Below are 144,179 nucleotides of genomic sequence, written 5' to 3'. Positions count from 1 at the left end.
TTGGAGGAGGATTATCATCAAATCACAGGAAGGGAACAGCTATTCCTGCCTGGTTTCAGGCCCCAGGACAAGGGACATACCAAAGGTTACAAGGCCTCCAGGTTTTCTCAGCATCCCTCAGTTCCTATATAGAATACCCTGCTCCCAACCCTGAACTTTCCAGCCTATGAGCTGGGCTACCCTTCCCCTACAGGCTTTTCCCTATATAATCCATACATTTTGGTCTCTGAGGTCTCTCACTCTCTCCCCCCTCTACTTTCTTTCCTCTCTTTCTCTTTATGTATGCTCTTTCTTTTTCTCTCTTCCTTCTCTTCTCTCTCTCCCTTTCCATGGTGACTTTCCTGGCCTTCCTTGGGGCCCTTCTGAGAGCAGCTTCCCAATAAATATGCATATGTATGCATGTGTGTGTGTGTGTGTGTGTGTGTGTGTGTGTGTGTGTGTGTGTGTGGCTTGAATTGGCTCATTTCACTAGCCGAGAAGTAACATCAATGATCACATTTACATTTTTTCCAGAAGAATTTTAGATGATGTGTGTATACTTCTTGTGCAATATTCAGAAACAATTTCAGCTACATATAATGCAGCATGTCTGTGATCACAGTACGTGGGCAGTGGAAGCCAAAGTATCAGGAATTCTAGACCACTAGCTACTTATAGTATTTGGGGCCAGGCTAGGCTGTGTGAGACCCTGTCTCAAAACAAACAAACAAACATGTGTGTGTTTGTCTGTCTGTGTGTGTGTGTGTGTGTGTGTGTGTGTGTGTGTGTATGCATAAAATACTTTAAACCAAACCAAAACATAAACAACATAAAACTTCGAAAGCTGTTTTCATAATCATGTGACCAAGCCAGCTCAGACAGCCAAAAGGTTCTCCAGGGCAGGAGTGAGGATTAAAAAGAAGAAGGACAATTAGACAACATTGTAGCATGACCCCAGCCAGTTCTGAGGCTGAGGCAGGTTTATTTTTTCCAAATCTGCTTTTATACCATTTTAATTACATGCAAGTAATAAGGTCAGTGCTAGGTTAAGGGAACGAGCAAAACAATAAACACAAACAGTCAAGGAACAAACCAGACATTGTTCCCTGTTCTAGCCCAAAGTCATACTCTTGCCTGAAGCCTACTTTTTTGTTCTAGCCTAAAATCGGATTCCTGCCTGAGCTTCCTTCCCTGCCTTGGCCCTTTATCAGATTGCTGCTTGCTTGAAGTAGGCCGACTTCCTTGACCTGGCCCACCCTCAAATTCCTGCCAAGTGGCCCCAAAAGCTCTCCACAACCATGTAAATAGCTACAATTAGTATTTTAATTATATTTTCCTGTCTTTTTGTTTTCTAGGCAGGCCCAACCCCCCATCCATACTAACATACACATACATAAGTATGTCCTGGTCTCTGATGAGTATGAGATGTATGTTTTGGAGGAATAATTTCATACGCTATGGCAGAGTTCTGGCTGCTCTTGAACTCCCAGAGATCAGCCTGCCTCTCCCTTCTGAGTGCTGGGATTAGAGGGTCACACCATCCTGCCTGGCACATATGTATTTGTATTTAAATAGTATTTTTATTACTATGACATGTGTGTGCAGTATGAGTGCATGGGATACTTGTGGAAAGCAGAAGGCAACCTCACAGAGTTTGGCTCTATAAAGGACAACGTCTGGAAAGAAGCTTCCTGCACGGTTGGATGCACTAGCTTCAAGCACCATGAGGAGCTGAAATGTTGTTGATCCAATAGCCTAGATGCAGTTTCTTTAGGGTCCTTATCAACCCCATAAAAAGCCATCCCTTGCCCACCTCTGTGTCAGATCTAGCATCTTAGTAGATGCTTAGATAGAAACCTTTGAAAGTTTTAACAAAACCCACTCTACGAATGGAGAGTCTAAGAATGCTATCAGATAGCATCCGGGTCCTGTTGCTGAGATTCATCTGACCGCTCAGGCCATCCACTTAATGTTTACCCAAATTATTTTAAAATTGCCTTGATTTACACCTTTCTTTGTTCTGTTTACTATAAACCTCTATGAAGCTGCTTTCACACTAGAACACTGAGCGTAAATGCACATTCCTAGACCACAGTCACTCAAATTTGACTACAGAATAAACTATCTCTTATTCCTTTTGAGGTAAGAGTTGCGTTCTTTCTTTTCACCTGCACACATGCTCTGGGGACTAAACTCAGGTCACCAGGTTTGCCAAGTGCCTTTACATGCTGAGCCATTTTGCCAGCCTCCTTGAGACATATTCTGGAGGAGCAATTTTATATGCTTTGCCATTTATTATTATTTTTTGCGACTTATTACTGTACATATTCGCTACTAAGTTACTGACATTTTCTCTTTTTCTACAACAATTCTGCACTTGGTAAATGTAAATATGGTATCATAATGAAACTAATCGATATAGAGAAAAGCTGATTAAATGTTGTTGTGTGGACTAAATATGGCAGATTTAAAGTTTTGGGTATGGTAGAATTAGGTTTTCAAATTTATAATAAAATTTTTATTTTCAAATTAAGATTTTTTTCTAGGTGTCCTTACATCTACCCCTCCAACTTGTAGAAAGTCTTCTGTGAATTGATACAGATAATAAAGAAATTGGAAAACACAGCGAGGGATTGATCTCAGGCATTGTGCAAGGAGATGTGTGTTGCAGGTCAAGAAAATAGGAAGTGATTTAAAGTAGAGATGAGTGTGAAACTGTGCTTTATTCAGCAGCACTCTAGGACAAAGAGAAGCCAGCTCGATGATGGAAAGGCTAGTGCCCCAGCGGAACACATCTGTGATCCAGATGCTACCTGGTGGAAGTACAGGAACACGAGCTGGTTTGTGGTGAACTCCAGGGCTCTGGGGCTGGGCTGTTCATTAGATTAGCCATGAGCCCCAGGGGAGGCTTTTATTTTGATCATATTTACTTCCTTCCACTCCTGCTAAGCCCCCTTCATCTTCCCAGTCAGCCCCTTTTCTACTTTCATGACATGTATTTGTGTGGGTGGTGTGTATGTGTGTGTGTGTGTGTGTGTGTGTGCATGTGTGCACACATGAGATGACCCAGTGAATCTCATTATGGTTATTTACAGGATAATGGACACCTTACCAATGGCTATACTACTGAAGAAAATGTCTATCTCTACCCCTACCTCATTTAACCCCTCAGGGATGCACATAAGCCCCCAGGGATGGTGGGGCCTGAAGTAGTAGTAATGTTAAACTGCCCTTAGCAACCAGTGGGTACGTATCTCTCACTACCGCCCCAACATTGTGGATTCTAACACACACACACACACACACACACACACACACACACACACACAAACATACATACATACATACACAGAGAGAGAGAGAGAGAGACTTATTTTTAATATGTCTTAAGCAGCTCAATGGCTGGGCCATTCCCAAACTTCCACATTGGTAATGCCTTCCCACCATTACTCCTGACTTATCATTTACTAAAATCTCATCTCTGCTACCCCAGAACCCATTAGGGCGTGGCCTTTTGGGCCACTCTTCCCTACCTCTTACATGATTGTTACTGTCTTCTGCAGGTCTCCTGCCTGATCCCTGCTCTTACATTAGAGTTGTTTATTCTTACATGTCCCTGTACTTTGTCACCATGCCACTAATATGCTTGACAGCACTACACTACCTTGATTACAGTGCTACGTTTCTGACCACCCCAAGCAGAGAGGAACACCCCCAGTGCACTGCAGAGCCAACAGAAATATAGCATGTACTGGGTTCTCTAGTATAAGCACAGTAAATTTATTTGCTTAATTATTACTATTTTCTTTTGCTTATTCACTTTACATCCTGCTCACTGCCCCCTCCCAGTCACTCCCTCCCACAATTCTTCAGTGAGTGTGCGGGTGCCCCCTTGGGCATCCTCCCACCTTTGGCACCTAAGTCTCTGCCAGGCTAGGCACATCCTCTCTCACTGAGGCCAGACAAGGCAGCCCGGCTAGTAGAACATATGTCACAGACTGGCAACTGTTGTTTGGGACCCACATGAAGACCATGCTGCAACATGTATTCAAGGAGATCTAGGTCCAGCCTGTGTATGTTCTTTGGTAGATCAGTCTCTGAGAGCCCCAAGGATACAGGTTAGTTGACTCTGTTGGTCTTCCTGTGGACTTCCCTCTACCCTTCTATCAGAGTCCCCAAACTCCATCCATTGCTTGGTTGTGGGTGTCTGCAGATGCATTCATCTTATATGTTAGGTCTCACAATGCATTTTTCTTTCTTTTTTTTTAAAGATTTATTTATTTATTCTATGTATGTGAGTACACTGTCACTCTCTTCAGACACACCAGAATAGGGTGTCAGATCCCATTCCAGAAGGTTATGAGCTACTATGTGGTTGTTGAAAATTGAACTTAGGACCTCTGGAAGAATAGTCAGGGCTCTTAACCATCTCTCTGAGCCATCTTTGCAGTCCCTCATTTTTCTTTAGAAATATCATGTAATGTCTGTGGATTCCAAGGTGACAAAATAAAACACAGTGTGAGTTCACAACACTTTCTTCTGTGGCCATCTTGGAGGACATATCTTGACGAGGATGATGCCCTGAGAGACAGTACTTGGAGGAGTTTTGTCAAATAACATTCCCTGACTATGAACATCTACTTTGAGTGGAGTCTGGGTGAGAAGCCAGCTCTTAAATGCTATCTATCCTATCTGTGTTAGTACTGCTTAGTTGAGCCATTAGCCTACTGTTTTTATTGAGCAGTATAACTGACTTGATTGAGGTTGGTCTGAAAATAAATGAATGATACCAAGTTCACAAATACTAGAGGGTGGAGCATGCACTAGCTTGGTACATCTTGATCAATGCAGATTTGTATGAGAAGAAAGATGTGTGTATTAGCTGGAGTTTTTGAGAAGAGAACTTATAGAACAAAATATCCATCATCTATCTACCTATCTATCAATCATCTATCTAGTATACATAAAATATATACAGATAGAATATACACATGGAATATAATATATGCACATGTATTCATATATATGCATATACATAACTACAAATACAATATAAATAAATGTAAATATAAATAATATAAGCACAAACATACATATTTATTAGAATGGCTTAAAGGCTGTGATCCAGATAACTGGATTTACCAATGGAAGGTTCAAGAATCCAGTAGCTATTTAGTTCGTGAGGCTGGCTCTCAGCTGGTCTTCAGTAGATGCCAGAATCCCGAAGAAGTGGGGTCTAATGCCAGCAAGAGAATGGACTTGCCAGTGAGAACCAGAACAAGCTGGCAGAGGGAGTTTCCTTCTTCCATGTCCTTTAGACAGGCTGCCACCAGAAAGCGTGGCTCAGATTAAAGGCGAACCTTCCTACTTCAAAAGATCCAGATTAAATGTGGGTCTTCCTACATCAAATGATTCAATTAAGAAAAACAAATCCCAGCTGTTTGGCTTTTAGTTAATTCCAGATGTAATCCGGACGGCCACCAAAAATAGCCATCACACTGTGTTCTGAGAAACTTAGAGACCAAAGGGAGTCAAGCTAGGATGGAGTATGACTGAGCAGTGGCAGGGAGCACTGCATGATGGGTGCAGCTCACTGTGCAAATAGGCCGAGGTGACTGGAGTGGGGGACCTATGTGGATGTCACCCTGAGAGAGAAATGGAGAAATGGTTAAGGCCCCAGAGAGGCTGGCTGTGGGCAGTATCATCAGTAACAGGAAGCATACATCCAAATCCATCTTTTTCTCCTCCAGGTACACAATCCAGGCTGTGCGTGCACTCTGGGAATGTGTGACATCAGTCTTCATGATGTACCTCAACAGACAATTCCCCTCCCTCTTTGCCAATGAGCTTTGGGACTCTGTGGCAGTAGTTCTGAAGATGTTCTGAAGATAAGCTGAGGTTGTGGAAGCTGGCCATTCCTGTAACATTCCCTTTTCCCAGCTGAAGCTACAGAAGGGTCACAGAAAGGTCAATTTAGCCCATGACTTCTCAGATGTCTTCTGGGAACGTCTGGAAATATTTCTGTTCACTGACTAAAGGAAAGACATGCTTAAGAAAATCATGTTTTTCCCTTCTTCCTAGTCTCTTTTCTTTGAGGTGTGACTGTGATGTCTGGAGCTAGTGCTATCTGCTGGAGGCCTATTGTGTTTTGAATAAGAATGGCCCTCAATGGCCCCCATTGGCCATTGAATGCTTAGTCACTGGGAAGTGGGACTGTTTGAAGGGATTAGAAGGATTAAGACAGAACCTTTGTTGGAGTGGGTGTGGTCTTGCTGGGGGAAGTGTGTCACTGCGACTTTGAGGTTTTAAAAGCCCACACTATACCCAGGTGACTCTCTCTGCATTCTTGCTGCAGAGCCAGATGTCCTCTCAGCTACTTCTCCAGTGCCATGTGTGCCACCATGCTTTCTGCCAAGATAATAATGGACTAACTGCCTGAAACTGTAAGCAAGCCCCAATTAAATGCTTTTCTTTATAAAAGTTGTTCTGGTCATGGCGCCTCCTCAAGCAATAACACAGTGACAAGGAAGATAGGGTAGGGGGATGGGCAGATAGTGTATTTGATGACATGTCATGGTTACAAAAAGTACATTGAGACCCCCATCCACATTCATAATCCTGACAAAAGGAGGTAATTGCGTATCTTTATAGATTCAGCCACAACAATATAATTTTATTTGCTATGTGTGTTAAAAGGACTCCTGACCTGTGAACTCCAGAATATATTTTTTCTCCAAAGTCAGCAAAAATTTTCATACATTCTAATGCATAGCTGGCTTTACCTGATGATGTCACACACAGAAATGGTTCTACATGCTGATCAAAGAAAATTCAAGCAGCCAAGACAAGACCCTGTCATACATACATATAAATATTTTGGGCACAGTTATAGAAGACACAGATGAACCCAAAATCTAAAGCCCTCTTAAATGCAGTGTGAAAAGAATGGCCTTAAAGGATAATTTCTAAGATGCAGAAGTCAAATAATTCATAGCTCAGCCATCAGTAACAAGACTCGGAAGCAAATAAGACAAACATTCTGAAGATGGAAAGGAGTTACATTATATACAAGTGTGATGCTTTGACTAGAAATAGCCCCTACACACTCATGTCTTTGAATGTTTGGCCCATGGGGACTGGCACTATTAACAAATATGGCCTTGTTGGAGAAAGTGTGTCATTGTGGGGGTGGGCTTTGAGGTCTCTTATGCTCAAACTATGCCCAATGTGATACACGGTCTCCTTCTGCTGCCTTTGGATCAAATTATAGAACTCTTAGCTTCTCCTCCAGCACCATGTCTCCTGCATGATGCTATGTTTCCTACCATGATGATAACAGATTAAGCCTCTGAAATGGTAAACCAGTCATAATTAAATATTTTCTTTATAAGAGTTGCCTTGGTTATTGTGCCTCTTCATAGCAATAGAAAGCCTAACTAAGACAACAAGGGACAGTGATATTCTCCCTGAAATTACAACATTATTGACTTTTTTTTAAAAAAGGGACTTAGAATTAAACTTTTAAAATCAGAAGTAAATATTAAAACTTTCCCTGTACATCATTTTAGTGAAGGAGTTAAATCAGAATAAGCCCTCTGTTTATACAGAGACATAGGTATCATTATGATGAAAGCAATTATGGAGGTAGTATCTGAGAGTTCTTTACAGTCTGTGACATGATTCTGAAGTGTACCTTCAGAAAGTCTGAAGGGAATAAAAGAAAAGTTTTCTCCATCAACAAGACAAGGTTCATCCTGACAGTATTTTCATCTTAAGAGGAGTCCGAGTCAGTGGAACTGTTTTGGAAGAATTAGTATGTATGACCTTGTTGGAAGAGGTATATCTCGAGAGTACGCTTTCAGGCTTCAAAGGATGCTCATGTTATTCACAGTACACACTCACATATTTGCAAAATGATTGTTAATATTCTGTATATATTAATTAATTGTGGGAATTAATATGGCAGCAGTTATTTCTTAACTAGCTAGTTATTCCCAAGATCTTTTAATATTTTAATGCTTAGGCCTTAGCTGAGTAGACTCTCAACTAGTTCATCAAAGTTAGTCCATCCACCTTGCCCCACCCAGCCACATGGCTTAGCTATAAATTCCAGGCCCATAGTCATTTCTGTCTCCTCTATGTCTCCTGGAGAAAAGGCCTTCCTCTTTTTTTCATCCCGGAATTCCTTTCTCTCTCCCAGGAAATCCTGCCTTCAACTTCCAGCCAATCAAAGAATTGACAGAGACACAACTTCACTTTACACAATGTACCCCAGCATTAATATTCCCACCCCCCTCCCATGCCTCTCTCTCTCTCATGTACCCCAGCATTAATATTCCCACCCCCCTCCCATGCCTCTCTCTCTCTCATGTACCCCAGCATTAATATTCCCACCCCCTCCCATGCCTCTCTCTCTCATGTACCCCAGCATTGATATTCCCACCCCCCTCCCATGCCTCTCTCTCTCTCATGTACCCCAGCATTAATATTCCCACCCCCTCCCATGCCTCTCTCTCTCTCATGTACCCCAGCATTAATATTCCCACCCCCCTCCCATGCCTCTCTCTCTCTCATGTACCCCAGCATTAATATTCCCACCCCCCTCCCATGCCTCTCTCTCTCTCATGTACCCCAGCATTAATATTCCCACCCCCTCCCATGCCTCTCTCTCTCTCATGTACCCCAGCATTAATATTCCCACCCCCCTCCCATGCCTCTCTCTCTCTCATGTACCCCAGCATTGATATTCCCACCCCCCTCCCATGCCTCTCTCTCTCTCATGTACCCCAGCATTAATATTCCCACCCCCCTCCCATGCCTCTCTCTCTCTCATGTACCCCAGCATTAATATTCCCACCCCCTCCCATGCCTCTCTCTCTCTCATGTACCCCAGCATTAATATTCCCACCCCCTCCCATGCCTCTCTCTCTCTCATGTACCCCAGCATTAATATTCCCACCCCCCTCCCATGCCTCTCTCTCTCTCATGTACCCCAGCATTGATATTCCCACCCCCTCCCATGCCTCTCTCTCTCTCATGTACCCCAGCATTAATATTCCCACCCCCTCCCATGCCTCTCTCTCTCTCATGTACCCCAGCATTGATATTCCCACCCCCCTCCCATGCCTCTCTCTCTCTCATGTACCCCAGCATTGATATTCCCACCCCCTCCCATGCCTCTCTCTCTCTCATGTACCCCAGCATTAATATTCCCACCCCCCTCCCATGCCTCTCTCTCTCTCATGTACCCCAGCATTAATATTCCCACCCCCCTCCCATGCCTCTCTCTCTCTCATGTACCCCAGCATTAATATTCCCACCCCCCTCCCATGCCTCTCTCTCTCTCTCATGTACCCCAGCATTAATATTCCCACCCCCTCCCATGCCTCTCTCTCTCTCATGTACCCCAGCATTGATATTCCCACCCCCCTCCCATGCCTCTCTCTCTCTCATGTACCCCAGCATTGATATTCCCACCCCCATCCCATGCCTCTCTCTCTCTCTGCCTTGTGGTTATGTATCAAGATATGAGCTCTCAGCAGTTCCTTTGTCCACCATTACAGACTAAAACTGTAAGCTAAAATAAAGACTGTCTTTTATAAGCTATCTTTATCATGGCATTTTATAACAATAAAAAAAAAAACTAACTAAAAAAAACTGATAGAACAAATTCCCAATAATGTAGTGGCTTAAAATAACCAAAATTTGGGTTCAGAGAGTTGTCTCTGTGGTGAAGAAATAGCTTCCAGAAGATCCAGGCTCCATTCTCAGGTCCCATCTGGCAGTTCACAAAGAAGTTTTTAATCTTCATCTTCAAGAGCTCCAACTCACCCTTCTGGCTTGCATGGACACCAGTCATAAACATAGAAAGTGCCCATACATACATGCATATACGTTCATAAATTTATTCTACGTCTGAGGAAGAGCAGAGGTCCAAAGTGAATACCAGTAGTGCTAAGTCAGTAAGTGAGCAGGGTCACACTTCCCTTGGAAGCCTTGGAGGAGAATCCATGTCCAGCTTCTCCCAGCTTCTCTGACTGCTAGTGCCGTGATGATGCGATGTGCAAACCCTTCTCGGTTGTATTCGCTCTGCCTCCATCTGTGTACAAAATACCCGTCTCCTTCTTGGAAGGAAATGGGAAGTTTTATTTAGTACCCATGCCAGTAATTCAGGATCAACTCCCACCTCAGCATCCACAGGCAAATCCTATGCACACCATTTCTAAAGCATGTACATTAGATTAACAAATCCCAGGGCTTAGGGCAGGAGTTGTTAAAAACAAAAGCATTTTGAGAAATGTCTCACCTGCTTTTCCACACCTGTGATGGGAACACCCAAGGGCATAATCTAGATGGATTTGTAGATCTGTTTTGGGTCCCTGCAGAGAGTTCAGTCCCTCATCTATCACCCCGTGCACTTGAGTACTCTGGTGTCTGAAACAAGTAGAGAAGGAGTATGCTGGCTTCATGGCTGATCGGAAGCAGAGGAGAGACGCAGCCAGAGGCCGAACGGAAACTTCAAAGGCACTCCCAGAGAAGCCCCACCTCCTAAAGTTTCCCCAGCCTTCTCAAATAATGCCTCCAGCTTCAGAGAAGGCAGTCATATGTGAGCCCTTGGAAGTCATTCCATTTCTAAACCACACAAATGAATCAAAAACCGAAGAGATGCCAAAAAGAGGTTTCAATAGGGAAAGGATGCCCCCATTACCCAACTGGGTGACTTTGATCATCATAATGCGGTTCAAATCTTTATATCCAAGGAAAACAAAAGCTGAAGGCAACTTTACTTGCTAAAACTAATGTTATAATAAAAGAACTCAAACCAAATAACATTGATGAACAGCAACTGGAAAGTCCAGGCTATTTGCCAGGATCATGAAGGATACCTGCTTTGGAGACTGAATCCATGAGAATGTGTATGGGAAACCCCATCCAAAGCCATCATGGCTGCTGCCATCTGCTTAGCTTCTCTCTCTGGAGTGGCAGAGAACTTAGTCCTGCCAAGTAATCTTGACAGAATGGAGAGAGGGAAGGTCCTCGCCAAGAATTATGACATTACAAAGGCTGAAAGGAAACGGGAACTGGGAGAAGTATTTCAGGAAATTGAAAAACTCAAGAGTGCAAAAGGCATTTAGTGCATGGGGAAAATAAAGATAATTCTGCAGTTCTTGGAACAATAGAAATCTGGTCTACTTTATCTTTGCGTTTTTTTTTTTCCTCCCTTGCTGTTTCTCACTCCCAGCTGTGGTCTTCCAGTGTATTCCTATCCTTTTTTATTATTATTTCACACAACATTCATTAGGTACCTCACAAAAGGAGTTGGAATTGTATGAACGATGAATCCTTCGTCTTTATTTTGTTTGGGTTTTCTGAACGTTTTCAAAACCCTACGTGTTGGCATTAGGATAGCCCCCTCCCCCAGCAATGGCTCCACCCACAGGTGACAGGAACCTAGCACATCAATTGCCATGGAAACAGCCAAAGCATTCCCAGAAGACATCAGTTCTAAATCCCATCTCCACCTGGGAGCAAGTGACGTCACTACCCCTACAAAAGACCGAAACCCTTTCTCCTCTCTCTCTTTCCTCTTCCTCTCTTCGCCCGGCCTTGACCCCTGCCCTATCCCGTTCTATTAAACCTCTCCACGTGGAACCGTGTTTGGTGTGGTCTGTCTGGGCCTAGGCGAGAAATCTAATTTACAACATTGGTGGCCCGTACGGGGAGCCAGATTTTCTCGCGACCAGTCCTTGCCGGCCACTCCAGCACACCCCGGCCCACCCCATCGGGCTCGGCATAGCGGCAGCTGCATGGCGGGCACTGTGGTTGCCTATTCCTCTTAACCGAGGCCACTGCCTCGAGTTTCCATACTGCCTCTTGTTCTGCTGACTGCCGCAGTGACCGTCTCCCGCCGCTGCTGCCGCCGCCACTGCCGCCGCCGCCGCCGCCGCCGCCACGTGCAACCCGTCTGCCGCCGCCACAGCTGATCTACCAACAGCTGCCCGACTCACAGACTTCCAGCACGTGAGTTGTCGCCATTACTAAAGCTCTAGACACTTGCTGGCCACTGCTCTGCCACGTGTGCCAATAGCTCCTGCCACGCGGGCTGCTGAGATAGATCAGCCACACGCCACACGGTTTCACTTTTCCTGATACCAGATCGTGGCTAAGGCTTCCGCACAAACATCGGCAAATTGGTAGGGATTGTCACTCCAGTTGGTGGAGAGAATCCCCGATTTCCCAAAAAGGCCTGGCCAGCTTTTTCGGGCAAAGGTTACTTCTCTATAGCCACAGTTTTGAGACAGACATTGACCATTGAGAAGCTCGTTGGGAGTGCCCTTCACTCTTTTTCCCTTCCCCCAGGGCTCTAGCAGCCGGTTCACTCAGCCGAAGTCCAGGCCTGGCGAGGGCACTCTCTGCCAGATCCAGGATCTGGCGAAGCCACCAGGAGTCCGAGTGACGACTCGCGACCCCTGCGCATAGGCGAAACTTTTCTACCGAGTTTCATCCACTGGGACGCTGGATTGGATGGCTCCGTAGCCCCCTCCCTGTACCTTCCCAATGGGCAACTCAATGTCTCAAAACGTGTCACCAGGCTCCCCACTGGGATGTCTCCTGGAAAATTCCAAATCTCTAAAACTAACACCTCAGCTAAAGACATCAAAATTGATACACCTCTGCAACAATGTTTGGACTCAATATCCACTAGATAATAACTCAAAATGGCCGAAAAATGGCACCCTAGACTCGTTAATTTTACGAGACCTCCACTCATACTGCCAACGATCTGGTAAATGGAAAGAGGTTCCCTATGTACAGGCATTTACCTACCTCCGTTCTAATCCTTCTCTGTGTTCTTCCTGTAATCCCACTCACCTCCTTTTAGCAATGAAGAAAACACCAGATGACACTACAGCTCTTGACCCAGCCAATGAGCCACCCCCACTTCGCCGCAAAACCCAGACTACTGTTTCCACTCCTCCACAGCCGGTGCCAGCTAGAGGCCACTCTGCCTTGGCACCTAGTTTTACTCCTCCCATTACTCGTTCCAAGGCCATGGCCAAACTTCCACCTGACTCTTCGTCACCAGAGACGCCAGGCCCAGCATCAGTCCTTCCACTAAGGGAGGTGGCTGGCGTCGACGGGCTAGTCCGTGTCCATGTTCCTTTCTCGCTAAATGAGCTCTCCCAAATAGAAAGCAGGCTGGGTTCCTATACCTCTAACCCATCTGCTTTTATTAAAGAATTCCAATACATTACCCAATCTTACAGTCTGACATTCCATGATGTACATATGATTCTTACTAATAATTTACTTCCTGAGGAACGCCAGCGAGTTTGGGAGCAGGCAAAAACGCATGCAGACGAAATCCATCAAACAGATACAACATACCCAATTGGATCTGAGGCAGTACCTGACCAAGATCCCCGATGGGATTACAATTCCACGAGTGGTATCTTGGCCAGAGACAGGTTCATAACCTGCCTCCTGGCCGGTCTCCGCAGAGCAGCCTTAAAACCGGTAAATTTTGAAAAGCTACAAGAGGTTTTCCAAGACAGACAAGAAAACCCATCCCAATTCCTAGAGCGCCTCACAAAGGCCCTGTTACAGTACACTAACTTAGATCCTGAAAACCCAGAAGGTAAACAACTGTTAATGACATATTTTTTTTCCCAGAGCTACCCCGACATAAGAGACAAGCTTAAACGGCTGGAGAGGGGGCCCCTAACTCCACAGGCAGAAGTCTTGGCGCTGGCCTTTAAAGTGTACCATGGGAGAGATGAAAAGGCTCGCAAACAAAAGTACCATATGCTGGCACAGGCTGTCCGACCAGCCACTGCTACAAACTCCCGGCCTCCGAGGGCAAAGGGACCACCAGCTCCCTGCTATAAGTGTGGTCAGAAAGGTCACTGGGCAAAAGCCTGCCCTAGCCCCCGCAAACCAAAGGGGCCATGTCCTAGATGCCATCGAGAGGGACACTGGGCTGTAGACTGCCCTTATGTTGCACAAGACAGGGGGGCATCACACCCAAATAACTCTCCAGCCGATCTCCTAGGCTTGGCTATGGACGATTGACAGAGCCTGGGCTCCCTTGACCCGACCACTACCATTACAAACAGGGAGCCACGGGTAGCTATCATGGTATGTGGGCGGCCCATCTCCTTCCTCTTGGACACTGGGGCCACTTACTCGGTCCTGACGGAGTTTTGGGGACCCACTTCTCCCTCCCGTTTTCCTATTGTCGGGGTAGGAGGACAACCCTATCTCCCTCACCAAACCCCACCACTTAATTGTACCTTCAGGGGCATACCTCTCACCCATTCCTTTTTGGTAGTGCCTACATGTCCTGTCCCCTTATTGGGAAGAGACCTTCTAGTAAAGCTGGGAGCTTCCATTTCCTTTGCTCCCCCCACTCGCCTAAACCCAAGCTCGCCAGCAACCCCTCTGCTTCTCCTCCTAGCCAGCCAACCTACTGACACAAACATGCTGCTTCCTTTACCAGCTTCTCAGGTAGACCCCCAAGTCTGGGACGTCCAGAACCCCTCTGTTGCTAAACATCATTCTCCTGTTGTCGTCCAATTACTGGACCCTACCAGGTACATAACCCAAGCTCAGTACCCTCTCTCCCTCCAGAGCCTTAGGGGACTTAAACCTATCATTTCTGACCTCTTAAGGAAAAAACTTCTTTGCCCTACCTCTTATCCTTTTAACACCCCTATACTAGCAGTTAAAAAGCCCAACGGAACCTATCGTCTGGTTCAAGACCTCAGGCGCATCAACTCTGCAGTGGTTCCCCTTCATCCTGTTGTGGCTAATCCTTATACTCTTCTTTCCACTATCCCCTCAGGGACCTCCCATTTCTCAGTCCTAGATCTCAAAGATGCGTTCTTCTCCATCCCTCTAGACGCACAGTCACAGGACATATTTGCCTTTACCTGGACAGATCCAGACACCCATTTCTCTACCCAGCTTACCTGGACTGTTCTACCTCAGGGGTTCCGAGACAGCCCACACTTGTTTGGCCAGGCTCTGGCTTCTGATTTGTCATCTCTGCCTCCTCTCAGATCTAAGGTCATACTTTATGTAGATGACCTTCTTCTCTGTAGTCCTTCCTCAGAGATCAGCCAGGATGACACCTCCACTCTCCTAAACTTTCTTTCCAGTCGAGGCTATAGGGTCTCACCTTCCAAAGTCCAACTGTCCACTTCTCAGGTCACCTATCTGGGACTAACAATCACCCCAACCCACAAAGCTATTACCTTAGATAGAAAAAACCTAATTCAGTCCCTAACCGTTCCTTCTACAAAGGAAGAAATTTTATCATTCCTAGGGATAGCTAGCTTTCTACGCTCCTGGGTTCCTTCCTTTTCCCTCCTCTCTCGCCCCCTATATGAAGCAGCATCAGGTTCCATCCATGAACCTCCCCTCAAGCCTGTTACCAGGCCCTTTCGAAGGCTCCAACAGGCCCTCCTTAAGGCTCCGGCCTTACATCTCCCTGACCTGACTCGCCCCTTTTCCCTCTATGTAACTGAAAAGGAGGGATTTGCCCTTGGAGTCCTAGGTCACCAACTGGGGCCATCTTTTGCACCCGTAGCATATTTGTCAAAAATACTAGATCTAACCGTCCAGGGATGGGCACCCTGTATTCGCACCTTAGCAGCTGCTGAACTCCTCATTAGAGAGTCAAAAAAGCTAACCTTTGGTTCGCCCATAACTGTTTTCTCTTCTCATAACCTGTCGCAGCTCCTGACTTACAAAGGCCTACAGACCCTGCCCCCTTCCAGGGTTCTTTCTCTCCAGGTAGCACTAATCGAAGACTCTACGCTCACCTTCCAATCATGTCCACCTCTTAACATTTCCAGCCTTCTTCCTCCGCCAGATACTAACTACTCCCTGTCTCACTCTTGCACTGAAACTTTAGATGAACTATTACCTCATCCCTCACACATACAGGAGGGCACACTGCCTCAGGCTACCCACACCTGGTATACAGATGGCAGCTCCTTTCTACATGAAGGGCACAGAAGAGCTGGCTATGCCATAGTGTCAGACACAGAGGTGGTAGAGGCGCAGGCCCTCCCTGCTCATACCACCAATCAACAGGCTGAATTAATAGCCCTTACCCGTGCTTTTCAACTGGCACAGGGACAATCCCTCAATGTCTACACAGATTCTAAATATGCTTTTCATATCCTCCTGTCCCACGCTGCCATCTGGAAGGAACGTGGGCTACTTACAACAAAAGGAGGATCAGTAACTAATGCAAATCAAATTATGGCCATGCTAAAGGCTTCCCATCTCCCCACGGCTATTGGGATTATTCACTGCAGATCCCACCAGACCGATGATTCCATTGTTTCCAAGGGAAATAACCGGGCCGATGAGGCAGCTAGGGCTGCAGCCCTTAGGGGCTTAGGCTCGACTCACCCTCCCCAAGACATTCTTACACTGCAGCCCACAATCCCACCTTCACCCCCGGACATTCGCCAAACTCTGTCCTATCTTCATCAACTCTTCCATCCTAACAGCCAGGCCTTGTCCTATTTTGTTAAGACCCACTTGCAGCCTACCCCTGAAGACTTAAGTTTCTTAAAATCTATCACTGCTTCTTGCAAAATCTGCCAGGCGTCAGACCCTAGCTCAAAATATCGTAGTACTCCTTTTCCTACCCATCAAGCCCGAGGTTCTCTTCCTGGAACTGACTGGCAACTTGATTTTACCCACATGCCCACTGTCAAACGAGTCAGATACCTCCTGATCTTGGTAGATACTTTCTCAGGGTGGGTAGAGGCATTTCCCACAACCAACAAGAGGGCTCAGACAGTCTCTGATCTCCTCCTCCGAGAGATAATTCCCCGATTTGGTGTCCCAGCTTCCTTGCAATCAGACAATGGTCCTGAGTTTACCTCTCAAATCTCTCAAAACCTGTCTAAGGCTCTAGACATCCCCTGGCATTTTCATATCCCCTACCACCCTCAATCTTCAGGGAAGGTAGAGAGAACTAACCGCTCTTTAAAAACCACCCTTGTCAAGCTGTCACAGGAACTTCACCTTGATTGGGTAAAACTCCTACCTCTGGCTCTTTTCAGACTACGAGCTCTTCCCAAGCGACCTCTTCAGGTCTCACCATTTGAACTCATGTATGGGCGTCCGGTCCTAACTCCTGGCCTCTCACCTAAATGCTCTCCCCTCCCAGACCATCTACTCACCCCGTTACTTTGCCACCTTCGCTCTCTCTTGTGGAACTTCGCTGACCACCATCTACCCCGACCACACACTGAACCTTGCCCACTGCCTGTAAACACTGGAGACCAAGTTCTTCTATCTCCTCCAGACAACCGGCCCTCATCACTCTCCCCTAAATGGCAGGGCCCTTTTAAAGTGATTCTCGCGACACCTACAGCAGCCAAACTGGAGGGACTCCCTCACTGGGTCCACCTGTCCCATCTCAAACCTTTTATTCCCCCACCTAAACATTCTTCATACACATCGACCCTAACAGGACCGTGCTCTGTCAAGCTCCAGAGGACGTCGAGACAACCCACCTTACCCTCGCTTCCAAAAAATGAGACCCCAGCCTGCCAGCAACATTCAACACCACTGGATTAGACATGGGCTTCTTATCTTCCCTTTACTGTTTGTCTTTATCCAGGGAAGCCCATATATCTGGAGATTTGAGGTTCAAGAGACTTCTGCAGATAACAAACAGTCCTTCCAAATAGGTTCAGGAAACTGCTCTATGGCTGGATGTCAAGAACCGATTCAAATCGCTGTCGTCCCTGTGTCGGTTATCCCATCCAAGTACTATGATCTCTTTACCTGCTTTCTCTTTGACCAGCAGCAGATGTAAGAAATGGCCAGATAAATATGGGGGTTGCCCATATTGGTCTTGCCAGATACACATGCTAGGATCACGGCCCCACCACTTCTTCTACCAACAGCACAAGAAGCTCTTTTTCTACATAGAAGATCCATGGGATCCCAGGTGGGAGACTGGAGTTGTCGGTAAGCTCTACCATAAAAACCAACCAGGATCCCCAGTGAGTACTATCAAAATTCAGAGAAAATATGTTTCAATTGCCCAACCCCTAGATATAGAAGGGGTAGGAAAAATAATCAAACACTCCTCTGAGGTCCTTACTTCCTTAACATCCCCCCTCATAAATGGCACCAGCTTGTCCTTCCGCCTTTTGCTTCAGACTTTGACATTAGCATACAAGCTCCTTAATATCACCCGACCTGGTCGTTTTAAAGACTGCTGGCTATGTGTTCCTCCTGGAACAAACTCACAATTGCCGCTCACAGCTTCTCCAGTAATGTTGCCCAATAACCTTACCTCACCCTTCGTCAGCTGTCCCGACTCTGATGTTGCCATGACCCCTTACCTCTCCTCTATCTCTCTTCTTGGCACGGCAAACTGTTTTAAGGCATCTGGGACACATCCTGTAGGAATGTTAGGCTCCTTAGACTGCAATATGACCACAACCCTTGATACCCCATCTCTGCCACAGTGCCCAGTGATCCAAAATACATCAATCCTCTGTGGCATCAGGCATATCATCGTTTACCTGGCAGCTGGTCAGGAAGCTGCACTTTGGTTCTCCTTTTCCCCGAACTAGGAGTAATCCAGGGAAACGAGCCCCTGCCAATCCCAGTCGTCAATATGATAGCCGCCCGACATAAGAGAGCAGTTCAGGTTGTGCCACTTTTGGTAGCTGCAGGAATAGCAGTAGGAACTAGCACTGGGATAGCAGGAATAACTACTTCCATGACCAAATATAATGAGATCACTTCCACCCTCAACAACAGGTTTCAAGAAGTGTCTGAAACTCTGCTCACCATCCAAAAACAGATAGATTCCCTGGCAGCCGTGGTTCTTCAAAACCGACGGGGGCTGGACCTTCTAACAGCTAAAGAAGGTGGCCTTTGTCTGTTCCTCCAAGAAGAATGCTGCTTCTATGTCAACCAATCCGGGATAGTGAGAGATAAGATCCAAGAGCTACAATCTGACATACAAAATTCCAGGGAACGTGAGACCTCCAGTTTCTGGACCTTCGAAAACCCTATATGGAAGTGGATACTCCCCTTCGTAACCCCTCTTCTAGTCATCTTTCTAGCATTACTATTTGCTCCCTGCCTTATCAATCTTGTCTCTACATTCCTTCAACGACAGATACAAAAAATTTCTAACCAAACCATTAATCAGTTCCTGTTGCAGGACTACAAGCCATTGCCTATAGAAAATCCTGATGTTAATGATTACCAAGTGGAACCCGATGGCGAAAACCAGCTACACCCCTACGACGCCCCAAGACAGCAGGAAGCAGTTTAAGAGACCCGACGCCCCTATTCCCTTTTCACCATCGGCTTCCCTACCCTCCCCTTTTCTCTCTTTTTATATAAGAAAAAAGGGAGGAATGTTGGCATTAGGATAGCCCCCTCCCCCAGCAATGGCTCCACCCACAGGTGACAGGAACCTAGCACATCAATTGCCATGGAAACAGCCAAAGCATTCCCAGAAGACATCAGTTCTAAATCCCATCTCCACCTGGGAGCAAGTGACGTCACTACCCCTACAAAAGACCGAAACCCTTTCTCCTCTCTCTCTTTCCTCTTCCTCTCTTCGCCCGGCCTTGACCCCTGCCCTATCCCGTTCTATTAAACCTCTCCACGTGGAACCGTGTTTGGTGTGGTCTGTCTGGGCCTAGGCGAGAAATCTAATTTACAACACTACGTGCTGAGAGGAACATGGGGGTTTTACACCCATATTTTAGATGCATTTACTTTTGTAAATGTTAAGTGTTTGCTCTGAATATTAATGTTAAGTATTTACTCTGAATAACCCAGAGTGTTAAGTATTTACTCTGAATATTCTGGGGGTTGTGTGATTGTTGTTTTTGTAATAGGCTCTTACGTTCTATTTCCAACAGCTGGAACTCACTAAGTAGCCCAGGCAGGCTTAAAGTCAGTCGTCCCCCTACCTCAGCCTCCTGAGTGCTGTGACTACAGGTGCATATCATTAGTCACACCTTGTTACTTTCATTTGTTGGGCTTCTTCTGGCGAGGAGGGGGCAGAATCTCATGGAGTAGCCCAGGTTAGCCTCGGTCTTTTGAATCCTCCCATCTTGGGGCAAAGATTTCAGGTGCATATCTTGCTGCACTTACTTCTTTTTTAAAGTTTATTTTAGTTCTTGGTGTGGGGGTGGGGATGATGAAGTCAGAGGACAGCTTTGAATGGGACTTCTCTCTTTTCATCTTTATCTGCGTTCTGGGAATTGAACTGAGGTCATCAAACTTCCTCTTCAAGCATCCTTCTTCCATGAGCCATCTTACAAGTCCCTCTTTCTTTTAATATCTTTGCTTTTGAAGACCTTATTTATTTATTTTTTTTACAGTTTATTTTCATGTGAACAAGGAGCTGGTCTGGGGATTTCATGCCATAGAGCTTGTGGAAGAGAGTGCAATGGGCAGGAATTGGTTCTCTCTTTCCACTGTATGAGTCTCAGTGACTAAGAGTCATCAAGCTTGGACATAGGCTCCCATGACCTGTCCTGTAAATGTCCTTATTTTAAAATGTATTCTAGATTACTTCGACTAATAGATTTCATTGAAACATACGTATTTATTGGGAGCAACAAGTATCTGTAGGGTGGTTGAATGAACAAATGAATGAATAAATGAATGACCGACAGCCCGAATACATTCAGAGGGTAGTGAAGTGGTCCTCTTTGGAGCAGGAACCTGTGGGCTGAGAAGTGGCAGCTACAGGTATGGATATGGAAGTATTCTGATTGTCGAGGAAGACGGGAGAAGGCAGACATTGTACAAATATAGTGTACTCATACACAAAATTATTTTTTTAAATTAATTTCCGAAGTTGCAGCAGAGTGGAGCAGGGAGGGGAGGCAGTGTGGCTGCAGAATTTGTGTGAACACTGCCGTGTGGATGAAGAACTCACGGGCACATCAAATCCAGATGCAGCTTCCTAACTCTAACCCAGAAGCTTAAGGTTCACCATGAGAATTACAAAATCTACATCCTTGATAACAGTGACACTCTTTGCAATTTGGTGGGAGACTGTTTCCTAAAATAACACAGCTTAGTGAACAGATTCCGTTGTGTCAGAAGTGAATCCAGCTTGCATCTTTCTGTCTTCCCTTCCTTGAGCCCTGGGTTAGGCTGAGATAAGCTGTTAGGTGTCAAGGGCTGGCGAAATATCTGCCCCCTGGTATTAATTGTTAGCAGGAATTCTTGGTGTGGTCCTAGTGTCAGGTGAGGTGGTGGCACGCACCCACGCACCCACCCACCCACACCCACCCACACCCACCCCCACACACAAAATCCCATAAACCTCTGTGATATATGAAATTCCTGGCCTTAAAAGAAAAAGCATTAACCTGAAGCTATAACTAAAAATACAGGTCACATGAAGTGTCCGATGTCTTGTGAGTATCTAGCCTTAGGTGACTACATTGAGCAGTAATTACTCAGAAACTTTTCTCTTGCTCAAGACCAGATAAGAGTCCCAGCTCTGGGAGAGTCTTTCCAGTCGTCCTTGGGATTTGAACTGATTCTTTTTTTTTTTTTTTTTTTATCTTATCTTTATTTTATCTCATTACTTCTGGCATATTCCATCTATGAACTCTCTCCAGTGTGAATTCCCACTGTTCTGTGTCTCTTTTAAATGTACTGATTCATTAAGTAATTTGAAAGCATTTGTTGTAAACTAGAGAACAGATCCTGAACTTTGAACACAAAACAGAAGATGGTCTCTATTGTTAAACAATCCTGGAGGTATTGGTCAAGGACTTGCCACGAATTACTGGTTACTTAGTCCACTGGCCAGGGCCTAATGAATGGGAACCAGCCACAGTGGGCCTTTTGTACTACATACATCATTCATCAAAAGGTTTTCTAATAGGAATGATTTAATCTTGGTGGGTGATGATTCATTAGTCTCCTTGGGGAAAGAGATTCTCCAACCAGTGGCTGCTTGATCCTCCCTGTGAATGGGCTATGAAATGAGGAGGGTTTTCATAGTCAAAAGCCTCTTGCTGCAGACTCTGCATTCCTTTCAATTAGGCAATCTTAATATGTTCATTTTGACTAAATGAAGACATTCGGGCTAGAACTGGACCTTAGGCATGAGATTTTACACAGCACACAAACACACACACACACACATACACACACACACTCATGTATGTGTTTCATTTCTTCTAGGAAAAATATACATTCACATAATGAGTTGCTTTTGGCATTCCAGGATGAGTGGACGTTCTCAGTTCTCCTACAGTACACTCCTCAAGGTCTATGACGTCTGGCAGGTCAGAGCACAGATGCGGCTCTCCTATGACTATGTATCCAGGCAGGGTAGAGGTTATAGAAATGCATATGTCAGCTGGCCTGCAATTTTTTAAAAATCTAGTTTAACATTATTAAGTATAGATTCATTCAAAATTTCCCTTCATTTTTTTAATATGTCGAAGAAAATTTGATATACATTTTACCTTTTGTTTATGGAGACACACTTCAAAATGTTTGCTTATCAAACATTTAGTGAAATCTCAGATGGTCTTTACAATAAAATGGAGGTGGGGGAACTCAGGAGCTGAAACGGAGAAAGGTGACTTACTAAAGAAAAAAACAAAACAGAAAAGATCTTGAGAAGTTTAGGATGTGTCAATGTATGAAGTTAATAGCTGCAAATGGCCCTATAATTGAGACGACAAAACTCTTCCCATTTTTGCCTCAGCACTGTTTCCTGAGAAAAATCTCACCAATGTTAGAGACCAATGGGCTATGTCGACATTAAAGGGTTTCTTTTCGTTCTAGTGTTTGTTTAGTTTGAAATTTAGAACAGCTTAAAGTAGCATTTCTCAGAATGTGTTCCATGGAAGAACACAAGTTCTTCAAAACTTTAACTTGCCAGGGGCTATAGACATGGCTCAGCAGTTAGGAGCACTGGCTGCTTTTCCAGAGGACCCTTCAGTTCCCAGCACCACGTGGTGGTCAGAACTGTAACTCCAGTCTCAGGGGATCTAGCACCCTCTTCTCTTCTGCCTCTTTGGGCATCATGTACACAGCTGGTGTACAGACATGTATGCAGGCAAAGTACTCACGCACATACAATAAGTAAATTAGAATAGAAAACTCACCAAAACAAACAAACAAACAAAAAACTGGAAGATCAAGACAGATGCAGGGAGAGAACCAACAGACCAGCTGAATTGGGAGGTTGTTTCATAGTGTGTTTGTTCTCTCTTGGAAGTTCACTATGTCAGGATTTGAAGACTCTGGAAAGAAAAATAGAGAGAGAGAGAGAGAGAGAGAGAGAGAGAGAGAGAGAGAGAGAGAGAGAGAGAGGACAATGGATAAAATTCTAATTGCACTATGTATGTGTGTGTGGTGTGTCATGTGTGTACATTTGCATGTGTGTGGAGCCGGAGGAGGATGGGCAACTTGGCTGCCATTCCTCAGACAGACAATTATCTTGCTTTTGATACAGGGTCTCTCTCTGGTCTTAACTCACGGAGATGAGTAGCCAGTGAGTCTCAGGAACCTGATTGCTTATACCTCTCCAACACTGGGATTCGTGTCTTAGACCATGACACTTGGGTTTGTTTTGTTTGTTCAATGTGGATTCTAGAAACCAAACTCAGGTCTTATGCTTGCTGAAGAGCATGTATTTCTAAGTCATTCCCCCCACCCCCCAGCCAGAGATTTTAATGTTATCTTACCTAGATCATGGGAATTGCTCTTTGGAAAATGCTAAGCTTTTAATAATCATTTAATCTTGAATATTTCTTCTGTGTAATGCAGTCACTACCTGGCTCTTCAACTCAGACAACCTGGCTTCAGACACTAATTCTGCTCCTGCCAGCTGTGTGTCCCTCACCTGGGACACCCTCACCCTCCCTGTGACAGGCAGCAGAAGAGAAGCATTTGCACGGGGCCATGGGGAAAAGTGAATGCCAGTTTCAATGAAGTACCTCATTTAGTGCCCCGTGTACTAATATAATTAATATTATATATAACATAAATACTAATATAATATAATTCTCAAAACCTCCATTGCTGTGTCTGCATCGTCATTGTCAAGAGATGGCTAGTGTTTGCAACTTAGCTTCTCAGAACTAAAGAAGCTGTAACACTCTGCACGTACCTCCACTCCCTGCCAATCCTTGCTAATGGCTCCCTGGCTAGGGCCAGCCTGTACACCTGTCATCTGCTCCAAACCTGACTTACTATTTTCTACTTTACTAGTTTCCAGAGCATACTCTTGCTTTGGGACAAACTCCGAGACAGTGCTTCCCTTAACTTTCTGTCGTTTTCATCCCTCACTCTCCCCCTTTGTGACTTTTCTGACCTGGGCCAGTTTCTTCGTGTTTCCCCTTCTGCCTTCCATCCACCTGCCTTGGACTACCTGGTCCTGCAACTATGTCACCAAGTGGCTAAGTGATCCTTAAATTTAGAAATCCCTCCAAGTATCCAACTCCAAGATATGATTTCCGCAGAGGACAGAATTGGAATGTTTACATAATTTGAGGGAAAAGAGGAGGAGGAAAAAAAAAACCCCACACTTAGCTTCTTTGGCAAGCGACCTAATAAAATAGTGAAATTTAAGAAGCCATTTGGCTGGGAGAGCCAGACTGCTTACACACACAGCAGGAAGAAGCCCTAGATCTGATAGCAAAGGTTGAATTTTCTATCGTAAGCACACCTCTTAGCCAAATGCTTTCTCCCTCGAGGCTGACTGAGGTTTGGCAAAAATCTCCACCTCTCCCAGCCCTGTTTTATATTTAACTCACTCCAGTTCAGAAGGGGTGGGCCCAGGGAGCCGCTGTTTATACGGAGCTGGGCCATCCGTCCTCCTCCTCCAAGTCAGCTTCTCTTCTGAGCCTTCATCCCACTCCTTGGTTATCACATTCATCCTGGAGTGGCCGTTGAGGACGTGCAGGACTGGAAAGAGAAACCGGATGCCAGCCGGAGAGGTGTAGGAAAGAGAAGCCAGGCTGCCAAACCAGAGGACGCCTTCCAATTGAAAAGGGAAGTCAGCCGGCAATAGTTAGTTAAGTTTAACATCCTTTCATGGGTAACATCTGACTTCAAGGGAGAAAAATGAACTTTGCAGAGGAAGAACCCTCTAAGAAGTACTGCATTAGAGGCAAACACGTGGCCATCATCTGTGCAGTGGTGGTGGTGGTCGGACTAATAGTAGGACTTTCTGTGGGTTTGACCAGGTCCTGCTCACAGGACACAACCTCCACTCCTTCCCAACCCCCTCCCCATGCCAGCACTACAGCCCTGCCTCCTCAGGACCAGAATGTCTGCCCTGACAGTGAAGATGAAAGTGGAGAATGGACAAACTTCAGGCTGCCGGACTTCATCAAACCAGTGCACTATGACCTGGAGGTGAAGGCCTTGATGGAGGAAGACAGGTACACGGGCGTCGTGACCATCTCTGTCAACTTGAGCAAACCCACACGTCACCTTTGGATGCACATCAGGGAGACCAAGGTCACCAAGCTGCCGGAGCTAAGGAGTCCCTCTGGGGAGCAGGTACCAATTCGACGGTGCTTCGAGTACAAGAAGCAAGAGTATGTGGTGATCCAGGCTGAAGAAGACCTCGCCGCCACCAGTGGGGACAGCGTCTATCGGCTGACCATGGAGTTTGAAGGCTGGCTGAATGGCTCCCTTGTGGGTTTTTACAGAACCACCTACACGGAGAATGGGCAAATCAAGTATGTACCGTGCTGTGTTCTTTTGTGCTGTGCTGTTCTTCCTCTGAATCCAGCTTCTGCAATGTTTCTTCGCCTTTCCTCTTTGCTTTCCATCCCTTGTGTTTTGTTGGTCTGAGCCCCACCTGCCCTTGGTTTCCATTCTGCTTGTTCATCTGAGAAGGAAAATGCCTTATTGTAATTTGAAAATCTATCACCAAGGTTGAGGTGTAGAGAAAACAGTAAGTCTTTTCATTAATGACACCAGGATAAATCACACCACACTGCATCTGACCCTACACATCACACACACAGTACCTCAGAGTCTTGTGAATTTATCTGTGTGTTGGTGAGTTTCACTACTGGTGTTTTGGGGCTACCTCGCAGTGATTTCACAAGCAATGGCAGTTTCATTTGCAGCGAGAATGGCATAAAGTGTCTGTTGTTATTTTGTGCACTTTACTGGAGAAGAAACTTAATGAAAATTACAAAAGATCTGACCGGTCCTTAGGTTCTCCTCTAAGAAGGAAAGCCTGGCTGTGTATTCTGTTCTTCTGTGGTCGGAACTATGTTTCTACCTAGGCTTTCAGGGAATGCTTGAAACCCACACCAGCGATGGCAGATAGTAAGTTTTGCAACTGCCAAGGATCGCCACGGGCAACAGTAAAGCTAAGCCTCTAAAACAGAAAGGGCCATCACAGATGTTTCTCTTCCCTGCAGTGTCCCAAGAAGAAGTGTTGAAAATATACATTAAATAATTATAATTATAAAACAAGTATATATTCTATCTACTCCATTACCTTCCTATCTGATATTTACACAAACCAGTGGCTTTTATCAGACCTTGGAAAAAAGGCATAAGCTCCCTCCTTGAATTCACAAAACCATCGCCCCATGAGTAGTGACCAGGGACCCAGGCTACACTACCCTTGAGTTGTCACTGGACTTGAATCCGCTTAGACATTTGCCTACACAGATTCTGCAGAGTTAAATGACTAAAAAAAAAGCTGCATGCCACCTTTCATTACCAGAGCTGGGGTCAATCCTCTGCGAGTCCCTTTACTCTGGTCCGAAGCGTCCTACAGAGCAAAGGAGTGTATCTTAATCAGAGTTCTTCCCACTGATTATCAGAGAGTAAGGAATCAACCTTCCGTTACTTTGTGGTGCATGGACACACTGAGTGAAAGGGAGACAGAAGGAAGCCATGGGAAGGTCACACAGATCTGTCATGTTAGCGTTCAAACTCGCTGATCCCCCCACCCCCATTTTTAAAAAAGTGACAACACAGCAAGACATAAGAACGGTTTGACAGCTCGGCGATTTTGCCCAATACTGTGTTCATCTGCACATACTTTCCTGGGCAATGAAAATGGAAGCCGAGTTATATTTATATACATGTATCTATCTATATGGATTTAAAATTTTAATATATCATAAGCCTTTTCTTCTCTCTTAAATATTTGCAAGAGCCTGATATTAAAAATTGTGCTTTATCTCATCTCATAAACACACTGAATTCTCTCCCATCCTATTCTTGAACCTCTGTGCTGCTTCTAGTGTTCTAGGATGCCAAGCACATCAGAAAGGGATAGCACTGTAAATCCACCTTCCCGTGCACATCTGCTTATATCCCTGGCTTAGTCATTATCCTAAAAGTCAAATTCCAGGTCAAAGGTTACCAATATAACAAGGGACTTTTAACTTTATACATGAATAATACACAGTCATTTGCAGGGAACCTAAAAACAAACCAAGGAAAGGTTAAAAAGAGTACCAAACATCAGCCAATGAATTGACTTGTTCTTTAATGTTCTCCCGTCGAGTGACCAGTTTCTCCCACAGATGTATGCCGTGGTACTGTACAGTGTAACACACTTAGCTTTTTTATTACCTCGGGTATGGAGTTGCTCCTACACAGTGTAAGGAATGGCAGTATAGATAATCAGTTATGACTACCTCCAATTTGGCTTTTCTGGTGTCTTTCATGGCACTGGTAGTGTTTAATCTGGATCTTTGATATTATGGTGGGGTTCACACAGAGGCAAGCTAGAAGGTAAAAAAGCCAGGAACTCATGGTGGGAAGAAGAAAACGGGCTTGTTGGTGAGGTTTCTGTAAAGAGGCAAGCCAGAGATAACTGTGGGAAGACACTGGGAGAAAGGAGGCCTCACGGGATAAGGAAGTGTTACTATGGTGACATGGGGTCATGGATGGTGGAGGACAGAACTCTCTGTCTAAGTATAGGAGAGATACTGCAATGATCAGGGGGCAGAGGAGGGCAAGCCAGGTGACATCACAAGGAGACAGAGGACACACAGGGTAGAAAGCATGGAGGTCTCTTAGGTCTGGTCACTGACTGATGGTGGAAAGGACTAAAGTTATGGGTTCAAGATGCCCAAGATCTAGCATCTGTGTGACTATAATGTTTGCTGATACCGGGAACAAGACAAGGAATCGATGGAGAAGAAAATTTCACTTTTAGACTTGTCAGAGACTGTTAGACATAGAGAGTAAGAACTTGGCTAAATACATCTGAAAGCAAAATGCCAATGTTTATGTTAAGATTTGGTAGCTCTGTGAAAATCTGTGGGAAAATATATTATCATGCACACACATAAACACACACACACACACACACACACACACACCTGTGTATACTCAGTCAAGAAGTTTTGAATCTTGAAATTTTTACTGTAGTCAGATGTTTCTCTAAACATTGAACATGATTAGTATAGAGCCAGATCTGTGAGGAGGTTTTATATGCTTAGTGCAAGCCTGGTGGTTTTGCTTTATTTTGAAAGCAAGAACATTTGACTTGGTCTCTTCTGTATAACAAAGTAATGTGATTTGGACTTAAATAATGAATTGGTTCATCCAGCCCACCGTAGAACTTCACTGGGACGTGAAGGACCGCCCTGCATCAACTGAGCAGGCCTTATGTATGACTCGGGACCCCTCTACACACTGTAGACGCTGCGCAGCCTTGGCAGTTGCTACCCCAACCTCAGAAGCCTTTCTGCTTAAGGATTTAAGCCAAGTTTTATTGTTTGTCTCGCTGGCTCACGCTATTGAGTTGCTGAACACAGCCTGAGAAGCCTTACTGGGGAAGTTGATCCAGAGTGTCCAGCGCTGAGTTGCAGCAATCCCTCTCCTGCCTCAGCTTGGTCTGGGAAAACAGACAGAGGCTCTCCCTAATGGTGAATTAATAAGTTACGAAGAGTATGGGTTTTTTTTTTTAAGTGATAAATCAAGTCAGTGACTTATTAACACAGTCCAGGGAGGCCGCTTAGAGAAGTGGTGTGATCACTCAGGAGACTGCAGAGTAACTGGGCAGTTCTCATTCATCTGCAGTTCAGCTCAGACTTCAAGAAGGACTTTTAGTTGTGAAGTAAAGACTGTGCTTAAAATCATTTTAAATTGCTATATTATATGCCTGATTTTTCAAATTTGCTTAGCGTATAGTAAAGTCTGGTGAAAATGGAAACAGCTGGATATATATCAACAGTTTTTTGAGCTGTTCAGTGGGAGAAACAAGTTACTTAGGTTTGTTTGTTGCTTGTTTTTGTTTTGTTTTGTTCAAGATTGAATGTCACTTTGTAGCTCTAGCTGTCCTGGAAATCGCTGTATAGATTAGGCTGGCCTCAAACTCACAGAAATCGGTCTGCCTCTACCTCCAAAGGGCTGGGATTAAAAATGTGCATCACCACCTAGCACATGTTCCCATTTTTAACATGGTTGTATTACCTGTAGGACTTACCTACAATGTATGTTTTCCCCCAAATAAATGGAGTTTAAATACCTTAGATTACAGAAAGCACCATGCCAGAAAGTCTGGGCCTGGTGAGGAAGCACGTGTTAATCCCAAAGATTTGAGGAAAAAGGCCTCTGACCCAAATCATCATGGCCAAATTAATGAAAGCTTTAAAAAAAAAAAAAAAAAAACCTCCTGTGCATGAGCTATCTCCCCCTAAAGATGGGGTTCAAGAGATCATCAGTAGACAGGAAGACAAGGTTTTTATACCTCAGGGATAGGTGTTGGGATTCAGAGATGGGACAAGTGGCTGCAGTGCCTATTTAAAACACCATGGCAGACCTGGCCTCCGGGTTCTCCCAGCATTCCCTGCCCACTGCACTGAACTTTCCAACCCAGGGGCGGGGCTTCCTCTCATCCAGCAGCTCTTCAGTATATAATCCAGACATTTTCCTTCTCAATCTCCCTCTCACTTTCCCTTCCTCCTTCCCCTCCCCCTCCTGTATCTCTTCTCTCTCTGTGCCTACATTTTCTTCCCCACTCTGTTCTGTCTCCCTCTGTGTGGTGACTTCACTGACTCCTTCTGTGTGGTTGGTGAACTTGTCTGGGAATAAACCCACCTTCATATTTTCTTTTGGTATCAATGGGGAGTTTCCAAATTGGGGGGGGGGGTTGTCAAGTGAAACAGGAAGGATTCTGGAAGCAGAACACAGGCATAACAAGGAAGTCATAGCTGTAGCAGTAAATACTAAACAAAAGGTGAGGCTTCCAAGCACCACACCACACTACCCCTGCTACTCTCTGTCCCCGAGGTCTTGCCATTTCTATGGCTAGCCCACATTGGCACTGGCTACTCTCTGGCCCCAGCAGCGGCTGCCCTCTTTGGGACTCTGCTGCAGACTCTGTTCACATTCCCAGCATCCACCCCGCTGTGGTTATCGTCACAATTCCCAGTAACCCGAAAAAAAAAAAAAAAAAAAAAAAATCAAAACTCCAGAAGCTTGTAATTTATCAATCAGATTTATATCAGTAAATTCTCACTCCACCAAAATGTTCACACAACAAACCCAGAGCCAATTGATATTGATATAAACTGCCCACCGAGATAAGACAGATTGTCCTGTAATAATCCATCCCTTATAAGATATTCATGGCTACCTGTTGCTATTTAAAGCCACACAGGGCTGTGTCATCCTTCTCTTCCTCCATCTTCTCTTCTCCACTTCTTCCATCTCCCCTCCCTTCAAGGACTTTTGCCCGCCTATCTTGTTCACACCCCAATCATAGGCCATGTCTTATCTGCCCTCACCTGCATACAGACATCATTTCACACACAAGGACCTCCGAAAACAAAGATATGATTGCAAGGTGGTCATAACAAAAGGTAGCTAGTTATGGTGGCTATAATAAAATAGAATTTTATATAACAGGCTAACAACATAGGTGGTTATGATAGCCTTTTAAATAAAGGCATGGTACCCATATCATGGAACAGAAAGCATTGTAGTTATGCTTGCAGGTAGGGCATAGCCCAATCCTTGAGAAACAGAGCTTTGATCATAAACAGGAAAAAACCTAGTTTGTCTTTAATATAAAATGACTTTTAAGCCTAAAATGGAGGCAGGTTGGTTCATCACCTGTATATGATCCTCGTACTGGGCTGACTGAGGCAGGAGGAGGAGTTCAAGACCTACCTGATAACACAGCATGACCCTTATTCAGAAAGACAAAGGTTGCAGAGTGTATCTTCTAGATTTATAGGGGCGTTTCTTGAGGAGTATTTCATTTGATGATCCCCAAGGTGTAACCGTCAAGGCTTACTCTGGTGATTAGGTTCTACATACCCTGGAAAACTTTTATGACTTGCTGAAGGTCACACCAGGGAAGACAAAGGATTGATTCTCAGAGTTTTTTCTCTTAGAAGAGCTTTTTTTTTTTTTTTTTTTTTTTTAATCCCAGGGCTCTTTACTTAGACAAGGAAAACAAAACACAAAAACAAAAACAAGGAAAAACAACCCCCCAAACCAATATTCATTTTGCCTGTCTGCACCCTCATTCACTTCCCTGCATAGACTGGTGACCATAATTGTGTTAGACTCCTGTGACCCCCAAGAAGCAGACCCACTACACCAACATGATGTTCCTCTCCAGTGCTCTTGTCCACAGACCAAGACAGGAACTCTCCATTTTGGAGAACAATTGGTAAGAGCCCTTTTACAGGAAGAATGAGAACATCAAACATCCTTCTCTCACCTGGTTGTCTGAGGTCATTCCCTCCCATCCAGCCCAGAGTGGAGTTTTGAAAACCTAGACAATGAGAGAGTCTTGCCTGGAAGGACCACACCACTTCTTAATTATTCAGGATTCCCCACCCCCCCCATGCCAGATCCCACCCAATCTCTCTCTGTCTCTCTGTCTCTGTCTGTCTGTCTCTCTCTCATTTCTTTGTTGGGTTATTTCTGAGGTGGATTAAACTGAAAGATAATTCTTTCTTTTCCTTTACCTCTGGGGAAAAAATAATCAGAACTCAAGACAATTAAAAAAAAAAAAAACAAAGGCAGCTAAGCAAGAATGGGTAGTCTCTTGCTGTATAGGGTCCTTTTCTCTAGGAAAAGTCTGATGTATTTACAGTTCAGGATAATCTACATGTTTAAAATTAAGATTTCTTTTTTCTCTACTTGATCGAGTATGCCTTGTCTGCAGAGGCAGGTGGATCTCTGTGAGTTCAAGGATACTGGTCTGTGCACTTAGTTCTTGGGCAGCCAGGGTTACATAATAAGACCCTGTCTTAAACAAAACAAAATAAAACAATGACATTTTGGTTTACTGAACTGTTAACATCACACTGATCAATAATTATTCGGTCGCAGAACTAATTCTTGGCTAAGGTTTTCCTTGGTAATGACTTAAAAGAATTTATTTTTTCAAACTTATAGAAACATTACAGGAATGGCATTTAGAACTTCTAAAAATAATTCACCCAGATTCACCGATTATTTACCCTTTGCTCCCATTTGCCTCTCTTCCCTCTCTTAAAAGAATTCACTTATATCTTAACATCAGGCTACATTTAGGTGCAAGGCATTCTCTTTTTTTTTAAGTCAAAGAATTTAGCATCACAATAATCATGCCACCCAGGGTTCATGATTTCTGCAGTTAACTCAGTAGCCGCCTGGCGGTTTCCTTCTGTCTGTTTGGAAGTCCGGTCAGTACTACCAGCCCCTTTAAACCCAAGTGGTCCCCCAGCCTTGCTTCATTTTCCTCCATGTCAGTACTTCTGAAAAGGTTGGATCAGCTATTTTAAGAATGCCTCCCCAGTTTCCATTTGTGTGGGTCTTCTATGATCTTTTAAAATGTCAGACGAGCATTTCCATCAGGAGTATTAGGGACTGGAGACTGTGTATATTACCAGGAAACACAGCCAGTTACTGTCGATGGTATTAGTTTTTGTTTGTTTGTTTGCTAAGCCAGGGTTTTACTGGGTGGCCTTGGCTGTCTTGGAACTCCCTCTGTAGAGGAAGCTGGCCTCATACTCACAGACTGGCCTGCCTCTGCCACTTCACCCCATCCCCCCTCCCCCCAGTGCTGGGTTAAAGGTATGCACCACCATCACTGGCTTGGTGACATTATTTTTTAAAACTTTGTGCTACAGATAATTTCCTGTGCACTTTACTGGGGAATATTGGAATCATGCAAATATGACTTTACCAGATTCTTTTGACATCTATGAAAGATTTTCTAAATCTGGCATTTCTTCTAAAATTCTTGATCTCTAGGAGTTTGGGATGTGTCTCATTAGTAGAATGCATGTTTAGCAAGCACAATGTCCTGCTGTGAATCTCTAGCATTGCCAAATAAAATGTTTATCATTTACTTAAAGAAGAATTTAAAATAAAAGAGTTCCTGGGTTGTCTTAATTAGCTTCTTTGCTGTAATAGAACATGAACCAGAACCAAACTGAAGAAGAATGTTTGGTTTATATTTTCAAGTCACAGTCCAGCAATGAGGGAAGTCAAGACAAGAACTCAAGGCAGAAATATGAAGCAGAAACTGAAATAGAGGCCATGGAGGAATGCTACTTAGTGACTTGATCTCCTTAGCTTGCTCAGCCTGCTGTCTGTTAGAACCAAGGGCCACCTGTACAATGGGTGGGCTCTCACACAACAACCATGAATCAAGAAAATGCCCCACAGACACATACAGGCTCATCTGATAGAGTTGATTTCTCAGTTGAGGTTCCCAGATGACTAGTTTTTTTAATTGTCAAAAACTGACCAGAACGGTGGTTTAGTTTACCCAAAGGCCCAAGCCTGATGACCTGAGTTTGATTTCTAGAACTCACATGGTGGAAGAAGAGGGCTGAGTCCTGTAAGCTAGCTTTGCTCTCCACACTCTGCCACAGTGTATTGTTCCCTGCTCACTCTACATGCTACAAATAAAACACAAAAAAGGAAGAAGAAAGAGGAGGAGGAGGAGGAGGGGGAGGAGGAGGAAGAGAAGGAGAATGAGAATAGGAAAAAGAAGAAGAAGAAGAAGAAGAAGAAGAAGAAGAAGAAGAAGAAGAAGAAGAAGAAGAAGAAGAAGAAGAAGAAGAAAAAGAAGAAGAAGAAGAGGATAGGATTCATGGGTTCATGGTCTATTCAATGGGTTCTAATTCCATCCATTGATTTTAATGTTCCAGTTCCCATAAGTTTGTCAAGTACTAATCTTGTCTAGCAAACATTTGTGCCTTCTGACTTATTCCCATGATTCTTTGGGGACTTCTTATTTTCTCAGTATGACAAGGTGATCTGGATCATCATGGACTTTATTTTGTTTTGTTTTTGAGAGGGTTTCTTTGTGTAGCAGGCTTTGCTGTCCTGGAACTCACTGTGTAGATCAGGCTGGCCATGAACTCAGAGATCTGCCTGGGTCTGCACCCAAGTTCTATAATTAAAGGCATGCACCACCACCACTTGGCTACCCAGCCCTATAAGCAGCTCCTTCTCTAAGGAGCCCTGGCTCTGGTTAGTAAAGAATGCCATTTGGTACTCATCATCTGGGAGCAGAGTAATGTTTATAATGTGTAATGGTAGGGGTATAGTATGTGTAAGGATGAGGCTTAATAGTACCTTTAGAATAAATAAAAGGAGCTAATAATTTAGCTTTTGTTGTTGTGGTGGTGGTAGTAGTGGTGGTGGGTGGGTGGGTGTGTATCTGTGTATGTACTTGTGTTTGTGTGGTTTTTTTTTTTTTGGAGTTTATTGTTGAGACAGGGTCTGGCTTAAGACTAAAATTCTTCTTTGTTCAGCCTCCCTAGTGTTGGAATTAGGGGGTGAAATATTCTTTCTATCTCTTTAGTTTAATATTCTTTGTGAAATAGCTTCCCTAGTTCATGAGAACCTATGTTATTCTTGTTATTCTTGCACAAATTATTGATGACATCAACCAGTGTTACCTTACACACACACACACACACACACACACAGAGAGAGAGAGAGAGAGAGAGAGAGAGAGAGAGAGAGCATTTTCACTTTTAAATTTTAGAAATGTTAAACATTAACAGTTTAGTGACTACAGGCACATGCCTAGTCACAGTCATAAAGAATGCTGCACTCTTTTCAAAAGTGAGCTTAGAGACTATGAATTTAGAGATTATGGTGGAGATTGAACCCAAGACTTTGCACACATTAAGTGGATGATCTACTACTGAGCTATGCCCTTAGTCCTCAAAATGGGGCTTCAGAGCAGGTTAACATGTACCTCACCAGGGTGATGGCTCAGCACCAATTTTGCCTGCAAATGAACAGGAGTTCTGTCCTTGATGTAGCATAAGCAGTGAGGAATGTTCCACTGGGGAAAGGGAGGGTCTGAGAAGATACTCCTCTGCTCCATGACAGAACACACCTGCTCACAACTCCCAACAGTTAGAAACAGGCAGCTGGGTCTGCATGTGTTTGCTGCCTTGTTGCTCAGAGGTTTTAGGTAGAGTAAGTACCCTTAGAATTCTAAGGCCCATTGACAGACATCCGATAGTTTCTTAAACAAAGCTCATGGAAATGTTAACAGCTGTAATATCATAGCCTGTGTTTTCTATAGGCATAGAAATGCAGGGACTGTCAGAGGGCTGTGTGCATTGTGTCTCCATTTTATTTCTAAGGAGCATAGCGGCCACTGACCATGAACCAACTGATGCCAGGAAGTCCTTCCCTTGTTTCGATGAACCCAACAAGAAGGCAACTTACACAATATCCATCATTCACCCGAACGAATACTCAGCACTTTCAAATATGCCGGTAGAGGTAAGCATTTTTACAATTTTGTTTCTGCACACACCTGGTTTGCAATACTCCTTGAGCTACTTGATTTATCATAGAAGGGAACCCTGAATTCTGAAACTAATTGTGCTATAGCTATCAATTTAAAAAATTAAGACAACATCTTAGCAATCCTTTTTTTTTTTCTTAGACTCTAAAAAAATGTCAGCTTATAACATCCCACTCTGGCAATAAATTCACCTTGAAACTTTAAGGAAGAAAGAATACAATACATAGGGATCAACTGGGGGCTCTGATTAACCACACAAACCACTAGCCATAAACAAACAAACAAAACAATGACACACTTAAAGTTTTCTAAGCCAGACTCACTATTTAGACTTTTCTGTTTAAAATAAGCCTTCTTTTTAAAATAAATAAAGCTGTGTAAAAAAAAAATCATTGCTTACAGTTCTTGGTTCTTCAATTTAGGGAATACAATGCCCATGTATTTTCCTGCAGAAAGAACTTATCAAATACTGAATTAATAATAGGCTATAATAACCCTGCCTGGGTACTTGTTAATGAAGGACTCTTTCCTATGTTCCTCTTCATAATGGGTGGTATTGCTAACTAAAGACCTTGAAGTCATTATATACATCCCACATTTGATACATAAAAAGAGTTAGGCTCATTCTTCAGTATAATTGACCTTTGCCTAGAAACTAAACCTTCTTTCTGATAAACTATCTGATATATCCCTGAAGCCCATCCCCTAATAATAAACTGATTCTTGAAAAATCACAAAGCAAACAAAGAGAGCAAATATACCTAGATTAAAATGTAAAATGTCCCCAGCCCCAGAATGAACCTATTTTCAGATTGCTTTCTCTGGGAAATCAGCTTGGATTGGAGAAGAAAGAGGAAAAAATAAAATTTAAGTTTGACACGTGGATTAAAACCTGTGATAAGGGCATGCACAGGTGTCATCAGAATGCCTTGGAGTAGATGAGGGGAAAGAAAGGTAGGGCCTAGAAAGGACAACTGACCTCCCCTTCCCCTGGACCTATTCAATCTCAAAGACTATCTCTTTAATTCTGCTAGATTCTGATACCGGTTGGGAGAAAAATGATTCTCTGGGTTGTTAGAAGAAAGGCCTAAAGTGATCCCAGTAGACTTTTATTGTGAGGGAACTTTTCTCTCTGGAGCACGCACATACCCACAAACGGCAGGGTTATTCCTATCTAGAGAGTGCTTATATACAGATGTGCAAATGTTTATGTTACGGTAGCAGGCATTTGGCTAAGGGCTGGTAGTGGATTGACTGAAAATGGCAGAACCGGTGTGGGCGAAGAAACCCAGACACGTTAGCAGCCATGTCAAACAATCTGACAGCAGTGACCAGGGCCTTGACTTTAGTGTCCCTATCTTGGCTCTTTGATGCCTGGAGTTGGGGAGGAAAAGCCCACACTGGTTATTTACCATCCTTGCTCTCCTTACACATGGTGACACATACTAACTTTTTAATTCTTCCTTCTACACGATTCAACCTATTCTTCATTAAGGGATCAAATCTTAAATCATGCTCAGCACTGTAAATTATTTTTTATTTTATTTTCAGAAAGATAAACTCCTGCTCGGTTAATATGCCAGTTAAACTTACTTTTCCCTGAGAGATCAGATCCGAGCTGTAATTCAGTCCTTCCCAGGGTGTTGACAAAACAAAGCGACTTTTCCTACACACTTTTCAATGTTACCACTTAGCATTTGAACTGAAGTTCTGAGTAGGGAGTGCAGCTTAGTTGACCTTGTGATAAGTAAAAGATGGTCTTCTGTTTCCCACAGAAAGAAGAGGTGGTGGATAACAACTGGAAGAAAACCACGTTTGTGAAGTCCGTCCCGATGAGCACCTACCTCGTGTGTTTCGCGGTCCACCAGTTCACCTCGATTCAGAGAACGTCCAGGAGCGGCAAACCAGTGAGTCTCACTACATTTCAAATGCCCGCCACCAGTGTGCTTGTGGTTCACTCTCTGGCTTTTAAAATATCATTGCTTATCAGTTTTCCATACAATAGACATGACGCCTAGTTAGCCACCAGGTTCGAGGAGCGTCCAGAGAGGTGCCAACTGCAGGACGGGGGTGATCAATAACCAAAAGTGCACAGCCTTGAAAGATTTCAAAGGGAAACTCACTGGAAATTCAAAGCCTCCTATATAGAGCAGCACAAGTATGTCGGACTCTGTCACCTTACCCAACGCCATTACAAGGCTAGTCACAAGCGTTAGGCGCCCCTCAGGAGAGCTAGGATGGGGAGGTGAATATTCTACAAGCAACCAGGAGCCGAACAGTTGATGGTTGTCATTTCTGTATGTAATTAAAATCAGGCAGCAATTCCCCAAGATCCTGATGCAAAACAAAACAAAACAAAACAAAACAAAGGTGCATTTCAAATTAGATAACGTTCAAATCAGCAAACTGGTACAGAACACTGAAAAAAGTTGACAACCTATCAGAAGTGGTTTTTGAAAGCATGAGAATATATGTTTTTTAAATGACAGTTTCAATAACTTCCTTTAAATGTTTGTTGGTACTTATTTATTCAGTATGGGGGTGGGGGACAGCAGTACGGTATAGAGGTCAGAGGATACCTTCTTCCACCTCCTAAGGTCTGGGGATCAACACAGATTAGACTTACTTTTTTTTTTTTTTTTTTTTTTTTTTTTTTAGTATAGAATAGAGTTTATTCAGGTTGTGGGTGGAGCTAAGAGGATAGTAGAGGCATAGAGGTGGGGGAGAAGAGTGGAGAAGTAGAGTCTGTCTATGAGCACATAGAGGAGGGGAAGGGAATGGGGAGAGGAGGGGCAAGGTGGGGGAGAGCAAGAGCGGGAGAGCAAAGAGCAAGAACACAAGAGAGCAAGAGAGAGACATACTTCTTTTTGAAAAACAACAACAATAACAAAAACCAGTTTTACCTACAATTTTTTGGGGGGGGTTGTTTGGGGACTAGAGAGATGGCGGAAAGGTGAAGAGCACTGGCTGATTTTCCAGAGGACCTGGATAAGATTTTCAGCACCCACATGGCGGCTCACAACCATCTGTAACTCTAGTTCTAAGAGATGTGATGCCCTTCTCTGGTCACCTCAGGCTTCAGGCATGCACGTGTTTCACGGCCATACATGCAGGCGGAACACCCATTTACGTAAAATCTAAAAAAATTAAAATAAGCTGGTTTTGGAAGCCCCCACTTACCGTTCCTTGGATCCTTGTTTTGCTTAGGAAGTAAATTAATTCACCTCTAAAACCAGAGGACACTTTTCACAGTATGTCTTTATAAGGAAGACGTCACTACCCCATCTTACAGAGGAGAAACGTGAAGACAAGAGAGTTAGAAGGTTTTGCTCTAGAGCATCTGGAGAGTGGTAGAAACTATTATTCTGTGTTCTTTCCAAAGCACCGTGCTCTGCTAAGGTTTCTGGGAAATGTAACCTTCTGAGAATAGCATTACCTTATCCTAGCCATTGCAAGGGGACAGCCAGATAGTTCTCTTCCCATGAAGCTTGCTCCTGGGAAAAGCTGCCTTCCTTTAACCCCCATTAACTCAGTGGGGTTGATACTGAGACGAGACCTGAGTTTCCAGTACAGACATTATGGTGAATTGGGGAAAACACAATGACCTTTCGCTTGGGGCTCAGGAGGACTGATCCGGTTCAACAGTTTCTAGTGCCCACCAACGTGGTACAGGAAAACCAATCAGTACGTGGGAGACTGTCAGTGGGAGTGACATGACCACGTAGACCTTCATTCACCTCCATCAGAGTCACCAGAGATAGTAGCAAGAAAGTCAGAGAAATGCAGGCTAGAAACCAACATGCCAGGGTATCATTCCTGAGGCCATACCGACTGCCTTTTATACCAAAAATTCCGAAGCAAGTTTTACAACTAACTATTTATAATTCATGTGTTTAAAGAGTTATAAAACTTGGTGGGTTAGTTGATTGGTTCAGGGTTTGTAGCAAATGGTGACATCTCTGAAAAACCCACCAACCTACCTACCCACCTACTCACCATGAACTGTGCACAGTATAGTTAGTGTACATGACACTTTAGTGTGAGCTAACTGCTCAGCTATGAATGTAAAAATTACCATCCCATCATTTTTCAGGAATCACATCATAATTACATGTTAGCTGTGTTGTTAATATTATTATTTAACAGCTGGGCAATGGTGATACTCACCTTTAATCCCACTACTCAGGGAGCAGAGGCAGACAGATCTCTGTGAGTTCAAGGCCAGCTTGGTTTACAATTCAGTTTCAGCTTTGGTTTGGATTTCAGCAGCTTTTCTGCTATTTTGTCTGTTTTTTTTTTTTTTTTTTTTTTTTTTTTTTTTTTTTTTTTTTTTTTCAATAACCAGTAGACAGCCCATCTGTACAGGGCTTAGTCAAGCCTGCTTCCTCTGGTCTGGGACATTTTCTATCTCCTGTTTTATGATTTGCTTTTTTTTCTTATGCATGTGTGCGTACGTCTCTCTCTCTCTCTCTCTCTCTCTCTCTCTCTCTCTCTCTGTGTGTGTGTGTGTGTGTGTGTGTGTGTGTGTGTCTATGTGTGCAACCAGTACAGCCTCAACATTTTACTGTCTTCACAATAAAGCTGAGAACAGGAATAGATCACTTGACTCTTTCTCTTCCTACTCCCAGATCTCAAATCACCAACGGCTGCCATCTTTTTAGATGTGCAGAGAGGTGTCCACTCAGTACAGTTTTCATAGACGTAGCATTTTTGTTTTGTTTTACGCCCATTCTTCTCACAGTGACCACACATTTTCCTGTTTTAGTGCTACGTTTCCTGGGTACACTCAGTCCTTCCTCACCTTGTACTCTGTCACTTCATGAGTTGATGTTCAGCGTGTTTCTCATGAACATTCAGGGGCTAGGAGCGAAGACATCTCCATGTTTATGGCAGCAGTTTGGGCACAAAAATTCCATCTCCACACATGTGAAGAGCACTGGCCAGGTTGTCTTGTAGGCTCATTTGGGTTTGTTCTGGTTCTTCTGTAAGGATTGACTAGGGCTTTTGATTTGGAGGGTACCACAGAGATGAAGGGACCTTTTGGTTCCCCCATGTCAGTGGGAACCTGATAGTCCCAATGACCTAAGCTCTATTAGTTACCATGGTGTGAACTACTTTTTCTGTGGTAACTCCCCATTTCACATATCTACATTCTTTCTCTTAACAGCAGGTCCTAATGGAGTCCAGGGCTCTTGGAGTCTCTACATACTCCTGATCACTATAGTGAACAATAAATATTTAGGAGTATTTCAAGGCTCTGTAAATAACATTTTTTCTCTCAACAGTTCTGACTTCTCATTAAAACAGTAGCTCTTGTCTACAACAGTTATTACTGTGGCACACAAAGGGCAGTTTAAAAATCTCCTAGGGAGTTATTTTGAACGCAGATTTTGTGTTGTTTGTTTGTTTGCTTTAACATTATGTTGGGAATGGGGTGCCCTGGAAGATGGTTCAGTCATTAAGATGTATACCATCATACATCACGCATTCACATGAGGGCCTGCACTTGATTTCATAAAACCCACATAAAAAGTGGGGCAAGGTGTGACATATTAATATTCCCTGAGCCAGGGAGGCAAAGACAGGTGAATGCCTGGAGCTCACAATTCAGCCAGCGTTAAAAAATTGGTAGCAATCAACATTGGCACATCCCTTTTGTTTGTATGTTTCTAAGTTTGCTTTCTGATGCGACGTATTCCTCCTAGATTTAGGTTTGCAGCTTATCTAGAGATACACTGGTATATATCCAAAATCAGTTAGCACTGTGATAGTTGTAATTGTTTTTAACTCTATGACCTCAAAATATGTTCAGAACTTGGCGGTGAGCTTGTCACTGCTTAGGAAGGGCTGGTGAAGCCCAGGGGCCATAGCGTTCCCCCTGGGGCTACATGAGCTTTTACTGGCAGCTCACTTGAGTCAAAACAAGTTATCTGACATTTGGTTAATGTTACTGTTGTAAAAAAATGATTTTAAAAGATGATGATGTGGCATTAGTGGCCCACTTGTAGTACCAGAAAGATAGAAGCCAGAGGATTAGGAGTTCAAGACCAACCTTGGCTACATAGTGAGTTTAAAGTCATTGTAGATTACATGAGACTCTGTCTCAAAACATAAAGAATATAACAGAAAATCCATATCAACTCAACACCTACAAAGAAGGTGTTGACATTGGAAAGGCAAACTTGAAAACATACAAGCAAAGAAAACTGATGTGTCACGTAGGAATTGATATGAATTATGTTGGGATAAGTGGTTAGCTAAAGATATATATTCTTGTGACATTTCTAGGAAAAAAACAGGAGGTATGATCAGATTTTCAGGAGAAAATTTCAACAATAATGATGGGAACTGAGGTACAGCAGGTATCTTCAGTGAATCCAGGTCCTGGACTGGTGTCTTAGTTTAGGTATTACTGCTATGAACAGACACCACAACCAAAGAAACTCTTATAAAAGACAACATTTAATTGGGGTTGGCTCACAGGTTTAGAAGTTCAGTCTATTATCATCAAGGCAGGAGCATGGCAGCTTCTGGGCAGGTAGGGTGCAGGAGAAGCTGAGAGTTCTACATCTTCATCTGAAGGCTGCTAGGTGGCCTCCAAGCAGCTATGAGGAGGCCCAGGACCACAGTGACACACTTTCTCCAACAAGACCACACCTACTCCAACAAAGCCACACCTTCTAATAGTGCCACTCCCTGGGCCAAGCATAATCAAACCATCATACCTGGCTTTGAACAGGCAATAGTGTTTGTCAGCCTGAAAACTGGTTCTTTATGTTTATAGAGTCTTCCCAAGTTTAGTGTCCTGATATCAGATATGTATACAATTTCATAGTCAGTCAAATCTCTTGCCTTTTGAGATAGGGTAGGCTGAACACCTTTTTAGTTTCTATCCCATCCATTACCACAGTGAAAACTCTGTGCTCTATTTGGTTCCTGGCTTTCTGAAGTTATTTCTGGAAGCTTTTCTAAATGATGTGCCTGTGAATTGAATGACTTGACTTTCATGTTCATTGTGTGGATACCAAGAACTTATTATTTTGCATCTCAAAAGCACAAGGTTCACTTCCTGCTTTCCCCTAATTCTCTATTGCTCTTAAAAGCAATGTGGACACCACCTTGTGCTGTCATTCACACTGAAGGAAGTGAAGATAAAGCATCACCAAGGTTGATAACTGAATGCATTATTCACGATAGTGATTCTGGCAATGAGACCCAGAAGTTGGATGTATCAAACACTGTGGAAATGTTATCTTATTTGATCCAGCCATCTCTCTGTTAAGTAATACTGTTGCTTTCTCAATTGTGTAGCTAGGAGGACTGAAGTCTTCACTGGTGGAGAAAAGAGACAGGGTGATGATGGTGTAGAGAGAACTGAACTTGTGCCGAACTCTGCTGTCTTGTGCCTTGCACTTTGCCTTAGTTACTTCTCCACTGCTGTGATAACACATACTAGCCAAGGTCACTTACAAAAGGAAGTGTTTAATTGGGTCTACAGTTCCAGAGTAACAGACCATGATGGCTGAGTGAAAACAGCAACGAAGACCTTTTATCTCCATCTGCAAGCATGAGGCAGAGAAAACACTGGGGATAATGGACATTTTAATGAAAAGGCCACCCCCAGTGCACACTTCCTCCAAAAAGGCTACACTTCCTCATCCTTCCCAAACAGTTCCACTGAACACCACGTATTCAAACATATGATGGGACCCAGTCTCATTCCAACCACTACACACTAAATCCCCTTTGAACTCTCAAATTATAAATAAATACTATAGGTCTTTGGGGATGGTTTTACATTAAAAATTACATGTTTAGATTTGTATAAAGGCAATTCTTTTTTAAAATTCTGATGCATTGATACACGTCATGAAACCTGGGGCAGTACCTGATAAACAATGCATGTAGATATAGATGTGTGTGTGTGTGTGTGTGTGTGTGTGTGTGTGTGTGTGCAACATGAAAAATGAAAGATATGAAAACTCACTTATCAGTTCAGATCTGGTAACATTATCAAACTAGTTAATTTAGACAAATAAGATGCTTCTGCTTTCTAGAGCTGTTAGAATTTCTAATAGTAAATAAGAGGTGGTGGAAACAGGATCCTTGTAAGAGTTCCAGTAAAATGATCAGCAGTTTCATAAAATATGCCATTCTATTTGTAGCTGTTCAAAATTCATAGATCTGCCAAGTAACATGAGAAGCTCCCTGCAGGAGAAGAGCCTCCGGTGAGGCTCATAAGTAAATGTTGGGGAGGATTGGACAAGTTTGGAGTTTGGAAACAAATAGAAAATGGGGGGAAAGGATGGTATAAAGACTCTTTAAGTGGTTCATAGTTGGTCTGTCAGGATAGTCAAGGCTAACAAAGAGACTAGAGACACTGCAATATGCCTCCTTTATGGGGCTGGAGAACTGGCACAGCAGCTAAGAGCATTTGTCTCTCTAGAGGAGGACCCATGTTCAATTCTCAGTACCCACATGGTTGCTCACCATCACCTGTAGCTAAGGAATCTTTCTGATACTCCTTCTGGCCTGCTCAGGTACACACATGATGCTAAGACATGTGTACAGTTGAAACACTCATGCACATGAAGTACAATAAATGAACCTTTACAGAACTACACCTGCTTTATAACAGGGCTCAGTGTGGTAAGAGGAAAACTACTGGGAAAAGGCCATAGATGTATCATGGTCTCAAAAAAAGAATCAATTTACAGTGGAGTTTATGAAGTCCAGCTATGCAATAAATACAGTGCTCTTTGGAGGTACAGTGAGTCCCCTGTCATGTGGTATGTTTCAGAAATGTAATTTCTTCAGGGTATATATCCTCCTTTAGATATCTAGATTAGAAAACAAATACCTAACAGTTAGGCTCTTGGATCCTCACATTTACAGATAAAGTTTATAAACCTCACACTTAGCAATTAGTAAACTCATTGACTATTGAAGGCTGATATGCCTTGAAGATGTGGAGGGAAAGGCATTATTTCTGAGCAGCTAGTCACAAAGTGAAGAATGATCATCTCAGCAAAGCCGGTGTGTGAACTAGAAGGAAGATCATCATTAGTAAAAGTGATGTCGAGTCAAGGGAATGTTCTTCCAGACTCAAGTGCTGAGGTCCAGCAGAAACCAGAGAAAGGTTAACCTCTGCTAGGCTATGAGGAAGGAGAGGGATACAGGAATGGCACATGGTGTGCCACTGTCAGTGAGCTGGGCAGCAGAGCAGGAGCGAGGGCATCTGCAGAGGGGCAGTCTTTCTAAACCCATCACAGGCATTCTGTAGTTGAAAGGACACTACCTCTATATTTTGGAGGCTTCAGATGGCAGACAGTGTTGGCATGGAGGTAGATTCTTCTATGTCAAAATGTGTTCCTGACATCCAGCAGATAGAGTACACTTATGGATATGCTTTGGTTAATGGTGAAAATCTCCAGAACTCTTTAGACTTTTAATTGTCAATAGGGATGGCAGAACCAGTCCAAGGGTGCTATTTTGTGATTCCTTAGCTCATTGACCGAATCTGTGTCTGGAAAATATGACCTATGGGGATTGTCTGGAAAGGTCCTAGGTGATGAGCAATTAGTAGCTGGCTGGGTACAGACAGTACACACTCCTGTGTAGGGATGTGAGTTGGGGCATTTCCTCAAAAAACTGATGAGGGAGGAAGAAAGGAATGTCGATAGCCATCTTTACTGTTCTTATCATCAACAGAAATGTGGAGAAAGAAAAAAAATGTGCCCAATACCGTTACAGAGCATGCTTGGGCGAAGTCTGTGTGAGTTGGGGACACAGCTCCGGGGAAGTATAGGGGAGTACATAAGCCCTGGATTCAGTAAAGGGAACCCATCTTCTGTGGGTAATAGGAAAGCAGTAGCAGAAAGATCCCAGAGACTTTCTCTTCCCCACGGCTGCACCTAAAGCAGAGGATTCACTATCTGGCTTCCCCTTTTTTTCAGCTTGGCTTCCCACTCCAAACAGGCAGCATAAAGTAAGGAGGGGTGCGGGGAAGGGGGAGGGTGGATGGCTGGGCAGTGTCAAGAGAGTGAGTGTCACACTAACCTGTGAACAGGTGAAAGGTTTTGAACCTTTCTGCTGACAGTGGGGCAGTGCCACATCACCATGCTGGCTTTGATCTTTCATGGCAAGTCACCATTGTTCTGTTCAGGGGCTTCCAGCTGGGTCCTTAGGTTCAGTGATCACTTGGAGAAGATCTGTCATTGCTCAACAATGGTAGGAGAGGGCGGTAGAAATGGATCCTCTCTCCTGGCAAGTAAAGGGGCTCAGTGAATGTTGGGAGGGCCACTGCCTGAGGCGGGAGTTCCTTTCAGATTTATGAAAAAGGGGTGATGGGGAGAATATTAGCCAAGATGGGGAGTAGTTGGTCAGCACTGGTCATTGAAGGAACATTCTTCCACTATTTGCCCTTTCTATTGCAGGATCTCCCCAGAGTTCTCTTCTCAGAAACAGGCCGGGGGTGTATGCTCCAATGAGTTATCATTGTAGTAATGTAATGGGAACAGGAAGTGAGTAGGTGTTCTCTCTGTCTCTCTGTCTCTGTCTGTCTCTGTCTCTGTATCTCTCTCTCTCTCTCTCTCTCTCTCTCTCTCTCTCTGTGTGTGTGTGTGTGTGTGTGTGTGTGTGTGTGTGTGTGTGGCATTCTTCTGATCTTGAATCATCTGGTCTAGTTGGGTCAACAGTCTTGAAGTTACTAAAATGACTGAATCTCACCATTGCTGGAGGATTTTGGATCAGGACCATACCTCACATGACTTTCTCACAAATGTAGCAGACTGTAGTCTAAACCACTTTTCCCTCTTCCACACACTGGAAATCTCTAAACAATCAGAAGGTTCCTCAGCACAGATTCTAGCATCCAGGCACAACATCTATTCATCAGCTTAGAAGGATTCTTAATACTTTTTAATAAAGTCATGTATGATTAGAGTTGGAACAAAAATCTGCACTCAGTTTGGTTTGTAAATTAGGTCATGGAGACAAAAAATAATAGGTCGGCAACTCAGAGAGAGAACGGTTCTTACTCACTCCCTCTTGGGAAAACTTTGAGTCATTGTATTTTAGGCTCTGAGAGTGAAACGGAAAAATGGCTGGGGCCATTTAGAAATGCAGAGGAGAATGCCACAAGGGAAAACATGTAGTCAAAAGCATCTTCACTGAGAAGAGGGAAATGAGTTTGTTTTCTCCCAAGGAGCTGTGTACACAAGACAAGCCAGTAGGTACAAGGAAGGGTGAACAGACACACGGGGTCGTAGACACCAAAAAGACAATGCAAGGGCTGGAGTGCGTTTATTTTCAGTTTTTAAAATGTGATTTATTTTTATTTTATATGCGTTGATGCTTTGCCTACATGTATGTCTGTGTGAGGGTGTCAGATCTCCTGGGACTGGAGTCACAGACAGTTGTGAGCTGCCACGTGGCTGCTGAGAATTTAACCTGGGTCCTCTGGAAGAGCAGTCAGTGGTCTTAACTGCTGAGCCGTCTCTCCAGCCCCAGGCAATACAAATTTTTAAAAGGCGATAATACCTTTTAATACCTCACATGCTACCAGGCTTTGGTAGCAAACTTATCCAATGGTTTACAGGCCAAGCACTAAGCTGTTTTCCCCACTAATGTCACACACACAGTTACATTGTAATGACCCTCTTTACCCAAGTCTTAGAGCCCTGAAGTGATTTGTGCAGGGCCACACAAAGCAGGCTGGCGATTCAAAGTCGGACCCCAAAGGCCGCCCACGTTCGGTTACATCATTCCGCTCTGCAGTTTGTGGGTATGTGCGTTATTAGATGAAGACTTATCTCTCTGATTGTCTGTGCTTTGTTAATAGCTCACTGTTTACGTCCAGCCCAACCAAAAGCAAACAGCAGAGTACGCGGCAAACATAACCAAAGCTGTGTTTGACTACTTTGAAGAATACTTTGCGATGGAGTATTCTCTTCCTAAACTGGGTGAGAAAATACTTTTAACTCCTCATTTCAAGTTGCCTTTGGGTTTGCTTTTGTTTTGTTTTGTCTTTTTTTTTTTTTTTAAGCCTAAGTTACCCTAGTGTGTAATTATATTTTCTATTAATTACTGGTCACCTGTGAGTCTTTTTAGCTTGTGCCTGTACTTCCTGTCTGATGTTAGCTACAGGCTCAAAGATCCATGCCAGAGTCCCTCAAAAACAATAGTCCTTCTCTGCTCTGTTATGATGAAGATCTAATCTTTGATTTGGAAAGCCACTCAGCAGAGCTTTCTTACGGTGGGGCCAAAACAGCCACCTACATCATTTGATTTTAAAATCAGGACTCCTCCAATGGTTTGCATGCGTGGCCTTCCTAAGGAAGTTGGAAAACAGTAAGGGTCAGTGATGTTGTAAGAGGCCCATGTGCTTCCACCCGACCCTTGTTGTGCAAGACTTTGCAGCCCTGAAAATGAAATACTGAAGCTCCTTCCAGAGTTTTCTTTTCTTCAATGTGGAGAGAAATACATTTTTTGTTGTTGTTGTTTTGTAAAATACAAGCAAAGCCATATTCCAAATGTATGGACATCAACAGCACAAGCAAGCTTGAGTGAATGGTTTGAACAAAGTTGTAACTGTAAGACCCTTGGAGACACTTGTAAGGAAAACATGAAGAGAACCAACAGACTGCCTGGGCTGGAGAGGTACCAGCTTTAATCCCAGAATTTGGGAGGCAGAAGCAAGTGGATCTGAGTTCAAGGCCAGCCTAGTCTATGGAGGGAGTTCCAGGATAGCCCGGGCTACACAGAGAATCTTTGCCTTGGAGAAAGAGAGAGACAGAGGCACACAGAGAGATAAAGATAGTGAGAGACAGAGAATCCAACGAAAACACACATAGATACAAAGAAACACAGAGAAAAGAACCAAGAATCCACTTCCTGGTCTAGGACCTTGTGTCTTCCACCTTAATAAATGCTGTGGAAGACACAAGGCACAAAGGCTCTGTTTGTACAGCCCCCTCCCCCCACACATCATTTTCATTTGAATGGCCTTTATCAATTATGAGCTGACATAGAAAGGCAGTAGCTTTTTACCAGAGCCAGAAGGAAAATTCAGGATGTTTCAGGAACCCGAGGCAGAGTCCATTGTCTTTATCTCACTCCATGTGACCACAGTGACCTCAGATGCAGAACTCACACCAGTTCCTCTCCTCCTCCTCTTCCCTCCCCTCCCCATCTGCTTTCCTATGCATCTTCGACACTTTCAGAATTAGCTGTATGATAGAGCCTTTGGAAATGATGTCCTCGCTTATAAAAAGAAGGTAATTGAATTGACATTAATTAATTATAATGCCTGTGTTCACTAGATTGCTTTCATTTGCTCAAAGATGCACGTAAATTATACTTTCCAACATGGTGAAAAACGTTGCCTACAGTGTAATACTTTTCCAGGCTTTAGGGAGGTATATATTGCTTTATACAGATCTTTAAGAAATTTTATTTTAACCAGAAAGGCCCCTTTCTTACATGTTAGAATGAAATTTCACTTATTTAAAATTTTGGGCCTTATTTAAATTATAGTAATAAAATTACACCCAGGTTATAGATCATGAGCTGGGGAAGCTGTTATTTCCCACCCACCAATGTTTTTCCTGTTTGCAGTTTTAATGTGGAAGTCAGTACTCAACACTGACTCTCTTTATTGGATGTTATGTCTAAAATCCAGAGAAAGTAAAGACAGAAATTTCTGTGACCTGGATAAATGAAATAGAGAGAGAAACTGGTCAATTCCATGTCCCACTAACTTGTTTAAAATATAAAAGAAGATGGCAAAGGGAAAAGATAGGAGAAGAGGACATTAGATTGGCAGAGAGTCAAACTGTCCTTAAATTGCTCATCACTGGAGGGGGGTGGAGTTTCTAGGTCTGTGTCCTTGACACGCAAGCTGTCTCTACAAACTCACAAGCTTTTCCTTCTCAGTTCTCAATTAAAGATTTCATTCCTTTTTTCCCCTCCAAACTGATGCTGTTTAAAACCAAGATCATAAATAAGGGCTGGAGAAAACTAATAAAAATGAAGTATTGTATAGAGAAGAAAAGACATAAAAACCACACAGGCTTCGAATAAAAGAGCAGTCATGTAATCCTTAAGAAAAAAGAGGGTAGGGAAGGATGACACATTGCCGTCTGGAGGCTGCAAGAGCTTCTCCGTGGGAACGTTGAGTGCATTAGGACCGAATGTTTGCACAAATGATTCCTGCTTCTCACTCTGAAGCATTATTTTTAGCCTTTAAAAAAGTCAACCAAAGAACTTAATTTGGTAAGAAACTCTGTGAACAAGTGGAAAGAATGTGTTTCTCACCGGACTGTCTTTTTCCATAGATAAAATTGCTATTCCAGATTTTGGCACCGGCGCCATGGAAAACTGGGGACTTGTCACTTACCGAGAAACAAACCTGCTTTTTGACCCCCAGCTGTCGGCCTCATCCAACCAGCAGAGAGTGGCCAGCGTGGTTGCCCATGAACTTGTGCACCAGGTAGAGAGAAGGCCCTGAAGCAAGTCTACTTGCTTTTTAAAACTGGTCTCTCTCCACAGCATAATACAAAGTGTGGATGACCGAAGAAGTAAAACAGACCAACTCAGAACATCCCACGTGAAAGCCAGGCTAAGTGTTAACTAGTGTTTAACTGCACAGAAACTTCCCAGTGGTTCTCAACCTGGGTGTTGCCGTCCTGTGGGTGTCAAACGACCCTTTCACAAGGGTCGCCTAAGACCATCAGGAAACACAGATATGTGTGTTATGATTCGTAGCAGTAGAAAAATTAGAGTCACAAAGTAGCAACAAAAATAACTTTATGATTGAGGGTCTCTATAACCCATGGAACTGGATTAAAGAGCTCAGCATTAGGAAGGCTGAGAACCATGGCTTTAGAGTGTTCTGTGTCTAATAAAAACACAAGAGAGTTTCCTATAACTCCATATATTTCTTAAAATATGGGAACAGACTGGACAATTTAACATTCCTCAAATCAAGATAAAGTATGAAGTACATGTCATGGTACGACGCTGACTGATTCTGTGTCAGTTCCGAATCCATGCCGTGAAGTTTCCTACGCCACTCGCTACCATGAGAATAAACACTTAATTACTTCCTCCTGGCTTCTTATTTCAGTGGTTTGGAAATATCGTGACCATGGACTGGTGGGACGACTTGTGGCTAAATGAAGGATTTGCTTCGTTCTTCGAGTTCATGGGAGTAAATCACGCAGAAAAGGACTGGGAGATGGTGAGTCCTAAACACAAACCCTCTGAATCTGTTTTCTTCCTGGAAACCCGACTGAAGCCTCTGACAATGGTCTATGATCAGGGTCACATGCAATGGCAGTCTTGGATATCCATTGTGAGAGTAGACTTCTCCTGAGCTGTTCTTTGCCAAGAGCCTTTACCAGATTGTCACTGAGTGAGTAAGGAGCCACAGACAAACCCCTGTAAGGATGGGGAGTCAGGGGAGAAATTATAGCAGACACCCGCCTTGCATTTCTGTGAAGTAGAGTATCAGCTCTTCTAAAGTCTCATTTTATAAGCTCTTTGACTTGAGCAGGAAGGTGTTGAAGAGTCAGGTGCGAGCTCACGCCCCAAATACACCACCTCTTAGATTCACAGTAGGAAGCGTGGCCATGAGCAAGGCGCTCCATTTTCTCTGGGTCACGTCTCCCTTTAATGTCCAGCGAGAGCATTGTTCTGTATCAAGTAAGCTTCCAGGTTCCAAAGTGTGGGCACAGTGAACATTCTCAGTGTGCCCTTAGTGGACCTGGAACAAAAATTCCCAGGAATGCCACAGAACTTTCTTTAGGAAAATTAAGCCTTTTCTGTTTGTACTTAGATCATGTACGTATTCGTCTCTGGATGCATACGGTGCACACATGTTCACTCCATACCTCTGCATGCCTTTCTCCATCTAGATGGAGATTGTGGTGAAGTGTGTAGAATGCTGCCCTCTGCTGGACCAACTGTTTTTGACACTGAGTAACAACTCTGCATAACTTTAAAAAGAGGTGGATACTTGCAACCCCATAGGAAGAACAGCAATATTAACCAGCCAGACCCTCCAGAGCTTCCAGGGACTAAACCACCAACCAAAGAGTACACATGGAGGGACCCATGGCTCTAGCTGCATATGTAGCAGAGGTTGGCCTTATCAGGCATCAATGGGAGGAGAGGCCCTTGGTCCTGTGAAGACTCAATGCCCCAGTGTAGGGGAATGCCAGGGCAGGGAGGTGGGAGGGGGTGGGTGGGTGTGGGGGAGCACCCTCATAGGGGTGGGGGGGGAATGGGATAGGGGTTTCTGTAGGAGAAACCAGGAAAGAGGATTGTGTAAATACATTTGAAATGTAAATAAAGAAAATATCCAATAAAAGAAAAGAAAAAGGAAACCATGCAATACTAGTATCAAGACATTAAAAATGCACTTGATAACTTTATTTTAAAAAAAAAGAAAAGAAAAGGTGGACATAAGAGCTAACCCCTCCGGTGTGGTAAAGGAGAACAATGAAACATAGGTTCAGTCTCCCACGTGATCTGATAAATAACAAGGCTGCTCAATTTGGAGTAAGTTTTATTTTTCTCTGACTTCTAAAAGTATTTTTAAATGACCTCTAAACTCCACTGTCTTCTAAGTGCCACAGAAAGGCTACTAAAAGGCGAATTTAAAAACAAAGAAAAACACCATCCAACAGAAGTTTAACTTCCTTTGGGCTCAAAAGCCTATAACTGTTTTTCTTTTTCATCTTTAAAAAGTTTTTTTTCCCTACCTCCTGCCTCTTCCCTTCATCTACCTGCTGCCCCCACGTTCCTGTACAATTTTATGTCCTTACAGAAACAAACAACAAACAAATTAAAAACAAAAACAAAAATACTCAGGTACAGGGCCAGCTACTGGAACCAGTAGCCATTCCAGAGTCACATTGCTGAAGAAAAGTGGACCCATAGCAGCTCCTCCACTGGGGGTGGGACATCATAACCTCTCCTCCACCCAAGCTGGGAGTTTCTTTGGCTTAATCTTATACAGGTAGTCACAGCTGCTGATGTTGTAAATCCCTCCACCCCACCCCCTTCTTGAATGCACAGAGATCTGCCTACCTCTGCCTCCAGAGTGCTAGGCTTAAAGGCATATGGCACTGAACCTGGCTCTTGAAAAGCCCTGTCTTTTACATTAAATACTTGTATTTCCCTAACCTTTGAAAGATGAGGAAACTACTCTGTAAAGTTGATTCTTTAAACATTTAATTTACACCAGGGGTTTTCCACCCTAGAACTATTAACATTGAGGGCGATGCTTTGTTTCATGAGCACCAGCCCATTCCTGTCACACTATCTGCTGCTAACACCCCTGTCCCAGCTATGACAACAGCTAGGAACAGAGGTAAAAATAAGTAAGTAAAAACCTCCAGTTGCCAATCATCATTACAGTAAACACTGAAGTCATCATAATTTTTAAAAATAAATTACACAACGGGCAAACTATTTTCTCTCCTTTTTTTTTTTTATTAAAGTACTTTGGTGACCTCCCTATATCAAACATATATTACATTGTAACATTTGAGCTTCGGTTCATATTCCAATTTTGCTGTTTCAAAACACTGGTTAAGCCCAGCTTGGTTGTAAACACCAGTAAACCCTGCTCTTGGGAGACTAAGGCAACAGGGTCAAGAGTTCAAGGCTAGCTTGAGATACTTAATGAGACCCTGACTTGGAAGACCAATGGCTATGGATGTAACTCGGTGATAGAGTATTTTGCTAGCATGGACAAAGTCCTAGGCTCAGTTCTCAGGACCAGGGTGGTGGTGGTGGTGGTGGTGGTGGTGGTGGTGGTGGTGGTGGTGTGTGTGTGTGTGTGTGTGTGTGTGTGTGTGTGTGAAATTAGTGTATTCTAGAATTCATCGCTTACTTTTTGAAATCTCAGTGGGATGTGATCAGGTAATATGCCTGTGATTTGCCCCTCCCTTCTTTCCATTCATTCATCTTGTATTTAGCTAAGAGCAGAAGACCAGGTCATTTATTAAAAACATTTATTTAGTCCTCACAAAGCTGGAGTCAGATAAATAAGCTAGGAAGAAAGCCCCCTGAACAGTGCTGTAATTAAGTTCATCAGTGACAACTCTTTGAAGAAGATAACAACACCTCCCAATGGTGTGAGAGCCAGGCTGTATTCAGAAAAACAGGGGTTTTTCTTCTCACCTAAACCTATAATATACAAACCAAACCAATGAACCCATACAGCCATCCTTCACCCACAGGGCCTTGTCTATTATGAAGGGCAACCAAGACACTGGACAATATAAGTTAATATAACAAGTCTCCCTTTTGGGAATATTTTAAGTTAGTAGAAGAAATAAAGTTTTGATTTTTTTAAAAATTAGGACTAGTTTAAAAGGGTTAGTTTTCATATTGTATTTAGCTAAGAGCAGAAGACCTTCTTCTTCCATATGCATCAAAAACAAAAACAATGACAGACAATTTGTTGAGTTCCCCTGGGGTACCAGGTACTATATATCAAGTGCTACACTCGAGCTGGAGTTTGAGTCCTGTGCACAAGCCCAAAGAGGAGGGGCTCTCACTGCTAGTGACAGAGGGAACTGGTTTAAATCATGTATCAACAAAACAGAAAGCCTCTGCTCTCAGCCAAGGAAGGCCAAACATACCACGAGAATCACAGCCACCCTACTTGACTGAGAAAACCTACAGCCAAATAACAATTGATCACTAGAACTGAAGAATGAGCCGTATGATCCTTGAAACGTTTCTTAGAAACTGTTCACGTTCCAAGGACAAGTAACCGGAAACAACACCTTTGGCCAGTTGACTCTGTACCTCGGTCAATGTTTATGATGACCCCGAGAGGTGGCATCATCCCCATTACACGGACAAGAAAACTTGAGACATCGGGCCAGTTTAAAGTGCAGAGCAGTAAGAATTACCGAGCAAGGACCAGAAGGGGTTAGAGAAGTTGATCACACAGGATTCACTTGAAGACCTAGAGACCTCGTCACGTAATCTGAGTCATTGCCATTTCTCTTCTCACCATTTGGAATACATAGACTATTATAAGCTAGAGAGACATCTGGGTTAGTGCTACCTTTCTCTGTTTTCTGCCATTTCAGCTCAGTCAGGTGCTGCTAGAAGATGTGTTACCAGTGCAAGAGGACGACTCCCTGATGTCGTCACATCCAGTGGTTGTCACAGTGTCTACACCAGCTGAAATAACGTCTGTGTTTGATGGAATATCATACAGCAAGGTAGGGGATACACAGCATTGGTTTTGAACACCATTTTATTGACAGACTTTTGGTCAACAAATTTTGATTTTTAAAAAAGGTTAGATTTTGCTGTCAGGGATGGAAAACAGGTGAGAACACAGCTGAGGGCTAAATATTAAAAAGGTGTTATTTTTCAGGTGACTGACTCAAGGTTGATCATTAATACAGGTTAATTGTCCATTTTTTCACTTCTGTGTAAAGCAACTTTATTCTAATAATTCAGCAATTATACTTTAAACATCCAATTTAATTTCTTTTTTCTTTTAAGATTTATTTTATTTTATGTATATGAGTACACTGTAGCTGTCTTCAGACACACCAGAAGAGGGCATCAGATTTAATTATAGATGGTTGTGAGATCACAAAAAATGTTTAGAACAAACGTTCAAATGCAGCTTGGTTGGAGGAGAAATCTTCATCCATTTTGTATGTGTGTGTGTGTGTGTGTGTGTGTGTGTGTGTGTGTGTATGTGTGTTTGAGTGGAGGGAGAGGGGGTAGGGAGGGAGGGGACAGAGAGAGAGAGAGAGAGAGAGGGAGGGAGGGAGGGAGGGAGGGAGGGAGGGAGGGAGGGAGAGAGAGAGAGAGAGAGAGAGAGAGAGAGAGAGAGAAGAGAGAGAGAGAAGAGAGAGGGGAGGCAGAGGTGGTTGTGTTTGCATTTTGTGGGCAAAGCATTTTAGCCACTAAAACTGGATGAGATGCTGCTAAGAATCTACAGCCCGAGCTTCTGTGACATTCTCACGACACTTCTTACAACACCTCTGCCACACGTGTTCACTACTTACACTAATATACTCTAAATCTTTACGTGTAGCTTCGTCTCTTGGTCCCTCACGAATCGGCCATTGTATTAAGTTATTGAAAAGCTACCGTTACAGTGGATGAACCCTGACATGGTTGCATTTATAATTATGAAAATGATATTTATCAAAATCAGCCGAAGTGAAAACAGTTACCATGGGAAGCCGATGCCACAATTTTCAGCGTTTTCTCTCATCCCTGTTTTCTCTTTCACCCCCATGGTGTCTTTTCAGCCAGAAATAAATATGTTTCTAAGCCTTACTCTTACTGTGTCCAAATGCAATTTAAAATACTTGGGAAACTGTAGCAAAAATGACTAAGTGGGAAGGCAATATATTCATGTTTACTAATTAAAAACTGATATAAAAATCTTGCAAGTAACATGTCTTATATTAACTGACATGGAAGAAGTTGTAAATCAGAGCATGCCTCAAATTCTTGAGATGTATAAAACAAAATGAACCAAACTACATTTGATATAAAATGGTTTTGAGCCTACATTACCTATCTAGACACACTATACTATTTAGGGAAATATTTTCTATTTCCTTTAAAAAATATACTCATTGTTTCTTATGTGGACACATACTTAATAATTTGCCAAAATGTCACCTTGAATTAGTACTTCAGCTGTGAGGACCATTTTTGTTTCTTTCATTAACAAAGCGCCACCTGCTGGCTAACTTGGGGAAGTGCAATAAGCATTTACTCTGAGCAATTTTTTCTTTACCACTTAGATATTTAGAAACACATACATGTAACATGAAAGGGGTTCTCTCTCTCTCTCTCTCCCTCTTTACCTCTCTCCCTCTCTCTCTCTCTCTCTCTCTCTCTCTCTCTCTCTCTCTCTCTCTCTCTCTCTCTCTCTTTCTCTCTCTGTGTGTGTGTGTGTATGTGTTTGTTTGTTTTACCCTAAATCATAGCACAATAACCAATAACTGTAATTCATCAGAAACACTGGAATACACTCATGAAATGTTGCAGTAATGCTCAGTGATACTGTTCCTTGCAGTCTCATTAATTAATTGGCCTCTTTCTTTTATCCTAGGGAGCTTCTATTCTGAGAATGCTTCAAGACTGGATAACACCAGAGAAATTCCAGAAAGGGTGCCAGGTAGGATTGATTTGTTTTTGGCAGTAATAAAAGTAAACTATATTATTTGTGTCTGACAGTAGCAGCTGGCTAATTGAGGAAAATTGCTTTTTTACTTTCCCTGAATGTGGACAGATAAGCAAGAGATAAAAGTGTGATAAAAGATAAAGGGTGACTTTATATCAAGTTAAGGTTCTGCCTTGTTTATCTGTAATGGTCATTTACCAGAAATGTCCCAGGAGATTCCATTGAATTACTTAGTGATGCTGGATACTCTTTACATATGAGGATACTTTTTACATGTGTGGATATTCTCTACATGGCTGGGGCTGCAATGAGAAGATAGCCTAGACCAGGTGGCTTAAACAAAAGAAACTGATTTCCCACAACACTAGTAGAGTCCAGGGTCAAGGTACTGCATTTCAGTTGAGGGTCCTTTTATCCTGTGGACAGCCCCATCATGAGGCACAGGGGACAGATGTTCCTGTATCTTTTGTAAGAGCATGGGTGTCACCGTGAAGTTCCTTCCTCATGACCTCTTGCCAACCGGAATGCCCTCCCAAGGATTCATGGCCATCAAGGATGAATTTAGGGACACAGTTCATGGCAGCATGAGACAGAGACATTTAAACCTGTCTCTACTGGTGTCTCCACACAGAACGTCTAAGGCCTTTTCCTTACTATTGATTTGGAAAATCTTTAATATAAACCATCATATTCTTATAAAGCCGGTGGATATGGATACCGCGGTCCCTTTGGAAAGATACATGAGAATTATATTTTCTGATGTTCTGCACACACCCTATGTTGACATGACACGTCAGTGGACACTCCATTTTTGTTCTAGAATGTCCTCTGCCAGTCATCTCAGCACTGGTGCCGTCTTCTCTTTATTGAAGTTACTATAATGTGTCCTATAACTGCCCATCTTCTGGTTGGGCTCATTTCAACCTGGACATAGGGTCACATCCCAGCTGCTTCTCTTCCCTCTCCAGCTTCCATTGTGATAACACGGGGATTTGTGATAACACAGCCCACAGAGCACACATTTTTACACAGACTACCAGTTCTCTATCATGCTGTTTTTCAGAACCATGCCACTACAGGACCATGCCACCGCCACCCCCATAGCTCTCCTGGTGCCATGTCTTTGTAGGTGGCACTTTGTTAATGCTTTGCTATCTTAAAAGGCAGTGGTCCCGATGTTGAGCAAATAGTAGAATGCCTATGTGCCTATTGAAACACAAGAAGAGTAGAATATTTAGGGTACATGCAAAGATACTTTGCTCATTACTGAAATGCCCTGTGGGGATGTGTGGCGCAGGAGCCATGAACTTGTGTGACTCCCGATGAGGTTCAAGCTCAGTTCTCACCATTGCTTTAGTGTGAGCGTCTTTGTGGAGGCCCCGTCTCTCAAGTCCTTCAGTACCTACGGATTTTCACATGCTTGTTGACTGAATGTCTACAATGCAGTGTTGAACCCATAAGAAAATAATAAAAATACCTGGGCACGATGAGCCCTTTAATCCAGCATTCGGGAGGCAGAGGCAGGTGTATCTGTGAGTTCAAGGCCAGCCTGATCTACATAGTAATTTCAGGTCAGCTAGGGCTACACAGTGAGACCCTAGTTAAAACTTTTTAAAAAATTAAAAAGAAAGAGAAAAAAAACTTGCTTTAAAAACTTATTATATCTCTAGTTGCATAGTTTTCATTTTAACCTCTGCTAAGACATTCTTCGTACCTTAAGAGCTGACTTTAAATTAATTGCTCCTTCATATTAACTTTTGTAGAGAACTGTCAAAAAAAGTCCTTAAAAGTAAACAGCTGAGCGAACCATTTAATAACTGCTCAGACCATTCAATCAATTCTCAGTCTTCCTTAACTTAACGTATTGTCATTAACTTAAAAAGTCTCACCTGAGACTAATATTTCTTAAGTTTACAACATTCTGTAACCATGACTACAAATGATCCTATAAATTTAACCTGTCTCAATGGCGAACGGGCAATGTTTTATACAATTAAAGTAGTATGGAGAGAATTTACTTATAGAAATTTATAGAAAAATAGGATTTTATTGGGGGGAAAAAGCACATTTTCTTTTTTCAGTTTTCAAGCCTGAACTGTTATTTTCAGGTATCAGTGTAGCTCCCAGATCAGCTGTGTCACAAAGACTTTCCTTTACAAATTCTAGCTTTCTACCCGGACTGATTCTCCATTAGGAAAAGTGGCCATTGCAGAAGTTGGGTAGACCAGTTGTCTCCTTTTCTGCATTCATTCATTCATTCATTCATTCATTCATTCCACCAAGTACAGTGTCACACAACAAAATGATGTTACTCACTGTAAGACTCATGGACCACAACTATGTACTGTAAAAGTGCACTAGATGGTGAGACATTAGTAACAGGATACCATTGTGAGGAATGTATCAATATTCTCTTGTCCTATTAGTACTGACCTGGAAAAAGATGCATGGCTGAGCTGGGACGGTCTTTTCCTTCTAGGACACTGACTGCACACACTGTCCATGTTCCTTTTGTACTCAACAGTACTAACAAGGGAGCTCTGGGCGAGCTTGTCATGTGATTCAGACTTGAAAGCTGATGTGATGGTGAGAAGGGGAAAAAGAGAATTTCTTAGTATAGACTATTATGAAGCACTGATCTAGGCAAAAACAAAAGTGGTGCTATTTAGTACTGTTTATATAAATTTCAATCTGGCCTCCAGTTCATGAGAAACATTAAACTGCAATGAATAATAATGATAATAATAATAATAATAATAATAATAATAATAATAATAATAATGAGAAGAAGAAGAAAGAAGAGAAGCCAAACCAATGCCCACACATTTATCCAGCATTGGGACTCTTGCTAACCAGTCTCAGACGCACATCTCTTCCTCCAAGGACACAGGCATTTGGCCAGGGCCATTTCTTTCATCTCAAAAACAAGAGCATTATATTAAGTAATATTTAAGGTCTTATCCAGTTTCAAGATGGCTTGCCTATTTCTCTGTTGAAAATTTTGTAAGTGTATAAAATTTTTTTTAAAAAACAGGATAGACACAAGGCCAGCCTAGACTACATAGGGAAATCTGTATCAAAAATAAATAAAAAACAGTAACAAAGCACCCACTGAACAAATGAACTCCTCCAAGATGCATTTTATGAAGGCACTGTTCCCTAGAAGATGGCATTAACCTGTAGTTACAGTTTGGGTTTGTATTATACACCAAGAGTCTGAAATGAAGACTAGAAACACACTTCTGCCTTCCCTTGCCTGCCCTCTGGTGGTAGTGTTGAGAAGTGACTTAACCAAAAGAATTAACACGGGAGCAGGATTCCAAGCCAGCCTCAGCCCTGTTGGAGGTGTTCTGGGATTCCAAGTTTGTTTTATTTCTAAGTGTCCAAAACAAGGAAGAATCTAGAAGATAATGTGACCTAGATATAGTACCTCCTGAAACATTAAAGCAAGTTAGAGATGAAATGTTACATTCAAAGTTACACACTGCGAACACTTGAAAAATGTGATTTCTAGGTAAGATTTCCACATACTGAATAGCACAGGTCTAACAAAGCCACAGGAGGGAGAGAGCAGGAACACTGGAAAGTCTCCGGAAGACCAACACCCCTCCCCCCAGCAATGACCGGGTTTAGAAAAGACTGAGATAGCTCCCTGGTGGCATGTCCCAATGTTTCTGGAATTCCCACGCAGAGTCCTCGTGAGCAGACCGTCCAGTGGGGCCGCTTTCTATTTAAAAGATTTATATTTTAAAAGTATCTGAAGAGTAAAGACTGGCTCTCCAACACGAGTAATTTCTCCCTCCCATTTTTATCACTATTGAGAAAACTACGTGTGCGCTCATTTCCTTAGCTCGGCAGATTCGATCCACTACCGTCTAAGTTCAAGCACTGAAGAAGTGTCCACCTTTAAGATGGCTGGAAAATGGAAAGAATACTTAATAATATGAAAAACCAAACGGCACTGAAAGATCAGTGTCTGGTGTTTTACTGCAAGAAAGCCATGGCTGTTACTTATATGATGTGTGTGTGTGTGTGTGTGTGTGTGTGTGTGTGTGTGTGTGTTATCATGTCATGGAAACAACATGTAGGAGGTCTGGGTGAGGCTGCGGAGGTGCAAGGAGACCCAAGGATGGATTTTAAAACACTCATCTTTTACAGATTTACCTGAAAAAATTCCAGTTCAAGAATGCAAAAACCTCAGACTTTTGGGAATCTCTGGAAGAGGTAAGGAAGGCAATATCCTCAAACATTTCTTTGTCCAACTTAAAAATGATTTACATTTTAGTATCACTATTTTTTTTTAAAAATTTTCCCTTATTTATAAATTCATAGAGCTCCATTGTCCCCCAATGACAGGCAAGTAATCAACCAGTGAAAGAAGTAATGGACACCTGGACTAGCCAGATGGGCTATCCTGTGGTCACCGTGAGCGGAAAGCAGAACATCATCCAGAAACGCTTTCTGTTGGACTCCAAAGCTGATCCTTCCCACCCACCATCACCGCTTAGGTAATTAATGATGTCCCACTTAAAAGAACAGTAGAAATTATTCACCAGAACGACTGTTCACATGCTTGGGTCCTGCTATCTTGGTGTGACTGGTATGTGAGAGTATAAAGGTAAGGCCTTAAGGCAACAGAGTGTTCAGAGCTAGCCAAGTGACTGAGCAGATGCGTGCGTCCATCTTCTACGGAGACACGAAAAGATAGACGAATGGAAGCAGCGAAAGAAACCAAGCTGGGATGGCGTCGAACATAAGTGGGTGGAGCTATAGGCCCCATGGAATGCTGGGAGAAAGGCGGAAGAAGAAATCGTGGTCCAAAGGGAACAGGAAAAGATGCTGACAGATAATGACAGAGCCTCCCTGTCCCTAGACAGGCTCTGCACTCACAGTGCACAGGGAACAAGGACGAGTACAGAGGAGCCGTGAGAAATGAAGCTGGAAATGGGTCGCATAATGAGTCCAGACTGTGTCATTTGGACCTTCCTCTCCCCTTCGTTCCCATTCATCACTCTTGCCCTCACTACGGAGAACTCTCAGAAGTCTGGCAGTGACAGCAGGCAGGAATCCAGATGGCTTGTTTCCCGAAAAAAAAAAAAAAAAAAAAAAGACGAAAGCAGTAGAGGACAGCCGAAGACTTCCACAGTGGAGGCTCCGGAGCAAACGCATCCTTGCAAGGAGGGTGGGCTCGGCCTTCTCTAAGACCTGCTCACGGGAGGTTATTTCCAAAACCTGTCTACCCCCCTCTACAGAAGAGATCGCATCCAAAGCCCCCAAGAATAATCAACTTGGCCCGAGATATGATTCAGCTGGTAATACATTTGCCACATGAGTGTGAGAGCCTGAGTTTGCATCCCTAGAATCCCTGCGAGGCCAGATAGAGCAGCATGCACTGGGAACCCCAGTACTCCTATGGCAAGAAGCTTAGTGGCTTCAGGACACTCCCCAGAATCCTCAGCTGGCCTGCATACACGAAAGTGGAATAGAGAGACCTTGTCTCATATAAGGTGGATGGTAAGGACCAGGAACTCGGTTTAACTTCTCACCTCCAAACAAGCTCCATGGCATGCATATGAAGTATTCGGAGATTTTTTTTTTTTAAGTCATTGGGCTTATCCTTCCAGAGACACAGTGCCTTACAAAGGCAAATTGAGAAGACAGAAGAAAAGACTAAAATTTTTCACCGAAGTGAATTTGGGAGAAATTCCCCAAAAGTATAAAACTGACTCAACAAGATGGTAAATACCAAGAAGGCAAGCTTCGATGCCTAGTGCCCAACTGAGAGGGGAACAGCTAGGCAGACAGGCAGACAGGCAGACAGGCAGACAGGCAGACAGGCAGAGTCTGGAAACAAGTGTTAGGACCTCACCCAGGTATGGCAGGAGCTGTGTCTCTTCCCAGCTGGCCGGGATACTGTTTGTAGTTTGTCCTTGGGTCCTGTGGGTGTATCACTTGGAAATGAACGAACTCCGTGAATGAACAACCCTGTTGGCTGTGAAGCATGGACTAACTCTCAGTGGTTAGTCTCATTTTACGGAACAATAGTGACACCAAGGAAGGTGGGGTGAGACTCTCGCCTAGAGGCCTACTTGTGGCCCATAGAGAAGTCTGAGAATGATTTTATATTTTTAATTTTACTGTTAAAGGGAACTAGCCCGCGCCTCTCATGGTTAAAGGAGAATATAGTAGAACATACTGGGTAATAAGTTAGTCTTGTTAAACTGCAGAGCCAAGCCAGAAGCCTTTGCCTGAGGGAGGATGTGACAGCCTAGGGTTTTCAGCACCAGCTATTCAAACTTTTTATTAATTATGAACTTAAGTACAAATGGTCCAAGGTAAATTTTCCTGTCCATTTAAGCAGCACTTCACCTTGAAAGTTAATCAAATTATCTTATATATAACACATAAACTTATATGTGTAATCAAGTTCATCTAATCATTACTAATTAAAACTTTACTTCTAAGACAAACAGTGGTGGCACACACCTTTAATTCCAGAACTCAAGAGGTACAGGCAGACATATCTCAGAGTTTAAGGCTAGCCTTGTCTACAGATTGAGTTCTAGGAAATCCAAGGCTATATAGAGAGACATCTTGTCTCACCCACCACCCCCCGCAAAAAAACAAAACTCTAGTGATTTCAAAGTATTAAAAATCAGCTAAGATGTACAAGATATTTGAAGACTTTTGACTGAAATCCAAGTAAATGTGTTATTCTCTTTAATTGGGTAGCTTTTTAGAACAAGTCTATAATATTAAGCCAGTAAAGTGTGATAATCTCAGAATTTACCGCAGTTAACAGACTTAGTATGATGGCTTGTATATGCTTGGTCCAGGGACTAGCACTGTCAGGAGTTGTGGCTTTGTTGGAGTAGGTGTGGCCTTGTTGGAGTAGGTGTGGTCTTGTTGGAGTAGGTGTGGCCTTGTTGGAGTAGGTGTGGCCTTGTTGGAGTAGGTGTGGCCTTGTTGGAGTAGGTGTGTCACTGTGGGCATGGACTTTAAGACTTCCATCCCAGCTGCCTGGAAGTCAGACTTCTAGCTGCCTTCAGATGAAGATGTAGAACTCTCAGCTCTGCCTGCACCATGCCTGCCTGGATGCTGCCATTCTCCACCTTGATGATAATGGGCTGAACATCTAAACCTGTATTCCAGGTCCAATCAAATGTCCTTATAAGGGTTGTCTGGGTCCTGGTGTCTATAAAACACCATGGGTGCAGTCAAACCCTAGCTAAGACACTTACTCACCGTCAAACTTTGTCCCAGGGCTGTAGACAGTTGTACACACTTAACAGAGCTGCTTTGGTACCAACCCCCATCCCCTCCACGCCCCCAATGAGGAGAGATAATCAGGCCTTCAGGACAGCAAGCACTGGGACCAGCCTTAGGGTCACTGGATGCAACAACTATTCTAAGGACATCATTCTGGTCCAGCTGAGCCCTCCCAGCATGAATACTGGGTAAACTGGGGTGTCACAGCACATTGTTTGTCCCTGAGCATTGCTCCAGTCCTGCCCACACCCAACATTTTATAACTAAAAGAACAAAATCCTTTTAGCATTTAGTTTGAGTGGAGAGAATTTCACAGCGGCCCACTTCCCAGGCACCTTGCGGTCTCCACTACTGCTTAATTCTGCCTGAAGAGACCCTTTCTTCTCTTTTGTGATGATTTTGATGTTATTCTGTGTAGTTTTCATATGACTGTATGTCACTTGTAAAAAGTATCACAAGGTCAGTTATTTGGGAGGAGTTACTACAATATGAAGGAGGGGTATGGGAAGGTACTTTGGGAAGCTTTACTAACTATAAACTGGCTTCTTTGCAGTTCCTATTTTGTCTCAGTAGATTGTCAACTTCCACACTACTAGACCTTTTCAATGGTAAATTTCCAAGGCATTCCTCACATGGTAACAAGCATCCAGTAGGACGGTTCACAATAGTTACTGTTTCCTGTTCTACTTGAGAGCTGATTGACTGAGCCTCCATTAATGGGAAGAGCGGCCTGGGGGTGTACTGGAGACTTTGTTTCCCCAGGATTTGATATTTAAGGCGAGAGAAGGGGATGGTTGTAGCAGTGTGACCATGAAGAGCTTCAAGGTCAAAAGCAGTCACGTGCATATACACTGCAACACGGAGCTATTCAATGGCCTTTGGCTCTTTGGATCTCTTTTATGAAAACCAGATGTGGAAATCAAGGCAGAAAGTGATTACGAAGCCCTGAGAGGAAGTAATGGGACCTTCATCTGAATGCAGGCAGACTAGCTACAAGTTCCAGGTTGTATAGGAAGACTGGGAACGTGGATGAGGGAGGCGAAGGAGGGAAAGCCCGGGACAGGGATGCCAACCATGGTGAAGACATTGGCTGGTATTGTGTGAATCAAAGGGACCTGAGGAGAGAAAAGCGACAGGATAACATTTGTATTGTTCCAAGTTCCCTCCAGTGATAACATACGCATTGGATGTTACAGTGTGTAAGGCAACAGCATTCTCTGTCCTGCAAAACAAGCTTCCACTAGGCGGGTTTCCCAGTAATTGTTTGTTCCTGCCATATGTAGGCACTGATTTATTAAGCCAAAGACAGCCAGCCCTACCTTTGTTTGTGTTAGAGGGATTGGAGTAACAAAAACAAAACAAAATAAAAAAGCAAGCCTTGATTATCACTTCCCCTCTATGCAGACCCCTCCCCTAAAAAATTACAGCCAAGTGAACCACACATATCATTAGGAATAAAAATCCCTTTTTGTTACAATAAGTTTTAAATTTTTCTTGAGCAAGAGAGTACAGTTGTAACTCTTTATAGTTGTAAAATGTAAAAATATTTATACTTAATATTTTTCTTAAGTTTTTAACCAGATACTGTATGAATCTTATTGTGATTCCTAGAAACATGATTCTTAGAGATCATTTATTATAAAGTAAATTTGTCTTTTTTTAAAAATACAATTGTATATTCATAGGAAAAGGAATTTGTTATAATCAATAGTAGCTGAACAAAGAAGCAAGACACTTTGAAACCGAAGCGAGCCTTCTTATGTTTCTCTTTAAAATACGAGATTGCAATAAATACTTTCTGGTACCCTATTATCTTGTATAATTAGCATACATGAATATGATGTCTAAGCAGTTCCTTCATCCACAGTGGGGAGGGGGACTGGTCCTGTCCTAGGTGGTAGGTGAGGATGCTCTCTGTCACACTGGGCTGAGTGGCCCCTTCTGAGTGTCTTTCTCTTTGCTTAATCCAAGGTTAGGAGAAGTGTAGAGCAGAAAGTTTTACCATTCAGATGAACCCTCTGTAGGTCACATTGTAGCCTCCACTATCTCTTCAGATGAACCATTTCTCACCTCTGTGGGATTTCTTCCTGTCAGAATCTTGGGTGCCATTTTAGATGATTAAGTCAGTGTCCGTGGAGAAAATCAAAGTGGCCATATTTAGCATCGATGGGGCCCGTAAGACAGTCAGGACGCTAAATACACCTTCAGGAGTGATCCCTGTTACCGTGGAATTGAGATAACATATAACAGCCTTTATTGCTGCATTTACACGGCTTCTGCTCTTGGGCTTATTCTGCATCGGAATCTTTCTCTTTATTCATTGGAGATTAGTTACAATATCATGATGCTAAACTTAGAGGGGAGTAGTGACACCGCCTTCTTTCACTTTGACTTAGGATACTCTCAGACAACCCAGGATAGTATGTTTTATATGTTTTGTACCTGTTTCCAGTAACACATCTTCTGCCAGCCTTCCGTATGGTATAGTCCCAGGGAGGAGACCGCCCTAGGTGGAGATTGTGCTCACAGATCATGAAGCCCCTGGCTGTTCCGTATTGGATCAGGCTGGCGCTAAGGAAGATGGGGAAGACCGATTGGTCTTCCGGTTAGCACCGAACTAGCAGCCTCTTCTGAGAAGCTGTAAAGCTCCCTAAAAAACCAGTGAAAGTGACTTCTTAGGAAGGCTTAGGAAGCAGGGGGGTGGGCAGGGAGCAGGGTCTGGGCAGCAAGGGTGCTGTATGAGGCAGGATCTGTTGTCTGCCAACTGTGGGGAAGCTCTGTAGCCTGCTCAGATGTACTTGGCCGATTAGATAAGATAGGTCGTCACACTCATTCACCAAGAAATTCAGAGGAAGACATTTCCTGGAACCTTGGGCTTTCAGGCTCCTGTGGCCTGAGGGCATCCCCAGTTAGCCTGGATGGAAATCTAGGTACCCAGTTAGGGAGGAGAGAGAACTGTAAGGAGGTGGCACTGGGTAAGCCTGAAGCACCCCTGGCATTCACTGGAGAGCCAGGGGAAACACTGGTGTCCTGGACCGTGAGACATTCTACCGGAGATAGGAAGGGGGAAAGTTCAAGACTTGCCTGGGTTGCAGAATGAGTTCAAAGCCAGCGTGGGAAGTTTAAAGAGGCTTTATCTCAAAATAAAAAGTTAAGTCGTAGCTCATCGTTAAAGGGCATCCTTGGCATGCAGGAGGCCCTAGAACCAACCCCCCAATGCCACACAACTGACAAGATAGTAGAGAAAACCCAGTGCCCTTTTCTCTTCCCCTGATGTGACTGAAATGCGAAATAACAAAGTGGAACACTCCTGCGCCCCGGAAGTAAGCTTAGCTGGCCGTCCCTTCCAGCACTTGGGTCATGGTTGCTATTACTGAGCGAATCTTAGAGAAGAGCATGAAATGCTGAGTGGGTAGGAAGGCAGAATCCCAGTATGACTTGTTAGAAGAAAAGCCATGCTAGAACCTGCATAGGCACGAATAAAGAGGCTCTCTGCGCTATCATGTAAAATGCTATATTGTGCACATTGTATTGAGCAACATATTTACTTCAACGCATTTTTTACTGAATATTGAGTTTTTCTTCTCCCTGATCTAATTTTTATGTAAATTTCTACATTTTGTGGACTTATAGAAACTGAGATCTGGCATGATCTATCTTCGTCCCTGAAGTACATTTTACGAACCATGTATGATGTGAGCCACCCACTGGCCAATCATTTATAAGGGAAAATGTGTTCAGCTGTTGATTCTGATATTCCAGCTTTTCATGATTAAGTAAAATGTTTCCTTCTTAAAATTTCTAGTTACACATGGAATATTCCAGTCAAATGGACGGAAAATGACAATTCGAGGATCACAGTCTACAATAGGTCAGACAAAGGAGGTAAATATTACTTAACACAACCATTTTTTCTTTGAATTGGTGCATTTCAGTCAACAAATAGAAACACAGCAAAGCAGTCGTTAAGCCAAAATGTGTAAAAGTCCTCTCTCAACTAACTCACCCACAAGTCTAAAATTTTGTGTACAAAGAGAACTTCCCCACCTTGACATGATCCTCTTAGTGATTTATCATGGCAGACATGACTACATTGCCAGAGCCCAAGGAGCTTTGCTTACCTGTCAATCATTGGAAAATCAAGCCGTAAGGTTCTAACCTTTCCTAGCTTCCTCTCTGCCCTCACCCTTTCCTTCTTTCTTCCTTTTTCTCCTCTCTCTTTCTTTTTCCGCTCTTTATATCAGAGAAGGAAGACACTGGTATTCTTAAAATATTATCTGGATGGCCTGATTTTTTAAAAAATGATTTATTTATTTATTATATATGAATATACTGTATCTGTCTTCAGACATACCAGAAGAGGGCATTGGATCTCATTACAGGTGGTTGTGAGCCACTATGTGGTTGCTGGGATTTGAACTCAGGACCTCTGGAAGAGCAGCCAGTGCTCTTAACCACTGAGCCATCTCGCTAGCCCCAGATTTCTTCTTTCTGTCCCATGAGACTATGGGACAGTGTATTCTATAGACTTTCTATGGGGCTTCTTGAAGCTAAAAGCATCCTACATTCCATTTTCTCTAGCTGGTTATTTGTCTAATCTCAAGTGGATTATCTGAGCTGGGCTTATAGTTCAATTGATATAATGCTGACCCGGAATTCACAACACCTTAGCTTCAGTTGCCAGCACCACAGATAACCAGATATAATCCCAGCATTCAGGAGCTAGAAGCATGAGGATCTCAAACTCAAGGTTATCATAAGCTACCTGGTGAGTTCAAGATTAGCCTGCCGTCAAGGGCCGCTTGAACTACATGAAGCTCTGGCTCAAAATGCAAACTTTATGAAAGTGCATCATCTAATCTCTTTGGATAAGTTCATAGCTACATGATAGCATCCTCATGATAGAAGTTGGCCTTTGCATGTCCTCAGGCAACTGCTGAAATTACGCAGCGAGGACTTAACTTATTCTGGAAATTAGTTTTGTAAATTGATATAACAGTGTTTTCCTACTGTCTCATTTCAATTAACATAGGTTTTCGTATTGTAGCAAGGATCAATCATTTACATATGATATGTCTTCTTTTCTTTATCTGTCTATCTTTGTTAGAATCATTTGTGTAGTAGTTTTCTACCTCGGGTGATTTTCATCTTTGCTATTTCTTTTTTACTTTTATTATAAACACTCTTACTTGTTTAGTTCTAGTTTCAGCTCTCCCATTTTCCATATTATGAAGGTTAAGGCTCATCTCTGGGCTGTTCGTGACAGAAAAGCTCGTTCATAGGAAACCACACCCCTTCTTAGTAAACCACACCCCTTCATAGGAACCCACACCCCTTCATAGGAAACCACACCCCTTCATTGTTTATGCTAATGACTGTTATGACATTGTGGCCAACGACTCTGAATCCTTCCAAAACTTCCAGATCGATCCTTTTTTGTCTCAATAGTCCAAGTGTGTATACTGTGATTGAACTCTAAGCTGAATGTCTTTTGGTCTGTCTGCAGACCATTTGCCTCCCCAAAGACCCTTGCACCAACAAAATATGAGGATGACAGAAAGAGAAATAAGACAGTAAAACGGTCCCATGTCTCTCATAAAAGCACGCTAGGAATGTTGGGATTTGAGCGCCTTCGGTTGAACTGTCACCACCTATTTTCCCTATTGGCTGCTGTGTTTTAGCTGAGGGTCAGAAGACTTTCTAGGCAGCAGCTTGATTAGCTGTTTACCAATCTAAAAACATGGATAATTCATTCACTCTAACACAAATTTTCCCAGTGTTTTAATGGAGTGAGGATTTAATCTAAGAGAATGTTCTAGGTAGTAGAAGCTCACTTGAGTGCTTCAGAAAACATATATCAAGAGTTTCAAGCAAATATTCTTCTACTATTTATTATATATCTACTGAAAAAAAATTTGGACTACTCAATTCTTAATTCATTAGTTCATCCTTTCAGGCAAGTTTTTGGTTTGTTCTATTTTGAGACAATCTTTTGAGGAAATAAGCTGGATTCTGGTTGTGGCGGCTGCTGTTTCTTCAGCAGACAAACTTCAGTTATCAAATGAGTAACTTTAGTTATCATATGAAGGAGAGAATAAATGAATTGATTGGGCTTGGTGTTCAAGGAACTATGGGAACAAACCTACGTTCATCTGAAACTTCAGAGTCACCAGAAACGAAACAAAACAAACTAATTAGACATTTCTTCCGTACTTCAAAGTGCCTGCTCCATTTTTAGGCTGTGCCATGAGTTCCTGTTTCCTGTCTGAGGACATCTTCAGCTCCGGGCACAGATGATGAATGTGTCCTGAGTATACTGGATGGGCAAGCAGCTCATGTTACCTGCCTCATGTCCCTGCTCCTGAACACTCTGATGATTCACCAGTTAGAAATGCCTCCAAGCAATAATAGGACTTCTGGGATCTTTTATTTACACAAGTATTGTACATGATATTTTAAGCAGTAGAAAAAAATAAGTCTTTTCTAAGAAAAGAAGTAAATCTCACACAAAATGTTTCCTAGCTATTCTAACCTAGACACCCACCCCACCTTCAATTAAATATTCTCAACTCTCTTAAAGCGAGCATATTACTATCCAAGTATATTTTTCTATCTTTACTGCTGCTATTGCAGTCACTGGAATTTTCTCCTAGGCTAATCATTCCAAATTCTTTTCTTATATAGCTGATGCTGGCAGCTTTGTTAATAGTTAGTTAATTAACCATCGCTATTGAGACTTCATTTGCTATCTTTTCTTTTTCAACTAAATTATAAGCTCCTTGAGGATTAGAATAGCCACGGTATCTTTCATTCCCCATCTATTACCAATAAGGCACATGATAAGACTTTGGTACGCATGGGCTTAGTGGAGGGTTGTCTGCTCTTCCTAGATCTGTGTTCTGTAATAGTTATGGTGCCCCTCTCTCCTTGACATCAGTCGCTATTTTGTTACAATGATTCACCTATGTCTAATAGGCTAGCATCTACCTGCTTCGATTTGTTATGTTCTAATGTTTAGAAGGACTGAAGGTTGTTGCAGGAGGAAGAACTCATCAATCTTGTCTAAACGCAGTGCTTCTACAGACATTACTCCAGGGATGTGGTCTAGAAGAGGAAATAAAGCATTGTTTCCTGTGTGGAAGGCTGGCCTAAGACATTTCTACAGAAGTGGGTTTAAGACATTGTCCCAGAGTGAGGGTTTGGAGATTGGCATAGATTCAGGATGGTGATTTTTGTCTGGACTTTATGAATTTAAATGAGCAAAACCTGGTACTGTAAAAATAGGACTTACTAAAATGTTTCAAGTAGGTACACTCAAATATCTATTACCAAACCAATGGCGACCACATATCTTTAAATGTGTCAAGGAGGGAGGGCCTTTCTCTGTGTTTCTAAGCTGAGTCTTGTGTACTATACAAACCTGAAATCAGTGATGCTGGCTTAGAACTTCAGTTTGTCAGCTCAGCCCTGGTCAATCAAGTCTTGGAATATTTATTCACCTAAACCAAACATACAAGAGATTAAACAAGAATGCTAAATGCTGTATGTATTAATCAGGTATAACAGCCTAATGAACCAGCACACCCATGTAGGCTAATTAGACATCTCTTCTCAGTGAGTATATACTGAGTAAGGATGATGGGATCATAGGATGGAACCATCATTTTAAAGATGCCATCAGACTATGATACTAACACATGCATTGTTCCAGGAGAGCCAATCATTGCACTAGTAAATGGCCAATCATGTCTTGATGCAATGAAAGTTTTTTGTTTGTTCAACAGCCACAGGAAGTGTTTCTTACCACGTCTTCCAGGTGACTGTCCAGAAGATAACAACTTGGAAATTCTGGGTTTAGTTTTTGTTTGTGTGTTTTTACTTCTTGTAGTTCTAATACAACCTGAATGTCAGATTCTTTTCATGGATATTTTTCAACTGGTACCAAAAAAAAAAAAAAAAAAAAAAAAAAAAAAAAAAAAAAAAGGAAGAAGCAGCCATGGGAACCAGGACTAGCAGAGCATCTATTACTGTATTTTATACCCAGTCCTCAGCTATACGATGCAGCAAGGGAAACAGGATGTGTAATCTAGCTCTTACCTAGTGGGAAGGAACAGTGTGGTAACAACTAGCGGGTTCTTTCCATGCATGCTATTCTCTGCAGAGCCCGAACTATAAAAATGGTGAGACTTTTACGCTCTGACTCCAGTGGGTGCTGCCTCCTGGGGCAGATGGGAAACGCACCAGCAGATCTCAGCTATACAGCTCTCCCCTGTGTGTGCTCTTCCACATCAACACGAGGGGAAAGCCTTCCTCGTGATAGGCAGGTTGCATTTCTCCAGGCTTTCCAGCATCATCTATTATGTATTAAAACTGTAGATGGAGGCTGAGGGAGGAAGGCTATCCATTCAAGGTCAGCGTTGGCTGTATAGCAAGTCCCAGGCCAGTCTGTGCCAAGGAGCATCATCTTGTCTCAAAAATCAAAGAACAAACAAATGAAGGCAACTTCCTTTGCAGGCAAATGCTCTGTGTCAGTCGCTAAGACCTGAACTTACAACTCACACTATCCTGATTCAATTTCTTACTTCCCCCTTCCCCCCCCATTTCTCCTCTCCCTGTGCCCATTCTGGCTGGCCTTCCGCTCACGGTTCATGATCCTCTGGTGACATTTTCTTGAATAGCGAGGGTTGAGCATGAAGCACAATGTTGCTGAAAACATTTTTTCATTGTGTGTGTATGTGCAAACTGTAAGCATGTGTGTGCACTGGTGCCTACACATTCAACCATGTGTATAGCTATAGGGGTGTGTCCACCTTATTTTGTTGAGGCAAGATCCCTTACTTAACCTAGGGCTCACTGTTTTGTGTAGACCGGCTGGCCACAAGCCCTGGGGAATTCACCTCTGCTTGCCCTCTTAATACTGGGGTTACAGATGTGTGCCTCCACTGGGGTTTTGGGGATCCCAGCACAAATCTTCCATCTATGTGGCCAGTCCTTTACTCACTGGACCATCTCACCAGCCCTGTGAAATGGGCAGTTTCTTAGAACAAGCCCCTACCCAGGGATAAATTGTTCAACAAGTTACTGCACAGAATGAGTCAAAATAAAACACAGTCACTTGTAAGGTAGATGGTAAGAGTCTGTTATGGTCATTGTGTATACATTTTCAATTGTATAAAATAGAGTTTTACAGTATAGTTTCAAATGACCAAAGATTACTAATCGTAGAAAGAGTAGGTAGTGTGTCATTGTGTGTTTTATATTTGCTCATGCACACGTGTAGAAGTTTCTTATATGCAAACACACAAAGAAAATTTAAAAATTCAAGCTTGATGAATAATTTTTTATATAACTGTGTACACCTTTTGGATGGGTTTTGTTTCAAACAGGGTCAACGCTATAGCACAGATTAGCCTTAATTCGCAGCTGTCCTCCTGTCTCAGCCTCTCAAGGGCTGGAATTACAATACAGGCGTGTATCACACTGCCTGGAATCCTTTATACTTTATTTTCCAAGAACCCCATAAAGAACCTACAAGCTGGTTTTATAAGCATAAAATAGAAACAAATGCACGCGCTTATGCCCTTCAGCAAACATTGGCTGTACCGTTCTTCATTCACCATGGAACTTCCCTACAGTTTGTTGTCTCGCTGTTCTCAAAGTAGCAGGAGCTTGGGAAGTCCTTAACTACTGACTTCTGCGGGGTCTCTGCTTCCTCATCTATAAAGTGAGAAGAATCACAGAAACGTTAGACAGGCTTAACTGGGTCCATATAAAGCACAGTAAATTACTCCAGTATTTAGATGGATTGCCAGGAACTTCTCAACGTTGTTTATATTTGCTTGGCTATTTCTAGAACTGGCTGCCTATCCTGTTTCCTAATAATGGGGATAGCCAGCATCTGTCGGTCACATGACACCCAATGCAAGTGACCCTGTGCTATCTGCATTATCTTACTTAATCTTCACTACAGCCCCAGGAGGATTTTCATCCCCATTTTCCTCCTGGTAAACGGGCACAGGGAGGTCAAGTGATCTGGCCGGAGTTACACAGCTTGCCAGTCTCATAGAAAGGACTTTATCCCAGGTCTGTCAAACTCAGAAGTTCCTGTTCTATCTTCAGTAACGTACGGCTTTACCCTTAGCAAGAAACTCTCCTCCCAGTACAAACATTCAGAGAGCAAGCTTGCCAAAAGATTAGCTTCCTTTCAACAACTTCCCCATGGCCAAATGACAAAGGAAGATTAATACTGCTCCAGTGAGGTAAGGGTTTATATTTTGTCAAGTACCTGTTCTGAAGGTTCCTAAGAAAACTTATTGTCATGTTGAAGACTTGACTCCCATATTATGAAAAACTACTGGGCCCTGGACATCTTCCAGACCTTGCAAATGCTTCCAAAATTTAAATCACCTTTCCTCCCAAACTTGCCTCCTTCCGTTCTGCTTTGGCAACATCATCACTCATTCGACTGTGCAAGCCTTCGCCCCGCCCCTCCCCCCCCACCCCGGGCAGGAGGCGGGGCTACACTGCCTTTACCTCTAACAGGCCTCCACTCTCGTCCCTTTGTGGTCACATCAGTCCAAGTTCAAACCCTTTCTTGTCCTAGATTATTACAGTTGGGTTCCAAGTGAGTCTTCTTCTGCTTTTAGAATCAAATCCAAAAATCTCTCCCATTGCTCTGTCAAAAATTCGCTTTCTGGAAAGCGGACTTAAGCATGCTATTTCCTTGTTTGACAAGCTTCTTTGTGTTTTTGCCTCCCAGAGGATGAATACTTTGGCACAGCATGAATCATTAATACTAAAGCCCTGGGCTTCGTTTCCAGCCTGGTCTGCTATTTTCCAGTACTGTCCCTTATATTGTCCCTGTATTAAACTCCTTGAAGTCTCTCACTTTAATTATAAGGTTCCCACACCATTATCTGAATGGCTTATTTTACATGAAGACAAAAATGTATATTAATGGAAAAGCATAGAAGTGATTCTGACAAATACTTGTGAGATCAGAGCACAGTTTATTATTATTATTAATTATTATTGGAAGATGATCTTGTAATTATATTTATGTATAGAAAAGTCAGCAGTGTGTATTTAATCCAGTTTAGTGGCGAGTTCTTTAGTCTTTGCCTTTTCTAGCTTGGTAATGTGAGCCACAGACTTAGGAGCCAGGACATTGCTTCCCCAGTGGTGGATCTCGTCATTTCTGTCATTATAATTGTCCTAATAGCTTCCACCAGCTTATCCAGAGCACCCTTGTCTTCTGAGTTAACCTGTGTGAAGGCAACAGTGGTGCACATCTTTCTGTGGACCAGGTGACCCAGGCTGGTCTTCTTCCCCTTGATGATACAGTAGGGCACCCCCATCTTTTGACACAGGGCAGGCAGGATAACTACCCGCTCAATGGGGTCCACATCATGGAGAATCACCACCAGCTGAGCCTTCTTGTTCTCCATCAAGGTGGCGACTGTTTTGACTCCTGCTTGGAGGATAAGTGGTCTTTGTCAGCGGCTTTCTTCTCAGCAGAGACCAGTAGCCTTTGCTTCTTCTCTTGCTTTGTCTCTGGCCTGTATTTCTGGGCAAGCTTAAGCAGCTGAGTAGCTGTTTGCTTGTCCATGGCCTGGGTGAACTGGCTAATGGCAGGAGGTACTTTGAGCTACTTATAGTGGATGGCTCTTTGCCTCTGCAGCCTGATGTAGTGTGGCCATTTGATGAAGTGTGTTAGATCTCTTTTGGACTGAATGTCCTGCCCAGTGCCAAAGTTCTTGGGCCTTTTCTTAAACAAAGGAGTGACCACCTTTTGACCTCCAGTTTCTTCATGGCGGTGGGGGTGAGACCACCTTCTTCCTCTAGGTATTCTTTCCTTTGGACATCTTGCTTGGCTAGAGAAGAGAGGGGGCCACAGGTACTATTCTTGGGGTGTATATTTGACCTAAAATTTAAGTTTCACTCCTTTTAGCACTGGGCTTCTAAAAGCCTGCTCTTCAAGCCTTACGTATGTGTTGGACGTTACTCTGAAAAGTTAATTTTGCTAACTCCACTGATGACACCATTTCATTCAGCCGAAATAAGGATATAGATGACCTTGAGCAAAGACAACTCTAATTGCAAACATAACTAGGAAGCAGATGGCCCAGTTAACAGTTGGGTTCGGATTCAGTTGGGACGAGTCCTTAACACCTCAAACCCTCATGATACTCACATTATTGTTCTGCACAGCGATGGTTATTTCCACTGGCTACAATGTTATTATATTTTGTTTGGGGAATTAGACCCAGGGACACCCTCCTACTAGGCAAGTGCTGTATCACTGGTCCACATCTCCAGACCCGTCTTAAGGTTGCCCCGACTGGCTTTGAACTTACCGTAGTCCGGGTAAACCTATAAACTGCCACAGCCTTCGGAGTAGCTGAAATTATAAACGTAAACCAGCAGGTCCAGCTTCTGTGATGCTTTTTGAGGTGTTCTTTAAATGTTGGCATCTCAACCCTTCTCCCGGCTGTCCTAGTGAACAGCCTTTGCTTGTTAATCCATTACACTTGGGAATGTATGGATGACTCCCAGGAGGCGTGGATTTCTCTGTCCTTAGGCACCGTCGATTTTCACTGCAGGACTGGCCAGCTTAAAGTTATTGAGCTCCGTGGCATGCTGCTGCCAGGGAGGAGAGCAAGCTGCACATGACAGGATGCTTGTTGACATCACTTATTTCTTGTTCATCTTGCTCACCCTAGTGACATTCTAAAGTTAGGCAACTAAATAAGACTTAGGCTTAGGGGCTTTGGGTCCAAATCGAACTCGACTCCTTAAGCTAATATTGCTTTTCTTCCCCCTTTTTCTTTTTGCCCTCTGGGTCTAATTTCTCTGAGTTTAAGTGTATGCAAACATGTTTCTCATTAGTGTTTATTTTCTGCCACAGGAATCACTTTGAATGCTAATCTTAGTGGAGATGGTTTTCTCAAAATAAACCCGGATCACATTGGGTTTTATCGTGTAAATTATGAAGAAGGAACTTGGAATGGGATAGCTGAGAATCTCTCCTCAAACTATAAGGTAAGGCACAGAGTACTTATGAACTATTGTAATTTTATTGCAAGTACAGCATTGTTACAATACTAATTTTTTCCCCAATGCTCTTTGCTTTGAGAATCATGGCTTTTGTGTTTCTTCCTCTTCCAGATTTTCTCTTCTGCTGACCGGTCAAGTTTTATTGACGATGCTTTTGCCTTGGCAAGGTATACTTTAAAATAAGATTAGGTCACTTAAAATACCTGGGGTTTTCCCATACATCTTTAAAATTAATCACAATTACATTTGATTTTTTTAATTGAAAATATCCAAATGTCTGTATTTTAAGCATTACTGTTATTTTTTGCCCACCCCCTTCTAAAATTCACAGGAGCTGTATAACAAATACTGACATTAGCTGCTTATAGAAACACAAGCTTGCCACCCCACCCCCTCCCCTGCTAGAATGGAGTATGAGTTACTACACATCAGGGTCTTTGACTTAATTAGTGATGTTGAAAGTGATCAGAGTGTACCTTGGATGGGTGAAATGACTCAAAGAATAAAGGTTTCCTCTGTCAAGACTGCCAACCTGAGTTCTAGCCCAGGACCTACATGACAGGAGGAGAGACATAATTACCATATACTGTCCCCTTACCTCCATGTGTGCACGGTGGCAGGCCCATCCCCCTGAAAAAGCAAGTGCAATATAAATGACATAATTTTAAGTATACCTTCAGAATTTGACTTAACAAATGCACAGAGTGTCTCAGTTTTGTGAGCCCATGCTTACTACTAGATATTTTGAACTAGAATTGTGAGTTTTTAATTTAGGTTATTGGGCCAAGAGCAAGCCACAGTGCACTAGCATTGGCTAGCATTTGGCACTATTTTTAGAGGCTTTTTTTTTTTTTTCATGACCCGAGAGTAACCTGAACTTAGAGAAAGATAAGCAATCTAAACTGAGGAGTAGAGGAACAGTGACCAAGTCTTCTTGAGTTTTTCAGGTCACCTGACCCTAATAATTATTTATTAAGTTTCTTATCCTCTGCAGGAGCCAGATACACAGCTAATTTGATTTCTATGTTTTTCAGTAGCTTTGTCTAAACATGAGAGCAGATATGTACTAAGTCCATTGGAAGCACCTTCTGGCTTCTGCCTGGGCTAGGCATCATTCTTGTATGCTTCGTCTTTCCCAAAAGTACTGTCTTGTCGTTGCTTATGATTATCCATACTGCCCAAGAAACATTCTTATGAGGATGGGCATCCAAACTCAGCTCATGACAACATGTGACTGTTAGAGTTGTTGACCAATAGCTACTAGCCAAGTTGTTGATCAATGGCTAGTTGGATAAAAACATAAGCAGAAACAGTTCACATGAACTCCTTAGAAAACTTAGGGGAAGTAAAAAAATGCTATCAGTTTTCAAAGGGTTAGACAATAGGTTTTTTTTCTGAACTTGACTAAACATCCTGGTTCTGTAGAAACTAGAGTAAGTCTCCTAACCTCTGTTTGAATCAGTCATCCTGGAGATGACTTCAAAGGACTATAGTAAGAATCCGTGATAAAACAGGTTCATGGAACCTAAAAGATGTTTGTTTTTTTTTTTCTTGGTACAACAAGTTCCTCTCACATTCTATTACTTAACGAAAATACACACCCCTTGGATTTTTAACAGCAAAGATGTATTCTTCCAAAGCTCTTCTGCAGTGCTCCCTGAACCTGAAAAGGTAGAGACTTGTCATTTAGGGCTCAGCCTTCAGTCTCCACTTAGGCTCCAGACCTTGAGCAGCCACATCTTCTCCATTCACCACGTTCACACAGACAGACTTCTCTGAGAGTAGCATTTTCCTGAATATCAACATTCAAAATGTAAGCTCTAAAGAGAATGTTTCTATTTATTTTCTCAAATGCATCTGGACGGAACTTTTAAAAGTACTTTTCCATACCTTTTTTTTTTTTTTTTTTTTTTTTTTTTTTGTGCAACTGACTACCATGGTATCAGTTGAGTCTCAACAAAAAATGCAATGCAATTTCTTTTCTTTCTTCTTCTTCTTCTTCTTTTTCTTCTTCTTCTTCTTCTTCTTCTTCTTCTTTTTAGGATTTATTTTATTTTTAGTTGTGTGTGTGTGTGTGTGTGTGTGTGTGTGCTCATTCACACATGTGTGGGGACACATAGTGGTCAGAATTGGGCATTGGATCCCTTAGAGCCAGAATTATAAGCAGCCGTGAGCCTCCCCAGAGAGGTGCTGAGAACCAAGACCTTCTGTAAGAACAGCAAATATGCTTAACTACTAAGCCATCTCTCCAGCTCCTAAGCACAGTTTTTAAATTAGCAGAGGAATTCTCATGTACATGAAACTCTAGGGTCCTTTCCATTGAAAGTCTAGTTTTGAATGTACTGTCTTACTTATTTTCTCTCTCAGAGCTCAACTTCTGGATTATAAGACAGCTCTGAACTTGACCAAGTATCTCCACTCAGAGCAGGATTTCTTGCCATGGGAGAGAGCCATTTCAGCTGTCAGCTACATCATCAGCATGTTTGAAGATGACAGAGAACTGTACCCCATGATAGAGGTGATGTTAACCTTATCGGTTTACTACAAATGTAAATGTTCAGTCGATTAGGGTAGCTTCAGGGGAAGGACCTCTTGGGTACCAACCACTCACCACATGAAATCAAGAGATGAGGACCTAGCAATCCAATGCAGAGGGGCTGTCTGACCCTTTTCACTCTTAGGTGTTTAGTGTTTGTGTTGCTGAATGTCTCCAAAGGTATGAATTTTAGTATCAAGATGACTATAAGACAATCTTATTTAAAACTTTAACACTCTTAACTCTAAATTAGAACTCACTTTAAAAAAGATTTATTAGCTAAAATTAATTTATCTTTAACAAAAATATAACAAAGTAAAAAAGTATATTTTCTTATTCTTACCTCCACATTGGGAATTTTTTTTAGGTTTTTCATCTCTATTTACCTTTTTTAAAAAGATTTATTTATTTATATGAGTACACTCTAACTGTCTTCAGATATACCAGAAGAGGGCATCAGATCCCATTACAGATAGTTGTGAGCCACTGTGTGGTTGCTGGGCATTCAACTCAGGACCTCTGGAAGAACAGTCAGTGCTCTTAACCATTGAGCCATCTCTCCAGCCCTATTTATCTTTCCTTTGTCATTTGCATGGCTCTTTTGGCCAACTGCTTGCAATTTTAAACAAATTCTGGATATGAATATAGTTATTCTGTGTACTAAATGAAGGGCCTCAGAAAAATGATTTGGTATTTGTGGTATTTGGTTTGTGATATCAAAAAATGAATTTGATATTTGTGAGTGTAAGTGTCACTCATGCAGTAGGGACATGAGAGCACTTGCCTGCTCATGGTGACAGGATATTGTTGACCCCTAATGGTCTTCGTAAGTGTGAGTAGCTGCCATTTTTAAATAGTTCAGTAATGGTTAAACAATCATTTTTGTACTAGAAGTACATGAGGTGTTTTCCTAATTATTACTGTAGTGAAAAAAAGTTTAAAAGGGAGTTTTAATTGCTGTTGGTTTTTTTTCCCCTGTGGCCGTGATAAAAAATACCCTGATAAAAGCAATTTAAGGGTGAAGGGGTGTATTTGGTTCACAATTCTAAGTTACGGTCTATTGTGGAGAAGTCAGGGCAGCAGGAACTTGAAGCAGTTACTACCTCAACAGACAAGAGCAGAGAGCAAGGAATTAATGCATGCTTGCGGCTGCTCAGCTTACTTACTCCATTCTCAACCTACAATCCCCTTCCCAGAAAATGGTGCCGTCCATGGTGGGCTGGCTCTTTCCACGTCAAACAATGAAACCAAGACATACCCACCGACTTGCCCAAAGGTTTACCCAATCTAGACAGACCCCTCCCTGGGACTCTCTTCTCCTATGATTCTAAATCTAGAGTGATTTCTTGCTTAAGACTGAAGGGAAATTCAATGCTATAAAATGTGAACACCTTTAGTTTTCTAAGCACTGGGCCAAATGTCTCATGAAAGATAACAATGGGGGTTCTAGGTTGACTGAAGATACAGCGAAGTAGCAGGTCCTTACTCATGGTTTACTGTGTTTCTTTTTCAGATGTACTTCCAAAGCAGAGTGAAGCCCATTGCAGATTCTCTGGGATGGCAAGATACTGGAAGCCACATTACAAAGTTATTTCTTACCTTTTAAAATCTAACATTCACTTAACATTTGTTTATTTGTGCTTTAAGATATGGTGAATATTTGTTGAGGCCCTGGCTTTGTGCTTCTTTGTTTTTGAAGGTTACTCCGGGCCTCTGTATTAGGATTTGCGTGCAAGATGGGAGACAGACAAGCCTTGGACAATGCTTCCCAGTTATTTGATGACTGGCTAAAAGGGACCAAGAGGTGACTCTCTTTAACTCATGTTGTTTGCATATGGGGAAGATTTTAAACAGAGTACGAATAAACACATAAGATGCCTGAAACATTGTTTCTTCTTCTAGCATTCCCGTGAACCTCAGGCTGCTGGTGTATCGCTACGGAATGCAGAACTCTGGCAACGAGGCAGCGTGGAACTATACTCTAGAGCAGTATCAGAAAACATCTCTGGCACAAGAAAAAGAAAAACTGCTCTATGGGTTAGCTTCAGTGAAGGATGTTACACTCTTGGCAAGGTAAACGGTGTGTTGTTTGTTTTGTGGTCCTGGGGATTAAATCCAACCAGTACATACCTGGCAAGTCTTGGAGCATTACTTATGTGTAATTTCTTTTTTCGTTTCTTTTTTTTTCCCCTTTGTTTTTTAGACAGGGTCTCACTGTATTAACATTAAGGCAGTGCCCCTGCTTCTGCTTGTCACTAGGCTTGCCATGTTTTAATGTGTAACTTAAAGTAAATTTGAGGGACTGGAGAGATGGCTCAGCAGTTAGGATCACTGGCTGTTCTTTCAGAGGACCCCCGTTTGTCTCCAGCACCCACATGATAACCCACAATTACAAGCTACCACGGGAGCTGACGGCCTCTTCTGGCCTCTCTGAGCACCAGGATCTCAAGTTGTGCATAGATACATACTCATAAAATAATAAAAAATTAAATAACAAAAGTAAAATTGGTTTGCATTAAATCAAGAACATGGCCATCTTGACATTTGTCAAAACATTATGGTAGGTAACATGATGCTAATTATATTTGCTAAAAAAATTTAGCAACTGCTTGTTTTAGCAAGATTCCTGCAAATGCAGGTGTAAAAGAAAAAATATATACAACAAAACAAAACACTGTATCAGTCCAGTTTCTAGAATTTCAGTGGCCTGGTGTGTCAAAATGTTTCCCTAAGACATTCCTTGTGAAAAAGACAAGTTGTACCCCCTTCATATCTGCCTAGAAAGCGGTTTTAGTGGTTAATAGTTTTTATAATCTATTTGTGAATTTGAAGCAATATATTTTAGACTTTAGAGTGACAGCCATAACAAAGTGAGGTTTGGCAGCAAGTTTGGGGTGAAGCAAGAGGTTCCCTGGAATTCCTTGCTTATCTGAACATATGACAAATGTGCTGTATTTCATCCAAAACCAGGTTTATTCGTACAGCTGCAAGTGCCTAGAAAGGTAGCTGCCTCTGCTTTCTATTTGGTTAGGTCTTAAAAGCCAGTACAACGAGGAGCCACTGATGCTGGCTGATTTTGTCTGTAAATGTGGTTTTTAAATGAATTGTTAGGCACAAACCCTAGTTTACATAGTCTATTAAAGTAAGTATCCAAGCATCTACTCATGTCTGCGTTTTCCTTTTACAAAAAGAAGACACACGTCCTTTTGTAGTGTTGCAGAGAGGGATGCTCTGTTTCTTCCTGGTCTTCCTCAAAGAACTGATCTAATTTGACCCTGGGCCAAGTCTATTGAGCTCTAACCCATCCCATTTTACCTGCTAGAAGATTGTCTGTCTTCTAGAGATAAATGCTGTGGTCATAGTTTTGTCTTCTGCTCATGAGGAGCTTGTGCTGAGCAATGTTTTAGTTTTCCCCAAGGAATTTTCTGTATTCCTGTACCTCTTTCTTTTTGAGATTGAAAATAAGTCTAGGGTTCCCTCACATAGCTGAGAAGTCAAAGCAACACGGGTATTCCTTACACCAATTAATACAGTCACCTCGTCTATTCAAAGTTTACTTTGGAGCTGTCTTCTTCTTGCCTTCTCGTAGGTACCTGGAAATGCTCAAAGACCCCAATATTATTAAAACCCAGGATGTATTTACAGTCATCCGCTACATCTCCTACAACAGCTATGGGAAAAGCATGGCCTGGAACTGGATACAACTCAACTGGGAATATCTGGTCAGCAGGTGGGATGATCAATAATGGCCTCTTGTTCTCCTTTGATACACTCTACAGGTTCCATCTTTGTCTCTTTGGTGTGCTTTCTCTGGCCTCTATATCATACCAAAGTAGCGGATGGCTACAGATAAAGGGCCGCAGTGCTGTTCTTCTGGGTTTGTTCATTTAGGTACAATTCTTTTTTTCTTAAGGTTACTGTTTCCTGTTGATCCATACTATTCTGAGAGCTAGAGAGAACTAAGTTGCACCTTTTTTTTTTTTTTTTTTTTTTTTTTGTTTAATTAAAATGAGTTAATATGGGGATGGAGAGATGATGGGTCAGTAGATAAGGACACTGGCTATTCTTCCAGAAGACCCAGGTTCAATTCCCAGCACCCACATGGCAACTCACAACTGTTTGTGCCTCTAGTTTCAGGGGATCCAACACCCTTACACAAACATGCATGATGGCAAACCACCCAAGCACATGAGAATAATGATAATATATGAATTAATATAATTCTTCCCACTATACTGTTGCAGATAGGTGTTTAGTGCTCAGCTATTTGCTGAAAAGTAGATAAGAATTCCTGGAGTTGGGCTCCAAGAAGAACACCATGTCTCCAGAACTCACATGTGCAGAACTTTCATCTCTCTTGACCAGATAATAAACTCTAAAAATTCTGAATGCTTCTCAAAAGAGAACTACATTTCTTAGGCAATAGTAATTTGGGAGGTGGGGTAGGTGGAGCCTTACCTCTGTGTGTGTGTGTGTGTGTGTGTGTGTGTGTGTGTGTCTGTGTCTGTGTGTGTGTGTCTGTGTGTGTGTCTGTGTGTGTGTGTGTGTGTGTCTGTGTGTGTGTGTCTGTGTGTGTGTCTGTGTGTGTGTCTGTGTGTGTCTGTGTATGCGTGTCTCTGTGTGTGTGTGTGTGTCTGTGTGTGTGTCTGTGTGTGTGTGTCTGTGTGTGTCTGTGTATGCGTGTCTGTGTGTGTGTGTGTGTTTGTGTGTGTGTGTCTGCGTGTGTGTTTGTGTGTGTGGTGCTTGGGACTGGAAGATCCAGGACTTTATGCTTTCAAAGCAAAAAGCATACACTCTATGACTAACCTATTCATGCTTTGTAATAGCAGCTTAGAACTACCAATGACCACAGAAGAGCAGAGCGAATGAGAGACGTTTCCCTAAAGCTTCCTATTGCTTTAGCTGCAGGTGGAAGATGTGCTGCTCTTCTTGGCTCTGATCCTCTAAATACAATGCTCAATTTCTGTTAAAGAAACACTGATTTGGCAGACTATAAAATAGAAGATAGACTAAATATGCTTTTCAAATAAACATGTACACATTGATGAAAGACCATTCAACTTGTGAGCCTCATGTTAGGAAGTCTCTTGTTCTCTGTCTTACTGTTTCCTGCCAGCAGAGGTTTCTTACTGTCCTCTGAGACACATGGCCACAGAGGTGACTTCTATTCTTTTCACTAGTACCATTGTAAATATTAAAAGTAATAACTTTTTATCTCTCTCTAGTGTCAGCCCCCAGAGGGCCACATAGCACTGGGGGGGTATCTTTATCTTAGCAGCTCCATGCCACCTCTAAGTACTCACAGACCCCAGTTCCTTTTGATCTAGGCATGGTCTACTCTGTCTGCCCTGGATGCTTCTGTCCTGGGTAGTCCACGACTTCCCCAGTGTGTTGTTTTCATCCACTTTCCCTTGGTGTTTGTTGCCAAACCTTTCTTACACACACACACACACACACACACACACACACACACACACACATCTCATTTCAGGGGCTCCAATCACCCTCACCTTGTGTGAGCAACAGAGCTGGAACTGCTGGTTCCACCTGCCTCTGTGATATTGCTTTCACACACTGTCCTCCACAGCCGGGTAAAAGCATGACTCAACAATCAATAACTTACCAAACAGGTGTATTTGTTAAATTCTCAATCCACAATCCAGCCACACAATAAACTTACAACCAGTTGATAAAGATATAAACTGCCCACCCAGGTAAGATAAGCTGACCTATAGAAATACATCCCTAGAAAGTATACATATGGCTACTCAGAGCCACACAGAGGAGATGAATCATCCTCATCTTCCATCTTGAATCTCCAGCTCTCCTCCTCCTCTCTCCTTCCTAGATTTTTCTCTGCCTACCCTTTCTTCTCATCCAATGGCAGGCATGACCCACCTTGTTGTATAATGACATCATCCTACATCATTGTGTCTATGTTCCTTTTTCTTCTGAAATATACACTGTGCCTTTAGCTTTCAGCTAAAGTTTCCTACATTGCCTTGGCCTGCTTATGATCTGACTTTTGCCTTTTTATTTTTGTTGACTAGTGAGAGTAACTGCTCATTCATTTCTCAACATTGGTCTGAGGACATGCATGTGTATGAATTCAAACATGTGTATGTGCGAGGTCAGATGTGTGTGTGTGACAGTTTACGCCCATGGTTTATCTGTTTGTAATTGCTTCAGTGAAAGACTTGGTTTAAACTGAGCGGATGTAATCAATGAGAACATGCCATTTGAGTATATTAATTAATCTTGGGTGAGGAGAACTTTTCGTTTATAAAAATGGAAACCTGTGTGTTCTCAGTTAGCTGAAAGATTCCAAGTCTGTGTATGCTGCAAGAAATTTATATAAATAAAACACAATGTTTACTTTTAAATTATTGTGAAAAGATAAAAATATCTTTTGTTTATTATATAACCTAACAATTAAAAAGTAGAAAAATTTATGGAGACCATAAACATCTGGCTTTAAAGTAAACATTTTAGATCTTATAAAGTAAACCATTTTCCAAAGGCAGTTGATTGACCATTGTCAGAGTTAGGCCCACAAACCTCACCTAAGGTTTTTAATATTTCTTCATCATCGGCTGCTCTTACATTCATGAGACATCATTGCCAATGGCCCCAACACAAAATCACACAGTAGCCACCTGTGTGTTACACAAAAGGCATTATTAATTATATTTGGCTTAAATTAATTATATTTGGCTTGAAGAAATAGAATTTCCCTATGAAAGATTGTAAAAGACAAGTTAAGTAGAAATGAGCCAAACTTCACTTGGCGATTTCCAAACTCTTAAATGTTTTCCAAATTTTGTCTTGAGTCTTATGTCTGCCTGTGTTTCTGAACAATTTATTGTTAGCCTCAAATAAATACTGTTTTTCTATTGAGCTTTATGACTGTTGCTTGCCAGGACACTGCTGTGGCCTCCAGATTGAGCCTTAACCACAAAGCCCCAATCTATGTGGGAAATGACTCTTTGCCCTGTGTTTGCTAAACCCTCAGGTGAAACTCTGAGGATCAGTGACCTCAGTGGGAAGGCAGCGGGCTGTGATCAAATTTGATTTTAGCATGTTACAGATGAAAAAAATTTAATGATTTTGACATAATAAATGTGACCTAAACATTATCTCAAGGTAATTTAATAAGCACTTAATTATACATTTTGAATACATCAAAAATAATTTCTATGTGATGTCATATTAGGGTTACAAATATTGTCAACGATGATGGTGTCATCTAAGTTTTTCAAGCCAAGGTACACTTGAATTCTTATTGTAGTATTAGCTACTTCAATGAAGACACAGAATGTCTCTGCACTTCATACGATGCTGAGCCCTTGAGATAAACATAATTTGCTGCAGAGTAGATAGTGTTGATACAAGTATTTGCAGTTTTTATTTATTGCAGTTGTTGCTTGCGCCCAAATATTTCTTTTAGCTTTTAGTTACTAAGACTCAACCAACACTAATGCAGAAATGATAGGCCATTCAAACAACTATGACTTGCAAACAGCTGTTCTTGGGACTCATAGTCTCTCACCACAGCAACAAACATAGTTTGATTCTTAAAAATTCCCACCTTCCTCTTACAGCACTGACCTGTGCACGCTTCAGGGGCTGCAGGCCCTATCTCTAAAACGGAATTGGTCGAACGTTATTCCTACCGTCAGATCAGTGTCTGCTCTTGAGTTATGTCTCTATGAATGCTTATTAGATACATGTAGAATTACATTAGCTATAGGTTTTTATGATTTACTCTTTCCATATCACATCACTACTGAATAAAAGAATTTTAGGATTTCTGGGAAATGACACTTTCTAGTAGCTGCCCATTTCCCTAGGAAGTTTCAGTACTTAGTGTTGTTTTTAAATATCCTCGTTATCACTTTATTTTTTCATTTTTAATTAAATTTTTTTCTTATCTTATATGCATTGATGTTTTGCCTGCATATATGTATATGTACCAGATGCATGTCTGGTACCTGAAGAGCCCAGAAGAAGGCATCAGAACCTCTGAAACTGGAGTCGCAAATAGTTGTGCACCACCATGGAGGTGCTTAGAATTGCACCCTAGTCTTCTAGAAGAGCAGCAAGTGTTCTAAACTGTTGAGCTATCTCTTTAACCCCTAATGCCTCATTGTAAATTATAATAAATTATAATTCTTCCATCTAGTGAGTACTGTTGTGCACACATTATGTGCTAGGCTCAATCTTTGGCATTGGGGTCTCAATGGAAAAGACAAATAGAGCCAATTCTTTGTGTTTGCAGAACTTAAGGCATTGGTGAAAGCAATATTATTATATCAAGAATTTCATAAAAGAATGCATGCAACTTTAGTAATTTCCAAGAGAAGAGACTCAGGGCACACCAAAATAATGTAAAGGGCAAAGGAAGCAACTTGAAAGAAGTTGGAGGTCTCCCTAAGGAAGGGTGGGCTGGCCTGAAGGAAGGGCAGGGATAAGCTGGGTAAATAAACACTGACGGGTCTTGTCTGAGGCTACCAGGGAAGGGAGGGATAAAGGTCAAAAGGGATAGAGTAATCTTGGAAAGAACAGGAATCCAAGGCCCATACCTAAGTATAATAAAAGCAATATACAGCAAACCAATAGCCAACATCAAACTAAACAGTGAGAAACTTGAAGCATTCCCACTAAAATTAGGGACTAGACAAGGCTGCCCACGTTCCCCCTACCTATTCAACATAGTACTGGAAGTCCTGGCCAGAGCAATTAGACAGCAAAAGGAAATCAAAGGGATACAAATCAGAAAGGAAGAAGTAAAAATATCACTATTTGTAGATGACAAGATAGTGTACTTAAGTGACCCCAAAAATTCCACCAGAGAACTCCTACAGCTGATAAACAAGTTCAGCAAAGTGGCTGGATATAAAATTAACTCAAACAAATCAGTAGCCTTCCTCTACTCAAAAGACAAACATGCAGAGAAAGAAATTAGGTAAAAGATACCCTTCACAATAGTCACAAACAATATGAAATACCTTTGTGTGACTCTAACAAAGCAAGTGAAGGACCTTTATGACAAGAACTTCAAATCTCTGAAGAAGGAAATCGAGGAAGATCTCAGAAAATGGAAAGATCTCCCATGCTCATGGATTGGAAGGATCAACATTGTAAAAATGGTCATCTTACCAAAAGCAATCTACAGATTCAATGCAATCCCCATCAAAATTCTAACCCAATACTTCACAGAGTTGGAAAGACCAATGTGAAAATTCATCTGGAATAACAAAAAACCTAGAATATTGAAATCCATCCTCAACAACAAGAACACATCTGCAGGAATCACCATCCCTGACCTCAAGCTATATTACAAGGCAACTGTGTTAAAAACCGCATGATACTGGTTGCAGAAATAGGCACATTGATCAATAGAACAGAATAGAAGATCCAGAAATGAACTCTCACAATATGGTCACTTGATTTTTGACAAAGGAGCTGTAAACATTCAATGGAAAAAGGACAGCCTCTTCAACAAATGGTGTTGGTTTAACTGGAACTCAGCATGCAGAAGAATGAAAATAAACCCTTTCTTATCTCCTTGTACAAAGCTCAAGTGCAAGTGGATCAAAGATCTCCACATTAAACCAGGTACACAGAAGCTATTAGAAGAGAAAGTAGGGAAAACCTTAGAACACATAGGCACAGGGGAAATTTTCCTGAACAGAACAATGGCTTGTGCTCTAAGGTCAAAGATTGAGAAATGGGACTTAATGAGATTGCAAAGTTTCTGTAAGGCTAAGGACACTGTCAAGAAAACAAAATGGCAGCCAACAGATTGGGAAAAGATCTTTACCAACCCCACATCTGATAAAGTTCTAATATCCAATGTATACAAAGAATTCAAGAAGTTAGACGCCAGAGAATTAAACAATCCTATTTAAAAAGTACTGACAAAAAATATTCATATAGTGTTATGTCAAAAAATTTTGACTTTTTGTCTAAAAGCAATGCTAACTCAGTCACTAGAATCTTGAAACAAAGTGAAATGATGGATCTATTTCAAAGGCAAATGCTTTGGTTGGCAGTTGGGAAGTGTAGGCACTGGGGAGAATAGAGTAGATTTCAGAAACACAATTAACTTCTTCAATAGACCCAGCAACAGACAATGGTCAACTGGCAGCAAAAGAAAGTGAGAACTGGACCATGGAGCCATAGAGAAGAGGAAGGACTCACAGGCATGGAGGGGTTTGGGAGTGGAAAAGGAAAGAGGTGACAAAGGCAAGCTTGGGCTTGTAGCAGCATTCAGCTTGCTAAGTATTATCTATCTATCTATCTATCTATCTATCTATCTATCTATCTATCATCTATCTATCTATCTATCTACCTACCTACCTACCTACCTATCTATCTACCTATCTATTTTTCTATCATCTATCATTTATCTATCATCTATCTATCCATCCCGTCACCCACCCACTTACTACCTATCATCTTCCTTCCTTCTGTCTTTCCTCCCTTCTTCCTTCTGTCCCTGCTTCTCTCTCTCTCTCTCTCTCTCTCTCTCTCTCTCTCTCTCTCTCTCTCTCTCTCTCTCTCTTTCTTTCTTTTCCTAAGACAGTTTCTCTGACTAGCCTTAGCTGTTCTAGAACTCACTGTGAAGACCAGGCTTTCCTTGAACTCACAGAGATCTGCTTGCTTCTGCCTCCCAAGTGCTGGGATGAAAGGTATGAGCCACCATCACCCAGCTTATATTTTTCTTCTAAGGGTGGTAAGAGGGGAGTTGTTTATGTTTTCAAGGAAGATATGGTCTCTTGTTTGATTCCACTTAAAATCTGAGTAAATTAAAGATAAAAAAGTCAGCTTGGTTTATTGATATAAAAGCCATTAATAATTCTGGAAAGAGCTATTTAGGGCATGGTGGTAAAGGACAACTTTCAAGACTCGGTTCTTTTTTTCCACTGTAGAATTTTAGGATTGAGCTCAGGGTATCAGGCTTTCATGACCTGAGTTTTTAAATTTTTCTGAGGCATCTTATATTTTCCTTCTGTGTTTAGTTTTTTTTTTTTTTTGAAAACTACTTGATACACACACACACACTTAATGTGTGCACACACTACATGAGTGCACACAGCTGTGCATGCACACACATACCAATGAGTGCACATTACCTTTGCACATGCACTCGCACACACACACACACCTTTCTCATCTAGTAAAAGATTTTATGCTTGGAAATTTAACATTCTGATTTACTCTTCTCCATTTCTCTACAGATTTACAATTAATGACAGGTACCTTGGCCGGATTGTCACCATAGCTGAGCCCTTCAACACCGAGCTGCAGCTCTGGCAGGTATAGAGGCAGATTCCTTTCTACTTGTCTAGGAAAAAGCAAACTTAAACTTTCCTCCGGTCAGATCCCAGATGCAAGAAGGGGGAAAAGCCCTTAAATCTAATTAGTTATAAACTGCTTTTGTCCTAATCTGAAAAATAATTCAATGACAAAGAAATAATGAGGTTTAAAAACTGAGAAATGTAAGGCCTGGGAAAATTGGGACTGACTCATAGAAGTGTCTCCCCTTTCTAGGTGGCCATCTGTGATTCTGAGATAAATTGGTTGAGATTTGAGTTCATTCAGAATTGAGAGTTTGGGATGTTGGAAACTAATACCAGATCTCTGAAATCCCAGTAAAGAAAAAAAGAAGTTAACATAGGACAAAGAAGTGTCATGAAGTTTCCATGTCTGTGTATTAGATACTGAAATGTTTTGATTCTTGTATGTGTTAAGAAACAAAATCATTCTTATTTTTGAAAATGCCAATAATACTCTGGTTGAGTTTTCAGGAGAATCTGGGGTGGGTGGGTAGGAGAGAGTATAGAACTGTGTTGAAGGGAAGTGTTTCTTGTAAGTCTTTAGGAAATGAAAATATATGAAACTCTCCAGACCCTTAGAGTAAAAGCTGGAGAAAGATTATCACACCACAGGCCACAATGTCTACAGGACACTGTAATAAATGTGCAGGCAATAGAGACGTCCACAGAAGCAGGTATAGTAATTATGGCATGGCGACCTCTTTCCCGATCAATGTCTATTGTGGTTAAACAAGCTCTCAGGGGCCCAAAACCCAGAGGAGTGACAGCTCCTGAGCCAGAAAGGCTGAATGCTGTACCGGGAGAGGACATCAAAACAAATCCCTCACAGGAAGAAACAAAGCTAGTTTCCCAATGGAACTCCTGAAGATGTGGGCGTCCAGTGTTTTTTCTAACTACTTCCCCTCTGTTTTCTAGATACAGAGCTTTTTTGCAAAATATCCAAATGCCGGTGCTGGAGCCAAACCTAGAGAACAAGTGTTGGAGACGGTGAAGAACAATATCGATTGGCTAAAGCTCAACAGGAAGTCCATCAGCGAGTGGTTCTCTAGCCTGCCCTAGGACGGTTCAGGCTTTTGGGCTGCGCCTCTGCTGCGTGTAGAACCCGAGGTGGCGGGTTTTACAGAGGAAGCCTTCAAAACTAGTTCTGCTTTTGCTAAGTACTGTGTTTATGTCTCGCAAAGCTTTGAAATTCTTCCTCTTTGTTTTTGAAGGAAGATGCTAATAGAGTATTTAATATACTCAGGGATTTCTGCTAAGTGTGCTTCCTAGGAGTGTCTTTACAAACCGAAGGGTTTAATAGTCACATTAATGTCTTTAAATATCATTCCTTGTATCTTAAATCTGTAAAAGTGGAGCAATTTGGTCCTAGCTTTACATTTTTAGTACCAAAGAAACACCACTTAATCTTCTCACTTGATTGATTTTTAAAGTTTAAATACCAGTACGTGCAAGACGTATTGCCATCTTAATCTTTATTTTATTATTCAGAATTACATAGACCTAATATCATTTTATTCACAAATGTCTCACTGCTTTAAATCCTACCAAACCTTGGCTTAAGTTTTGCTCAAGGACTGAACGGTTGAGCCAAAGAAATGACTGTTGCCTTTGGTCTTACAAAAGCAATCCGATGATGCTGTATTCCTTTTTTAAAAAATAAATTTAAATTATTACCTTGAAAAACACATTGTTCCCCAGTGTCATCTTACTCCTGAGCGAATGTGACAGCAGCATTCCCCAAATAATTTAACACATTACAAGTATACTTCAAGAGCCTGGCCTTGGTCACGCATGGTGCTCTTTCGTCTCTCCTGATGCATGCAAAGTTCCTTCAAATGCGCTATGAAATTAGCGGGCACGGGGAGCTTAACTGTGCTCCATGGATTTCTATAGGGAAGAGTGAAAGTAATTGGAAACTGCTCAGAAAGGAGAGAAGGCGAATTGAAATTTAGCTTTGCTCTCCCTAGCAGCGAGAGTGTGAAAATGGAGAAACAGGAGGTTGTCTTCCAGCTTAGCTGTGTAGCTAAGGATGTGTCTTCATATAGATACTTTTACACACAAGCCTTTATACCTAACCCTATGTAGAATACCACTGATAAAAATTACATATGTAGACCAATAAGACGGCTCAGGGTGACAACCTATGTTCCGTTCCCAGGCTCTACAGGGTAGAATGAGAGAACCCAAGCTTACTGACTGTCCTCTGACCTTCAGACATGTGCTGTGGTGTGGTGTATGGTGTGTATGTGTGTGTGTGTGTGTGTGTGTGTGTGTGTGTGCATGAGTGTGTGCACACAGGGGTATGTGTTTGTAGGTGGGTGTGGGTGTGTATGTGCCCACAATCATGTGCTCACATACTAAATTAACAAATACGTTTTTAATATATGTGTATGACTGGATGAGAGACATAGTTTCATAGACACTGGTGGCCAGGGTCTGTTGACTGTGGTACTTGATGTCAAATCGATCACAGTGAAAGTCCAGTAGGCAGAGTAGACAGAATTCCTCTTTTCTATCTGTTCCATTTCCAAAAGTCTAAATGTATTTGGAAAATTCAGGACTGGTTTGAGGAGAATTGGGGGCATCTGTACACAATAAAAAATTTCATCTTTCACTTTATTTACATGATAGGCCCTCAACCATCTCCCCACTGCCGAACTTACAGCTGTTCTGAGACCAACAAGTGGCTTTACAAGGCTCATGGAGGAAATGGGCTTGTGGGGAGGGAGACAAAGAGGACACAAAGGATGCTGTCCGGCTCCAGACCAGGGTTTCCTTCCTTAATATTAAATAGCCGCAGATAAAAGTAAACTATTCATGCCCTCATGCCAATGAAGAGTATACGGTTTCAAGATTGACTCGATATTGTCCAATAGCACTGGATCTCCCAGGGCTGGACTCTGAGTCTTCACACAGCTTAGGTTCCACAGCTGATGTCCACCTGTGTGAAGCTTGGAAGACAATCAGTCTCTTCCCATGACACTGAGGAACAGGCAGCTTCTGAAGGACCCTCCCTTAACACATCTGCTATCAGGGTATTACCGTTGTGACACTTAATTCACTCATGTCTGGATGAAGTTAGCTGTTTTTATTTCTGAATCAGAAAGAGGTGGGTGTGAAGAGCCCAGCTCTGGTTTCTTTGTTCTATTCAAATCCCTTAAATGGCAGACACATTCTTCATTTGAATTCCTTTCTGCTTGGAGAACCTGGAGTATTTCTCAGGCTGACCCTGAAAAGATACAAATTACAATTACAGAAATGTACTTCATTTTGTATTTCCACTGACGTAGCACTTTTTTGCTGCTCACAGTTCTTCATACATAAATGCTACAAGTAGACCCCTTGTCTGGTACAGACTTATAAACCAGGGTGCATTCTCCATACACTCAAAGACTCTACTTTAATTCTAACAAATGTTAGAATATGGGAGCTGTGGTGGTTTGAATGAAAAAATGCCACATTTCCTCAGGTATGTAAATACTTGGTCTTTATTCAGTGAGATTGTCACGTGGCCTTGTGGGAGGAGATGTGGCCTTGTGGGAGAAGGTGTGGCCTTGTGGGAGGAGATGTGACCTTGTGGGAGGAGAAGATGTGGCCTTGTGGGAGGAGGTTTTAAGAGATTACTCAGGCCATGTTCAGTCTCTTTCTGTTTTATGCTTGTGTTTCAAGATGTGACCCCTCAGCTGCTGCTCCAGACATCACACCTGTCACTGGCTGCTTCCACCTCAACATCATGAACAATAAATCCCCCGGAGCAATAAACCCAACAGAACTTTTTCCTCTATAAGATGCCTTGGTTGTGGTATTTCATCATAGCAACAAAAAAGTGATGAATATAGGAGCATTTAAGGGAGGTGGAGTGAAGTCTATTCTGTATGGTAAGGAGAGAAAGAGGCAGCGCGATGTTCAAACTCTCTATCTTGAAACTTATATTGATTGATAGGTATCCCTGAGATGTAGTCCACACTGACTTCCCCAGCTCCGAATATGTTAAATGTTGTCACCAAATGACTAGAATTCTATTCCTAGGAATATTTCTAGGAAAAAAGTTTATATTCATACAAAAACTCTGTTGTTGTTGTTGTTTGAAGCAGGGTTTTTCTATTGTAGCCTTGGCTGTTCTGGAACTTGCTCTGTAGACCAGGCTAGCCTCAAATTCACAGAGATCTACCTGCTTCTGCCTCCTAAGTCCTGGGATTAAAGGCATGTGCTGCCACCACCACCCAGCCAAACTCTCATGCATGGATATTCATAGAAGTGTTTCTCAAAGTAGCTAAAAAGTGAACATTACTTCAAATGCTCATCAATGAATAAACAAAAGAAAACACAGCCATAAAGTGAACTAAAATTTAGCCAGGGTCTGGTCACCTTGTTCTGCACCTAGATCATGCTGCTGATACACCATATAGACATACCCTTGATCTTTGAAACGTGCATACCTGTAAATCTCTACATGTAAGATACAGTTTCTTTTCAATTTCAGTGAAAAGTGCCCTCCAAAGAAAGACTCTATTATTTCCCCCAAAAGAAGTACACACAGACACACACACACACACACACACACACACACACACACACACACAATGACAAATGCTATGGAAAAGGAACCTTCCATCAAAGGGAGGAAGAGTGACAGGAAGGAGGGGATGGGAGATTGAAAGGGAACTGAAAGAACTTAGAACCACCACTAAAACCTGGGGTGAATATGGTGAATCATTTCAATTATTTATTTTTTGCCAGCAACTTTGTTTCTTATTAAGAAAAAACACAGTCATTTGTTTTTCCTCTATTTAAAAACCAACAGAGACAGTCTGTTGGTCTGCTTTCCACTGTGTGACAGCACGGCTGGAAAACCTACTAAACAGGAGATTTATTTTGGCTCCCTGTTTCTGTTCATCTGGCCTGAGTGTTTTGGGGCCTGTGGCAAGGTGTAACAGCAAGGCAGAAAGTAAGGAGGCTACTTACCTGTTGTGATCAGGAGAGCGGAAGCCAGGGAAAATGTCCAGGGTTCCAAGATCCTCTTCAAGAGTATATCCCTATGAGCTGCATCTTCAAACTGAGCCCCGCCTCTGGAAAATAGTATGGGACCAAGCTTTCAACACCTGTGTTTGTGGGGAGCACTTTAGGGTCTCAATCACAACCGAGGGGTAAAGGGGAGGGGTGGGGGTAGCTGAGACTGATGTTCTTTTGTTGTCATTGAAACAGCCTATCAGTCATTGAAATTCAGGGGAAAAACAAGCACAGAAATCCCCTTCCCCTGACCTAGTAAACAGAGCGCAGGAAGAACAGAAGGAAGACACAGTGAAGCAGAGCAGCACACGGCCTAAGGGACTGGCTGATTCACTCAGCCACGCGTCATACTCAAGTGTTTTGAAATGCCCAGAGAGAATTTTCTTTTCAATGACAGGTACCTTCTTTTCCCCATTTATTTAAATCCTACAGTATGTTACTTTTCGGTGAGAAAGAGAAAGGCTGTCACTTGCAAAGCCAGATTGTATTTCCCTGAATCCGCACTCCTTTCTGGAATGTGAAGTTATCTAAGTAAAAGAACACGATCCTCTAGTGTTCTTAGCTGGATACGGTCTGGGTGTAAAGATGTGGGCAACATAGTTTTTTTTTTTTTTTTTTTTTTTTTTAAGTAATAACTTTTCTTGTGTTCCAGGTGTGCCAGCTAACCAGTGGTTCCTTACCCTGGAGTGTCCTCCATTATTTTTCTCATTTGACTACTTTCTTTAAAGCAGTCAAAAGAACAGTCACTGGAGGATGGCCAGTGGCAGACAGGGCGGAACCCTACACCAGCGATAGGCCAGTGCCTTCTTTAGAGCAACTTTTTCTACTTGTGCACTGGACTCTATCAGCATTCCATTCTATAAGTCATTCTCTTTCTTCTATCAAATATCCCACATAATATTTGATTTCCTTCTTCCCTTTGTATCAGTAGAGAAATGGGACATTATTCTTCCGGAATGAAACACGAAACAGCAAAGTTTTCTTGACATCCTTCCCAAGTCTTGCAGAATCTTTACCACATATTTTCTCTAAAAAACTGTTGGCATTCACCTAAGATCTCACTTTGATCCCGTCCTAAAAGGGCTTTGATCTCACCTGTCTGCTAAAACTCCATTTCGTTAGGTAAGTGATCTAAACTCAGTAGTGGACTGTTGGAGCAGTTGTACAGAAAGTCAAGGTTATAAGTGTTCTAGTACAGAGTTAATTCATAACATAAAGCCAGATTCAGAATATCAAAATGGACAAAATACATTCTCTAGAAAAATCTTACTGCAATGTTATTTTAAAGGGAGTTTAGTAAGTTTTATCAAACCAAAATAACTTTGAATATAGGTATTTGTCCCAGTTACTTTAATAACTTGATGAGCTAGAGGCCATGTTGGCAAATATTTATGAAAGCCCAAAGGCACCACTCTTGATAGAAATCATTTTAAAAGTTGTGCAAAGGTTAGGGTGTCCCACATACATAACTCTAAATCTATTCACTCTAATGCGTAGAACAGTTAGTAAATTCCTCCAAATCACAGGACACAGAGGAGGACTTCAGTTTTGTAAAAAGCTTCATAAAAATGTGGTTAAGCTTCCTTCCTTGCCATTTCCCCTTAAAAGAAAGAAATTAAACAACTTGATAAACAATTCTTGATAAAGTAACATATAACCTATACATTTAGTCAATATATCTTTGCCATTAATGCTTACAGATCAATTGAATATGTAATCTCATTGGAGGATCTTGTGCTAAATCTGTAACAATGATTACAGCTGAGCGGTGTGACTGATTCTCACCCAAGGTGTCAAAGGTTCAGATGTAGATAGAGATCAATAAAGACTCAGATAAATGTATGATTTTGTAAAATATTTACTCATATTTAATGAGAAGCAATATTCCAACTTTTCACAACATTCAAACTTGGGGTTTATTGAGAAGAAATCCATAAAAGTTTAACAAAGCATCTAATAGACTCACAGGGCCATAAAATTTGAGGTTATTAAAAGTCTATGATTCTGGTCTTTTAAATGTAAACAATAAACAATACTCTAAAGCCAACCAAGATTAGTCAATAAAAATACCAAAGTTTAGCTAAAACTTAAAATCAAATGTGTACTCACAAAATTAAAGTCCAACAGAACACCATGAGATCTCCATGGTCTTAGGCTGGGTTTATATGGCTGAGACCTAGTGTTCAACTGAAATCTAATCTTTAAACTTTAACACACTAATTTCATGCTTCGAATTTCATGCACTCCAGAAAGTATCCTACATCTTGGTCTTGATTTCCAAGCTAAGGGTGTTTTTTTCTTTTTTCTTTTTTTTTTTTTTTCTTTTTTCTTTTTCATCTTGGCACTAAAGGGAAGAGGTACTTTATATGGAGGGTGCTTAGGAGCACAACTTGGACATGACAAGACCTGAAGTGTGTGCTTTGACCTTACATGCTTCTTGATCTGTTTGAGTCATGCCCAAAGGTTCTATGCTGTGACAAAACACCCGAGGAAAACAGTTAGACAGTAAGAAAGATTTATTTCGGCTCATGGTTTCAGAGATCTCAGTCCACAATCACTTGGCTCCATTGCTTCTGGCTCCAGCACGGCAAGGCAGAATGTCAGAGCTGTTAGCACATGGTCTCTTTGTGTGTTCAATGATGGTCTTGCCTATGTGGCCCGAATACTTGCCCAAATCCCATCAGCTAGCATCCAATTCTTGAGCACTTGAGCCAAGGTTCATGTCTATCTCAGTGCAGAAATTTGTTTGTTCTTTCTTCAAGATTCCCCAAACCTAAACACTTCCAATATTGTTTCAGTGTCCAAATACAAGGTCTCTACAAAGACCCAAGTCAGTTAAGCTGTGAGTCTCTGTAAAATTAAACAGTTTTGTATAGGCCCAATGTACAATGTCAAAGAGATGCCAATGTTCTCATTCTAAAAGTGAACAACTCAGTTATAGGAAAGAAAAATGAGATCCAAGCAATGCTAAAACACAGGAGGACAAACATTAAATACTACAGGATAGCACCGGGAGCACACAGACGCACCAAGGAGCTTTACAGTTCTATCATTACGGGTTTGCTCCTGAGCTCCTCTCCTCTCTGCCTGTTTTCCTTGGCTGATAGTCCATATCCCTGACATTTCTATTTCCTTGGGGATCTCCATTACATCTTTGACTTCATTCTAATCACTTCCTGCGTTACTCTCTTTCGGGTTATTTAAAGGAATCCTGACCTTAACATACATTGTCTGGCCTTCCTTTGAAAACTAGGAGGAAGCCTCCAAGACTTCATGACTCTTGAGTTCTTCATATGAACAACATTAGCATCACACAATGGCAATATCTCTCATCAGATCAAACAATAAATAGATTCACTTGGATTATGGATTTAGTGATCTCTGAATACCCAGGCAGCCTAACATAGTGATGTGGATCTTGAAGAAACAATTTTTTAGGCATTGGCCATTCAAGCAGGGTACCCAACAAACACTCATTTTTCAAGAGAAAGACTTTCTGGGACTTTAATACTCTTGAGCTGGAAATGGGTTAAATCTGACCAATTTCAGAAATATCTTCAAAGTGTCTTTTCTACTGTCCCTGCGCAAATGACTTGGATTTTGGTTGAGGCCAGTGTTTTGAAATAATGTGTCTTCTTTAGTTTCAACTTTATTCTAGATTTCGTGATGAAACATCAAAATTTTCAAACCTTTCTACTCTCATTTTTACTCCCAATTTTCATTTTAAAACTGTGTAAGAGCAACTAACTATACTCTGAATGCTGGGCTACCTCAAAGTATCTTCCACAGATTAACTAGGAGATAGTGTCCTTCCTTCCCTCCTTTTTTCTCTCCCTCTCCTCCTCCCTCCCTTCCCCCCACATCTCCTCTCTGTTTCCTTTTTCTCTGAGAGAGGGTATCTATGTGGCTATGGTGGCCCTAGTGCTGGGACTGAAAGCACTTACCGTCACACTCACTGATGACAACATCTTAAAACTCAGTTTCCCATCCAGTCTTCAAGCATCAAAAACAATTTAGGAAAATTCTTTGACACAGCATAATAAGCAAGCCTTCTAACTTAATGTTTGTTCTCACCAATACTTCGTGAGCACCACCTTTATCTGCTTCATTGCTATTGGCATCGTGGTCTTCTGAAAAATCCATCAAAGCTGTCTTCTAAGCTCAGCTTCCAGCATGCCAGGTCTCCATTAGTCCACAGCTCCAAACCTTTCCAGATTCCTTCCACAAGCCAGTAGCAAAGACGCTGAAGCCTTGATAATCTCATGGTCACATCAGTGCCCCAGCTTATGACGCCATCTTTTCTACGCTAGTCGGACTTTTGCAGCTCTGATGAAGATACCCGAGAGAAATAATTTGAAAAAGAAGAAATACTTATTTTGATTTATATTTTCAGATCGTAGTTTCATAAATGGCACAGTAGAATGTTATGTGCTGTAAAACGTGGTGAAGAGGCTTTACATCAGCATGGTAGACAGAAGGAGGATGGGCTGAAAAGGACAAGATAGTCTTCTAAGGCCTGTCGCACTGGGTCCTGTCTCCCCTAACTAGGGCTCATCTCCCAATAAAGCAATCAAACAATGAACCAATTAATGGATAAACCCACCGGTGAACATCAAGCCCTCAGGAATTTTATCATTTTACCATCTGGCTGTCAAGCATTTACACTTGGGCCTTTGGGGGGAGAGTCTTCATATCTAAATGACAGCATTTGTTTGGTCAGCTTCCAGTCTTTAGTAAACCTGACAGTAACAAGACAGGGGAATTATAAAATATTTGTGCAAGGGTGTAGCTATCCACAAAGAAAACTCAACAACTAGCTTTTTAGAGACAGTAAATTGCTCCCCTCCCCCTTTCAAGTTTTCTAGTCTATTAGTGTAAATTCTGTGAGTCCCTAGGAAACTTTCTCTGGAAAAAAAAAATTTCCATTTTTTTCCCTCCACAAGTGTTAGGACTAGGCTAATTCCTAGTTCCCACAGTGTCCTTAAGAGTGGGGGGTACCTGGATCTGGACGGATGGCTCAGGAGTTAATGGTGCTCTCTGTGAAGCCAGGAAGACAGGGATTCAGGTCCAAGAATCTATGTAACAGGACATGTCATCCACACCAAAAAAAAAAAAAAAAACCAGCTCTGAGAAAGTCAGAGGCAGAAGGATAATTGTGACTTGCTGGCTTCCAGCCTAGGCAAGAAAGCATCAGCCCCAGATTTAGGAAGAGATCTGGCCTCAAAGGGATAGACAGAGAATAATAGAAGAGTGCGTGCACACAGTGCCCTCTCCTGGCCTCTGTGCACACACAAACATAAACAGAAAAACGCACCCTCCTCCCAGGTGTCTACAGTCTAAACCTGCTGCTGGCAGAGACCTTCTACCCAGACTAGCTTGCCCCTTCTCCATGCTGTACATAACAATCGCACCGAAGTTCCAGGGTTGCAGTGGTAGCGTTTGCTGAATCCCACCTGACCCCAGCCCCATTGTACAGACTGTCCTTTCTTACTTTCTTGCCCCTAATCAGTATTTCAGGATCCAAGCCCAGAAGGGTGGAGCACTAAGCAGGCTGTGAGTGATCTATGAAACCCTGCAGGCTTTTTGTTTTCGAAACAGGGTTTCTCTCTCTCTAGCCCGAGGTGTCTTCGAACTTGCTATATAGAGCAGGATAGTCTCACAGAGATCTTTGCCTCAGCCTCCCAAATGCTAGGATTAAAGACATGTACCATCATGCCTAGCTAAACTATACAGTTCTCTAGGCTCATGCACATACCACCCCCACACATACATATAATTTAAAAAACAGATTATAATAGCTGCTTTATCAGACTGTTATAAATATTAAAAACTGACACAGAAAAACACCTAGCATAGGTCAACAGTTAAGAACCATCTTGCAAAGGACCTGGATCCAATTCCCAGCACTCATGTGGCATTTCACAACCACCTTTAACTCCACCTGCAGGGAATCTGGTGCTCTCTTCTGACCTCTGCAGGCATCAGACACACAAGTGGCTCATAGACACACACACACACACACATACACACACACATACTCACACGCACACACACTCACACATAAAATAAATAATGTTTTTAAAAAAGACAACCAAAGGCAAAATAAATCTAGAACAAAACAACACACCTAGCATAGTAATTTAGCGTGCAAAATGGTGCACATGTAAGTCTCGTGTTAGATTACCCGTTTGCCATCTGACATGTAGGGACAGGTCTCGCTTGTTGGAATGCAATATGCTTTTAATAAGAAAGGAAGTCTACATCAGCTATTGGAAGTCTTCATAAACCTTCACCTTCTGTCATCTAGTGTTTGCTTATTTGAGATCTAATTATATCATGCCTAAAAACTTTTTCAATACCCCTTATATTATTAAAAGATGGCAGAGGAACAAGAACAGCCATTTAACCCACCGCAATGGTTTGTAAGAAAGGCTACAGACATAGGGCATTTCGGTCATACAGTCTGTCTTTTATGCAAGAGGGTTTCTTTCTAACAGCAAACTAGAATTTTAGCAATAGAGGACACAGGAATTCCGGGTGTATTTATTACACTTCCGGGTGTGTGTGTGTGTGTGTGTGTGTGTGTGTGTGTGTGTGTGTACATATATATATCAGGCAATAAGGTAAAAGTAAGAATTTCTTTATCTTCTACTTGGGTGCCCACAGAAAGCAAACACTGATACGGACCAGCGAAAGGAAGAAGAACGGGATGGTGGCAGCACAGACCTTTTATCCCTGCACTCAGGGAGCGGAGGCAGTCGGATCTCTGAGTTTGAGGACAGCCTGGTCTACAGTGTGGGTTCCAGCATAGCCTGGGTTACACAGAGAAACCCTGTATCGAAAACAAAAGAAAACAAAACAAAAAGAAGGGATGGAGGGACGGAACGAAGGGAAAAAGAAAGGAAAAACAAAAGGCTCTTTGTGGAGATCAAATATGGTCATGTAAATTGCAAACTAGTAACACAGACCTCCCATTCCTAACTAGGAGAGGGAGGGTTTCTTCTCACTACGTTAGACTTCATATTAAGACTTCAGAGCAGCCTCTAGTGGCACATTAAGGACTTTACAGCGACCTTGCCAAACCCAAATGCTGTCTACTTCTTTTACTACTGAGCAAGGGCTGAGCCAAAATAGCTAAGAAGCCTTGGCAGCTCCACATTCAACTGTCCTTAACGCTTACTTCTGTTTGGCTTTGTGCACGTAGCGCCAAAGCTTCCAATGCGTTGCAGATGGAGGCGGACCCTCTGGTCTCTGAGCTGAAGCGTGGTGGGCGCAGTGAACGAGTATTTTACTTTAAGGAACAAAGACTACATGAAGACAAGCTGGGCTTGACTGCCTTTAACACGAAGCCCTCTCCTCCAGTGTCTTTCTGTCTTCTTGAAATTATTGTAGGAGGAACTGCGGGAGGAATGGGGGCCGAATGTTTACTTTCTCCTTCTCTAGCGGAGTAGCACTCAGCAGAGATTGCTCCTGCTGGTCTGACGCCCACCAGGGCTCCCAGGGGACCCTTTTCCCTTCCGCGCTCGGTTGCATCCTTCTCCCTGGGCCCACACCACACAGGAAGAAGCTGTGAAAGGCGTCCTGTAAAGCTAGAATGCACCGGGGATGGCGCTGAGCCCACACCCCCTGGTCCAGGGAGAGCAACCTGAGGTGACCAAGGCCACCACAGGGAGGAGGAGGACTGCGTTCAGCCTTCCCTAAGGATGCAGCCTGGCCAGGGTACAGCAGTGGAGGTGAGACACCTTGCTGTCTCCGAAGGTGGCTCCAGTTCCCTGGCATTTGTTCTTTATGGAAATAAATGTGGCTGGTGGCTATGACCCTCAAGCTTCCCGAGGGAATCTTACAGGCAGCCCTTGTTAAGGGATGAGGAGAGCATTTATTTATTCCCTCAGTTTCAGCTTTAGCATTAGTGAGAAGTCATGTTTTGAGGTCCAGGGAGGAGAAAGGCAGGCACATGGACTAAGAAAATACCTATTTGACATATTGACACTTTGGAAAGACGAACCTCAGGGACATTTTCTGATTATTTCTACTTTTCTATGGTTCATTATTATTAATTTATTAATATTATTGATAATTTTTATTCTGATTATTTCTACTTCTCTCTTTGGGAGGGGCGACAACTTCTCACACTTAGAGAATGAACTTTGGTTATTTTGGCAATCCTCCATGGTTATTCTCCACCCTACTCCTATCCCACCGAAACCCTTCTAACAAATTCTTTTGTTCTAGCGACAGTGAACAATAAGACTGCACTACCTTTCTTAATGTCATTAATATAAACATGCAATTTAATTTCGCTGTGTGTCTTACACAGGTGCTTTCAAATAAATGCATCTCGATTTGTATTATATTTTGTTTATTAACATGTTTCTTCCTCGTCGGTAGGAGTGCTGCAGCGATGAATTCATATTTGCCGAGTACCTGAAAGTTACAACGTGAGACATGGCAGAAATCCTCTCTTAATGTTGACGAAAGAAAACATCAGGGACAGGTAATGCTGGGCCATCTGCTACATTAACTGGACTTTCTGTTGGAAATGGGCTTTGCCTGTTCATCCCGAATGGTAAAATTCAGAAATAATTACCTAAGTAATTCAAATTCCCAGAAAAATGAGATCTTGCTTTGAAGGGAAGCCTCATGATTGATTTACTTTCTCTTCTCTCTATCATCGTCATCGTCATCACTACATAAAGGGATAGATTTTTCCATGTTAACTTTTCATTGATTTAAAACAAATTGTTTTCAAGTCTACAGTTGAGGGTTAAATAATTGTCTTCCCTTCATAGGAGTCCCGGTGCTCAGGTATTGCATAGAAATAAAAATAAAACTCCAGGGAATTTCAAATATTTTTACCGTGGCTATTGGTTACCCAGCCTGTCTGGATCGTGGACAGGAACAGACTTTAAATATTAAGACAATTGCTTTAATTCTTGTTCTCTTCAGTTCACCAACATCCACTGTGCATAGCTCTCAAAAATCACATGGTCCCGATTGGGTTTCAAAAAGTAATCTCAAGAGTTTTGGTAATAAATTATTTTGTCAACACGGGGCTTTTAAAAGTAATGTTCCGAAATAGCCAGCAAGCAGCTCCAATCAATCACGGGGAAACTTTTTTTATATTCAGGCACAGAAGACATTAAAACTTAATATTGCAAAGGCCGGCCAGACCACTATCATCAACATAATCGCGCTCATCATTTATATAACATATTGGATGACTCGGCGCCGAGGTACCAGCAAGGGAAGTAGCCCAGGCAGAGCACTGGAAGGTAGCAGCGATTCTTTTCTGTAAATTGGTGTCGGCTCTTATGCTTATTAACCTTAAGATAGACCTACTAGACATTGACGATAATTTGGGAATACAAATACGTAGGATTAGTGAGGGCGAGCTCAGAGCAGACATGCTGTGATTCCTAAAATTCTTCAGAGGTTTTCTTTGGCCGGTCGAGGAGTAAGGAAAACGGTCATGCGCAGGTCCATCCTCGGGCTTCCCCCCGTTCCCACTGTGGTGGACTGATCACACGACGGTACTTGTAGATGAGAGATTGTTGTCAGTTGAAACTGGTGGATCATCTAACCCAGGAAAAGTCCCACAATGGTCGCGGTGGTTTCCAAGTATCTGATACCAAAACGAGCAAAGTCAAAGGTACTTGAAGGACGCTTGTGTTCAGGCCAGTTCGTCTCTGCTGCGTAGTCTTGTCCTTAGCTGCTCTCGACTTAAATCTCAGTAACTCATTGCATTCCTGCACTGCCCGACGTACTTCATTACCCTGGATTTGACCTGTAAAAGTTTTTTAAAGCCAAAGTTAATACCGGATTGGTAAATGGACTTGTTACAGCTGTGCCGACCTGTGTTAAACTATGACTACCTACTTACTGTTACTACTTAAGGATATAGATTTTGCCCTGTGAAATAAAATGTGATCTGTCATGGAACTAAATTTCATAAATGATGCCCCATTGTCAAGAATTTAGTTCTATTTATTTATTTATTTATTTATTTATTTATTTATTTATTTATTTTTTACTTACTTGACTTTTCTAGACAAGGTTTCTCTGTGTAGCCCTGACTGTCCTGGTATGCACTCTGTAGCCTAGGCTTCCCTCAAACTCAGAAAGCAGCCTGCTTCTGCTTCTCAAGGGCTCAAACTAAAGGCATGACTCACCAAATCTAGCTTAAAAATTTAGTTTTACTTTTGATGAAATTCATCAAAAACAAATGTAGTGAATATCAGAGTGATACAGAGAACTATTGGGATCTACTGATTCTTTAGTAATAATGTTTATGCGGAAAGATGAACAATGCTTTTAGTGCCCTTTACAAGTCTCTTATTGAAGGGGGTAGCATTTTTAAAACTTTTTAAAATGCACAAAAAAATAAAAATAAATAAAAAAGACTGGAGAGAGAGATGGCTCAGTGGTTAAGAGCACTGGGTGCTCTTCCAGAGGTCCTGAGTTCAATTCTCAGCAACCACATGGTGGCTCACAACCATCTGTAATGGGAACTGATGCCCTCTTTTGGTGTGTGTGTGTGAAGACAGCTACAGTGTAGTTATATACATACATAAATAATAAATTTTAAATGCATGTATGTGCACACACACACACACACACACACACACACACACACACACACACACACACACTGGACTGAGGGTGGTAAGAAACCAGGCTGAGTCCTAGTGCTATGGCAACATTGACTTTGATCTTGCTCTTCTGAATGAAGGACAGATTACTACCGACAGAACCATTCTTTGGCACCAGCACATCTGTATGACATTTCTCTTCTTTTCTCACTGCTTGTAAAATACTGTACAGTCCTGTAGTTCTGCATACCGAGTAAAGCACAGACATTTATGAAATTTAATAATATAGTGAAATCTCTGAGATGACATTCCAAACAATGGAGATGTACATTCTTTCAAGGAAAGGGGAAAAAAACCTGGGGATTTTGAACATGAGAATATTCCCAAGGAAGCAATTAAGAATGGGATATATATGTATCTATGATGTGATGTCAAAAGAAAAAATTTCCTAGACAAAGGAGACTGCTATCTCAATAAAATTTAAATATGAAACTTTGAAAGTCATTTCACAGTAATCTGACTCTTCGTCTTCATCTACAATCCATGAATCAAGATTTTTATAACATTTATGCATTTTCATCAATATTAATTCCAACCTATAGATGGCAAAGAAAATTTTAACTTCAGAGACAATTAGTTCAAAGGTTAAGAGCACTGGCTGCTCCTCCAGAGGTCTTGAGTTCAATTCCCAGCAGCCACATGGTGGCTCATGATCATCTATAAGGAGATCTGGTGCCCTCTTGCCTGTGCAGGTGTGCATGCTGACAGAACATTGTATACACAATAAATAAATCTTAAAAAATAAAAACAAAACAAAAACAAACACACCTTATGGTTCCCTTTCTATATTTCTCGTTAAAGGACTATCACACCAAGCAAAATCCAATAAAGTACTGCAGATAAATCATTGTTCTTATAATTATAATCATAATTTTACAATAATTTCTAGCTTCTTTTTAACAATGAGGTTATTAATTTATCTTTTTTTTTTTACTAAAAATGAACTATAAAATATCAGCCCCCAAATTGTGACTATTACCTCAAGAATAAAGAGCATCCATTTCTCTTCACAACTGTGTCATCAATAATTAGGAGACATTGGCAAAATGATTGACAGCTTATCACTTCTAGGTTTGGTACCTGAAAGAGCCTCTGCGCAGGCCTCCAACATGAAAAACAACTTGAATTCTGTGAAGTAAGTGTCCTATGTCTACTGTCTTTTTACATTGCAATATGCAAGTTAATCTTACATCTTGAAAGTGGCTCTAAACACGGGGTTTTGCTTCATTCAACATGGTGACAAAGATTTACATGGATCTCGGCTTCAGAAGGTACGGCAATCCCAGACATGCCACCATTTCGGGTTTTAACCTGTTTATAAAACTGGGAGAAGGAGAGCATCCTTTGCTGCATGTCTAAATATTCATGCATCCGGGAAGCACTAATGAGGAGCAATTAAGTCTGCAGCGTCACCTACATTTTAGGACTTTCCTGAGAGAGCTCCTGTAAATCTGGTCATTGTAGTTCACCAAACAAATGGACCAGAGTAGAAGGCAACTTTGTGTCAGGTTTTTTGTTTTTTGTTTAAGTCTGTACAGCATTCCAGTTGAGGATTTTTCTGCGTCCATATTTACAGGTGGCAACTCAGCCTATGTTGTAACTCTTTTAGCAAAGAAACCATTATTTTGCTGTATAATCTGAAGTACCAAAAAAAAAAAAAATGATTCCATATATCAGGAAATATTTGTTAGCATCAGAAGCCATTTCTAGCCAGCCTCTGAATCCGGCAATGATGGTCAAGGTGACAAGGACCCTCCTGCGTCTGTTGCCATGACAACCTCGCACACCTCCTGTGCCTGCGTTACCTGTAATTACCTGTATCATCTGCATCAGCTGCTTACTTCATCATCTGCCATTACCTAGCATCACCTGCATTACCTAGTCCAGGCCGGGATAAAAGACATGGACCCTGACCCATACCTCTCTTTTCTCTTCTTCGCTTCTTCCCCTCTTTCAATAAACTCCCTCCACCCCAAAGTAAGAGCTATGTTGGCTTGGTGTGATCTGTCCAGGAATATGCTGCTTTTCAACTAACAGTATCTATTACATCTGCCTTGAACTGCTGGTTTAAACGTGGGCAGATAATCACGCCACTCGTAACCTACTCAAGGACAAACAGGAGCACATGTTACACGGGTGTTTCTCAACTTACAATGGGGCTGCACATCACTGAACACACTGCCTGTTGAAAATGCAAGTCAGCAATGCAATTATTACACTTAGCCTCCCGGCTACGATAACTCAGCCACACCACAGAATACCAGGCACTTCCCCTACAGACTGTGTGTTGGCAGGAGCTCTCCAAGGCTGCCAAGCACTGAAAGAGTCATCACAGCACACCTATGTGCCCAGAAGATCTAAACTCAAAGTATCTACTAAATGGATATTTCTTCGGCATCGTCAGAAAATCGAAGCTCGTAAGTCAAAACATCGTAACTTAGGGATCCTGTGTGTTTTGAGTATTCACCGTTCTGATGGTTCCTTGGTGCTCTCTCTGTTTCTGAACCAGTATCTTTCGGAGTGTGAGAATTAAAGTATATGCAGCATCTCAAACACGTAGGTCTAGAAGTGGACTGTTACCATAGATAATGAAGGTCTGCATCTGATGCAACCAATGCACATTTAGCATCTTTAAAAAAATTAGGTCACATGCCAGCCATTGGCGGAGAGTGCAAAAATTCATTGTATTTGTTATTTATTGCTGCATGACTGCCCCCCAGCACTTAGCAGCTAAAGATGACAACAGACATTGACGACCTTACATGGTTTCTGTGGCTTAGGAATTTGGACCCAGCTTAGCTGAGTGACTCTGGGTCAGTGTCTCTCATGACATCAGAGTTAAAACCCTCAGCTGCAGCATGATCTTCCATGAGCTGCTGTGAGGCTGGAGGCTGTCCTCTAAGCCAGCTCACTCACGTACACACCAGCTTAATTCCTTACCAGACAGATTTCTCAGGACTGCCTATATCTCCTATCCTATATCATTTTCTACACCGCCACCCATGTGTGAGATATCTTCCATCTTCTCCAGGCTCCCAAATGCCTCACTCCATCAGCCATAGCTTCTTACAGTCTACTTAGAATCTTGCATACTCGCCAGGTCTCAATGTAGATGAAGCTTTATCAGTGGGGTTTCTTGATCTGAAGCCCTGAGAACTAAATAGATAGATGCCTCCTCCAAGTACATAAGCCAACAGTGGGACAGTATCTGCTACACAATCCTAGGCAATGCTGGAATCTCTGGTTCATACAAGTTCTGGAATCGGGCTGCGCAAATATCGGAAGTTCTCCGCGCATGCTCATTCCTGGTTTCAGGAAATGACTACCCATCCGTGAGCTCTTGAGACCTCTGCTTCCACTTTGGAGGGAACTTCTTTTCCGTGACATGCCACTTGTTTTTCTAAGCCTGGTTCCTGCCTAAAGAAATCTGTCAGTCCATAAGCTCTCCTTGTATCATCTCTGTTCCTTACCATAAAACCTATCGGCATCCCTGACAATTATGTCCTCATAGAAATATGACAGGTATCTTGTGCATGTTAGCTGACTCCATTTACACACACACACACACACACACACACACACACAAAATCTGTCAACATTTCTTTTCAGCTCAGGGTTCCTGCAGAAATCACTGAACTAGTGAAGTACCCAATACCTGACTCAGCAGATTTCTGCCATAACCTTGGATCTTCCTAAGGTTTTAAGAGAGAATATCACAGTCGCATCCTCAGCTTCATTTTCAGCCTGGGGTTCTCCAGCAGTCCTGTACTGGGGCTTGGTCTAGAAGCCTCTCCTTTGTCCTGGCATTGTTTTCCATCTTGGAAAGCCTGGTAATTTTGAAAGTCAACAATTCTTGGGTTCTGTTGGTTTGACAATTCTTCCATTTGTTTGTTTTCTTACATTTCACCATGAACTACAAAGTAAATAAAAACAAACAAACAAACAAACAAAAAACCTTCAAGACTTTAACTGGAAATCTGTTACCTAACCCATTTCCCACACCCTCCAAACCCCGTTTTCCATTTTTCTTTCGTGGTGTTGGGAATGGAACCCAGGATATGTGTGTATGGAGGGAAGGGAGAAAGTCCTGTACCACTGAGCAAGTCTCCGAGTCTTGCTTTGGCTTTGACTTACCTTTGTTTTCTCTGTTTCATTCTTGTTGTTCTGCCGTTCTGTCTCACTCTATTGCTCAGACTGGCATTTCTCAAGGCACCCGCTGTACCCATCGGAGTTGTAAGATTGCAAGCATGCTCCATGGCACTGGGAGAAAACACCTGTTTTCTTCTATGGCGTTTCCAGCTCCATGATACTGCAGGCCACAGAGTTTTTCGGCTCTTTTCTGTGGTCACCCTGGGGTTCTCCCAGGTGGTCTTCACGAGTGGTCTTCATTGGCCGTTAGATCTGCTCAAGGGGTTTCGAAGTTTAATTAATAATCCTCTCAATCTCAGTTTCTTCAACTGGGTATTTCCATCACCTCTCCCATCATCTATGGTTTGTGAAAATGCCAGTAACCACTTCCAGATATACTAGTTACTTGTTAAGGCATAGCAAATCGCCAAACTCCCCCAGATGATAAAAAGTTGCTATCTCAGTTTCTGTGAGTTGGGAACTGGGGAAGGATTTATCTAAGTGGTTCCACTGCAAGGTCTTTTATGAAGTTGGATTAATACAGACTGCCATTATAACTATCTAAAAAGCAACTGTGCTATTAGTGTTTCCTTCCCATACACTTCTCAGCTGTCTTAGGGTTTTCTTTGCTGTGAAGAGACACCATGACCAAGGAAACTTTCATAGGGAAATTATTTAATCGAGTCTGGCTTACAGTTTCAGAGTTTTGGTTTATTATCATTCCAGGGAAGCACCGCAGTGTCCAGGCAGATGTGGTGCTAGAGGAACTAAGAGTTCTACATCTTCATCTGAAGGCAACCATGAAGACAGTTTCGTGAGTGCTGGGATTAGAACCATGTCACACACCTGGGCCAAAATATGTCTTTACCTTTTCACAAGATCTTTATAAGTTCTGGATTGTAGTTCATTCCAAACATAGTCAAGCTGACAACCGAGACTAGCCACCACGCCTGATAAGTTCCTGCTGGCTCTTGTCAGGCTGACTTGGTTCCTAAATCCTACATATGTCTTCATAGGGTTATTGGAGTGACCTCATGGGTTGGTAGAGACTTTCTGCCCTATTGTCAGAGAGCTATTCAAAGGAAAGTTAAGAAAAGCTCCTCATGTCTTAACCTAAGCAGTGGCACTGACCTGTCATTATGTCTTCAATATTACCTTTTCAGCTAACATATTAGGAACTGAACTGAAGACCTTGTACATAATAAACATGCTTTCTATCCTAAAATACAAGTCTGTGGCATGCTCTGTGTCTTCTAGCAAGGCAACCAACTCCTAATCATTGTGAGAGAGAGCTACAGAAGAATGTCAATCATAGGAGCTGGGAATTGTTGGTGCAATCATGGAAGTCAGTGGCCATCTACAGTAAAATCACTGATGATTTAATCTTTAGGTGCTCTACTAATCTAGCTTTATCACTTTATGTACTTATTTTTGCCACTTAAATGTACCTGTATTTATTATTTAGTTATTTTTACTTTGTGAAATTCTGTGAATTGAACCCAAGGCTTCATGCATGAAAGGCTGGTGCTCAGCCACCGACACCTTCTCAACTGTCAATCACTAAATGCTAATCAAATTCAGTTTTACATTCCAACCTAATCATATACTTTTGAATTGTACTTCTACTATGTAAACAACGTTTTTGCACTTTGAATGGTTGATTAGTTTTGTAAGTAATTCAGTTTATTTATTTGTTTATTTATCTATTACCTACTTGCTTATTTATTGTTTCTCTCTCTGTGCATGTGTGTGTGTGTGTGTGTGTTTGTGTTTGTGTGTCTGTGTGTGTGTATATGTGTGTGTGTGTGTGTGTGTGTGTGTAGGGGTATATATGTGTGGACACATACTTGCCACAGCACATGTGTTGAAGTCAGAAAACATTTATAGAAGTAGTGAACCTACATTATAGTGTAGCACGTATGACATAGCTCTAACTTCTTTAGGAACTCTTAACATGTTTCTGAAAGACTGTACTAGACTGAAAAATTCTCAAGAAGTGGGTTTTGAAGGTTACAAGTTTAGATCTCTAGTTTGGAAAATAGAAACATATAATTAAGTCAGTAGAGTTAGACACCAAGTACAATTTTGTTTCTGGCAAAATTATATGGTAGGATAAATTCATTATTTCTTGCTCATTAAACTTAAGAGCAGATGAAGTGTTTTTGTTGTTATTATTTGTTTCCCAATGATTTTGCCGCATGACTGATATTTTACAGATCTTAACCCCCCCTCCACTGCTGGGATTGGACCTGGGACCCTACCTAGGTTAGGCAAGTGTTCCACTATGAAACTATAGTTATTGTCCAACAAATGTTTCTTAAGTGCTCAATTGGTTAATAAACTATTAATCTATTATAAATCTCCTTCTTTAGTCTCTTTTTAATTTTATGTGCATGCATTGATATTTTGTCTGCATATGTCTGTGACAGGGTCAGATTTTGGAGTTACAGACAGTTGTGAGCTGCTGTGTTGGTATTCATGAACTCAAGTTCTTTGGATGAGCAGTTGGTGCTCTTAACCACTGAGCCATCTCTCCAGACCCTGTATTTAGTCTCTTAGTACCCAGTTTCTCCTACAACTAAGGACACTCCCCACCCAAAGCCAGTGCTCTAATCTGGAAATCTAAAACCTGACTCTGGGGTTGGAGAAGTGACTTTCTGGTTAAGAGCACTTACTGCTCTTTTGCTGGAACCCAATTCTGTTTCCTGAACTATTATGACTATAACTCTGGTTCCATGATATCCTACGCCTACGTCTCTTGGATCATAAATATGATACACATAAACTCATGCAGGAACACACAAATAAGTGCACATAAAAATAATAAGTACTTCAAATAAAAAATCTGTATTCAGTTAAAACTTAACTACCTGGAGCTGGAGAGATGGCTCGGTGGGTAAATACTTGCTGCACAAGCATGAGGACACAAGTTCGAATCTCCAGCACACAAAATGGCAACATATATAGCCCCATTGCTGAGAGAGTGAGGGAGATGATGAAGGGCTTATGGGTGATCAGTGGTCAAACAGTTGAGTTGACACAGTGCTCACACTTACTGACAGGAGTGGATGAATACTAGAGGAGAGGGAATCATAGTCCTTAGTGGTGTAACCACTGGCAAGCTGCCCTCGATGAGGTCAATAAATCCTAACCATGTTCATGCAGAATGCCCCAATTAAAGTCACTGGGGTCACCCCCCTACACACACACAATCTGGCTTCAAAGTAGAAAAGGAATTCCTGTGACAAGGGCTTGCTGGGAGGAGACAATATGACACGATCATGGAGGGGGGTGTGATTAAAGCACATTCCACACATATATTAGGAAATTCTGAAGTAAGACAGAAACAATAGAGGAAGATAAAAAATGTTGACTTCTGCCCTCCACAAGTGCATGCACAAGTACCACCTCACACACAAGAGTAAGCAACAGACGCAGAACCCCTTTGTGTGTGTGTGTGTGTGTGTGTGTGTGTGTGTGTGTGTGTGTGTGATACAATAATTAGCAATTTCAGTAGGAAATATGTTAGACAATATAAGAAAATTTAGAAAATGTTTGTTGTCCACCCCTTGCTTCATGTTCAACTATAAAAAGGTGTAAATTTTCTAATGCAGTTGAGAAATGAACAAAAAAAAATGTGCAATGTATTTGGTGGTTACCAAGTGTAATGATTGTTCTAGGTACTGTTTGAGGGTTAGTTTTGGATGGACATATCAATTGGTGGCTTCTTTACCTGAAAAATTTGGGCTTCATGAAGTTGGAATTCCACAGCCATTTCTTTGTATCATGTGTGCCACGAAAGATTCTCTTTCCTGAGCATCCAAGTTCAAATCTACTATTCAAACAAATGATTTCTGCTGATGACCTCATCATTTACTCACGGAAGCTGAGGAACTCTGAAGCACACCAGCGTGCCATCTTCCCAGGCTAGCTTCCCCAAGTCTTCAGTGACCCCAGCTTAAACTACTGAGATATCTCTCCCAGCAGGTGATCTAGCCACACATCCTCACCACACAAACACACAAGACCAATGCTCGCATGCCATCCAGAAACCTCAGTCCCGACCCCTCACCCGTTCTTTGATGAACTGCCAATGAATTTTAGATTTCTGCTGTGCCACAGTTTAGCCACAATTTAGCTCTCCAAGTTTATCTTCCGTGTCTTCTTCCCCACTCCACATTATTTTTTGGTTCACTGAATCTCTCCCACACACCATCGAGTTGCTGTTTCGCATTCCTCTCCCTCTGCCTCGTTTTTCCTTTCCACTTTCATCAAAATTCTACTGGAATTTTAGTGGGAAAATCGGAAGGACTCGAACACAGTCTCCACCGAAAGCTTGTTTGTTTTGTGTCTTTCCCTCCCTTGAAAGTGTGTGGTATTACGTACCACGTGGTAACCGACTTTCAGTCACCTGACTGCACAGTTTCTCTTGTCTATTTTTAGCATCTCAGGTTACCCCCACCATTGCACATACAACAGTCAGCACATCTGCCTTACCAAGAGGTTCTTCCTGGGTTATGGAATGGACCAAACTTACCTCTTGGTTTTGGGCGGTAGGTAGTTGTGGAGAATTGCGTGTGGTTAAAAGGAAAACCTTTGGAGTCGAGACAACCACAGAGTTAGATTGAATGTTACTAGTTCCTAGATGGACTATCTTGAATAAATCAGTTCATCTTTTGCACCCTTGGGCTCCTCGTGTGCAAAATGAGTGTGCCTATCTCATAATCTGCTGTCATAATTAAATGGTGTGCCCTCTATAAAACCCTTCCTCTGCCCGGTGCTGATAATCCCAGCACTCTGGAGTTGCAGACTGGAGAACCGAGAGTTCAAAACCAGCCTGGGTTACATAGTGAGACTCCATTTTAAAATAAATAAAACTAAAAAATAAAAATTATTTTTCTTTCATTTCTTACGCCTTAAACTGTTAGAAATAAATGTACCCCTTTAATCTCAGCAATCAGCAGATAAAAAAAGGAGAATTTCTGAGTTCAAGTTCAGCCTGTTCTGCAAAGTAAGTCTCAACACAGTCAGGGCTACACAGAGAAAAGCCTTATATCAAAAACAAAGAAAAAAATTATAAAATAAAATGAATTATTTAAAAATAAGAGTAAGGGCTGGAGCGATGGCTCAGGGGTTAAGAGCACTGACTGATCTTCCAGAGGTCCTGAGTTCAATTCCCAGCAACCACATGGTGGCTCACAACCATCTGTAATTGGTATCCAATATCCTGTTCTGGTGTGTCTGAAGACAGCTACAGTGTACTCATATAAATAAAGTAAATTAATCTTTAAAAAATAAAAATAAGAGTAAATATAAAATCTGAGTTGCAGAACAACTAAGAAAATATTGGAAGTGTATGGGGAAAAGGATAAAGAAGGAAGAGCAAAGTGAAAAATGAAGTTTTTTAAAAGATTTTTTTTGTATTTATTTAGTTTATTTTTATGTGCTGTGTGGTTTTGCCTACACGTAAAAAGTGCAGCACCTGTGCCTGGTCCCTTTAGAGGTCAGACGAGAGCATCAGATCCTCTGAAACTGGAGTTGTAGATGACTGTGAACCTTATGTAGGTGCTGGGAACCAAACCCAGGCCCTCTATAGAAGTAACAGGAGCTCTTAACCACCAAGCTCAAGTCCAAAGATTATTCTTTAAGTAAGCATGAATAAATTTAATCTTTTTGTTTGTTTTGAGCTGTGTTTGGTGGTACGTGCCTGAAACCCTAGCCTATAGGAGGCCCAGGCAGGAGGTTTGGCAATTTAAGACCAGCTGCAACTACCTAGTAAGTTCAAGGCTAAATTTGAGACCCTGTTTCATAAAACTAAAAACAGGGGCAAGAATGCCCTGGTGGAGACCAGAGGAGATTTGCAGGATTATGTTCTACCAGGGAGGTCCCTGGGCTCGATCCTAAATACCTTTACCCTCTGAGCCATATTGCCATCCTTAACTTCTAATTCCTTATATAAATTTATAGCATAGTCTTAACTACAGAATGTGATGAAAATTCCCTACATTTTACTAATGAGAACCACTCAATTATCTATTGTTATTCCTAAGAGTTTGTATCTTGACTTGAATAAAGATGTTTAAATTCTGCAGGCTACGGGAAGTCTAGAGCTCAGCCACAGGACAAAGGTTGCGCTGGACCACCCACATCGAATGTGAACCTTTAGTGTCCCTCCTTGCTAGCATCTGTATTTTCTCCAGTGGGAACTGTAAGTGGCTGTGATCATTTGCCTTCAGAAATACTCAGGGGAGGATGACACCTGAGGAATTACTGGACAAACACTGTTTGTTTGTTTTAAGGCAATAACCAAAGCTGGAATGAATACTTTCAACCTGGCTCTGCTCTGAAACATAGGCCTGTGCTTAGATTTAGTTTGGCTTGTATCAGTCTGCTTCTTTGGAGGATGAAAATTTCCCATGAGGAGAGCTAGAGTTTCAGGGCACGTCACGCTATTTAGTTATAGTTAATTTGGAGTTTTAGCTCATTTTTTTAAAAATAACCTTTCCCCAAAATGTCTTTAGGACCAAGTCCCCCAAGCTGTGGCTTTGCACAGCATTTGCATTTGAGATCAGATTTCAAATTCCCTGAGATAATTTTTCCTAAAACACTAGAAAAGACACTTAAGCAATGGGTAGAACCCAAAAAGGTGTGGAGAGGTACAGAGAACCTTCACCCCGGATTTTCCAGTTTTGTAAAGGATAATATTTAGTTTGTTTCATTTTAAAGATGTTATCTTATCTATAATTAGATACAGTTTGAAAATCTAGTGTCTTGAACTAATGCAGAGCAGATGTTTTTCAGAAGTGCTGGAAATATAATAGACCTTCAATGACTGTTACAGCAAAGACAGGGGAAAAAATCACAAAGGTAAATAAAAACAATAGCTTAACAGGTGTGTATATGTATTCTACATATGTGTGTATGTGTGTATATGTATGTGTAAGTATGTATGTGTGTATGTGTGTATATGTATGTGTAAGTATGTATGTGTGTATGTGTGTATGTGTGTATAAGTATGTGTATATATGTATGTGTGTATATGTATGTGGGGGGCAGATGTAGGTGTATGTGTGAGTGTATGTCTGTCTGTATGTGTATGGAGTAGTGTGTTGTGGGTATATGTGCATGTGTTGTATGTATGTATGTTTGGGTGTGTGTATGAATGTGTGTGTGCTTGTGGGGGGAGAGAAGGGGCCTGTGTTTGTGTATGTGTGTGTGAGACACTTTTCTTTTTCATTCCCTTAGTACCACCATGCAGTGTCAGCTGAAAGCCACTACAAGATATTTTATCTACTTACCACTGAACTTCTGAGGCTCCCAACAAAGAATGTCAACTTTTGATTCCAAAAGTGCCTTCTCTCTCAGTGAGAAGCCCATGAGTATGGAGAAGTTTGTGTCTACTGAAAGAAGGATGTGTTTCTATGTGGAAGATACTCATTATGTGCTGAGTCACAGACTCACACACACACTCACACACACAGTTACACTTACACACACTCACATGCACACACACACTCACACTCCACTCACACTCTACTCACACTCCACTCACACTCCACACACACTCACACACACACACTAACATGCACAGACACACTCACACATACACAAGTAACAGGATCTCAGGAAGGGCACAGCTTTAAAGGGACTGCACACATTCTATCCAGTGTTCCCTCTATCCTTCTCCTCCTCCTCAGTCTCTCATGTCTGCTTCTCTCTAAGTCAGTTCCCTGTCCTGCCAGACTTCAGTCTTCTTCCTTGGCTGGATGCAGAGCTTTTGAGAACTCATCTTTTCAGCCAGAACTGCTTTGCTTCTTCTTCTTCTTCTTCTTCTTCTCCTTCTTCTTCTTCTTCTTCTTCTTCTTCTTCTTCTTCTTCTTCTTCTTCTTCTTCTTCTTCTTCTTCTTCTTCTTCTCCTCCTCCTCCTCCTCCTCCTCCTCCTCCTCCTCCTCCTCCTCCTCCTCCTTCTCCTAAACTTCTGCTTGAAACTTTGTGTGGTCACTGCCTGGTCTCGGATCCACTCTGATCGGCAGCCTCCAGTAACCAAAATGGTTGAGACAAAGATGGCAACTTCATCCCAGAGGGAAACGCCTATTGACAGACAAATGCATGTCACTGGAGAAAGCAGGTGTTGTGAAATTATAGTATAAAGACCATGTGTAAGCTGGGGTGCTAAGACACCCCTGCAGTTCCAGCTCCTGCTGCATTCTTTCAGCCTTTTCTTTCTCAAGGTCCTGAGCTTCAGAAGCCACAAGAACTGCTTGAGTTTCAGAGTTGAAGGCCAGCCTTGGAAATGGTTGTCTTATCCATTAGGAAATAAAGACACCTTTTAAAACTTCCTTTGTTTTTGAAAAAAGTCACTTTTTTTTTGTTTTGTTTTGTTTGTTTTTTTTTTTCAAATTACTGGAGAGGATGTGACCAGTCCTGCGGTGTTTTGATGTGTCAAGGGTGGGAGGTAGCCTGTGTGGGGTGATACCTAAAGGGGGTTTCCTCCTTCTCAAAGGAGAAGGGGAAAAAGGAATGGGGGGACGAATCTACATGAGGGGGTACTGGGAGGAGAAAAGGCTCCTTTTGGGGTGTAAAGTGGGTAGATAAATTTGGTGAAAATAATCTGTAAAAGGTTGCTGTTTTCTAACTAATGTCATTGATTTTATATTTCTTTTGTGTCCTGCACTTTTCCTACCCAATGTCCCTAAATCCCATCCCCTCCGCATTTCAGTTTCCTTGGTATATTTTAAAACGTGGTTAGTCGAGTACATTGACTTATTTTTAAATCCCCCCAAATGATTTTAAAGTAGCATAAAAACCACTATAAACAAATGAGATTATAATAGATTAAAAATGACAAATACTTTATTATAAAATATAGATAAACTGTGCGTTAGCTGTCTATTGCAATGTAAATAACAAAATTGTTCCAAAATACAATGTTTCTAAAACAAACTTGCTATCTTAGGGTTTTACTGCTGTGAACAGATACCGTGGCAAAGGCAAGTCTTATAAATGACAACATTTAATTGGGACTGGTTTACAGGTGCAGTCCAGTATCATCAAGGCAGGAGGAACTGAGAGTTCTACATCTTCATTTGAAGGAAGTCAGGAACAGACTGGGCATCCTCAGGCACCTAGCAGGAGTATCTCAAAGCCAACCCCCAGAGTGTCACACTTCCTCCAACAAGGCCACACCTTCTAATAGTGCCACTCCCTGGGACAAGCATATGCAAACCATCACACTATCTCTCCAAGTTTTTGTGTGACTGTCCGTGTGTGTCTGTGTGTGTCTGTCCGTCTCTCTCTCTCTCTCTCTCTCTCTCTCTCTCTCTCTGTGTGTGTGTGTGTGTGTGTGTTGTAAAATTGAACCTCTGTAAAATTGAATTCTAGTAATGGGTTGGCACCAGATGTCTTTTTACTTTTTATTTTGAGACAGAGTCTCAATTGCCCAGGCCAGCAGTGAACTTGCTCCAGAGCCCAGGCAGGCGGACCTTGAGTTTGCAATCTTCCTCCCTTAGCCTCGATTAGCTGCGATTACAAGCCTATCCTTTCAAGCTTGTCTAATCTAGTTCTTAAAGGTACTTTCCCCCCTTTCTTACTAGCGAATATAAATTGCACATAATAAAGAGTTTCACTATGACATCTTCATACATGTGTATAATATTTTGATGCTAATAGCCCTGTATGACCCTCTTATGTTCCCTTTTACTTTTAGTGACCCGATTACTTTTTCTAATTGGTCCCCTTTATGCTTTATTTTTTTCCTTAAGAGTTTGAGACAGTGGCTCAGTGCTTTTAGTTTAGGTTGCTTACAGGGGTCTCAATGAGAGACTTTTTACAGCAGCATGGGCAACTTGCCACTAACTATATGACGCTGAAGAATTACAGGTTACTCTCTGTCCCTGAGTAACCATTAACTCCCTCTAAGTCCTCAGAGAGCATGGTGTCTGGTGAGTCCTGCCTCATGTTCACGGGTCAAGTCTTCAGTGAGGGTAAGCTCAGCTTCTGTGAGCTGAGGAATGCAGAAGGCCACGACACACTCTAGAATAGTCCGCAACACTCCATTGCTTTCTCCAGCTCCACGATGTTCTCTGAGACTTTCAGAGGGCAATGCACACATCTGCTATAGAGTTAAGCATTCAACAGTCATGAATTCCCCACACTTCAACTAGTTATGTGCCTCTGCAACAGCTGTCACTCACTGCAAAAAGACGCTTCTCTGGCCAAAGCTGGCATTGGCACTAATCTATGTGCATAAACATAAATATTTAGAAGGTGATTTGACTAGCATATCATGTCGAATAGCAATAGCTTTATTACTGGGGCCTATGACCTCCCCAGCCAAGAGCTTTTCATAAATGCCAAACATCAACTGACAGTGCCAAATATCAATTTCCTTTCATGGACCTTAAATTCAGCTAGAAAGCAGTTGCTTATTCTCATTGTCATCATCCAGTGTTTTATAGTCAGGAATCTGGGAACTGCTTTAACTGGGATTCTGAGGAGAGGAGAGGCAAGCTGTTGAACATCGAAGCATATATTTAAAGAGCCGTGACTCTGGTCCCAACCTCAATCACATAGCTTGCTGCATGAATTTTCCTGGGGGGACAAATGTCTATGCATCCAGATAGGGCACTGCCAAAAGGTTGAAATAAACCATTCTCTTCAAGTCTGGCTTGGTGAATCAATGGCCTTTTTAGAGCTGCTAATATGCACATGGGCAACAGGTTACTTGAGTGAAGGATTATTTATAATAGCACGCCTGTGCACTGTAGTTTTGATATACTGAATGTGATAGGTTATTATATGCTTGGACCAGGGAGTAGCACTATTTGGAGGTGTGGCCTTGATGGAGTAGGTGTGTCACTGTGGGTGTGGGCTTAAGACCCTCACCCAACTTCCTGGAAGCCAGTCTTCTATTAGCAGCCTTCAGATGAAGATGTAGAACTCTCAGCATCTCCTGTCCCATGTCTGGCTGGATGCTGCTATGTTCCCACCTTGATGGTACTGGACTGAACCTCTGAACCTGTAAGTCAGACCCAATTAAACATCGTTCATTATAAGACTTGCCTTGGTCATGGTGTCTGTTCATAGCAGTAAAACCCTACTAAGACATCGAACTTCATAGAAAATGTGTAATCTGAACATATGAGAGTAGTGGAAAATCCCAACAGAGACATTCTAAATTTTATTCGTTTTGTGTTCTTCAAAAGTTCTAAGTTTATAAAATTGTTTTTATATGATAGTTAATTTTAATTGTTAACACAATATAGAATCATCAGGGAAGGGAGTTCAGTGAGAGATTCTCTAGATCAAGGTGGTCTGTGGGTCTGTGTATGGGGGATTGTATTGAATATGTTAATTGAGAAGGGAAGGCTCTACCCACTGTGGATGTCACAATACCCTAGGCAGGGGATTCCAAGCTGTATAAGAATGAAGAAAGGGAGCTGAATGAAGTGGAAGTTTCTGGTTTCTTTGGACACTCAGTTGTGTCATGTGATGTTCTGTTCTGTAAGTTGTCTTATGAAAGGATGTTTTTGCTGAAGCAGACACATGGGAAGATGTTTTGTTGAGAACACACACATGGTGTCTTTCTGGAAGCAACCTGGAAAAAGAATGTGTGATGTTTTGCTGAATGGATGCTTGAGAGAACACTCGATGTTTGGGTTATATAAATATAACCCAACAAACAGTGAATGACATTGTGACATTGATTCAGCTTGCCACTCTTTGATGGTCTTTCTTGGGTTTCACTGACACTGGTCTTCTCACTGATGACCCTGTGGCATTGGTTTGCCTTGCCACTCTTTGCAGATTATCATTTATTGTGACCTCCTTGAGAGAAATGTGCCAAAGAACTTCTGATATTTTGGTGGCTTCTTATCTTACTTCCACAGATTCAGGATAATTGGTAGAGACTTGTGGCTTATTCTGAATCAAACTGTAGTTTCTGATTTGTGAATGGTGTTTGTGAGTGGATCAAACTACTGCTGCTGATTCCTGTGAATTGAACTGCTCATATCCTGACAACAAAGACTGGAATCACCTCAAAAATTTATCAGTTCCATATCCTGCTTTGTCCTATTAACCTTTCCTTTCCACTACCTCTGGTGGGTGGAGGATGAGAAGAGAGGTTAAAGCATTTATAAACCCTCATTAAAGTAGGCTTTGGAAAAATCTAGGCCTACAGTGAAGTGTAAGTGAGTATGCCTTAATTCACTGTGTCCTGCACTTGACTGTGGTTGTAAGATGTGTGCAATTCTCTCAAAGCACCACCACTGTGTCTCCTCTACTAAGATGGTCTGTAAGCTAGAAAACTGTAAGCTTAAATAAGTCCATTCTCCTCTAACTCGCTTTTGTTGGCATGTTTCATCATACCAACAAGGCATAAAACCATAAAAGCACAAAGGAGAGGTAATCTGTCCCAACTTACTGACAGTTTTAGGGAGGCCTTTCCTCCAGTGGGAATATGCACTCTAAGTAAGATCTTCAGATGGCCTTCCGCGGGGACAGTGCAGATGGGGGAGGAGGAGCAAGAAAGCAGGGCAAGTCAAAAATAAAGTAAAAATATAACTTAATTATATACTACATAACTGCTACTTATTTGTGTATATAAATAATTATATGTATGCATAGATACATGACAGATAGATGATAGATAGATAGATAGATAGATAGGTAGATAGAGACAAATGGAACATTTTTAGTGATGTCAAGGTGAGTATACTGACTTTTTTTCATTATATCTAAAACATCACATGTTGAAATGTCTTAGGAGGGACCTGGAGAATTGGCTCAGCAGTTAAGAGCACTCACTGACTGCTCTTCCAGTGGTTCTGAGTTCAATTCCCATCAACCACATGCTGGCTCACAACCACCTGTAATTAGATCTGATGCCCTCTTCTGGTGTGTCTGAAGACAGCTACAGTGTACTCACATACATAAAACAAATAAATCTAAAATAATAATGACTTAAGACTCTGGGAGTATTGCTTTTCCCTAAAAAATATGTGTTTAAATACACAAGAAAGAGTAAAGCTTAATCTTCAGCTCAGTCACTCTGTCTTCTTTGTCCAGCACCGTTCATCTTAGAAGATAGTAGGAGGTATTATTTTCACATCACTTTTAACATCATTTCCCTTTTATCTAAGAAATGGCATTTTTCGATCATGTCATCAAAGAGTAATTCAGAACAGTAACAATTTCAAGCTGTTGAGATTGCGTAGTGCCCGATTTTAGTCCTGGGCTAAACTCTTCCTCACTATAGCAAATACTAAGAGAGATAGTTGAAAGAGGAAATATGAGGGCTTGGGAGGTTAGCTGTTTGCACTGCTAGGCCACAGTGAGGCAGACCAGCATGGGAGAGGGAGCATGTGGAAGAGGCTGCTTACCTCAGGGCAACCAGGAAGGAGAGAGACTGAGATAGATAGACAGACAGAGACAGAGAGAGAGACAGAGACTGTGCTGCTTTTTTTCTATCTCTTTTATTTTATCTGGGTCTTCAATACATTGAGCAGAGTCATTTACAGACAGGTTAGGTCTTTCTCTCCAGTTAATCTTACCTGAAAACACCCTCTTCAAAGTATATTTTATTCATGCACTGAGAATCTCTTGGTTCAATCACGTTGACAATCAATAAACAGTTCTGTCCTGGGCATGTATCTGCCATGCATTAACCAAGCAATCTGAGGCAAAATACTCCTCAACATCAGTCCTTTAAATAACAAAATAATAGTATATACAAATTTATGGTTTCTTTTTCTTTTTGATGACTTTCTTCTTGGTTTTTGACCCACCAGACACTCTCTCAGAGTCCTGTAAAAATCTTCATGACCAAGACAGTCATTATTAGATATGAGGCATGCCACTGTAATTCTTTGCAGCTCTGGACCCCATTGTGTACTTGTTTGTTTATATGTGTATTTTTATTCTTTTATTTAGAGAAAAGTTTTTTTTTCTGATAAGTATCAAGTTATCAAGGCTTGATGGATATTTCATCCAAGTTCCCACTGCCTCTGGCAAGGTGAGCTGTTTGCTGCTCGCGCTAACTTCAGGGAAGTGAAATGCATATGGTAATTGGTCCAAGGAGTATCTTGTCACCAGTAAGAGAATCAAAAATCCGTGAGGCGGCATGCATGGGGGTGGGCTCCCTTACTGTCATTAATGAGTCAGAGGCAGACTGGTGTCTGGGAATTCGAGACCAGCTCTACTATACAGCAAGTTCCAGAACAGACAGCCAGTACTGGGGGTGGGGGGATATATCAAAGAACAAGAACCAAGAGTCTTACTATACATAATGCATATTTATATTGCCAACATTTAAAATACAATTTGTTTAGTCTTCAACTTTAATCAAACTCTGATTAAGTAAAATATCTTTGTTGCTCCCTACTCCCTAGTATTTTTAACCACACAGACTTTCTTGTCTCTAATTATAAAAAACGAAAAGTCAAAGTCTGGGGACACAGCTCACTGAAAGCTGAGAAACATAAAAGGAACTAAGGCTTGGGGGCTGGAGAGACCTCTCAGCAGTTAAGAGCGTTGACTGCTCTTCCAGAGGTCCTGAGTTCAATTCCCAGCAACAATACAGTGGCTCATAACCATTTGTAATGGGATTTGATCCCCTATTCTGGTGTACATAAAGGCAGGCCACTCATATACATAAAATAAATAAATACTTTTTTTTTTAAAAAGAGGAATAAGAGCTGGTGAGATGGCTCAGTGATTAAGAGCACTTACTGCTCTTCCAGAGATCTTGAGTTCAATTCCCAGCAACCACATGGTGGCTCACAACCATCTGTAGTGGAATCTGATGCCCTTTTCTGGTGTGTCTGAAGACAGCTACTGTGTAGTTATATACATTAAATAAATAAATATTTAAAAAGAAAAAAGGAAGAAACCAAGGCTCATTCAAAGCACTAAAGAAGACAGAAAAGAAAGAAGATGGAAAGACCAATTTTGTTGATATTATTATCTTTATACTCCTGATGGTTCTCATATATGTTGATTCTATTGTAAAAATCAAAGATAATTAAACAGTAAAATAATTTCAGAGATTGGATATTCTAGCTCTTTATCTAGAGAAGCTGGAATATCTGTGCTATCCGTTCCTTGTGTCTTAGTCTCTCAGTGTCTCATCTTCATCTCCCCACCCCAGTACTTCCCATCCCTCTCATTTTGAGGATTAGTCTCATTTTATAGCTAAATCGAGATTTGAACCTGTAGAAACACTCGAGCCTTATACTCCTAAGGATTACCAACACGAGATCCTCATCCAACCAGCCATAACTCCTTTTCCCACCTATTGACCATACCTATTTCCCAAGTTAACTTTTCTAGAAACATCTTTATTGATAAAGTCAATGTGCTGGCATGAGTCTGGCATCTTATGAACCCAGACCATGACTCATCATCCTAAAAACACTCTGACGTCATGAGGGTGATGGAAAGATTAATTCTAAACTTTCACAGAATGCTTTTACATGTCTGGGTTGTTGAGAAAAAAACTTAAAATTAATTAGAATTAATCTTGAGATTTAATTTGTGCCAACCAAATAGATTTTAATGTCTTTGATGTTTTATTTCTGTACACAAAGGTTTTAATTATACCATTTGATCAATATGCATTTATTGAACATCTACTATCTTATCAAGTATTGTGTCAAGTTCCAACAAAAAGCTAAAAAATGACCTCCAAAGTCTTAGATCATAATAAAATGCCCTATTTAGGAATCTCCAAAGGAGTTATTATGGCAAAAGGTAGTTTTCAGTATGAGAATAATAACTGTCTAAAAACTAGGTTTAGTGAAAAAATGGTGAGACTGATTCAAAATGACATCAGTTGAGTCTCTGGGTGGTATTAGAAAAGCAGAGAAGAGATCAGGAAGAGAGGAAGAGAATGGGGCAGCTTGTGTGTGCAGGAAGGGTCTCTACCAAATCAGGTCTAGTCTGAAGAGTTACAACATGAACACAAAAGGATTTGGCAATCACCAAAGACAGAAAACTCACCATGAGGTGCTGCTTATCCAGTAAGCATGCGATACCACAAACCAAGATCTTCGTATAGGAAGATGGAGAGAGGAAATGATTATCACATCAGTCGAACAAAGGTCTGCTGCGTGCTTTCCTGAAAAGCACTTAGCTAGCTATTCCCAGTCAGGTGGTAGTTCCAGGGAGGAAACTTCCAAGGTAGGACAGAAAATTGGCTCAGTCAGCAAAGTTCCCACCTTCCAAACAGAAAACCCTGGGTAAAATGTGTGGGTGATGATGCAGCTGAGGTTGATTTCTGGAACCCACCAAAAAGTGAAAAGAGAAAAGGAGAGAACTGATTCCAAAAAGTTGTCCTCTTCCTCCACATACATGACCTAATGTGACATGTAGATATGCCAATAATATTTTAAAAAAATAAGTTGGGTTGTGTTTCTAAACAGTTGATCTTAAGTTGTCCTCTGGCCTTCACACACATGTATACACATGAACTGACACACACACACACACACACACACACACACACACACACATTCTTTGTTATTGTATTAAGTGAAGAAGGTAAAAGGATGAAGGCAGAAATGATTTTGATGGTCATCTTAAGAGTCTTGCTGTCCCCTGAAAGGACTGTACTCATGACTGCCCAGGACATCCAGCATGCAAGTGAGCTTCACTGAAGAACAGGTGTGGTTCCTCTTAAAAGACAAAGGTGGAGTGTGTAGTGCTGCTCATTCTGAAACCTCTGTTGTTCACATGAGCACTTCATGTTCTTGACAACAGACAGTTTACAGGTAGACCTCTTTTTTTTTTTTGCACAAAACAGCTTTTTATATAGAAAAAAAAGAGAGAGTGAACTGAAATCTAATGCCCAATTTAAAAGAGAAGACAGGCAGAAGATCAACCAGAAGTACCCAGAGACTAAAAAGATTATACTGAGGTTAAAGAGGGTAGAAAGGAATGGGAAATAAAGAGAAGGTAAAGGTGTAGACAGAGGTTGAAATTTCCCTCCCCCATGACAATGTACTGTCAGCTGTTCTCTGAGGAAGAGTTTTGTGTAAATCAGGATTCAGCAGAGCCTGGGGCTGCCAAACTGCTCCTGGAACTGTAGCAGCCTCATTCTCCCTCCAACTCCATGGTGACACCCCACCCAGCTTCCTTTCTTGTCAAACTTGTTTTCCATCACCCAAGCCCTCTAGTCTCTGACCTGTCAGTCAAACCCCCTGTTACCAGGGACACAAATAGATCCAGAGTGTCAGATAGCATGGTAGTTTAGTGAGGAAAAAGATAGTTTGAGGCTATTAAACTCTCTATAATTCCCCTTCTCCAGCCACCAGGTACCTCTAAGAGTAAATACCCTTTCCAGCCTGTTTCTGAGTCTCACATTCACGTTGAGAAGGGCAACTGAGTGCATAGTGCAAACCTCTTTTTATTTACCCGCTTTGATGTGTTCATTGTCTCTCTGGAGCAAAGCAGTGGAACATTTGAGTCAATTCTGTTTTTCTTGGAGAAGGGGTATGACACAGAATTGGACAATGACAAAGTTGGGCTGTCACTGCTGAGCTGGAATGACATGGGACACTATGTGCAATGAAGTATGAGCAGTGACAAGCCAGGGGAGGATGAGATTAAGTGTGTAACCACATCTTAAACTCAAGCCATGCTCCCTAAGAACTGAATGGTGACATCCAGTTAATACTTGTACACAGAGCTTGGTACAGGCATTGCAAGTGCACCAGCTGATTGTCCAGAAGCTCCTGTTCCCTAGATGCTGCGGCCTCTGCTGCAGCCTCTAAACCTTTCCAGAAATACTTAGGATCACTAACTCTACAGGCTGTGAACACTGGGGAGAAGTAGCTGCCTTTGAAGGAGTTAAGAGGGGGATCTGAGGCCATTCAGTGCTACAGAGTTCTAACCAGACCAGCAAAACACCAAGACCACTTTTTTTGGACGCCGCCCGCCCCCCCCCCCCCAGTAGAAAACTTAGGTAAATACTCTCGCTGAATATAAGGCTGCTTCAGGGAACTGCTTAGAGGCAGGGTCCAAACTGAGGAAAATGGTGCTTGTCACCTGCTAGGGCAAAGGGGCTGAACAATTACTCCAAGCCAGGCACTTCATTTTCAGCCAAATAAGTATTTTACAGGAGAAATAATTCCGTTTTGTTAGGAGGCAGGGGCACTTCCTTCAGCTTGTTGGCAGTGTGTGGGAGCTTCATGTTTGCCTTACATCTTTCTCTAATGAGCAACCACCTTATCTTTTTCGGATAGGGGGAAGGGAAGAGAGGACCAGGCTGAGGGAGAACCAGAGAAAGAAACCGAATCACTGTCCTACTCAGGAATTTATAGGAATAGTGAGCAAGCAAGTGTGTGTGCCAGGTAGTCACCGAAGTGAGCCGGTGCAGAATCCTCATTTCTCTTTCAACCCCTGTCATCTTTTGGTAAGTTCTAAGTGACTGGATACTTGGGCCTACCTGCTAAATCTGAGTAGAACATTATTACATTTTTTGTTAATAGAAGCAAATAGGTCAGAGTAAGAAGAGGTGAAGCCTGAGGCAGGGGAAATGAGAACTGGGGGGCAGTAGAAATAGTTTCCTGAGGACCTCAGGCCAGGGTACTCAGCCCAGGCCAGCCCTGCCCCATTAGCTCGCTGTAGCCACCCATGGCTGGCCTTTCTCCAGGCTCAGGCTCCTGAGTTCCTGCCACCGGCTACCCATCCAGCCTAACCTCAGCAATGCCAGAAGCGACAGACAAGGGGGGGTGTTTCCTCCTTCACCCTGAGGCCAGAGGGCCCTCTTAGATTAAAGGCTGTCTCAACCAGTTCTTATAAGAGATGAAATGCTGTCCCCGGCCTTTCTCGAAAGGACTTTAGCTTGTGTTTGAAACCATCAATTAACCACAGGCTCCACAAGGGGAATGATTGGCTATCCAGTATCTGTCCCTGGCTACCTGAGGCAGAATGGTCACTAGGTAGAAGTTGTCGTGGAGTGGGTACATGGGACCTGCCGGATCTTTTCTAAACGCAGAGCTGGCTATAGGTCTTCTCTTCTGGGATCAGATAGATGATTCATTTTTATATGTAATGTTTTACCTCACTCTATAGCTCTGGCTGGTTAATATTCAACCCCCGGGCTTGAGGCATCTCGAAGGAGGCAAGCAGGGGTGACCCACTCAAGGTATATGGCCGCTCGGAGCGAAGAAGCAGAGGCCAGGAGAGGGTGAGAAGGGATGTGAAGGGGAGGAGGGCCCCTACTACCCGGGGGACTGCAGCCACTGAAATAGCTGCTACGTGGTGGTCGTGCCCTGACTGTGTCGGTGGAAGGCCAGGCTGAGGTCCCGGCCCCTATCAGCGCTTGTAAGGACATTCAGGGGTGCAAGCGCTAGGGTCCTAGGGTCAGGGCAACTCCACTGCTGGACCGTGCATCTATCCGAACTGTCCCAGCTAAGGGTGTTGGACTCCTTACTCTGGGCTACTGGCTGCGGGCATGGGCAGGGCTCAGGGGAGTGTGTCCAGCGGCTGATTAGGTCAGATGCTATGAGGGAAACACGGAAACCAGGCTGAGATCCAATAGAGAACTTGGTCTTGCATAGGTGGCCGGCGGCGGGGTTTCATATTCTCCTACTGTATAAGAAAACTTCGGTTAAAGGAAGGTCCGACCTATTACCACTGTTCTTTGCTTTTAACCTCCAGCCAAAACAAAAATATAAACAATAAAACAAAAAAGGCAGGACATTAAGATAAAGAGTCTTCGGGGATCAGTGAACAGAAAGGAGCTGGGCTGTGCCGGGACACCGGGTCTAGCGGCCCTAGGAGGAGCTGCTGGCCTTGAAGGCACGCTCAGGTGGAGCCGTGGCATCTGGATGATCCTAAAAGCCAAGCTCTGTGGGCTGGGAGGAATGGAACTCCTAAGGTCCAAAAGTTCCTGCCTAGCTGCCCAGGGCCTGGTGTTTGATAATCGGCAAACCAGATCAGCGATGCTGGAGAAGGTGGTCGAAACCCGGGAAGCTGGAGCCTGGGAGGGCGGCCCAGCAGTCGCCGACAGGATCCCACCCTTTTGTCGTTGAAGATAAGAACAATTGCCTCCATTTCTGGATTTCAGCAGGGACCCGAGGGACTGCGGCTGGTAAAGCCCCGGGAGTGAAGATTCACCTGGGGCCCAGAACCCGCAGAAAGCGTTTATTCCACTTTCTTTTGTTTGGTATTACTTTATTTTCAAAGAGATCTGTAGCCTGGGGCTCTGGTAGGCAAAAAAAAAAAAAAAAAAAAAAAAAAAAAGCCGTGTTCTGAGGATGCCTGCAGGATTCCCCACCTCTGTCCGAAGACTTCCCCTCCCCTTCCCCCCGGGCCGCACACAGAGAGGTGAAGCTAGCTGTCTGGGAGACGTGCGGTCCAGCAAACGCAGGCGTGAGCCAAAGTGACTCCCAAGAAAGTACAGCCTCTCCATCCCATCTCAATCTCAATCTCAATCTCTCTCTCTCTCTCTCTCTCTCTCTCTCTCTCTCTCTCTCTCTCTCTCTCTCTCTCTCTCTCTCTCTCTCTCTCTCTGTCTTCTCCCTCCCCCCCCCTGCAAAAATCAACCCATGGGTGATACCTACCCCATGGGCTGAGAGACTGTGTTCTGAATCACGATCGAAATCCCGCCCTACTGTTTACCGCGGGCAGTTAAAAGGGTTCTAGGTATCACCGTCTCAAAACGGACCTTGGACGCTGCTACTAGCTGCTGGCATAAGGAAGCAAAGAGGCTTTTCTAGTTCTTGAATGAGGAAGCTGTGGCCAAGTCTCTAAGAGAAACAACCCCAAGACTTAATCTTGGTGCATCAGCATTCAACACGATGGACCATTTTCTAAATTGCCAGGATTGGGAATAGGAGGAAGAAAACAGCAAAAGAAAACAAAGTAAAAGCTTGGCTGGGTGCAAAGAAGATGGGGGGTGGGGGGAGGCAGAACTAAAGGAGACCTTAAACATTTAACCAGAATATTAGGAGCTGGATGGGAAGGGACCCATCAAAATCAAGGTGCCTCCTCCTCCCACACATACACGGGTTGAGGAGCCACTAATTAGTCTCAACTTTATTTAGCCATCTTTTAAAAAGAAAAGGGGGAAGAAGAGCAATTCTTCATCAGCATCACCTCAGAGTAAATACTTCTCCTTCAAAAATCTCCCCCTTCCTATGAGCTACAGTACATCACCACAAAAGGTGTAACTGTGATTTTTGGAGCAATTAACTACTTTAATGAGGGTATTTTATCTGTTGCAGGACTTCCTTAGTCCTCAAACAAAATCTAAAAGCAACATTTACATAAAATATAAAGTGTTCAGTACAGAAATGAAGTTATGCATCCTAAACACAATAAATTCAACTTCTAATCTTCTCAGATAAAAAAATCAGGAGTGAAAAGGTCTCCCTTCGTGGGGAAGCAGGGGAGAGAAAGAGGGGACAACTTTGAAGATTAACATAAAATCTCCCCGTCTCAGCTGCTGAAGTCTGCATAGGTAAATCAGTCATGTGTTCACTGTGATTTTAAAAACATCCTCTCTAGAATTATTGTTTTTCAGATTAAATTCAAACACAATGGGCAAGGGAAGATGTTCTCTTTCTTATTTCTCCTGAAAAATCTGCTACCGGAGATTTCTTTTCATTTCTTTTCAGACCTGTGTCACCGACCCAGTCCACCAGTGTCTAGCTTGCTTACATTAACTGCCATTCGCTGGGGGTTTATAAATCAATCAGTGGGAGTCTATATTCATAAAGACTCTGATCTGGTTACATTCCTCCCTTTCTCCTCAGCTCTAAAAAAAGTTAAACCTCCCAGCCGGGACTGCTCAGATCTCTGGTGGGCCGACAGAGGCTGGGGATGCAGGACTGGTGTCAGAGACTCGTGGATTTGGATGTGGATTGCAGAGCAGACCTTTGTTTTGGTCGCCGCCGTGACAGGGGTGGGGAGGCTGTCCTCTTTCCAGTAAGCGCAGGAGTTTTATAGACGCTCCTTAAAAGGGTTCGCTGCTCTCCACGGGTTAATTTATAGGACTTTGAGGACTATCGGGACTGTAAAGATGGTATTTTTTTTTCTCTCCCATTAATTTGTTGGTGGTGTTATTACACACAAAAAGGACTCCTGATTTCAGTACCCAGGGAGATCTGGGGCAGGGAAAACTAGGTCAGGGAGAAGCTGATTCCTCATCTAATCAGGTTGCTTATGGGATGGGGGATTTTCCACCATCTTTCCCTTACAATTAAGTTTGTTAGCAAGTTGTGGGCATCAACTCTGAGATTTAGGAGCAGGGGGGTGATGAGGTTCTCTATGCTGTTCTCCCAGCTTCCACTAACCTGAACCCTGCATTAGAAGAATGGGGAGTTTGGGACCCTAAGAAGATGCTTAACTTTAAAAGGATAAAATAAAATAAAAACTCAGTTACACCGTAGCCATCAAGGTGGATGGATGAAAGTTCGAATGTGTAGCAAGTGGATGAACAGGACCCAGAGCCTACCCCACTGCGGGTCTAAGCAAGGCCCCCTCCGCTTTAAGCCGGGTTTGCTCTGGCTCTCTCTGAGGTGCATGGCTGGGTGCCTAAGCCACCAAAGCCTGGCTCCCTCACTAAGCGCTCGCCGTGTTTGAACCCGGGGCAGGGTGGAGGAAGGTATCTTCATGCTATAGATTACCTTAAAGTTTTCTTTAAGCACTTTAATACACAACTAGCTCAGAAATCATTAAGAGACCTAGAGAAGGAGAAAAAAATACCCTCACACTCACCGGTAATAAGTGTTGACATGCAGCAAAAATCGATTGAGTGGAACCGAGGTGGTGGAGGTGGCGATGGGTAGAGGGGGGGACCCGGGTAGCAGCGGGAGGGGCAAGGGGGCGGGCTCCACCCGCTCCGGAACTAGGTTTCTCCGGCTCCCGGGGAAAGAGACTGCCCGAAGAGTGAGTTGGCTGTGAATCCCGGACGGACGAGACTGGAAGGGAAGTTCAGAGAGCGCAGCTGTGGTAGTTGAGGCCTATCTTCTGTCCCAAGTCCCCGCCCCTCTTTTGAACCTCTAAAGTCTGGGAAGTGATAACTCTTCCGTTTGTTGTTTTGTTTTGTTTCTGCAGACTGCTTTTCTTTAAGAGAATTCTAGTTGAGCCAACAAACTAGGCCGAGATTCACCCCTTAAACACGCGCTCCTTAGTCACCTTGGATCAGACGAGCAGGCAAAGCAAAATAGGCCAGCTGCCCTCTTGCCCTTCTAGGCAAGATCCCCAAAATCGTCCACCCAGTTTGCCCCCCAACTCTCCCCAACCACGCCAAGACTCAGAGAGGCACCGGCTGGTTCCTTCCTGCGGTCTCCCCGGTTTCAGAAGGCAAAGTCCACCCTGAGTGACCGCTTTCCTCTCCGCTGCTCTCAAGTGAGCAAGGACGGAGGTGACCCTTGTCCAAAGGCCTTCTATCTACCCCCCAACCCGCCGCGTGATCCCGCAACAGGACTGCGCGCGGAGCTTTCAAAAGAAAGAAAAGGAAAGTTAATGTGCTCCCAAGCACTTGATCTTAAAACGGGGATATTATCTGCGATCTGTTTAAGCGGCAGCAGCAGCAGGTCCTTGTAGAACAAAGACTGGAGTCTGAGCTCAGACAGCTCCTAAGTAAAGTTTCGGTGAGATAAAAAAGCAACTTAAGCGTAAAAACACCGGTTTTCTCGGCTTCGGAAAACCGGAGGCCACTTTTCTCTCCCAGTAGTTTGGCTGGTGTTTGTTCTCGCATATTCTGGGGGGGGGGGGGCAGGAATAACAAAAGACCCCAGAACACCCTCTGGTGACCCTCCCAGCGCCTAGGCGATGAAGTCTTAAGGACATAAGCTTTATTTGCTACTATTGGTTAAGAACTCAAATTTCACATTTTAACAAAAAGGAGCTAAAAACTGGGCTGGAAGGAGGATCCAGGGCTTAAAGTTCTTTCAAACACTCACACGGACCTCATTCCCTGTTTAGATGTCAGAGGGTGGAAGGGAGGGCCCAGGCTGTAATTCATCTTGATTTGCCTCATTGTCCCGCAGTTTGCAAACTATAATCCTGTATAATTTCAGGAACAAGCAGGTTTAGAATTAATGGGTCAATATTATTTAAAACAAAACACAGGGGGCGTGACCTTTGCCTCAGCTACATATTGCTCTACAAGACTCAGGAAACCCCACTCTAACCCCTCAACCCCTGGGCTCTTTGACACACGAACCAACTGGCTGTAGTTATTAGAAATGGTCTTTGTTTCTTTTAATGTCTCCAAAGGGTTTGGGAATAGTAATACAATATAAATGAAGAATCTCTCTACTTAAGCCTCAAAGATAAACGTGGAGGCCTAAATATTTTGAACTGAAGGTGTTTCCTTGTAAATTTATTACGGATGTGTTCCTTCTAAGAAGTTTATGTATACAAACTGTACATATGTGCACACGCCCATCTTTTCTCCAGAACAGTTTAGGGGGGGGGGGCGTTCCTTCTGACTGAGCAAGCTTCAGAATCATTCCAAGCTTGTTGGCATACTTCAAAATTTCTTTCACCTTTCTTCTTTCTCTGGGATTATTTGCTAACAACAATGGCATCCGAGGGATTTAGGCCACAGAAGAATCTGGGGCACACACACCAGCTCGCAGCTTCCTCGCCTCCCCTTCTTCCTCTTTGTTGGTTTCTGATGAATGGCTAGAATCTATTTCTACTAAATTTAAAGAGTGGCTCGGCGGGCAAAGGAAACTGGTTTGCTTTCGAGGCAGTGACTCTGACACCCTGGCCAGGTGACAGAGAAAGGGAGAAAGAATCCAGACCAAATTGTATGCAGTATATTTTACTCCCAAGAAATAAAACACATTTTTTCATATTTGCTGAAAAGTAAAACAATAATATCGTACGAAATGTTATACACAGGATAGGTTGTACATAGCAGTTTCAGAAACAAGGCATCCACCAAAGAAACTACTCTAAAACTTATATTCACACATTTTTATAATAATAATATGTTAGAAACATACAGTGTGGCATTTAGTATATACATTCCTTTGCTCGCAAGCGAAAAATCCTAACTGATTCTGGATAACATGCTTTATTTTAAAGCCTAGCCTTTAAAAACACTGTCGTGATAGTACTAACAACTGCTTTTATAAAATTAATTTGACATTTCGATATATATACATCCTTTCAGTCATTTTAATGTTAACAATGCTAAACTTAAAAAATAACAAGCTTATAGTAATGTTAAAATGTCATATCCAGTCAAACATTTGTTGGTGTACGCGTCCTCCAACTGTTGGGAATACATTTAGCGAAAGATGTCAGACACTTGGGGGCATTCCTTTGAAATCAAAGGCGCCCTCTCTTTGAATTCAGTGGTTTCTTTTCCTCTGATCTCTTTTTCCCCCATCTCTCTTCCCGTAGTGCGCACGACCTTCTAGCACAATTCTCAGTCTTTCTGGGGCAGAGTTGCCCACTCCCGACAGTCCTCGGATCCCGTGCCCCGGGCGCGGCTCACACCGGCCGGTCAACTGCATACTGGCAAGCACTCAGGTTGGAGGCCGGGTTCTGCACGCTGGCGTAGCCGAAGCTGGAGTGCTGCTTTGCTTTCAGTCTCAGGCTGGCCAGGCTCGAGTTACACGTGTCCCTATAAACGTACGGAGGAGTCGGCGGCGCGTAAGGACAGGCGGGCGTGGGCACCGCGGAATTCAGCGACGGGCTGCTCAGGTTGTTCAAGTTATTCAGGCTATTGAGACTGGAGCCCGGGACGCCGGTCACCGCGGAGGGCACCATGCTGGACGACATACTCATGGATGAGATGGAGTTGGGCGGGGAAAACATGCTCTGGGAGGATAGGGGATTGACGTTCATAGAGTTGAAGAAGGGGAAGCTCTTGGTGGACAGAGACGCTGACGTGAGGCCCTTGGCAGCCCAGTTGTTGTACGAGTAGCCGGGGTACATGTCATCGTACGGCTGCATGAGCCCATTGAACTGCGGCCCGAAGCCATTCTTGCACAGCTCGGCCTGCTGGTTGCGTTCCCGCTTTCTCCATTTGGCCCGGCGATTCTTGAACCAAACCTGGGATGGTGCGGATAAGGAACGAGACAGGGAACACAGAGACAATTAGTTTGAAACTCGTAAAACTCGTTTAAAAAATATAGTACAAGAAGCCAACCTGGGTTACACTGAATCTTTCAAGCACGCACTCTTGCTGTCCCAGGTCCATGTTGTCTACACCACGCGACCTGGAAACCCCTGAGAATAGCCAAAGGGCACTGGTGCTTGTCCCAGGCCTTAGTAAAGCTCTAGAGGCCTTGGCCGCTCCAACCTGGGGGTCTGGGCTGTGAGCTGAGCCACAGAAGCCCAGTCAATCGAATGCTTGGCGGCTTAAGGGCCGCTAGATCCTCTAGGACCTCCTAAGGGTCCAAAAACTGTGTAAAATACACGGGATCCTTTCCGAACCTTTAAAACGTGCTTTCATTTCAAAACTGCCGATCCAGTAAGGAGGACCAGGGGCTGGGAGGGTACCCACTCTCCTCCCACACAGCCCCTCCCTTCCCTCCAGTACCTCCAAGCTCGTCCCCCACCCCGAGCCCCTGCGCCTCCCCGAAAGCGCTAGGACCCGGATGCCCTAGAAAAACAACCAAATAAAAAAAGCAAAGGACCACCTCTGCTCGTTAAATCCCAGAAGCTAAGCACGCAAACTGAGCTTTCTGAACCAGCGTAGGTAGCCCTCCACCTCCCTTCACCTCTCTTAGTTTTGACCTGTATCTCCTTCCATTTACCCAAGCCTAGCAGCTTCTGGACTAAGCTTAGGACGGGACCAGAGCTGTCTTGTGGATTTGCGGGAGGCTGGCCGACCCCCCCCCACCCGCGTCCGGTGGCCCCGCCGCAACCCCTCTTCCAATCCACACTCGGCCAGCCAGTCGCCCCAAAGAGCGGCTTTTGTGTATTGGAGAGAGGCCTGGCTCAACAGCCCAGCGCCGACAACGGTGATGTTTCACATTACACGTCTCCTTCGCGCCCAGCCGTCTAATCCGCCTTTTTTTCTCTCTTTTTCCTTTCATTCTTGATTTCCTTTTTTTCCCCTCCCCCTTCCTCTTTACACCCGATTGCTATAAAAAGCAAGCCTCCCGCTCTTTGCTGAAAAAAATAAGCGCCCAGGCGGCCGGAGCGCGCACCCGCTGCAGAGGAGCAAGGCCGAGGAAAAGCGGGTGTGTGGGGGGGGGGGGGAGGGCTCTCCCCAGGGATTTCAGTGAAAGACAAATTGTGTCTTTATTTTAATTACTTGTCATTTCTACTCCAGGCCTTCTAAACTTTGCCCGGGCGAGAGGAGTACGTGCGGGGCTCATCGTTCCCTGATGCTAAAGAAAACTAAAGAGTGACCTTGCTCAAAACCACGGGGCCCCAGCTCTAGCGCTGGCTCCTGGCGGTTAAACTCAAACCACTCCCCGCGTCTCCCCGGCTCCTTTATCAGCCCGCACTGCCTGGCCAGCCGCAGACCTACGCTGTGTCTTCCTTCTCTTTGCTTCGGGAGCACGCTTTAGTTCTAATTTTTGTTGCGGTCTGACATTTTCTCCATTTTTTCTTTTTGTTCGCCCTCCCCCCACCTTTTTGCTTTCTTTCTTCTTCTACACAGAACGCTGTTTTCTAAAACAGCCGGCTCTGGAGTCGGCTGAGTTCTGTTTTCCCCTTTCAGAATTTTAACAATCTTGGACATTCCAACCGACCGGCGTTAAACCAGGATACTGCTACTGGGTAATTTATTTAAACTCATTTTTTTTGGCCAGTCCATAAAGGGGTAGATTTGCTACAAAGTAAAGGTAAGCTCTCTTTTAAAATCTATGACTATAATTAAGCAAGGGGGTGTGAGTACAGCCTTCATTGAAGTGAACTTTCTTGAGAAGATAAATAAACCAAATTGAAACGTCTTTCTTCTCCTTTTTTTCCCCTAAAAGCGCTAGCAGAACAGTCGTTACTTCCAGGGATTACAAAACTATGTAGTAGCTTGTGAGAGAAATCTGAATGGCTGAAAAACCCGCCCCGGCAAAGACCTGCGAGCAACTGGGCCGGGCTGGGCGCGAAGGTTCTCCAGTGAGGCCAACCCTTGCGTGTTTCTGGAGGGTTTTCTTGTTCTAGGCGCACAGGTTGGAGCCTGTTCACAGCTCTTGGCGGGGAGGGATTTTATTGGCGCTTGTCTGGCGACGGTAAGCCGGGAACACAATGCCCTTTGCTGAGGAATGCCCGTGCAGCTCTGCTTGGGAGGGCGCCGGATGGGCCGGCAGAGAGCGGGTGAGGCTGTCGGCGCCTGCGCCAGGGCAACCCTGCCTGGGAACCAGGAGCAGTAACCTCGGGCACACTCGCCGCCTAGAGGACTCCGGCCCTTTCTTCTTCTAAAGCGGCTTCCCACCCGCGACCTTAAGGGGTGACACTGCTTCTTTCCACCCACCACTCCTATCCCCACCCCTGATCTGCAGGCTTTGAAGCTTGGCAAGGCCTCGGAGGGGGGTGAGGGGGGGCTAGGTTTCCCAGACTGGGTGCTGGCTCCTACCCGGACTCGGGCTTCCGTAAGGTTTGTCCACACGGCGATTTCTTCGCGAGTGGACATGTCTGGGTAGCGGTTTCTCTGGAAAGTGGCTTCCAGCTCCTGAAGCTGCTGACTAGTGAAGTGAGTCCTCTGCCGGCGTTGCCGCTTCTTCTTGGATGGGTCCTCTGCGCCCACATCCTCGTTCTTCCCCTGCGGGCCCTTATCTTTGTCTGAAAAGGCAAAGCAGAAAGAAACACAGTTTCGGTGAGATTCTCAGCTGCAAAAAAACGCAACCTCTCAACCAGAACGCACCGGGTGGCAGAGGCGGCAAAGAGCCCGGCTGCTGGCAGGGACAGGGCTGTACGCGGCGCCTCCGTTCCAAAGGGACTGCTGTGTCTGGGGGTGAGCGGTGAAAGTGTGGGTGTGTGCGCCCCATTTCCTCCCCTCCCCCAGCGCCGCACGTTTTATTTACACGTTTATCTCTCTGAGGCGGTACGTTCTTCTTCTTTTTTTTTTTTTAGTAGCTTTTGCTCAAAAGTATACACAGTTGAGAAGAAACACACCCTTTTAAGATACGAACATGCGCGTGTTTTACATACACCCCCTATCCCCAAACCTCAAATTTTCATGAAGTTTTGGAGGGCTAGGAAAGTGGGTGTTAGGGTACACGTAGGAACGAAAGTCCGCCAGCTCCTCACGGGGTGGGGAGATATGCTTCGTTGCCATGGGCCTTTCTAAGTAATTTTAGACATACTTTCTAAAGGAGTGAGGCTCCCCGGGAGGCAAAAAGCTAACAAGAAAAGAGAAACAGGGCGGCCTCTGAACGCCCTTGAATAGAAATGCTGAGGCATCCGGGACCCAAGAAACTGAAGAAAGACCAAGGTAGACTCAGCGGCAAGGGAGGGATTACTAGCGCCGCAGGAGCCAAGCCGGTGGGGGACTGAATGGAAGGGACGGGGGTCACCAGAATCCAGGCTCCCGGAAGTTCTGCCTTGGGCTAACAGAACGACCACTCCGACCACGCCTTCCCTAGGAGGGGGCGGCTTCCTCGGGGGTCGGACGGGCCAGGAGGCGCCAGGGGGCTGCGCTCAAGTGTCCGTGGGGCAGCGCGGCGCCTTACCTGCGACTTCAGGGCTGGAAGTATCGGAGATTGTATGCACCTCCAGTCTATGTTTGGAGGAGTCCAGAGAGCGGGGCTGACCAGGAGCTAGGACCGAAGCCATGGCTAACGCCTGGGGATGGTGACAGAAGGGTGAGGAGGCGGCCGACAGCTTAGTCCCGGCTGCTCGGTGCTCCAAGGGCAGCGGGCCTTTCATGCAGTTCATGGACGAGGGAGTGCGGCGCCCTACGAGTCCAGGGCTACCGCCAGTCGAGCCCCCGGTGGCCGCCGGTTCTGGGTAGCGCTCTAGGCGCCAAGTTTCCCCGTGTTAGCCGAGACTTGTAGAGCCAGGGGACGCACACTGCCGAGTCCTCCAGCCAAGCTGCCCCCGTCTCGTCTAGCTGCAGACTCCAGCCAAAAAGAGTTCGGCAGCCGAAAGTCAGGGGGCCAACGGAGACTTGGGGACTTGGGCAGCAGGGAACCGCCGCGAGCCTCTTTAGGGAGCCGACTTCCAAGATCCAAAGCGAAACAAGAATGGGCAAAGACCCTTTTCTTGCCTCCCTCCCTCCCCTAGATACCCCTCCAATAAGGACAGCTACGAGAGCACTCTGCCCGCCCCCCACGCTGCAGCCCTGACAGCGAAGTGTCAAGAGTGACAGGGACAGGTAGCTGATATTAGATCCCCCGCGGCGGCTGCAGCCGCCACGGCCTCTGCGCGCCGGCCTCCGAGCACACCCTCCGCGGCTCGCACGCACACCCCCTCGGGCCGTCGAGCTGGAGCCAGGCCCCGCCGCAGCTCAGCTCCAGACACCCCAGCGAGAGACCGGCAAGATCTGCGGCTCCGCGTTTCCCTGTTGGCCTAACGTCTTAAAAACAGAGGCGGGCTTCCTGGAGGCAAGACGTCACTCTGCGGCGGCCCTCCCCAGCTCTCCCCGCCTCCGCCTCCTCCCAGACCCTTCTTCGGGTCGGAGTGACGTGGCTCCACACCAATCGCGAGGCCCCGAGCCGCGGCAGGGGGATGGCTCTGTCTGCACCTATCAGCAGTGCGAGGCCCAAACTAATTCCTTGCGGTGCCCACCCGGTCGACACTGGCGCGCTCCTGGGAATCCTGCTCTTGCCCAGCCAAAGGCTATTCGGCTTTTGGTTCGGATTGTAAGGTGGGGGAGAGGAAACTTGGAGTCGGAGGGTTAGGGTAAAGAAGAAAAGTCGAGGACCGAGAGGTGTAAGGTTCAGTCAGCAAGCACCCCTCCCTTCCTTTTGTGTCTCACCACAGCATTTCTAGACCAGAGCCCCCCCCCCCCCCACACACACACCCGGGGTCAGGACAGAAAGGCGATGTGCTACCTAAAGCTCAAGTTAAAAAACATGAGCAAATCACCTTTCTTATCTTAATTCCGCACCCCCCCCCATTCGCCTGTCAGGTGAATGTCGCGCTAATCTGAGGAAGCTTTACTTTAATTGCAAAGAAGACAGAGTCTTGAAAAGGCAGGCTAATAAATTCGAAATCGAGAAGAAAATGGACCCGTCAAAAGAAAATTGCCTTGACTTTAGTCGAACAACTGCTTGGTGGTTCACTCTGGATTTATACATGAATAAAAAAGTCGCCTCAAATCACGTCCTCGGTAATGCTCATTAGTCCACAGACAGAAAACTCACAATAGAGTAGAAACCCTAACCCAGCGTTTTCGAAATGCTGAAAGCTTATCCATTCTACTTAAGGTTGATTAAGACACATCCTAGGTCTTTCAAATTCCTTGTACACTGTATTAAGCTCGTCCTAGCCAGAGAGAGCTACGCTTTAAATTCGACCCTCTTGTTTACTTTATTATCAATCAGATTCAAATCCAGGCTTTAGCCCGTAGAATCAACAACCTTGAGCTAATTATATAGAAAATATGCCTTAATGAATTTCCATACAATTAAGAACTTTGCCAAATGACCAATTTCAAGGATGATTTTTTAACAGTCATTGTCTTTTGCTAGGGAGCTCAAGGCTGCCTTGACCCATTAAAACACAAATAGGCAGAAGCGGTGGATGTGCACCAGGCTGTGGGGAACCTAGAGGACTGGCCAAGTAGGAAAAGCTTTTCATTTGTGTAAAACAAACAGAACACACAAGAAAGGCATCAGCCCCATGCAGCCTTATTCTGAAGGAAATTGAAGTTCAAACACCTTCAAAATAATTTTTCTAAGTTCTGTGTGGGACTGAAGGGGAGGGTTCTGCTCAGTGTTAGGGCAGTGACCTAGCACCCAGGAGGGTCTGGGTTTGAGATCTAGCAACACCCACCCACCCACCCACACACACACACACACACACACACACACACACACACACACACACACACAGCCTTTGTCCCTCAGCCTGGCTGGAGAACACAAAGTAATCTACTCCCCTTCCCACGTTTCTGCATTTGCGATAGTTTCACAGTGGACTTAGTGTTATCTTCCCTGAATGTAATCTGTTTGACATTATAGTCAATGATTTGCAGCACCGGTATAAGGAATCTTCAGCAAACACCCCCTTACTCACAAGACTGGGGAACTTAGCCTGTCACTAAGCAAATGAGGGTGACTACAGATACAGTTATAGCATGTCTCTCTTTTACCCTCACCCCCCCCCCAACACTATCAACAATCCCTCTCATCTTAAATACACCCGAGATCATCCAAAGGACCAAATGAGAACTATTCCCAGTCTTTTCATACTGTGGCCACTCCACTCTAAGAATTGAGACATTTAGACATTTCTTTATAAGCTTATCTCAGCGTTCTTGGTTTTAACCTTTATTCTGGCTCACTCCGTTCTACACACATAAACACACGTGCACCTGCTCAGCAGAACACACGCCCTTGTGTCAGGCCTGAATTAACTGAGGCTCACACATCCAGCTATATTAGGTCTTGCAACCTTATCACTAAATTATACACATTACACCAGCAGTCTGTTGGTAAAGAAGGTTAAATTAATTTACATTCTACTCATTATCTGGTACTTAAATGACGAGTTTATCCCTGAGATTTGGCGGGCGGGAGGCTCTCCTCCTCAGACCCCACAGCGTTTCACTGAAGACAATGTTCTTACATTTGTAGTGGTTTTTAATCTGATAAGACTCTAATTTGCTTAAGTCTTTTAAATAAGGGTTTTAAATGTTTCTAGGCATTTTCTGATTGAATTTCCTTTAATTCCCTCAAGTTCATAAAGTATATGTGTAAAGTAAATATTTTCTCTCATGCACTTGCCAGCTGATGACCTATAACTAAGTCAATATGAATCCAGATAGTTCGATCCAATGTGTTTACTAATCATAGTCTAGTTTCTTCTTTTTAAAAAACCTTAGTACAATTGTGGGCATCACAACACCCTATCTCACAATGCTGTACTCTATGACAGACTCCACTGCATCAAAGAATAAAAGGTTCTCTGCTTTTATAGGCATAGGCTTCTTGGCCTCAAGATTTGAATTCCAGAGTGTGGCAAAAAAAAAGAGTTGTTGTTAATGGTATTTGTTCTGTTTTTATGGGTAGGGGCTTTAAAGAAAAACTTATTTTCCCCGAGAAGCAGAGAAGTTGCAGAGTCATAGATTTTCAAGGTCATCTCTCATCCAACCCAGAGATTTGCAGCTTATGCTCCGGCAGTCCGGTCCCTGGAGTAGAACATTCACCTGGGACATTGC

General features: G+C 42.8%; 2 protein-coding genes across 5 annotated transcripts in view; one reads left to right on the top strand and one right to left on the bottom strand.

The window, feature by feature from the left end:
- The first annotated feature begins 24,966 nt into the window (after nucleotides 1-24,966).
- On the top strand, nucleotides 24,967-92,633 carry ENPEP (glutamyl aminopeptidase). The gene is made up of 20 exons (XM_080916061.1): nucleotides 24,967-25,721; nucleotides 35,586-35,727; nucleotides 37,528-37,659; nucleotides 47,595-47,715; nucleotides 50,089-50,243; nucleotides 50,880-50,993; nucleotides 54,868-55,002; nucleotides 56,871-56,936; nucleotides 61,101-61,166; nucleotides 61,299-61,450; nucleotides 68,017-68,096; nucleotides 77,119-77,252; nucleotides 77,379-77,434; nucleotides 79,635-79,785; nucleotides 81,317-81,390; nucleotides 81,503-81,607; nucleotides 81,706-81,876; nucleotides 83,393-83,533; nucleotides 91,047-91,125; nucleotides 92,061-92,633. Exons 1-20 carry the CDS (start codon nucleotides 25,099-25,101, stop codon nucleotides 92,202-92,204), a joined length of 2,841 nt encoding a protein of 946 aa, XP_080772187.1. The 5' UTR covers nucleotides 24,967-25,098; the 3' UTR covers nucleotides 92,205-92,633.
- Nucleotides 92,634-135,729: 43,096 nt separating this feature from the next.
- Nucleotides 135,730-144,179, bottom strand: part of PITX2 (paired like homeodomain 2) — a 19,557-nt gene continuing 11,107 nt past the window's right edge. For 3 of the 4 annotated variants that reach the window (XM_080916562.1, XM_080916564.1, XM_080916563.1), the window contains 2 exons: nucleotides 139,431-139,636; nucleotides 135,730-136,957 (listed from right to left, as the gene is read on the bottom strand). In XM_080916562.1, coding sequence (XP_080772688.1) covers nucleotides 136,394-136,957; nucleotides 139,431-139,636 — 770 coding nt within the window. In that variant the 3' untranslated portion in view covers nucleotides 135,730-136,393. Of the gene's footprint in view, nucleotides 136,958-139,430; nucleotides 139,637-140,526; nucleotides 141,048-144,179 lie in introns of those variants that run through there. The other variant, XM_080916561.1, reaches the window with a different exon arrangement.

The sequence above is a fragment of the Micromys minutus genome, assembly GCF_963924665.1.
Source record: "Micromys minutus genome assembly, chromosome: 4".
Taxonomy (NCBI): domain Eukaryota; kingdom Metazoa; phylum Chordata; class Mammalia; order Rodentia; family Muridae; genus Micromys; species Micromys minutus.
This window is presented reverse-complemented; position numbering and strand designations above follow the sequence as displayed.

Excerpts from the sequence above, each read along its gene's own strand:
- ENPEP (XM_080916061.1), top strand. The coding sequence starts at position 25,099 with ATGAACTTTGCAGAGGAAGAACCCTCTAAGAAGTACTGCATTAGAGGC. Across the intron at positions 68,097-77,118 it reads CAATAGGTCAGACAAAGGAG|GAATCACTTTGAATGCTAAT; the intron begins GTAAATATTACT and ends TTTCTGCCACAG. Across the intron at positions 77,253-77,378 it reads ATCTCTCCTCAAACTATAAG|ATTTTCTCTTCTGCTGACCG; the intron begins GTAAGGCACAGA and ends TTCCTCTTCCAG.